At 36.0% G+C, this 119,719-nt stretch overlaps 6 protein-coding genes and 4 long non-coding RNA genes across 15 annotated transcripts; 5 read left to right on the forward strand and 5 right to left on the reverse strand.

Moving 5' to 3' along the window:
* Positions 1-2,476: 2,476 nt before the first annotated feature.
* Positions 2,477-17,187, reverse strand: LOC124218680 (uncharacterized). Of its 3 annotated transcripts, XM_046625352.2 has the most exons (8): positions 16,868-17,186; positions 11,754-14,718; positions 9,978-10,057; positions 9,821-9,880; positions 6,927-7,014; positions 6,674-6,832; positions 6,169-6,326; positions 2,477-5,573 (listed from the first exon to the last, which is right to left on the reverse strand). In XM_046625352.2, exons 2-8 carry the CDS (start codon positions 14,480-14,482, stop codon positions 5,551-5,553), a joined length of 3,297 nt encoding a protein of 1,098 aa, XP_046481308.1. In that variant the 5' UTR covers positions 14,483-14,718; positions 16,868-17,186; the 3' UTR covers positions 2,477-5,550. The 3 variants fall into 3 exon arrangements, 2 of the variants coding, with proteins under 2 accessions (XP_046481308.1, XP_046481315.1); XM_046625359.2 differs by lacking the exon at positions 9,821-9,880 and having other exon boundaries at positions 16,868-17,185; XR_006883152.2 differs by lacking the exons at positions 2,477-5,573; positions 6,169-6,326; positions 6,674-6,832; positions 9,821-9,880 and having other exon boundaries at positions 6,996-7,014; positions 11,750-14,718; positions 16,868-17,187.
* Positions 17,188-17,237: 50 nt separating this feature from the next.
* Positions 17,238-28,568, forward strand: LOC124218963 (uncharacterized). Its single transcript, XR_006883267.2, has 3 exons — positions 17,238-17,395; positions 24,378-24,552; positions 28,395-28,568. It is a non-coding gene; the product is annotated as an uncharacterized lncRNA (long non-coding RNA).
* On the reverse strand, positions 22,745-49,228 carry viaf (viral IAP-associated factor). The gene is made up of 5 exons (XM_046625716.2): positions 49,048-49,228; positions 48,413-48,554; positions 34,453-34,681; positions 32,032-32,240; positions 22,745-22,996 (listed from the first exon to the last, which is right to left on the reverse strand). Exons 1-5 carry the CDS (start codon positions 49,048-49,050, stop codon positions 22,860-22,862), a joined length of 720 nt encoding a protein of 239 aa, XP_046481672.1. The 5' UTR covers positions 49,051-49,228; the 3' UTR covers positions 22,745-22,859.
* A 7,966-nt stretch (positions 49,229-57,194) lies between these two features.
* LOC124218778 (putative nuclease HARBI1) lies at positions 57,195-59,619 on the forward strand. Of its 2 annotated transcripts, none has more exons than XM_069133666.1 (4): positions 57,195-58,060; positions 58,173-58,469; positions 58,591-58,799; positions 58,883-59,619. In XM_069133666.1, exons 1-4 carry the CDS (start codon positions 57,719-57,721, stop codon positions 59,190-59,192), a joined length of 1,158 nt encoding a protein of 385 aa, XP_068989767.1. In that variant the 5' UTR covers positions 57,195-57,718; the 3' UTR covers positions 59,193-59,619. The 2 variants fall into 2 exon arrangements, with proteins under 2 accessions (XP_068989767.1, XP_046481567.1); XM_046625611.2 differs by having other exon boundaries at positions 57,202-58,060; positions 58,898-59,619.
* LOC124218923 (uncharacterized) lies at positions 58,587-59,941 on the reverse strand. The gene is made up of 2 exons (XR_006883242.2): positions 59,680-59,941; positions 58,587-59,572 (listed from the first exon to the last, which is right to left on the reverse strand). It is a non-coding gene; the product is annotated as an uncharacterized lncRNA (long non-coding RNA).
* A 3-nt stretch (positions 59,942-59,944) lies between these two features.
* Positions 59,945-61,480, forward strand: LOC124218918 (uncharacterized). Its single transcript, XR_006883241.2, has 2 exons — positions 59,945-60,387; positions 60,495-61,480. It is a non-coding gene; the product is annotated as an uncharacterized lncRNA (long non-coding RNA).
* LOC124218804 (putative nuclease HARBI1) lies at positions 60,448-62,853 on the reverse strand. The gene is made up of 4 exons (XM_046625638.2): positions 62,007-62,853; positions 61,598-61,894; positions 61,268-61,476; positions 60,448-61,169 (listed from the first exon to the last, which is right to left on the reverse strand). The coding sequence occupies exons 1-4, from the start codon at positions 62,127-62,129 to the stop codon at positions 60,875-60,877; spliced, it is 924 nt and encodes a 307-aa protein (XP_046481594.1). The 5' UTR covers positions 62,130-62,853; the 3' UTR covers positions 60,448-60,874.
* A 318-nt stretch (positions 62,854-63,171) lies between these two features.
* LOC124218771 (BRISC and BRCA1-A complex member 2) lies at positions 63,172-69,319 on the forward strand. Of its 2 annotated transcripts, none has more exons than XM_046625587.2 (4): positions 63,172-63,486; positions 63,568-63,869; positions 65,277-65,657; positions 66,676-69,319. In XM_046625587.2, the coding sequence occupies exons 1-4, from the start codon at positions 63,396-63,398 to the stop codon at positions 67,048-67,050; spliced, it is 1,149 nt and encodes a 382-aa protein (XP_046481543.1). In that variant the 5' UTR covers positions 63,172-63,395; the 3' UTR covers positions 67,051-69,319. The 2 variants fall into 2 exon arrangements, with proteins under 2 accessions (XP_046481543.1, XP_046481552.1); XM_046625596.2 differs by having other exon boundaries at positions 63,568-63,830.
* Positions 69,320-99,923: 30,604 nt separating this feature from the next.
* On the reverse strand, positions 99,924-110,612 carry wapl (wings apart-like). 2 transcript variants are annotated; one of them, XM_046625337.2, is made up of 11 exons: positions 109,667-110,612; positions 107,848-109,391; positions 107,331-107,579; positions 106,963-107,211; positions 105,296-105,520; positions 103,634-103,856; positions 103,318-103,533; positions 103,025-103,204; positions 102,804-102,892; positions 101,462-101,563; positions 99,924-100,876 (listed from the first exon to the last, which is right to left on the reverse strand). In XM_046625337.2, the coding sequence occupies exons 1-11, from the start codon at positions 109,848-109,850 to the stop codon at positions 100,727-100,729; spliced, it is 3,411 nt and encodes a 1,136-aa protein (XP_046481293.1). In that variant the 5' UTR covers positions 109,851-110,612; the 3' UTR covers positions 99,924-100,726. The 2 variants fall into 2 exon arrangements, with proteins under 2 accessions (XP_046481293.1, XP_046481285.1); XM_046625329.2 differs by having other exon boundaries at positions 107,848-109,424.
* Positions 110,613-110,753: 141 nt separating this feature from the next.
* LOC138190701 (uncharacterized) lies at positions 110,754-111,912 on the forward strand. The gene is made up of 3 exons (XR_011176756.1): positions 110,754-110,886; positions 110,945-111,039; positions 111,665-111,912. It is a non-coding gene; the product is annotated as an uncharacterized lncRNA (long non-coding RNA).
* Positions 111,913-119,719: the final 7,807 nt, after the last annotated feature.

Genomic DNA, 119,719 nt, shown 5'->3' on the forward strand with positions numbered 1-119,719 from the left:
TAAGTTAGGCGGAGTAGTTAACATTTGAGCTGTAGGGAAGTTTAGGAGCAGAACCGATAAATGCTGTTAGAAATGATTCTTTCTTTAATTTTATTTTCATTTTTGTTCACTACGGTTATATTTTTGTAAATCTTTATTTTATCTACTGACAAAGACAATTGTACCTTCATAAATCGCGATTAAACATATGTTATATTTAAACGTGGGGGTGAGAGTGTACTGAGCGGTGGTTGTTAATGATTAATTGAATAATCAAGCTCCCACGCAACGACAATGAATAAATATTAAAACTAAGAAAAGACCTACCTTTCGATAAGCCGGTAATTTGTAGGATCGTGTTGCTATAGTCCTGTACAGGTCTGTGAGGTTTGTTTAAATTGTTGAGGCAATTTTATAATAATGAAAATGGGAAAAAGGTCGCTCAAAATAAATGGTTTAATATGATTTAACTGGTAAAAGATGAAGTATATTCTGTATGATTTGGTGATTGAAATGTGTGATAACAATGAATGGTGATAATGACATAAAAGCCGAAAGTAACAATTTATAAAGCGTTTGAGTTTATATAACGATCCACGCCGACGGACGAATTTATATTCAAATGCAGAGAAGCTGCAGAATCACTAAATTTAACCGTTTGCGGGTTTTGGCAAATTATCTGTTATTCTATTTTAAAGGATATTATTATTTGGTACCAGGAACATCTACTCTGAACGATGGTTATAACTAACTGGTCGTGATTATTCGATATTGTATCTCTCTTTTTAGATTATCTTAAATCAATTATATATCGTGTTGTTAATTCTTGTTGGTTAAATCTTGCAAACAGTAAGTATGATTTAATTGGGGGTAGTGAAGCTAGCCACCAATTCTAGACTTGCTTTTAAATGAATATTACTGAAGTAAATTTTGATTATAAAGGTGAAACAAGAATTCGTTCAATTTCGAAGATTAACACTCGGATTGACTTATCTTTAGGTGAATCGGTCGACGAGATTGAGAGCTGTCGGATCGTGTCGGTCTGCGTCAGTAGAATTCTGGACCAGGGCCTCACCTCAAGTTCGGAAGAGTTGATGAATCGAACGATGTTGAACGTCGGTCACTTAGTCTTTGTGGATTTAGAATGATATCTTACTATAGAAAGCTATAGTTGAAAGTGTCAATTTGATTTTGATATATGTTAAAAATGATTCCAAAGATTATTTATTAAAAACGATAGTGTAGTTATTATTATCAGCACTTAAAGTTACCTGATTCGGTTGAATCAGGGCCGAACTCGATTTAATTACGGAAAATGGAATAGCATAAAAATGTCTATTCTCGAAATGATGAGATTTAGTAAAGCACAGAAAAGATGGAAACGTAGAAGATAGTGAGTCTTTTGCAGCTAACAGAATAACTGAATGCTCGAATTTGACAAATTAGCGTGAGACTTTAAGTCGGTCACAACTAAGATTTTCCGAACGCTACTATTGCTCAAGAAGGGCTAATACGGGTTGACGTCCACGCACCTCGCGACTTGACAGACGAAAGACGCGGCTTCTTGGGCCCGAGGGTCCAAGGAGCTGCAGTTGTAATAAGTTACAACGGTAATTAGCCAATGAGGTGCGAGGGCGACCTCCCGGTGCCCAAATCCACATGGTCAGCGTTACTTCACGCTCTTCGACGGTGTTCCGACGATTCTCAATCTCGTCGGTGACACATTGAAAATATGAACAAAAGATATTTACATGCAATGTTCACACATTCATTCATACATCCTAATAAGTAATCTATTTTAATTTGGTGGTTCCAAAGGTAGTGGTTTATCCTAGTTATTGGTTATAGTTTTAACTTAAAAAGAGGGATATTTCCAGACTGAGCGCTACTGATGCTAATTCAGCAGTCCCTTATCTCCGTTCTTGGTACCAGTTAAATAGAAGGAAGTCGAACCTTATACTAGGGATCATTGTTGGTCTCTACGTGACTTTTGCCGGGAGGGGTGGAACTCGCCGTTATTAGAATATGAGATTTTGATGAAATAATATCTGTGCATTGCAGAAATTAAAGAAATGAAATGAAATGGAATTTTGAAAAAGGTACGCCAAGGCGGTACGTCGGGGCATAACACCATCTTGATGATGGTCTCACAAATTGATAATTGATGAAGCCCTTGAAATGTTCCATACATCAACTTCAACTCGATATATATTAGAACTTACCAGTCAGATTTCTTCAAAATTTCGGAAATCGCTATTTTTATACGATTACTTGCGCTTGTGTGAATTCTAATGTAAAATAATTCGTGGCTCGAGAGCTATTTGGTGCGGTGATATCATTGACAAATTCTCAGATGGACATTGATCATTTGTACAGCTTGCGAAAACCAATCTACGGTTACTTGATGGCGAACCTTGATGTATATGTATATAAGTATTGTGGCAATGAATGAAACGTTCGAAAATAACAACAATAAAACTAAATTGAACGCTGTCTGTTTATTTTGCTATCTATCTTGACGATTATTATTCGAAAATACAAAAAGATCCATAAAAATGAGAAACATTAATTCCAAGAATATCGACAGAAGTACATTTATCTGGCACTGTATAATACAGTCTACTATGGAAGATACAGTGTTCAGTACGCAAATTCATGATCCTACCAAAAATATAATAGTTCAACCAATACACGTTCTAAATATACGAATTTATTGCATTAAACGCTAAGTAGACACTCAAAAATAAGTAAGATAATAATATGTTTGCTTTGAATGCCCTGAATTGTGTTGAAGTTTAACATGAATATTTTTTTATTAGCCTAATAATCTGATGTATCAATTATACACAGCTATACGATTTATAAAAATAAAACGAAAATAATGTCTGTCATCATTAATGACGAGGGTGATAAACATTATATATGCCTGTTAGATTGGTCCCTATTTGGGAGTCGAAAAAATTTTCATTGGGACACCCCCCAGATCTATTCCAGATCATTGGAAAAAATCTGAGTAAAGTTTCAAGCCCGTACGTCAACTGAAACACGTGCCGATGACGTCTGAAAGTTTTAAAAGTAAATACATGTAGTTTTTATAACCAGTTATTTCGTTTTGTATGACTGGTATAAATTGAGAGACCGATTTGAAACTTGGCAGAGTTGCTGCTTATAATAATAGAAACTAAACCGTGAGAATTTCAAAATTTTATCATCATTTTATAATATATCTCTTTTTATAAAAAAGCTTAATGGTATCACCTTTATTAGGCTTATAGATAAGGGAACAATAATTATAAAATTTTGAAATTTTCAGGGTTTATTTCTATTATTATAAACAATAACTCTGCCAAGTTTCGAATCGGTCCCTCAATTTATACGTCATACAAAACGAAACAACTGGTTATAAACACTACATGTATTTTACATTCAATACTCACAGAGCTTAGCGGCACGTGTTCCAGTTGACGTACGGGCTTCAAACTTTACTCAGGTTTTATTCTAATGATCTGGATTTTTTTTTATGATTTGGTATAGATCTGGGAAGCGTCCCAATGAAAATTTTTCCGATCCTCAAATAAGAACCACCCTAATGCCTATATATAACATATAAAACGTTTAACGTATATGCATACGGTCTTAAAGGTAGAGATAATACTTATACGTATAAAAATCAAGTAAATTGAAAACAAACTTCAGGGTCAAGAAATGTTGATTAATAAAAGTATTAAAATGAAATCCAAATGTTAAAATATGAAGTATTGGTGGTATTCATAGAAGTATATTATACTACATTCAAAATCGTTGAACTTAACGAACAAAATGATATAACCAATAGATAAGTATTATTACTTAAAAAATGCGTTATTGCTATTGATAAAAAGAAAAACAGAAAGAAACAGGTATATTGTCTGTATTCACCAGAACTTCAAGTAGCTGTTAAAAAGAATTCAAAATGTATTAGCATCCTGACATATCCTAATATATTTTAAGATTATGACTTAAAAATTAAACACTCGACTGATTTAAATTAGGTGCAAAGCAATATTACAAATTTTATGCATAAAGAATATTGACTAAGAAATCAGCGTTAAATGATTACCAAATTTAGATATTTTGTAATGAAGTGTTATTATATTGGCTACATATAATATGATAGAATTTATATTAATAAACAATAAATGCACTTAATTTGTTCTGTGGATGGCCGTTTTTTTCCAAATTATTATTATTATTATCATTTTTTTTTTTTTGTATGGAGTATTTCATATCACAGTTGAAGCTACTTTTTTACGATATGGTTATTAGCTTCTGTGATAACTAACCACATGTAGAATACGTAACCGGTAGCGTGCGTTACTTCAAGACATCTTGCCGAGCTTTAAAGTACTTTTTCGTCAATCTCTACTTCTCTTCGAGATTGGAAATATGGTTTCACTTTAAATTTAGTCGCGTTTGTGACAGCAATAATTTTGAAAAGAAAATATCTTCATTTCCTTACCATATCTTCTTCGTTTGTAAGCTAACTGTGTTTTAGTTTCAATCGAACTTTTCAAATACTTTGGAATGTCCCAAAAAGAAAACCAGAAAATTAGATCCCTACAGAAGTCAGTACGATTACTATATTATAAAATTGAGAATTTTGAAATAAAAAAAAATGCTCCAGATATAACATTATAAATTTCTATTTCTTTAACAGTACTTAATATGAGAATCTCCCAACTAATATTAATTTTTTACAAACAATATACTTATTCAGTAATGAATACTGTTGGAATCCTCCAGGGATTTTTTAATCATATACAGTCGGTGACTGATATTCTTTTGCTTAAAAAGGAATATTTATTATTTATTAAACACTAGAAAGGATTAGTAACCGAAATTTCAGCCTTTTTTCAGAATGGTATTTACTCACTCATAAACCATCAGAACTTTCCAGAACTTGTAAAAAAAAAAACCCAAAACTGTCAATTTGATACTCACTTTGACTACCTCAAAGTATCTAACGCTCTCAACATTTTTCGTCGACAAGTTCTGGTAATACACTGTGATTATACGTGAACATTTTTTCAATAAACTGTAATTTTATCAAGTCTAACAAACGTTTTATACCAATTAAGTGTCTTAATAACGAAAAATTTCGTATTAATATATTTGAGCATTGAATCTTGGGTTTTAATACTAGGCATTAACACAACTTATAAAACCTATCTGAGATATCGAATGAAAAATTATTCATCTGAAGAACGAAAAAAATGATTTTCTATAAGATATGAGAAACATGCTTGCATGTTTCTGTTATTTGTACATTAAGCAAAACTTTTTCTTGTGCTCGATTTGTACTTTAGGTTACACCTTTGCTCTTTGGGTTTCATTATCACATTGAAATTTGAAAAGTACTTATGACAGAACGATGCTTAATCTCATCTTAAAAGGTACTAATTTATGCATTGGAATCTGACGTACGTCAGAAACACAGAGGACAATTAAAGTACAGTTGTAAACCCACGTTAACGATTATTGGGATCCAACACTAACCTTTACGGTTGCGTGTGAGGTGTTAGCCGTGAACTTTTAAGAAGAAGAATCTTCACAACCTGGAAAAAAAAAACAAAGTTGGTTTCAGTTATTTTTCCATGTATTCAACTGTTCATAACAAATTCATATTTTGTGTGACAATAGGGTTGATCGAAACTACTGATATATGACATAAAAGAGCATCACTCTGCAACTTCAAAGAGGTGAGTTTCCAATGATTAAATTGCCATAAAAGTGAATATTCCTATCAATCATAACTTTCGGGAATATTCGTTGATTACCTACTGCGAATTTCACATAAGAAAACCAAGTTAGTTACATTTATTGTAACCTCGACTAGCCTACATTGTAGAAAATTGTTGAATATGAACAGAATTCAAGTCAGCCAAATTTATAAGTTGAAGCTGGAGAAACAAATGTAGCAGGGTACTAATTTATGCTCTAAAATTTATGTTATCAATTTTATAAATGTAAGGTCAATCGTCAAACTTTTATTAATGAGTTACGATATTGGAAGTATGCAAGCAAACTGATTTTTATAGCCTTTAAAACTAAAACTGATTGTGACGATTGGACATAACTTTGGTTGCGTAACAAGAATCTCACCATTCACTAATTATGGTTACGTAGACCTGTAATACAATAATTCTGTACCTTCGCATTCGTTCAAGTGTCGTGTGTACTCTTTTTTCCTAGTAAATTTTCGGTTACAAGAGCTGCAGTGGAATTCTTGAATCAAATGGTAGTCATTTATGTGGCGCAGCAGAAATTTTTTCTCAGAGAAATGTTCTTTGCATTGCCTGCAGGTCAAACTAATTTAAAGAATGATTAGTACAATTTTTCTAGATATGTAATTAGGTTGAAATTTGTAACGTTATTGTAACGAAACATTGTGAAAAATTCATTACTTTTTCATTTTTACATTAACTTTAAAGGAACTAAGATTTCAAAACATGAATATGTCTTGTTTTACTATAGTTTACTGAATTTTAAATAACTTCAAAGTCCCGAAAAACATTTTTCATCAGCATAAATCGTTACTAACTTGAACATGATATTTACCTAATAACATTCTAATGACATAGTGGATACAAATTTCAATATATCAACATAAAACGCATAATGTCAGAGATTTAATATTTTCAGTGTATATACGTACCTATAATCTTCATGCAATTTGAAATGTTTCGCAATGGCTGCGGACATAACATATTCCTTTGAGCACTTGTCACAAACGTATTTTTTGTTTTTGTAAATGAACTGGGAAGGCCGATAACGATGAATATCTTTCACATGGTTATCCAAGGTCACATCTGATCTGTAAGTTACAGGATTTACAAAATAAATTTAGGTCTTCAAACTGCTGTAGATGGAACAAATTTGCTTGTTTCTAACCAGTGCTCTTCACTTACTTGTATGTTTTATCGCAGTAGGGGCAAGGCATTCGTGCAGTGTCATGTATTTGCTTATTACTTTTCCTTTTAGAATTATTCCGCGCAGCTAGTAAACAATTGGTAAGTACAAGAGATCAATATTAAATGCTCAGAACACCAAATGTCTGATACAAATAGCGAATGAATGATCATTATGTGACAGAAATTTACAACTTTCGACGATTATTCCTTGAAACTCTCGTTTCTTACGTTTGCTTTCAACAAGTTAAGACACAATTGCTGAATTCAAGTTTTATGGTTTTGTTTTTCTTATTGTCAATTTGGGATGCACGTTGTTGATGTAAAACCAGTTAAGTTATTTCTATCCTCAAAGCATGATTACCGTTAAGAGGATCATCGAGTGGATGAAAAGCTTTTTAGTGTTTGGAGGTTTCAGTAATAAGCCTGTTTACTAACGAGGAAATATTATTGTAACTCAACGAATTTTTCACTCAAAATATTTTCAGTTGTTTCGAAACCGATCCCAAAGTGAAAACTATGTAGGTCGAATAGTTTGCAAACTTTTAAGGACTTATAAAAATTATAATGATAAATTAAAGTTATAATTGTAAAGTATTTTTACACAAAGGTAGTTTCTTTAGTTATTAGTACTTATGAGTTAACATTAATGATAATTCTTTGATGTTAGGGAACGCATATCTTGTCCCGCCACAAGTTTTCACGTCATACTCATTATACAAGACGTGGTGCGATTTTTCCAGATTTTTCAACATCATCCAAAAATTAAAAAAACAAATAGTAAGTGGTAAGGATGCTAAATGAATCATAAATCGGAACCAATAAATAAACCATTTTTGATAGGATTTTAAAAGCATTGTATTTTCAACTCCAGCTTTATCCATTCCTACTTTATTTTATTTTCGTTTATTTTTAAACGTGATCAAAGATCCAATGTGATATAAAGAAAAAAATACAGGTAGTTGTATTTGATAGCGCTACCATTTACTAGAATCACAACAAAATTGAGGATGCTAATAGTACGAGGCGACATGAAAAGCATGAAACAGGAAGATGTACCTGAAGTTTCAGTTGGTCAAATTTGATTGAAGAGTTCCAGTGATGAACAAAAAGATCAATCAGCAGTAATTACACCAGTTCATACTTTCAAACTACCCACATTTCATTCACTCTAAACAAATTTATTATGGAATCTCATTACCACCAGCAAGCTGAGTTTTCGATGACTTGATTAAACCTGATCGAGATGGAACTTTAAGTACATGAAGCACAAATACTTGTAGCGTGAATTGTAGCTAACAAAAATATGCATTCCATGATTTTGATGTCAGTATCAAGCATATTTTCCAAACGTCGGGAGCAAATTTTGTTTTATTACACATGTAAAGTTGTACCACATTTAGTCAATTAGATTTTTCTGTCCTGTTCTGTCTGTTTCTGTCAAGAACCAACAATTAATGATTGAGTAGTACATGTCCCTAAATTACACCTACCCACAAGACACGCAATTCTAGTTTTTAATTGAAAAATTATGTACAGTTTTTCAGTTGCCCTCTTCACAACATCTAAAATTGGAATTGCTGTCAGCGAGAATAAAATGAAAATACATTGGACATTCCATTATAATCTGCGAATATTATTAGTCCAGTCAAATTAGCAAAAATAGAAAAATTAACCTGTGAAAAGCTATAAATTGGTGGAGATCTTTATTTCGGCATACTTTAAGATAGTCAGACGTGACCTCTACTTCCAAGCCTCGATCCGCTATCTTGAAGAAAGGGTGCTCCAATTTAATTTTTTCATATCTCGATAATCGTGCATTCGACCGTGATTGAGGTTATTATAAAAATTAAAGCTGATGAAATTCTCTATAAAAATGCTGAAACTCATTTTATTCATATCTTCAATAGTATTTTTGTAATAGATCGGTAAACACAGAACCAATTTTTACATATACGCTGTGCTTTTAAATGACGTTTTTCAATTAATTTTTTTAACCCTTTGCACCTGTCCGGCCAGGCTGTCCAGTACTGGTGGCCAGGCAGAATTCAGAATCAATTATCAGCGATGGTAAGAGAGTGTGATAAGTTGGAAAATTTTGTTTACGAAATGACGTAACCAAACTGGCCACCAACTCTTAAACTATAGCAGGCCTAAGGCTGCCTTGACCCTCAAGTCCTTCGTTCCCCCTCAAGTTCTGTCGCTACGCAGCAGGCCCAGGTATAACCAGGGACTATTATGATACTCTATTTCGTAGACATTATTATCACATTCACTATGAAGAATTTCAAAATGTTGCCAATAGTTTTTTGTTGATATTTTGAGCGCATAGAAGCATAGATTCAAGAGCACAGCGTATAGGTAAAAATTGTTTCTGTGTTTACCGATGTATCACAGAGATATTGATGATATGAATAAAATGAATTGTACCTTTTTTATAAAGAATTTAATGTGCTTTACTTTTTATAATGACCTTAATCGCGATTGGATCAGCGATTAACAATATGATGAAAAAACTGGACTGGTGCACCTTATTTTCAATCGAGCGATCGAGCCTTGAAGGTAGAGGTCAGGATTTTTACTATATTCAAAAGCTTACCAATAAAAAGGTCTCCGCCAGTTTATAACTTTTCACAGGTTAATCCATCTATTTACCTCATTTTTATCTAATTTGACTGGACTATATAGTATTATTAAAGAAAAGTATTATTAAAGATGCATGATATGATTCAAACCAAGTATACATAGGTTGTGCTTTACTTCAAGCGGTAAAATAGCACCATATTACAGTACAGACAAAAAGGTACTACTGAATGAATGATTTTACATGAAGGCAAACATAAAATGATACTTTAAAAATGTACAGGCAAACAGAAAATATATTAGCCACCAACCTTGTAAGTATTGCAAAAACCAGCTCCTGCTATAACTATAACGATACCTAATCTTTCCCACTATACCAACATAAAATGTAATTAAAAATTGACAATTTGTAACTCATATCGGAAGGAGAATTTATTATAAGTCGCTAATTATAAATACAATAGTTACCTTGACTTGGCTTTTCCAAATTTGTCACAAGCTCGTGTGTAGATCTAAGCTTCTCTAAAGAAGATACTTTACATGAAATTCTGAAATACATGATGACGGTTAATTCAAATTCTGAAACTAGGATTAAAAGTCAACCAGAAATCGTGAGTACCTGAAGTTTCAATCAATCCAGCTTGGATGGACACTCAAGTTGTCACTACTCTTGTGTTCCGGTAATGAATTCTTAATGATAGAATGAATCTTGGTGATTCAGTTTGAAGGTAAATTTTCTATTGACCAATACTCACTTTTTATTGAAACTTCGTATTAGGTTTTGTAGCGAGCTCATTGATCAAAACTTTCAGTATACATACATGGTCTGTCCGGAAAGTAATCGCACTGAATTTTTCCTGCCCAGACAAAGCGACGGAGGGGGACCTTTTCGCATAGGTCAGGTTGTGGGGAGTCTTTACTAAGGAGCGCACCCATTCCCAATCGCCGTCAAGCTTTTCCAGAGTATGGGCCGATTTTAAAGCGAACCCCAGTCAAGGTGCCGCATCACACTTCACGATGAACCGTTTACTTGAGCAACATTACGTGATAAAGTTTTGTTTCGAACTCGGTACAACCGTAAATGACACCCATGAAATGATCAACGGTCCCCAGCCACCCTACAGCCCAGATGTAGTCCCCCCAGACTTCTTTCTCTTCCCCCGACTCAAACAGGTTCCGAAAGGACGGCACCACGGTTCGGTCCAGGCCATTTAAGAGGCCGGGACGAGTCACCTTGCCTGCGGTTCACTTAAAAGTCGACCTACACTCCGGAAAGGCTCGAAGGCAATAGGGGATAGGTGCGCTGCTTAGCTAAGACTAACCACAACCCGACCCACGCGAAAAGGCCCCCCTCCGTCGTTCTGTCTGGGCGGGAAAAATTCAGCAGACTACTTTCCGGACAGACCCTGTAACCCTCAATTCTTTCAGGATTGATTAATTTATGTAAGCTGACAGTCAAATAAAAACGTTTGACAGTATAGCATGATCCCATGGGAACATGAGCATATTAAGGGCTTCCATACAAGTTGAATTTTAAGAAAATCGATTTTTTTACATATCTTGAAAGTATATAGTTTTAAGAATATTGTACATAAATCATATTAAAGCATTCTAAGAACTGTAAGAATTATGGAGGTTTCACTGAAGCAAGACGAAGTAACCCGAACAAGTGTTCATTGTTAATGATAATTTCTCATTAAGATAAAACTTCTTCGTCTCTTGCATTTCTTTCATGAAACAAGCCGTTTTGGACTTATCTGTATCTAAAAATATCATTAAACAATCAATAATACTGCTCACCTTTCCCCAATCTGTAAACGCGTCTTTCTCAAAACACCATTTTCATAACCAGTATACATGATATCTCTAGAACTGATCGACGTATCTTCTTCACATTTGTAAACGATATTTTTGGATGCTTTGTTCAGTTAGCTAAGATCAGTCTTAGAAAAAAATTCATACAAATGTTTAAAAAATAAATTTTAAGTCTCAAAATACAGACGAATTATTGACCTGACACTTCAAACAACTGCCATTCAACGATTTTTTTTTTTTGGCTTGTAGCTAACCATATTGTATATTACTAGTTAAGAATAAAGCAATTCTTTCCCAAAAGAAAAAATCTCAAAATATGCTCTTTTATGCCCATCTACTTGTATGTAAGCCCTTAACATTACTAAATATAAATCAAATTCATATTGTGTTAAAAAAAATGTGATTTTGATACATGAAAATTATACCTACGATTGGCCTTCAAGTAGATCTTGGTGATTAAGGGACTCATTTGAACTGGGTATGAAGTGTCGATAGGTTACATTTAATTCCTTAGTGAAGTTGAAGTGTGATGCGTTTTTGCCGGTTTGATAGCCAGAAATTTTGCTGTAGAACCTTTTTGTGGAATGGAAGCGGCTAACGTCTGAATGGTTCTTCAGTGGCAATCGATGGATGTCATCAGAATTTTTCCCACTTTTAAAAGGCTGTGCATTTTTATAAGACATTTCTGAAATGCTTCTATGTGATATCAATGGCAACAAATCCATGCAATTGTGCGGACCATGTGCTAAGCTTTCCAAATTCGATGTACTCAATTTTTTTAGATTTCTTTTCCTAATCATCCATAGTGGTGAGCATCTACTACACGATTGCATAGTATCAGTATCAATGACTTTGGCATCGCAGGTTGAGGGATGCTCGCTTCTTCTTCTTGACAATATATTTAGTAATAGAGAATCAGTATAATTCAGATGTCCGGTATCTAGGCAAGATGTAAGCATTTCACTTTGAACCACATTTTGTAACATAGAGTCTTCATTTTCTATTGCATTTACACATGTCGACTTGACATTGTAACCAGCTGTTTTAGTATTTGTTGCTTTTATTTGAACAGGTTTCTCAAACTCAGTATCATTGATCCAAGAATTATGGTAGTTAGATATTAAAATACTGTTTGCATGAAACTCTCTTTCAAGATCCAAACTTAGATCATTGTGAAGATCACTAAATGTACAGGACTGTAGTGGAACGTCCGAGACGGACTGTAAAGAATTGAGAAACGCATCGCCTAGTTGCATAGGTTGTGAATCTTCAATGTTACCGTTTTCAATTTCCAATCCATTCATGTCACACTCTTCATCACCAAGAAATTGGCCCTTAAAATCAAACAATGCATTAAAATCTTTATGGGTTCGTTCCTCCAGTAAATCAGTGTTCAGTTTCTTGTCTGCCGAGCAATTCCCACTTTTGAAGAGTTCACAATTTGTATCGAAATCGAGCGAAACGCAATTATTATTGTCACTGCTATAATTAGCATTTAGGTGGTACTTTTCAACATTAGAATTGGAATCCAATAGCTGTTTCATCCTGTCGTCATTAGATTGCAGGCTGTCTAAAGACTGTTCATTAAATTCGTCACTGAAAACGTTATCAGGAACCTTGTTACTAACAACCAGGGAAATTGCAGAGCTATTGAGCTCATCAGTTATTGGTAAAGCAGCATTCGAAGTCTTGGTATAATTGACTTCACCAATTTCAGGCTCAGAACCAATGTACGTCGAAAATGTTGGCTTTTCAAGACCTTGTTGAAATTCTTGAAAATCATCATCAAATTCAAAATCCCAATCACAATCGAAAGTGTTAGAATAACTATCATCCAAGTTATCAGAGTGTATAATTTTTGTAAATGTATTAATTGGCATTTCAAGCTCATTGTTATAACAGTGTGTAATTTTACGACTGCTGTCCTGCTCCTGCGTTGATTTATTATATCTATTTTCAAATTCTCTGCAGTGCCTAACAATATCATTACCGTTTACATCGTATTCTATTATATTTGTACTTGGTTGTACAATGGCTGACGATTCTAATAGCAGACTATTTACGTCGGAACTCAGTAATTTATCCATTTCATCAATATCGAAATGAAGATCTTCGGAAGCAATGTAATTTTTATAATCTGGTTCTTTGAACTCTTCAAATATTTTCTCAACCGATTGATCAATACGGGTACTTGCACCATCACTGTCATTAGACAAATTCCCAGTCTTACATAGTACTTCCAGATTAGCTGTATGTAACTCGTCGCAGTAGATAGAGTCCGGCATTAGTTCTTCTGTAATTGCTAAATAGCCTTTTTTTGGTTTGGAAAATTCGCTCTCCACATCCTGCTCTGATATGTTTTTTGGATTCACATCAGGAGCTGTTGAGTTACTATCTTCAGTTAAATTCCGATTATCACGGAATTTTGGCAAAGATAGATTAATTTTTTTTTTTTTTGCAAACGTTTGGTTTATCTTTGATTGGTGACGTTTCAAATTTAACGGCCTCAGGACCTGCTTCCTTTTTCTTTTTTTCATTACTTGATCTTCACTATGTTCACTAGCTTCATTACATTTCATAACGCTCGCATTATCAGACTCAGTTGGATCAGTAATACTGCTGAAAGTGCCGTCAATAATTTTTGTACTTTTCAAAATATTAGGAATGAATCTACTATGTTTGTTCAGAGTTAATTGTAGAGTCCTACACTTCGAGTCGTTCGTATTCATCTTGACTGATTTATTGAAAAAAATGTCTAATCTTTGCTGCTCGTGTAACATGTTCGTACATTTGTGGAGGAATTGTGATTCGGTAAACAGACCCTTGTCAAGTGCAAAACTGCGCTCTATACTTGGCAATCTTTTGTTACTTCTAGAAATTTGAGTTATTTTCGGTAAGGATAAGTCGGCTATGTTTGATTCATCCAAATTACCCACATCCTTGAGTACAATACTACGAACACCTTCGCTAACTGGCTCACAAATGTTCTTTTTCATTTTGAGTAATTTTCTACCAGATACTTTTGCATCTCGATTTTTATCAATAGGACTAATAACTGCGCTCATGTGGGAATGTCCAGGATTTTTTTTTAAGGTTAATAAAATATGCTTTGGAGAAAAAGTTTTCTTAGCTTTGTCGTTTACCGCTGAGGTATTCATTATTGGACCCAATAGTTCTTCCCACAGAGTTGAAATTAAATCAAACAAGTAAAACCGACAATAACAAATGCTTCTCAATTTCTTCTTCTTTGTTTACTGCTTTCGTATTCTAATGACGGCTCTCGTTTAATTTCTTTCCATCCTATTGCCTTCAGATAGTTGAAATTGCATTTTTTCCAAGGCAACGAATTACTACGCACAATGTTCTCCATACTCAAAAATTATGGATCATCCGCCTGTAAATTCATATTTTATGTAACTATTGAATCCGAGGTGTAAAAACATATCAGTGATTACACAAAAATATTGCACCCCTAGACCAGACAAAATTGAATTTAATAATATTAACGCAATGAAACATTGAAAAGGAATCACTATTTTGCAAGTTAAGAGTATGAAGCTGATGCTAGCAGCCAAATGCACAAAAGTTATGATCGTTATCATCAATTCTAAGAGGCATTCTCCGTCAGTTCAGCCATTTTTTTTCAGATCAGGTCATGTATGGGCTCATAATCGGCAAATTTTTATTATTACCTGAAAGTATGTTTCTATGAATCTTTTTAGATTTTTGAATCCTTCAAGAATATGAAATTGTTTTTATCATGCATTTAACTTCAATCGGGTAAATATGGGAAAAGTTTTTAATACAGTACAAATTTTATTCTACACTGAGCTATGTAACACAATAAATCTCATATTTTTATCCTTATCACAAAGGCTCTTTAAGTGAAAATCTTGAAATCTCCTTTCATTTGTGTCACCTACCTTTCCGAAATCACTTCAATAATAACATACAATTAGAATTCCAACTAATCTATGATTCTATATAAAATTAGCGATTTCATATGGAAACCTAAGGAGAAAAAAATTATATGCATCAAATAATCCATAGGCATTGTACCGATTTTTCAATAATGATATCAGAGGTAACCAATTCAGGTAAAGAAAAATTATTTAAATTTTTTGGCTCAAAACAACTTTTACAAGCAGAATAAAAATATAAGATTTATTACATTACATAGTTCAGTGAAAAACAACATTTTTTGAAACAACAATTTTTTTACCAGATCTACTTGATCCAAATTATATGATTCATAAAAGAAAAATTAATCTCTTAAAAGACTTGATTGAAAATTGTAAAATAATTCGGAGAGACTACTTTCAAGTACTACTAAAATGTGGCAAATTATTAGCGATATCTGAAAGGGTCTATAAAAAAAAAGTGGGCAAACTGATAGAGAATACCCTATAAATAGGATGAATAAGTAAAGTTTAATGCCTACTATACTGTGAGACTATTAGCTTCCCAATAAATTTTACAAAATCTTGATTGCTGAGCTTGGACTCTTATTTTCATGAAAATAACAAGTTTAGATGCTAGCCCTGTCAGCTTCAGCTTTATCTTTGGAATGACTTTGAGGGGTTAAACGTGCCACTTTTTTTTTTTTTTTTTTTGTATGATTGCTTATTTTTCAGCCACGTTCATCGTTTTCCTGATATTTCGAACATGTTTTTCAGTTATGATTTGGTCCGTTAACACTCTGGTAACCAATCATGTTGAAGTTTGTAACGTTATTGGAACAATTTATGCTAAAGAAAAATCTCTATTTTACGACTTTAGAATTGTTTGAAACTTAGTAAACCATAATAAAACAAGACATATTAATACTTTGATATCTTAATTCCTCCAAAGTCATTGCAAAAAAAAGAAAGTAGTGAATTTTTTCCCAATGTTTCGTTACGATAACATTACAAACTTCAACCTTGTGGTAACTAGGATAAATAGCATGAATATGGAATTATTAAAAAACAAACTGTGTCGTGAATTCAAATTAAAAATAACTCAACAAAATATGGATAATAAGAATTCAGTTACTCTAATTATATTGAAGATTGAGGGTATAGCAAAAAAGAAGGTAAATAATATCTTTTCATATACAGCTAAATTTTAAGCGAATTTTTTGCCATCCCGTAGAATTTTAATGATGCAGTGAATATTTTATTTTCGGCTAAGTATGCGTGTATATTATATTCCGCGAACGTTACAAATTTCACCTCGTTAAAAAAATGATTTCGAGATAGGCAGACTTGCTAATATTAAACAATATTGAGGGTTGGGTTTTTTCTCATAAAACATTTTGATAACGCGGTGGTAACACGTGCTTCCGAATTTGTCAAAGCAATTCAATTACATATCACCTGATGATAAGCACCGATTGGGTTGACAGTACAATAGGTTATAGGTATAATTTGTGGTGAAATATGAGACATGTACAGAGTGTAAGATAATTAGAGCGGCGAAGAAGTTCGTTACGTAATAAAATAGGATATAACGTAGATAGAACCTTATACACTGATATACTAAAAAGATAGGTAAATACTCACAAAAATCGCCAATCGAATGTTCGAATGAACGGGCAGCGATTGGTAAAAATGCGATGAATTATTTGAAGTCTGCATTGTTCTTGAAATAATATACTCAGGGATGAATCACTACGTCGTGAAATAAACTATGGCAATTTTATCTTCGGATAAATATTCATTTCACTCGTGTAAAATGACAAGTTAAATCGGCTGACGTAAAGCAAACACCATGCCTAACGCCGATGTTGAACGATGGGTGCAAACTCGCGAAGACTCGCTGACGAACTTACCAGTATGAGACTGTTGACCGTGCTCTTGTCTCTGCAGATCGTAGCGTATTCGTAGGATGTATGTGTGCATGCAGCTCAAGCACGAGAGACGGGGTGTCAAGTAACAAAACAACCGACATTGGGATACGTGTAACGTGCGTCTTTGGTATACACCTCGAGTGGACCGACTTTTTTTCTCTCACAATCAGACACTTGATCGAAAATAGTTTCTCTCTAACGAATTCTCTGTGCTTGCAGCACGTTTGGCTAGCGTCGAAGGGTACGTGTGTCGTATAATTTACTTATGTATACGTAATCTGACATATTTTTATAGAAAGATCGCAAAATCATAACGTTAATTTAGGTACAAGTTCGATATACATGTAGTTAAGGAAGTAACGCAGGAAATAGAATTGATGGACAGAAAAATACCAAACTTGGCAGAATGTTCGATTATAATGCAAAAGGAACTCATACAAATTTTTACGATCCGAGGTGGGTTTTTACGCGAGATATTTGTAATTCTTTTTATATCTTTACAAGCCACTTCGACATGGCCTCTTATGAGAAATGACGGAGTTAGCTGCACATTATTCCTTATATCTCCGTAATTGATGGATAGATCAGAATGAAATGTAAACAGCAGAGAGATGAAATACTCAACATCATTTATCCGGCTTAAAAATATTCAAAGGTGACTTATGAGAGGAATAATGAAAACAATAAAAAGTACTAATAGCGAATTTTCGGACCATCGCTAAAAATATTGCAACGTCGCATATTCGAGGTTATGAGCGCGCATTTTGAAATTTCAACGTATGTGACAACTCGTGCAGGCTATTACATTTTTTATAATTCTTTGCTTTTTGTTTGCACGACATATTTCATCTTTCCAATAAAATCTTGGCTTCTTTTCTTCAGGCATATCGAACTGGCGCTTAAAAGAAATTCACTGATACCGCTAATGAGCTGTCGACGGCATATTTGACATACATATACACGCGCACACAATCAATGAAAAGCGACGTTGCCAGATTAAGTCTACTTTCGTCAAACCACGGGCAAATGTTTTTATGACTAGGTGGGTAGTTGCGTTACTTCCTTAAGGAATCATCCTAGTGTAACGGGTTGAAAAATGAAGTAAACATTTTGAAGAGGACTGGCTCAGCCAGAAAACCATGCGGGATCGGTTATCGGATGTTTACGCTACGGAACAACTCGACTCGAGAGCCCCGAGGACTGCTCTCGGAGGAAGACGGTCCTGGAGACATTCGACTGTTAGCCAGGAGACAAAGCGAAACTCAGGCCGAAACCGAAATATTCTCTACAATGTCAAATCTGTCAAAGTTCCTGTTTAAAATAAAATACCTTCTACAAAAATAACTGATTTTCGTAACATTTTTCGATGCTGATTTATCAATCTGAATTTTTTGTGTCAAATCAAAGCACTTATGAAGAACAGAATTTTTTATATCAAAATTGACGAAATGGCGGAAATTTGGAAAAAACAGTATCGAATTTAGGTTATTTTTTCGACAGTTTATGGGTAAAAAAAAATATGAAGATTTAGAAAAAAAAAACTTCCATAGCAAGTTAAAAAATGGCGAGAAGAATATTGTGTACAAATTTAAGACGAATGGTTTGAAAACTCTCCGTTTGAGAGTGTACACAGTTTTGAAATATCACGTTTCCAGAAAGCTGCTAGAAAAAAAAATGTAAAAAATAAAATAAAATGAACGTTAAAAAATTTATCTTATGTTCTTCATGAGTGCTTTGATTTGACATAAAAAAATAAATCTGATTAGCGTATTTTAAACATCGCAAAAAAAATCACGATAATCAACTATTTTTCGACCCTTTACACTAGTATGATCCCTTAAAGAACGCCGTGAATAATTTTTTTTAAACTTACTTCCTTCTCATATTTTTGGAGAAAAAAAACGAGGGAAAATTATTATATAATCACTTGAAAAATGAAAAGATGAGCTTTCACTCGATCTCTACATTTTGATGTCTAGACAATTAGTTCGAACCATTTGTCATAATCAATAAGATTACAATGAAAAAACCACTTCAATTACTCACGATCAGATCATAGTACTATCCTTGTTCAATACATGGAGATAAGTAGCACAAGACAATGCTTTTAACGCTTCATACCAGCCCCCTGACACTCACCACTGCTCATATACTAAAAAATTGTACGCGTTTTGTCCCCCTTTTTTAGTTCCTCTACGTGGCGCTAGTAGACTTTTGTCACGCTCGCTGCCCTCGCTGACCGCGCGCAAGCTTATCAGACAACTACTAGCGCCATTAGTGGTGGATGCAGAGTACAAAAAAACCGAAATTACGAAGGTCAACAAAAAAAATTATTTTGTTTCAGTTTATATTTGAATGAATAAACTTTTGAAGTTATACTTCTTTAGGCGCGTTATGAAAAACTGATGAGAGTGAAATTTCAAGATGCGCGCGCATCACTGTAACACAAAATTAACAGGATGTAGTTGCCCACTCAACCGAATTCATTAAGTCTCGAAAAAAAGCTAAATATTTATCCACATGGTTTTAGTTTTTACAGTCACAACACGTGTTTTATTTTCATACAAGTGCGAATTATATATGTGGCAATAAAATATATTCAGTAGTGATTTAAATTGAATATTTGGATTAATATTATTTACTATTTGTGAATATTAGTGAAAAAATTGTGCTAAAATACTTTTTCAAGTGCTCCAATATAATTGAGGTTAGTTATCCGTATGTATTATTTATTGATATACATAAATTAAAATATCATTATTTAATATAATTAATACTAAATATTATTAAATTATCAATGTTGAATATTTATTATTTAATGATGCCAAAGAAGTATAACTTCTCACGCGCGTACATAAGTACACGCACCCATTTTTTATTCCACACATCGAATAATAATCAAAATTATCATTTATTACTTATAAAGTATGCTGTTTTCTATTTTACGTTGATATATAAGTATTTAAGTTTTTGGTTCATACCTATGACTAAAAACTTCAAGACTTATTTATCAACGTAAAAAAGACAAAACCAAACTTCATAAGTAATAAATGAATATTTTGGCTACTATTCGATGTATAGAATTAAAATTGAATACCTATGACGCAAAAAAAAAATGTTCTTTTGGCCTGTGATTATCATATTTGAATAAAAGTGATTTAAATGCGAAACTCAAGTTTGTTTAATTGTTATTTACAATAAAATAAGAAAAGAAAATAGGTAATTTTTCTCAAAATCCGAAATATCGTTCTGGTTTCTACAAAAGCAAACTTTATCTAATAAAACTGATTTTACTTTTATAATTAGTTACGTGACAGAAATGAAAATCTGACATCCAGAACCCAGACTAAAAATTCATATTGACCGCTGCTATTGATCATATGTAGTCGACATTCAATTTTGATTTATGTATTAACAAAAAAACATCAAACACATATCACGTGTATTTCTATTTTTTTCTTCAAACTAGGGGCTTCGCCCCTGCGCGCTTCGCGCGCCAACCCCACCTCGGCGCTACGCGCCTCACTATTTCCTTATACACTATCTGTTAGACAGGTGAATTTATTTGTGCTGATTTGATGACAGGTCCGCAACTGTTGATCGGTTGTTTCCGATCAACCCGACATTGCTATTGGCTCCCTATGCAGGTCTGCTCAGATTGTTTTCGTAAACGAATCCACTCACATGTACAAAACCCCCGATGCCATGCATCCCCAATTCCATTTGGCGACTTATTTTGCTATAGTTATTATTTTCCCCATAGTAGAAGAAATTCATAGCTTTGCTATAATTAGAATTTCTATGGCTTCAGACAAATTAAAAAATCGTTATGATATTCGAGCCAGGGATATAAAATTTAATCCCGGAGATTCTGTCTGGCTCTTTCAACCTCGAAGACAGAAAGGACGGTGTCCGAAACTACAAAGAAACTGGGAAGGCCCTTACTTAGTGGTTAACCGGATCAAGGATTTACAGGATCCAAAGAAACCTATTTCTTCTCTGATATAACTCTCCTCGAATTCTGTTTCATTACTTCTGCTGACATGTTTGCCAGTATGATATATTTGAAACGATACTCAGTCTCACCTCTGGGTGTCGATCTTGATTGCCGTATGTACACAATACGCCAGCGCGCGAAAAAGACAATTCCCGTCGGGAATCATCTTGATAATTCTCGTTTGCATGTTTATTTTTTGCGTGTCAGAAACAAATACCTATAAAATTATTTGTCAAAGACTGTCATAAACAGCCGATGACAGCTGTCAAAGGAAGTTTTGTTTGCTAGATGCTTTTTGTTTTGTTTTCGGCATCTCACCCCACCGCCAACTTCATGCGTATACTATTGTTATTGCAATCTTCTTTATACTATTGTTATTATAATATTTTTTACCAGTTCATTTGTTCAGAACATTTTTATTAGATAGAGAGATACAATATTTTTCAATTATTCTTTTATTTAAGAAAAAATTACTTTTTACGCACAAAGTTATCAGGCCTCAAACATCGAACCGTTTGAATTAATGATGTTATTAATTTATAAATGCTACAAAACTGACTCAAATCGTTGATTAATGAAATTTATTAATTAACATTTCATTGGAAGCCTATAGTTTTAATTTTAAAATCAATAATATTGTGTATTTAAGTGATATGAGTCAATTTTGTAGCATTTATAAATTAATAACATCATTATTTCAAACGGTTCGATGTTTGAGGCCTGATGACTCCGAAACGACTTACCTTACGCAAATCTTTATTCAGATCTTTTTTGTAGAGCGTAAAATTTCCTACAAGAATATGTTTTGTTTATATCTTCACACTGATTCATTTTCGAGCAATAAAATTCTAAATTTTAAAAAAATTTTTTCCCATGTTATTTAAATGGGAAATAGAAAATTGAGAATCGCCACCTCTAAATATCAATATCAAGAGCTCATAATTTACCGAGGTCATTTTTGAGGGACACTCGGAAGATTTTTCAATGTTCTTCGAAAAAAAAAAATAGTCGGTTTTTTTGAAACACTCTAATATATAGCCTTATTATAATTAGATCTTGGATCAGATTAACCTTATTTATAATAAAACCATGTAATTACGGGCTGACTTACTTATTGATAAATCAAATCGACAGATTAATAAAAAGCTCGATTAAAATATGATAATTGTTCTGACAAACAGTTCTAGTGGGTTGTGAATCTCGTCGAAGTGAATAAAATACCACAGTTTGAAGTAAATCTGACATCGTTCTAAAACGTCCTTACTGACTCCTCTTTTTTTGGCTCACTGTACAAAATTGATACATCAGTACAGCTTCACTATCGTCATATAGTTTTATCTTGCTATTGTAAGTATCATTGCAGAGGCCTAATAATCTTTATTTTTCCACCATCAGTATCACGAATTGCATGAAGTTTGTGTGGGGCGAAGGGGAGCATCTCGTGTATCTTTGTGATGAAGGTCGAACCATACCTTACATTCCTTTTCCATACTAAAACACTTTCTGCAATACATTTAATGCAACAGCTAGGGAGTGAGTAAAATACCACAATTTGACTGTTGCAGAAAAACCATCACAAATAAAATCTTTAAATTATTTTTGTATATATTTCTTTATTTATTTATTACGTTTATATTATAAATTCTGTTAGATAAAATCTGTTCTTTCGTAATTTGTGTGAAGTTAAAATCGAAATCAAGTAGCTCTGTCACCAATCGTTGTCATCGGCAAGATCATCGTTTTGATTCTTCAAAGTTGAAAATAGTACATCACGTACCTTTGGTCTCGGATCTTCACTTATCTTTGTGGGGACTGCTTTCGCTTGGCCCAGTAACCATTCTAGCTCTGAAAATAGAGGAAATATGATTCCATAATATGAAATTATAGATAAATAATTCATAGAATAGTCTCATATTGTGCAAATACAAGTCGATTTTTAATTCTGAAATTTTAACTTAGTTATAATTCAATTAATAACACATAAAGCCAATCCCAGTAATAAAAATCAAGTATGAATCTTCTTAGTCGTTCCAACACCAAGAACCTTGACTTGTACACAAAACAATACAATATTTCTGTATCAGTTGACACACTGGATGGGGCATTTAAAGTGTGACAGAGCAATAGTACTCAAACTATTGATGATACTCAAAAGAGTTTCAGATGAAAGTTACATTGTTCGAGAAGGCCGTCATACTGGACCATCTTATTTCTTTTTCGATGGAGGCGCTGAGGCTACGTCAAGGTCAACGCCACTTTTTTAAATGGAACAATGTATTTTTTTTCTAAGACATTATTACTGACTTTGAGGCAAATTCAGTAATCTACAATACAAGGTCATTCTAGGCACGCGAAGTACGAAAATAGTCGAAAAATGGAATCAAATCAAAATAATTATTGCCAAAGGATTTACTAACCTTGGTTTGCGTCTACCTACAGAAGCTGCTCGAAATGATGACCCTCGACTTGTAAGCAATTGTAACACGTTGTAAATTCGCTGTTTTCGTTTCGCGTAATCGTGGCGGCACCTACCACGCCTGACGACATGAATAAAAGAATATACCGAGCATGTGCTGAAATTACACCACAAATGTTGGCTGAAGTTGGACGATCTTTTCATCAGCGAATTAACAATTGAAAATAATTATTTTGATTTGATTCGATTTTTCGACTATGTATTTTAATACTTCGCGTGCCTAGAATGATCTTGTGTTGGAGATCACCAAATTTTCCTCAAAGTCAGTAATAATGTCGTAGAAAAAAAATACATTGTTCCATTTAAAAAAGTGGCGTTGACTTAGACGTAGCTTCAGCGCCTCCACCGAAAAATAAATAATATGGTCCAGTATGACGGCCTTTTCAAACAATGTAACTTTCATCTGAAACTTTTTTGAGTATCATCGGTAGTTTGAGTACTATTGCCCTGTCACACTTTAAATGCCCCACCTTGTATGACATATACAGTAGCCTACAATATTACGTATACATCAGTAACGGGCTGTCCATATATTATATAAGTTGATTTTTCGTGTTTGTGAACCCTCCTTCCCCTCAAATAATAAATCATAGAACTTCGTTAAGCCTCCCTTCCTCCCCACCTCAAAATCTTACATCACATTTAAAAACTATGTAAACATTCAAAATTTGTAAAAAATATTTGAAATTTACCAGGTTAAGCTTAGAGTAAATCCGATGTGACAATATATACAAACATTATTTACTTCAGTTCACCGGGTTAACCCATTACAAATACAGTTGAAGCTCGCTCATCCGACCTTCGATTAACTGAGGTTCCGCATTATCCGAGACGCCCATTTCATCCAAGCACTCTGTATTGACCGAGCTATATCTTTGGATAATACGAAGAACCTTGGATGAAACAGAATAATCCGCTATGCCTTGTAAGTATGAAATATTTTTGTGACGCTACTTTGTTTGAACACGCATAAACTTGTAAAAGTTTCATGAGATTTTTTACATTGCAAGATATAAACCCGACATTTCCGATTCTAGAATCAATGGGAGAACATCGCAATGGCTTGAATTGTATATGTTTTCCGTATCATCCGAGATTTCACTGATTCGGGGTAGGCTCTCCCCATATTATCTCGGATAAACGAGGTTCTACTGTACTGAAATTCATACCCATCGGGCACATGAAAACGTAAAATAACAAAATTATATCAGACAGTAAATTGCGTATTTTACAACAAGTAAATACTACTGATATAATCACAACAGTCATTAAAGTTATCAAAGGTCTATTAGGTCAATCCATTAAATGTATAGTTTAGGTAATACTAACACGATTTACGCATCTTTTTTTCCTGTGTTCCATACGTAAAATAATCGTTTTTACATCAGTACAAAAAAGAGAGCATTGGAGTACATAAAAATGCTCTTTTTGTACTCCGCTGTAAAGAAACATCTTGTAAGTAAAATAGACGTTTGTTACGTAAAATATCATGTGCACCATGGAGGCAGTTTTTTTTTCTCACATGTTTGCAATTTACACTCGGCGCAAAAAGACCTTCTTTACCTCTTTGGTGCGCAATCTACTGTTAAATGTGTATTGGAGCCTGACTCCGTCTGTGTGCTTGGAAGGGACCCAGATCCCCATTGATCACAAACTGTAATTTTGACGATATTTGCGAAAGTTTATTCGTATTTTCACAATTTATTTCCGCATAAAACTTTATATCTTCCAATGAATCCAGAAAAAAAATCAAGCCAACCAGATTTTTTGTTGTAACTAATTCTGAGCCTCTCAGTAACCAACCTGTGTTGAACTTCGTTTGGTCTAATCAGTGTATATAATTTGAGCTATGTCCAAGTAATCTGCCTGGAATTTCTTACTTACAATTAAATTTGCTGAAAATTGCGGGACAATTGACTTTGTTGTTGAAAATTTTCAATAGAAATAATAAGGAAACTAGATCAATATCGGATGGAGCGTAATATACAGTGGTACTATTGTTTCAGTAATCTTAGGGTCATTCGAAACTCTTGATACAAAATACAGTGTCTTCAGGACGATGTCCTTTACGAAGTTAATATATGATATAAACCTCACTCGAACGTTAAATATCACTCTGAGATCTTTGGTTCAACTTGAATAGGCTAATGGAAGCAAGTGGAGTTTATAGCTAACAGTATATACATTTTACGATCTTGGAAAACTGATGCCATCAAATTTTTTTACATTGAATCTTAGGCCATTTGTTTCACACCATTTTGTTAAACTATCAATATCAGTTTGGAAGAGCCTTCAATCTGCCTGCTCTAGGTTGCACAAATTTTCAAAAGTTTAACATCACAAGGCTCTTTACCGTAGTAGATACGGCCCTGACGCGTAAATTCACTTTGATCCTTCCTATACCATTTTTTCTGCTGGGCAGACCCTTAATCGTCGATTCGCTGCCGAACTGTACAGGTCTAAAAACAAGTTCGGGTCTCTCAGACCCAACTGTGTACGAATCGGTCGAAATTTCGAAGTAAATACATGCATTTTTTTTCATTGGTTCGATTTTAAATAAGTTATATTGAACAAATTCAAACGATTTTATTACAGCCTTTAGATATTACCATTTTGTCTTTTTTTTTTATTATAAGTGTGATTTTGATATGGATGTGTAACATAATACGTATACTCGCTGCTAAGTGCATGTAAAGTCACAGAATAAATAAAGAAAATGTTTATTCGTTGATTTTATTATTGGCAAGCCCCATGTTTACTCGTAGTCAGGCAACCGCGTCTCGGAACGCGAGTACCATCGCTCACTGCTCTGCTTAAATTGCGCACTCCACATAGAATAAAGTTTTCCTTATAAACTATTTTTGTACTCAACAAAACGTTCTTGTCGAATTTAAAACCTATTTCGTATTATTCCTACCTAGAAACATAGAAATATACGTAGGTTCTGCTTTTGTGCTTTTACGCAATATAATTGAATCATAGCGATTTTGAGATCGGCAATGACGGTTCTCGTTATTCTTGATTCAATGTATAAAGAACGTATCCAAGAAAATTGTACTTTTACAGTAGTGACACGTGAGAACGGGCCATATGTCAATTGGAACGAAAATCGACCTACTTCCCCTCTGGAGGTTTTGTTGATAAGGATGAAAAATTATATCATATTTTCTTTCTCAAACTTACATCTTTGCCGTTTTGAAATCTACAACGAAAATTGAATTTATATATTAAAAAAAAAAAAAAAGAAATGTCTAAATAGTCGTAAGTTCAGGGAAACTACATGATACGAAAGTTGGCCGGGTCTGGACCCAGTGTGTATAACTAAGTAGCGAAAAATACATATATGTGCACTACTAGAGTTAACTACGTCAGGACCATTTTCTGCCTCCAAATCGTTCAAGTACAAAGAGCGTGGAATATTATCGTTACTTCTTCGGTTATTTACAAACTTCCATAAAGCTACTATGTCAGAGTAGACTTCTGTCTCCTCAAACGATATACCATAGTCCACTTCCATTAGGATTTTACATTTGCTTCGAAGTAATTTAAACATGGAGTCATAATTAATGGTGTTATATTTTTGATCCACCTTATGGTATTTTTTTGTTACCCGTAGTGGCTACCCTGAGACAGTAGCTAAACCGTCTGAGGAACTTCGAGAAATGTGTTGCGTATCAAGCAGCATCTAGACTAACAAACTATAGTTATCGTAATATCGTTTGTACTGTCTTTGGATGATTTTTTCTTATATTTAAATTTTCACCCGATGGACGGTCAGATGCGAAAAATGCTTTCGTACCTGACCGCCATAAACGAAGGCCATAAACGAAGGCTATAAACCCTTCATCTGACAATCTGCCAAACTCTATCTCTCAACTTCTGCTTTTTTATTCTGCGTCCATACGGCAACCTTATGTTTTGCGTCTCTAATGCGAGACACTGCCAAATGGACAATTTTTGAATATTTTTAATCTTTGTGTCCACGCTAACCGTCACGTTCGGATTTTATTCCTTAAACTCGGGAAGTTTCTAAGTCAAGAAATTTGTCGAGTCTGCGTGCCAGCTGTCAGTAATATAATTTTATTATATCAGTGCATCCTCGTTTTAAGCCTACGCACATTTTTTATTTTCTCAGTATTTTCGCCAGATTTTCCATCTGGCAATTTAAACTACAACTCTTCCGTGATTGGCGACCTCTGGACCTCCTTCTTGGGTTTTCCGATCTGCGTGACCAATCATCTGTTTCTTAATATTCGAATAACGAAGTAAACGTCAACGCCTTCTTTTCTAAGGAACTCGAAATTGTCAATCACGGAAGTCAGTCTAGCCACAACCATCGAACTGTTAACGTCACACCCACTGTTTGACTGTTAGCTTCACGTCCACTTACTAACTTCTTAATTCGATACCTATAACTTGAAATCTTCGTTGTAACAAACGTATACTTGAATAAAGTATTAAGTTTTTTTAAAATAAAAGCACCGCGCAAGATTAAGTTGGCGCGCGGGTTCCCGTATTTGCGTGACGTCCTTTTTACTCCACCAAAAGGGTGGTGAGATTTACAACCTCATCAGGTATCGTACCATCGACGCGAGGAGACGAGACAAAATGTGTTGATTAGGGTACTACAGTTGATTATCTTGAATAGATACGAGTCAAGTTCATTAAAGCCCTCTGCACTGAGATCAATCGAATCTTTGATTAGTATACTCAGCTGGTGTCTGCTCTGTTATAAACCTTCCTTTGTTCTCTTTCATGTTGTTCAAGGAGACGGTGTGGAGCGCAAGAATATTTGTACTACGCCGTTGTTGGGAGTAGACTACTGACTATTCTGTCTTCATAGTCAATCCGAAGTCTCTAACGAAACTTTTTCAAAAATATCATAACTCAACACCTTGAAACTAATTGGAAGAGAGAACATTACGGTCGCACCTATATACCTATAAGGTAGTCGTTTAACACTATATGACAGTTTTCGCCATGTTTGTCTAACCAGGTGTCAGTAGGCACTATTATGTTACAGCTAACTAGTAGGATCACAACATTGGGGATAAATTTAAAGGAATGTTGTTAACCCTTGTAGCGAACAAGATAGAGTGGTATTGTTGGGTGTGAAGGTCAATGTCGAAATATGCCCAACCGAAACGTTTTGGTTTTTTATAAATAAAAGTTTATTTCGACATTGACCTTCACACCCAACAATACCACTCTATCCTATTGGGCATGAAGTCAACGAACTTCATTTTGAGGCTTTACATGTTTTTATAGTAAATTTTAATTCCACTATTATAATTCATTATTTTTGTACCGCTTGACTACCGCGTTGGGGTGATATAATTTTCGGTATCCCATGTATCAATCGAATCACCAAATCGGTTTCCCCTTTACCCTTTCTGTCATCCAATTCAGAAAAAACATTGTTGAACAACTCTCTTCACTTACGATTTCTGTCCTATGAAAGTTAACTATTATTCTTGGTGATGACTTTAGCATTTTGCAGTACCCAGATTACGTGCTCAGTTTCTTCGAATGCACACAGTGGGGCAGAATCCCAAAAAGCTGGCCAAAAATCAAATTTTTGAATTGTATGTATTCGTCTATATACGTCAAGATCTGGTTTACAGGTAGTCTTAGCATGAAATTCCGGACCTAGCAGGTATGTACCTGCTCTAGGGTCGCCTCGGCATCAGTCGACATTCAGCCGTCGTTCGGTACGCACTAAACAAGTATACGCGTCAAAAAATTCTTGCCTGTTTCAAAGTGCTGTGAAACGGACGAAACTATCGCAATTTGGATTCTCCAAAATGGAATCACTTTCTGAAGGTATGCAGAATATATAGTTATGCACAGTTATTGCGTATTGTATGTTAGAAATATTTAAATTTTGCAACAAGTAAACATAAAAAATTGAACTGTTTTTTCTCAAATCGATTTTCTAATAGAGTTTTAAAAATGTCTTCGCGAGTCTCGGCCTCGTTTCGACAAGGAACTAATAGTGTATAGTATAAAGTATAATATACTAAAAAACTGGCTGCTCAGGACTGCTCAACGAATAGTTAGACTAATTTTTCGGGAGAAATACGTGGCGTGACATTAACGGACGTGTGAATGTAATGCATTGATTATTACGTTACAGCGCGTTGGTATATTTTGGCAGCTCAAACGATGGAAATACAGCCCGCCGTTTTTTCGAAAACGTTGCCACATCTGCTGAAATTACAGGAGTTGATGAAAATATGATTCACCGATTTCATGTTATTTTGCAGGTAATTTCGACCGGATATGATATAGACGATGAAAAATTCAAAGACTATTGTGTAAATACTGCCCGTTTATTCGTTGCTTTATATCCATGGTATTACATGCCAACATATGTACATAAAGTGTTGATGCACGGAGCAGAAATTGTAAAATATGCCCTTTTACCGATAGAAGAACTTTCTGAAGAGGCCCAAGAGTCACGCAATAAGGACATTAAGAACTACAAATTACATCATTCAAGAAAATGCTCCAGAGAATCGAATATGAGAGACATTTTCAATAGGCTTCTCGTAACATCAGATCCATTTCTCTCAAGCATCAGGAAATTGCCCCAGAGACCGGCGAAATCTCTATATAACGAAGCTAGAGAGATGTTTAAACAACCTGAAGTCATCATACAAGAGACAAGGAACGATTCCGATTTAGATACAAGCGGGTCAACATCAGAATCGGAATCGAATGATTCGAACATCGAAGATGACATTCAAGATTTTTGTTACTAGAAATAAATAAGAGGTATTTCATTTGCTGCAAACTTTGCAGTCAAAAAACTTTTGATAAATAAATACATTGCTCAAGAGATTTTTTACTCATTCAAACCTAAAAAAATCATGAAATATTTTCTATTTAAAAATATTAAAAATTGAAAATTTTTACGGAATCGACCATATATCGCGTCTGCTATTTTACAAATTAACATTTCAATAACAAATTCATAATCAGTGATCCCAAAAACCCTTAAGAAATACGATTGGGTATTTTTTACTGAATAATTTGACTAATTAGTTAAGTTATGTCTGCCATTTTGGGTCCGCCATTTTTAAAATCGTGATTCTGATAACAGTTTCGTAATCAGCGACCCCGAAAACCCCCGAGGAAAGAATTTAAAATCATTTACGCCACTTTCTGATTTTTGGCCAGCTTTTTGGGATTCTGCCCCACTGTGTCGAATGTGACCAATACCGGTATAGACTTTGTACTTGACGTCTTCTATAATCTAACAATTTTGATGTTGCTGCTATAAAATAATGTATTCCCAAGCGAGGGGAAACTTATCTCTGTCAGAGTTACGACCCTCGGTTTCATGTATGTTGTGAAACAGGATATTCTTGCCACCAACTTTTTTTACGCTTGATTCCTTTAAGACTTTCTCTTCAATATGTGTATTATTGTGTATGCTCGTAGTGTGATCATGCTTCTTACAGCATAAATCTTCTCAACAGCATTATCTGATCTACTTTCAACATCATTGATACAAACAACAGCATCCTGCATTATACAAAAGTTTACATTTAAACAAATTTTACTTATTTACGATTTCAAAATGCTATTTTTAATAGCAATTGCACAAAAAATACCTTGCCTTAGAAAAGTTATAAGAACCCCCCTCCCTCCAAATATTATCAAGTAAGTAATTATTCTGCCCCCTCCTCGCCATAAACATTTTATGTAATATGCAGACAACCCCTAAGGGTTACACTAAATTCAATGATTAAAACTATGTAAATCTGTTGCGCGGACGCTATAGTCAGTCTTTACAGACCGCGTGTTATATCACTTATCTTGACTAATACCAAAGCACAAAACTGCATGCAATGCCAAATACAAATGTCCAATAAACTTTGTGATTCATGCGACAATAATAGAAATGGTTTTTCTGCAATTGGTGGTAATCGAATTACACGCATACATGCTATGGTGTTTTGTGTAGTAACTTTATCGTCTTCTTCACCTGAAAAACTTATTAATCGAAAAAAAATCCTTACAAAAGGATATCTCTTGAAACCGAACAATCACTGAAAACCAGTATACAGCCAAAATAAAAGTACGAGTGTGACTCACAGTGGCTATGTAGATTTTGCACCAAGATTTGAATTGCATCAAAATATATTATAAAAGCAATGTTTTTTTTTGGTGTTGCGATACTAAAACTGTGAAACGTTATTTCACGGTAAATAGTTTTCTTAAAGTACCGATTTTTAAAACAAATTATCGATAAAAACTGTTTCATTTCATACCATTGAATATGATAAAATCATTTTTAGGTGTGGACATATATTGCATAACAAAATGGGTATGGTTGGCTCGGCAAGTTCGTCTTGTAAAACGTTTTTTTTTTCAATTCTCAACATGCATTTTTTACCTGCTTCAGTGATCTTCATTCCACGCAATTCAATTGGACCAATGAACTGCTTAACCATGTTTCCGTTGTTATAGATGAAAATCGTTGGCAAATTACTGTCCGGCCAATTTGGAATACAAGTTGTAGAGATGCTTTTCAAAAACTTCGTCGCTGGGAACTTTCTAGCCAAAGATGTCAAGTGTTGATTCAGTAGAGAACACAAGGGGATCCTGAAAGAACATTGAACAATTGATTAGTGATTGTGAATTGAAGGTTGTAAGGTTGATTTTGTGAAAGAAACGAAATACGTAATAAATTAGTTCCGAATCAGCCTAATAAAACCATTACTATTGTACCCTACTATCCTCATCATGTTAAATTGTATCCAAATTTAACATCATCCAGAAAACAATTAGTCTTTTACAGCTGTTATTTGGAAACAAAACATGACACAGACATGAAAAATATGATTGTAAAATTTCAGACATCTACAAATTTATCTGACATGGGCCAAAATTCAATTGTTTCCTAATTATTTTACGATTGTGATTTCTCGTGATTTATTTGCCAGCCAAAATATACACTTTTCTCCATAAGGAGAGACAAAATGAGGAGGGCCCCCTTAGCGCCGAAACATCACGAATTAAATCCCTCACTTTTTCATTGAACTAAACATTGAGAACTTTCACCGAGATAAGGTCGAGAAAATATTCAACACGAAATAGTATATCCTGAAAGAGAGAGTTATACCTCTGTGCTCAACAGGTAGTTAACAATTGATTTATTAAATAAAGATTATAATTTTTAAAATTAAAAATAAAATTTTTAAATCACAAAATACCTTGAGCCAGTACAACAGATATTACATTCATAGATTATTTGGTTATTTCTTTAACCAAGGTTGTGCTTAGCACAGTTTGTTATCTAGCACAAATTTATGTCACACTTTACAATTATCCAATAGCATATCTGATTCGGATAACTGTTTTATAGTACATAATAATGTACAACAAATATGTTTAATATACTCTGATATTTTTGCGCCTTTTGTTTTATCTGACACTTGTACATTTGGTAATAGGTTGAAATACTTAATAGATGTATAGATTTTTTTTGAGATTGTTTTCTTATTCAATGGTCTTTTGATGTCTTTATTTCTTGTTACTGTTATTGTAATGATATATAGCATACTTCTTTCTGCATAGTTTTGTAATACCAAGTATTTTAGTACTTTTGAAAAGTTTTTTGAATCTATTTTGAAGTAATTCAAGAGGTTGCAGATCAGCTGCGTAAGCACCTCTCCAGATAATTAGAACATAGTTCAAAATACTATATACCAGCATAAGACCTAGGTATTTCAAATTTTTCGACTTACAAGAGAAATATACGGTCAACGGGTTTTTGTAATTCTTTATACTTATAGTAAAGAAAGGTCCAGACCCAAATAACAAATCCGCAAAGCTATAGGGCTAAGTATCCAGAAGTTTTCGAAAAAATGAATTTGGAATAATGTAGGAAAGTTACGAGCGAGGGATATACGCTTATGTTGAATAACTTGATAACGAGGCCCGTGGCTCGCCGGGTAGCACACGAGTCTAGTATCCTGTAGATCGCTAGATCGAGTTTCACTGCTGAACTTATTTTTTTGTCTCAAACTCTTTGAACGCCTATACCCACATCACTTAACAAGGAAATTTGTTTTCGGATGGAGATTTTGTAAAAAAAAATTTAGTTGCAAAACTTCATCCTTCATACAATGTGCAAGATGCCGTAAAACAGTTTGCTTTCCTTGCTTTTACGACGAATATCATCCGGGTTCATGTGAAACTTTGGAGCAAGAGTAAAAGGTTACGTGATTGTAAGAAAAACTATAATGTAATAAAAAAGAATGAACGCCATATATGTAACGATTATTTTTGTACTGTAAGTTAGTTAGAATTAAGGAAAAATATAAAATAAACTCTTGCATTACATTTTTGATTTTTGAACAAAAAAAAAAAAAAAAAAAACGTGAGCTTTAGATAGAGATAGAGAGAGAGAGGGTGAGAGGAAGAGAGGAAGAGAGGAAGAGAGGGAGAGGGAGAGGGAGAGGGAGAGGGAGAGAGAGAGATAGAGAGAGATTATTTGCATCGTTGTACTGCTCGGTACACTATCCACATAACTAATATAAATTATTGCACTGCAAATATTATACACTACCATTACTTTACACGGAGATCTGTTTTCCTCTATAATCTGAAGCTTTCTTTGTCCAGCACAGCTGGGTCGACACATAATTTTTAAATTTTATTTCCCAAAAATGAACTTTTACCTGACTTTTCCAGCGTCTAAGAATTCCTTGAAATTTGCATATTTCCGATATGATAACAATCATGATAACCCGATATAAATAAACAAATTTACTTCTATTTGATGTAAATATGTTCATTCGGCATGCATTACCCTTGCTTGTAGAGATGTAAAACAACCCAAATCTCTTTTCCGGCACAATTAACTTCTTGAACATAATCTTGTGCTGATATTTCTCTAACTTCGCCAAATTTTGCCTTCTCCGTAAGTTCTTTAATTTCAGCTATCCTCTTTCTCCGGTATTCCAACAGCACTTTTTCGTCTTCTTCATCTTCAAGTTCATCTAGCTCATCGAGTGTTAGACTGTCCGCGTTATGGCTAGCTGGAGAAAATATAATAATGAATAATACTGACTCATGCAACTCAAGGTGGGTAAATTTGCTCTCGCTCATCAGCAATCATGGTGACCACTTTTCGGACAAAAAATTCCCTGATTTCTCCCCGACCAGTTATCCAATTTTCCCTGACAAAACGTCTTATTATTTTCATTAGTGCTACGAGTTCCCAATTAAAATACCCCCAATTCTTCAATTCATTTTAAAAAAAATACATGTTCCCATTTAAAAAAACAATGTTGACCTCCAAATAACCTTGTAAACCTCCACCAAATGAAAAGTACGATGGCACGGTGTTTTTGCCCTTTCGAACCATGACACTTTTATTTCAACCACTTTCTCTAAAATGGCTGGTCTCGAGATATTCTGCTGTGTCAACTTAAATGGACCACCCTGTATACCGCGACTTTTCGTGGATGGTGAATGACGGGGACACCAACCCAAACTAGCGTGGCCTATGGGATTGCGGTCAACCATACCCTTTTCAAGCTAGATTACGGTTGGATTCTCACGTGTAACAAACAGCTGGATGCAGCATACTCTGATAGGTCAATCTACCAAAACCACCAATTGGTGACGTCTGACACTTGGTGATTTTGGTGAATTGACCAATCAGAGCATGCTGCATCCAGCGGGTTGGTGCACGTGAAATTCCAACCGTATACTGACACTACAGTTTGAACTCGAGAACAGCGCGCGTAGAATTTGAACTCCAGGATAGCTCGCGTGGAATTTGAAGACTGAGAGCATTTTGTTCAACGGAAAGAAAAGTACAATGAATTAGTTTGCTCGTATACGGAAATTATTCTGTGAATATTTATGCAAAATCGATCAATGTAATTTCGATATTGGGTGGTTCATGTAAAAAAAAAAATTGTTCATATTGTGAAGAAATGAACTAATCGATCGACAAAATTTATCAATTACCGTCAGGTTTGACTTGCAAACATTTTATCATGAATCAAGCCATTCGTAAAAGTTTTTGCTGAATCGTTGGAACAAGGAAATTATTGCCCATTACAATAAATGATTAATAATTATATTATAACAAAATTATGCTAAATTAGTAATTTGTGTTACAGGACTTCCGTTTCCGGAGTGGTGTGAGTGACAGTTGGTAGAGAGAGTGAGCGCGACAGTAAAAGAAAGTAGTGGATTGGTAAGGGTGAGTAGGGAATGAAAGAGTGTAGGGAAGGGGGGTAGGCCGAGTAAGGTAGAGCTAATAGGTAGGGAAAGGAGCCATAGTATGGGATCGGTGATAACGGTGACGGATCTATGGAAGAGGAAGAGGGCAAGGAGAGAAGAGGAAGTAGAGGAATTAGAGGAATTATAAAAAAAGGAAAGAGTTTTTGGGAACAGCAAGAAAGTGCAGACGTCGCCAGAGGGCACGGGAGGTGAGGAAGAGAAAGAAGAGGGAGGTAGCATAAAAGAATTATTAAGGGTGATGAGAAAGGGGATAAAGGTAGAGAGAGAAGAGGTCAAAGAGCAGGGAAAGGGCCTCAGGGAAGAAATGGAGAAAATAAAAGGGGAAGTAGAAAAAAGAAAGGAGCAATAGGTAGCAGAGAGAAGGAAGATGAGGGATGCAATTAGAGACCTGGTAAAGAGATTAGAGGCAGTGGAAGTGCGAGGAGGGGCAGTAGAAAAGATAGAAGAGATGCTGACAAAGGTAGAGAAAAATGAGATAGAATATGACGTAAGGAGGGCGGGGGAGGGGAGGGTAGGGGTGGCTGAGCAAGCAATGGAGAGAGTAAAGGAGATGGACTGGGCGTTACAGAGGAAAGAAAGGGAGGAGCGCAGGGAAAATGTAATAGTGAAAGGGGCAGGAATAGAGAAGGGACAGGAAAAGGAAGGGCTGCTGAAGATTATGCAGGTAGAGGTTGAAATGAGAGAGATGTGGGAAGTAGGTACAAAAGGGGAGGGGAGAAAAGGGATATGGGTAGTAAGGCTAGGGGTCAGAGAGCAAACGAGACAGGTAATGGAGAAGAAACGGAAATTGAGAGGAAGGGAAGAAAGAATAGAAGAGGATCTAACCTGGGTAGAAAGAAAAATGAAGTGGAAATTGAGAGGGGTAGCAGCAGCTGAGGAGGGGAAGGGAAATAGAGTAGGACTAGGATATGGGAAAATATGGATTGAAGGGAAGATGTGAAAATGGGATAAGATAGAAGAGGTGCTCAGAGATGATATAGGCAGAGAGAGGGAGGGAGAGGGAAAGACGGAGGGGGAACAGAGCCCAGAAAAGGACAGGAAGGGGTTAACGAGAGTCGAAAGGTAAGAGGGTGACGCGGAAACACAGGAAAGGGGGAGAGGGGATAGGCTGGCGGGGGAATGGACAAAGGGGGAAGAGGAGGATGGGCAAAACACAGAGGGATGGAAAATGGTATTCTGGAATGCAGCGGGGCTAGGGAAGAAAGTCGAGGAGTTATGGAAGGGATTAAGGAAGTAACGCAACTACCCACCTAGTCATAAAAACATTTGCCCGTGGTTTGACCAAAGTAGTACTTAATCTGGCAACGTCGCTTTTCATTGGTTGTGTGCGCGTGTATATGTATGTCAAATATGCCGTCGACAGCTCATCAGCGGTATCAGTGAATTTCTTTTAAGCGCCAGTTCGATATGCCTGAAGAAAAGAAGCCAAGATTTTATTGGAAAGGTAAAATATGTCGTGCAAACAAAAAACAAAGAATTATAAAAAATGTAATAGCCTGCACGAGTTGTCACATACGTTGAAATTTCAAAATGCGCGCTCATAACCTCGAATATGCGACGTTGCAATATTTTTAGCGATGATCCGAAAATTCGCTATTAGTACTTTTTATTGTTTTCATTATTTCTCTCATAAGTCACCTTTGAATATTTTTAAGCCGGATAAATGATGTTGAGTATTTCATCTCACTGCTGTTTACATTTCATTCTGATCTATCCATCAATTACGGAGATATAAGGAATAATGTTCAGCTAACTCCGTCATTTCTCATAAGAGGCCATGTTAAAGTGGCTTGTAAAGATATAAAAAGAATTACAAATATCTCGCGTAAAAACCCACCTCGGATCGTAAAAATTTGTATGAGTTCTTTTTACATTATAATCGAACATTCTGCCAAGTTTGGTATTTTTCTGTCCATCAATTCTATTTCCTGCGTTACTTCCTTAATAGAGTGGTACGTTGTGGTCTTAATGGAGACTTGGATGGAAGAGAAGAGATAGGATAAGATAAGGAATAAGCTGCTAGTGGGGTCCGAATGGGAAGCGCGATATACGCAAAAAACAAGAAAGGAAAAGTATTGGGGGAATAGTGACAGGGGGAAGAAAGGAATTCGTTAGAGAAGAGGGAATACAAGGAGAGGAAAAAGGGGGGATGGTTATGATCAAAATGAGAGTGGGGGGCGGGGGGGGGGGGGGGGGGGTTGGCTAGCAATAGGGATATACGTAAACGGGGACGTGAAAAAGAAATTAGAAGAAATAATGGAAAGAGTAGAGGAGGCAGGCGAGGGGACAAAAATGCTCGTAGGCGGAGATTTCAATGCCAGGATAGAACAAGAGGGGGGAGGGTACTGGGGAAAGAGGAAGAAAGTGCAACTAGGAGGTCGAAGGACAGGAAAGTAAACTCGGAAGGACGGGAGCTGTTAAAGTTTATAGAAGAGACATACTGGTCGGTAATGAATGGAAATACAGAAGGGAATAAAGAAGGGAAATCGACGTACGTGTGAGGGGTAGGGGAGACGTTAATAGACTATGCTATGGGAGATAACGAGGTTAGGGACAGGATGCAAAGAGTGAATATAGGAGACAGCGTGAACTTACAATCAGATGATCATCCAGTTACAGTATGGATGAGGGGGCAGTGGTCAGGAAAGGAAGGGAAAAAAGGATAGGAGAGCAGCTAGAGGGGTGTGGACAGAGGAGAGCAAGCAGAGATTTAAAAGAGAGGTGAAATGGGAGGGAGTAGGGGGAGAGGACATAGGGAAAGAGATAGAGGAAAGGCTACGGGAGTTTAGACGAGCAGTAGAGGCAGGGAGGTGGGGGGATAGAGAGAAAAAAGGTTGGTGGGACGAGGAATGTAGGCAAAAGAAAGCAGGGGTTAGAAGAAGTCTAAGAAATTGGAGAAAGGGGGAGGAAGTGGGGGAAGAATGTAGAAAGAAAAAAAGGGAATATAAGCTATGCGAGGTAAAAAAAAGGGAAGAGAATGAGAGATTCTTAAAGGAAGCAGATGAAGCAAAGACGGAAAGCAAAGTATGGGAGATAGTAAATAAAGAAAGAAAGAAGTGAAAGAGGGTAAGTAAAGGAATAGGGGCAGAGGAGTGGAGGAGGTCTTTTATGGGACTGTTAGGAGGGGCGGAGAAAAGGGTAATAGGGGGATGGGGACATCAAGCAAGGGCGGAGGGGGGGGGGGAGGATGAAGAGAGTGAGATATAGAAGGAGAGGATAAAGAAGGCGATAGGAAAAATGAGGGACGGAAAGGCACCGGGAGGGGATGAAATGGGGGGGGGGGGGGGGGGTTACGTGGTATGGGAATATCGGGGGGAGGAGATAGAGGAGTGGGTTTAGAAACTTTACAATGAAGTACATACTGAGATTGTGACCGGAACAAGTATATTTTAAATCGCGAAATCCAATGATGCTGAAACTGGCAGCCAGAGTTAGTAGCCGAACCTTAGAATGCAGGGACGAATAATAGGGGACGGGGCCCCGGGATAAAAAAATTTTTAACGCATGTCCAAAAAAGTCTGAATAAAATTCACAGAAGTAGTTTTCCCATCGTAGAACACGGTGCCGTTTCAACTGTTGCGTTGCAAAGCTCCGTTGTTTATTAATTTGTTAATTAACAACCGGCTGCTAACATTAAAATCTACACGCATGACCGAAAAAATCTGAAAAAATTCACAGAAGTAGTTTTCGCATCGTAGAACACGATGCTGTTTCAACTTTTGCGTTGCAAAGCTCCATTGTTTATTGATTTGTTAATGAACAATTGACAATTCGTATAAAATGCTTTTTGCCGAAAGGTTGAGCAGAGAAGTCATGGAATAAGTGAGTCAGCGCGTATGAATAACAATCGGAGACGTGATATGTGATAAATAATAACAAAGAGGACATGCAGGTCTGCAGTGATTCTTGAATGTATGCATGCGCAGAACATATTTATAATTTGCATGAGAATAGTTATGTTCATTACCAGTATTATTAAAAAACGTGTGGGTTGTATGGATTGATTGTGTTTGACATTTCAACAATTCTGTTAATAAACAATTGACAGCAAGACGAATACACATGCTCGTAAGAATTTTTGATAATTCACAAGTATTTCATTTTTATTGCACAAGACGGTGAATAGTCGACTTTTGCGTTTCATGACTTGTTTATTGATTGTTTTCATGAAAAATAGACGGTGGATGAAACGCGCATGCTCGTAAAAACTTGAGAAAATTACAGATATTTCATTTCGCACCCAGAAAACGAGTTCGTGAGAACTCCGACGTTGCACGGCCTGGTTCGTTTGTTATCAATTTTTTAATTAAACAAATGATAGCGACAAGGGCCCTCATGCTGAAAAAAAAGTTAAAAAATTCACAGACGTCATATTTCGAACCCAGAAGACGGTCACATGAAAACTTTGGCGTTGCACTTCCGAATTGTCGAGTTGAAAAATTATAAACAATTAGCAGCCGGTAGCAGCAACGCATCACGTATGCTCGGGCAAATTTAAAGAAATTGGAGAATGTTCCAATTCCAACTATAAAAATGGTAACAAGTCGACTGTTGCGTTGCACGATTTGGTTTTTTTTTTTTATCTATTTTTAATGAACAATTGACGGTGAGACGAAAACGCATGCTCGGAAAAATTTGGAAAAATTCTTGAATATTCTCATCTCAACTCTAAAAAAGTTTACATGAAAACAACTATTAAAATGTAATTAATTATTGAAATTTGAAAATTGTAATTATTTTCAATTTGATTATTCAAATATATAATTATACATACATGATTATATAATACATAATTATTTGATATGGAGAGTTCTTTGATCGTATATTAATAAAAAAAATAAGTCAAATGGATTTCAAACTTTTTTGTTGAAATCAAAATGTTTCAACAACAGTAAAAAAAAGTAGAATTATGCTCAATTATATTTACAGAAGTGTTTTTTCAATTTTTAAAAAAGTTGTCAAGAAACAAATTTTTTCATAAAACTGTGGAGGTACCCCATTTTACCCTCCTACCCCCCCTCCCCCCTTCTCTAAATATCACCTCACGTTCTTAAAAGTGTAATATTAATTTAAAGTTATTGTAATTATTAATGTATAAGTAGACTATAAATTTCCGGCTGTATAAATGAATATTTGCGACAGTTAAAGATTATTTTTAGACAGTTAGAAATCATTCCACAGTTGAAGAAATTTGATAATCGTTCTGAAATTATAGCTCGTTAAAAAAACGGAGCTTTGCAACGCAAAAGTTGAAAGGGCAACGTGTTCTACGATGGGAAAACTATGTCTGTGAATTTTTTCAGATTTTTTCGGTCATGCGTGTAGATTTTAATGTTAGCGGCCGATTGTTAATTAACAAATTAATAAACAACGGAGCTTTGCAGCGCAAAAGTTGAAACGGCATCGTGTTTTACGATGGGAAAACTACTTCTGTGAATTTTATTCAGATTTTTTTGGACATGCGTTAAAAATTTTTTATCCCGGGGCCCCGTCCCCTATTATTCGTCCCTGCATTCTGAGGTTCGGCTACTAACTCTGGCTGCCAGTTTCAGCTTCATCGAAATCCACCCTCTTGGTGAGAGGGGTTAGAGTTGAAATGAAAATCCGGAAAAATTAGGGAATCCTTTTTGAATTATTTGGGATCGATTTGGGGGGCAGTCTGGAAAAATTCTTCAACAGTCTCAATAATTCCCTTCCAGCCATTTATTAGATGTTGGTCTTCTTTTTTTTTCCTTGATCAAGTTTGAAATTCCCTGACATTTCCATGATTCCCTGGCCAATATTTTTTCATCTGACATTTCCCAGTTTTCCCTAACCATGGTCACCATGTCACAATGCGTATCAATGGCATTTCAAAACAGACTTCGAAAAACTATCACAACCAAATTTTTAGATATCCAATATTTCTGGTTTCCTAGTTATGGAAAAAATTAATATAAAAGAATTGCGCTAATACAGGAGAACTAAAACTTATAAAGCAAGCTTCTATGATTTTCCTAGAGTACTAACAGCCCGTTGCGACTGCATCTATTAACATTTTCGAACGCGAACTTGTTTGTAGAATTCTTCGAGACTTGAAAACTTTTAAATATAACTTTCCTCTATTTATCAAAGTTTATTCAGCATTCGCATAAGTGTATGATCCCGTTTCGACTTGGCTTACAAATATTATATCTCCGTAAATGTAGCTATCCACATACAAAAAGAATCTCAATCGATTCACTAATTCTGGAGTTATAAGGTAACATCCGGACAGACAGACAGAAAGAAGTTGAGTTTAAAATATGCAGAGATTACCATTTTTGGAATTCTTTTAAAAGTTTTCAAGTGTTCTCCCTCGATGGCATTAAGAGGTGACTCAAAGGATTTCACGTGAAATATGGATTCCAATCAAATCTATCGAGCCGATCTTTGTAGAGGTCAAAAAGTAGTGCGTCGTAGTTTAAATTTGGAAAAATCAAAATTCAGCTTTTTTCTGATTTCTCGGGCTTTTCTGTAAAAACAGTGATATTTTTACCTCAATTTGTAATCAAAAAATCGAAAAACCATATGCCTATGTATTTTTCAGCTAATGTAAATGGGTCATGATAAAAAATCCATGTTACAGTAGAACCTCGCTTATCCGACCTTCGATTAACCGAGGTTCCACATTCTCCAAAACGCCCATCTCATCCGAGCACTCTGCATTGACAGAGGGGTATCTTTGAATAATACGGAGAACCTTGGATAAAATGGAAAAATCCGCTTTGCCTTGTAAGTATGAAATAGTTTTGTGTCGCTACTTTCAATACGCATAAACGATAAAAGTTTCTTGCGATTTTTTTACATTGCAAGATAGAAACGCGAGATTTCCGATTCTAGATTCAAGAGGAGAACATCGTAATGGCTTGAATTGTATATATTTTGCGTATTATCCAAGATTTCACGCGTCCGAAGTAGGTTCTCCCCATATTACCTCGGATAAACGAGATTTTACTGTACAAATTTTTTTTACAACATTCATCTGTTCTTTAAACTTTCTAGAATTTCTCAATCTTGACTCCAATTTCGGTCTCAGACATACTAAGAGTATTGACTTTATGTACCTTCAAACTAATGTATTTGAAATTCCATAAAATTTTGGCACTGGCCTACTCAGTGATTTGATTCATTTGTTTTATCTCAAATGAGCGAATCTGGTGATCACCGCATATTGCATGACCACGAACTTCAGTAGACGTGGATCACAAGACTAACACGTCCTGAAAAGAGAAGTAGACTCCAGCGCTCGAAACTTCTAGAATATTTGACACCAAGAAATGGACCTAGACCTATCAGCCCTAAGGAGTGAAGGCGATGGGAAGACCTCCGTAAAGTTGGCCCCCCCACTTGCTCAAACAAATTGGAAAAAAATAAAGATTATAGAGCTATTTATGGGCTCTGCAGTACCGCAAACCGCGATTTTTGAGCTCGTTTCTGTTACGAGAAAGTCAATTTTGAAAAGTAGGGGGGCCAGCTTACCGAAAAGCTAGCCCCCCCAGATTAAAGTAAATTTGTAAAAATTATTTTGAACACGTGGGAATTACGAGCTAATTACGAGCTCCTGATATACGTTGGAAACAATGTCGAAGAAACTACCCCTATGGATATATCCACGCCCAATCGCGATGAGAAAAAAAAAGAAGAATTCAAAATGATGAGTATTGCATGTTGCCTGATTTAAGAGCTTTTTAATACCAAGGGTGACAATTTTTGATTTCCACCCATTAGTAACAAACAAAAAAAAAAAAAAAAAAAAAACACCATGCTTAAAATTCATGGCAGCGAATTCTTTTTTATGGCAAAATGTTCAGCGATTTGAGAGGCAACAGGATATACATGATTCAATTTTGGAGCCACATTCGCTTAAGCTGACTTACCGATTGAAGTGTTCTCAGGGTACTTCAAGTTTTGTATCTTCTGCACCTAACTTAATCTTTCATCTTCTGCTCACATTCATTGGCAATGAACATGGAATCCAGATTTCCCTCTGAATTTGAATAAATTATCCACTTTGTGAGTGTATGTAGAAATTGATTTAATGTTCTTTCGTATTTTGTTCAAATACCAATAAAATGCCCGTATTATTTTCAAGGACTACACATATATTCAATTATTGTCATTATACTAAACTTACATTTTAAATGATTAACAGTTTGATATCAACTGAGTATCGGATACGGTGTGCTTAATATTTTCACGGTTCCTCAGTAAAACTGTTACCAAGCTTCTTGACTAATCTTGAAACATATGTAAACTAATATTTAGATATTTTTATTCCTTCAAGAGTATATACGAGTCGACTGCAAAAGAAGTGAGTGAATTTTGGGAACTTACACCTCGACAACCAATGATTCAATTCGATTGAGGTTTTTTTTTCAATTTAAAAGCGGATAAATCGAGCGTGATTTGTATATTTATTTAATTATAATCAATTAATAGGAAGGATTTTGATTGACAATAAAGTCAACCATTTCACTCGGATTCCAAGTTGTCACTTGAACTGTACCAAAAAATCCAATACTTAATGTTCGTTGCCACGATCCCACTTTTTAAAAAATAAACACATTTTTTCTCCTAGATCTACTGCCAACTCGAAATCGTGGGAATCACAAAACATGTCACATAGCGAAATGGTTGACGTTATTTTCAATAGCAATGCTTCTCATCAATTGATTATAATGAAAAAAAAATGTCAATGAAGCCCGATCTACATACTTTTTAATAAAACAAATCCCAATCGAATTGAATAATTGGTTGTCAGACACAACTTCCTAAAATTCATCCACTTCTCGACCGGTCAACTCGTACATACCCCCTTAATAGCGATTGAAAGTCAGTAGTTGATGCGTTTTATGTACCGTAAGTCGATTTTTCAATAACGGCAGGACATGCTTGAATATGCCAATACACCTCATACAGAGTTACAAAAAATATACGATCGAATCATGCATATCCTGTTAGCTCTTAAGTAGCTGAACATTTTGTCGTAAAAAAGAATTGGTTGCCATGAATTGAAAATCAAAACATGTCACCGCTGGTATTAAAAAGCTCTTAAATCACGCAACATGCGGCACTCATCATTTTGAATTTTTCTTTTTTTTTTCTTTCTTTTACTCGTCGCGATTGGCCGTGGATATATCCATAGGGGTTGTTTCTATGACATTGTTTCTAACGTATATTAGGAATTCCTAATTAGCTACTAATTCTCACGTGTTCAAAATAATTTCTACAAATTGACTTTACTCTGGGGGGGGGGGGGGCTAGCTTTCCGGTAAGCTGGATCCCCTACTTTTCAAAATTGACTTTCTCGTAACAGAAACTAGCTCAAAAATCGGGTTTCGCGACATCGCAGAGCCCATAAGTAGCTCTATAATCTATAATTTTTTCCAATTTTTTTGAGCAAGTGGGGGGGCCAGCTTTATGGAGGTGATGGGAAGTAGGGTGGGCCCTTCCTTCGTCACCCTCCGGCCCACTAGAACTGTTAATCATGATACACCATTGCTGTAAAATTTAAGATCAAAACTCTGACGAGAACAGATAAAGTGATATATCTATTCAAATATATGCCACCAAAGATATTCATAAACATAAACGTTTCAAAAAGAAATCAATATTATTCATGAACAGTCTTCTGTTTTTTTAAATGAGATGGATTATCAAAGTTTTCAGCTCTATGAAGCAGTGATTTCAATGAGATCCCACTTTTTTCCATCTTGAATGGTTTTTTGCATGGAATTCAATGGAATAAGAATTGCAAACTGAATAATTATTGTAGTGCCTTTGAATTGTGTTTTTCGAATAGTCCACCTCTGTATGCATATATGAATGAATAACACATTCGCAATGGGTAGGGGTAAATTAAGATCTGAAAAGTTCCAAATACGCAAACGCCTACTCTATAAGATCCTGAACGTATAGAAACTCAAGATATAAAAAAGTGCAAACGTAGAAAAATGAAATACATAAAACCAAAATATAGAATTGTTAGAATTGTACAACATTTCTATTTATTAAGCTGATTCTATATCACTTATACTTTTGTAATGATTCAAATATAAATGCGCGATGAACACGGCACGAGTGGATTAGGTTAGACCCAGGGAGTGGGGAACCTGGTCACAAATTTGAAAGTAGAAGGGTTTGGTCTACGTCTCTCCAGGAGGAAGGAGGTACGGAGGTGTTCCTCTCTGAACTGAAATAGTAACTGATCGAAAATCGACCATTTAAAATTAATAACGGAAATTTAAACTACGGGGACATACCTGGTAAATTAACAATTCCAACACTCGAAAAGCCAAGCAAATTTAAAAAGAGAGACGATAGAACGAGAACAGTAAAAGTGCAATAAACAGATATAGTGCCTCGACGAAAAACCGTTATTGACAATACATCATAATTTCAACCATATACACTGATTTTAACAAGATACACTGATTTTAACTAAATACACCGGGAATGAATGATGAATGAATGAATTTTAAAATTAAGGACAGCCCATGTGTAGTCATATTTATAAATAAATTAAAATGGTCACTCTACTAATCATAGTTTGATAAAAGATTGTTAATATAGATTTCCCCTCATTGTTAAAATTCAAATATTATTAGACTTTCTATACTTTGACCTTTCCGATTCAAATTTTCTATATTTTGACTTTCTACATTCTGAAAATCATATGAGATTTTCGCATCCTTGATAATTCAGTATTACGATTCATTTACTTTGTAAACGTTCTATATTTTAACCCCCACCTATATGCAATTATTAAAGAAATTACAGAAAAATAAAGTTTTACCAATTGACTATGATTTTTACTCATTGAAAGTACAAAAAAAATATTAGCACTTACTTGAGTACCTCAATGCGGAAGTTTTACGGGATTTGGAATACGTCAGTTTGAAGACACGTAAATTCAATATCTTGAGAGACTCTGATTGAGAAATTGGAGTTCAGATTTGACAATTCTAACTAGCTCCAAAAACTTATGAAACAACGAGTATTTTCCGATTTTCGAACACGATTCATCTATATTAACTGAAAGATATATACTCATATGCTGTTTCGATTTTATGATTATGAATTAGAGGTGCAAGGAACACTGTTCTTTCAGAAAAACCCAGGATATCAGAAAGAGTGCCAAAAAACGTTGTTTTTTTTTTAATTTTAAGTATGACGCATCACTGTTTTTTACTACTACCAAGATCAGGTTGATAGATCTCATCAAATCCTATACCTCATGTGTAATTCAAAGAGTCACCTCTCAATGCCATTGAGCATGAGCACTTTGAAAATTTTGAGAAAACAAAATAAAAACTAATTCTTAAAAATGGTAAAAGATTTTTGAAGTTTTAGTCGTCATTGACAGGCTCCATTATTTTTTTTTTTTTGTTTGGATTAGTATTAATATTTATCAATGTCCATGACAATGTTGGACAATTTATTGTTAGATTCATCTGTCTTAACAGAATTAAACGATTACAAAAACAAAAAATCTGAAATAGGAGAAAGCCAAAAATGCTACTCTAGGAATTAAAATACAATTTAAGAACTTAAACTAGCCAAAACAAAACCAAAACAGTCAAAGTAAGCGAAACAGAGAAAGAATAAACCCAAGTAAAGCGATAAAGAATAAGATTACAGAGAAGCAAAGTAAAAGTACAGAGATGAAGGTCAGGTTATGTAAAATAAAATTAAAAATAAAAATAAATATAACCACACAACTTAAAATTCAAATTAATGTAATAAGTAGTTAAAATAGAATGAAGCATTCGGGTTAGACTGCACCCTGTCACGCATCCCCAGCGGCTAGCAGGTAATTAAAAAGACCCTGTGTAGCCTTCCAAGGAACTGGATTCCCTCAAATCAGTGGAAAGGAACTCCCATAAACGCAACCCTTCAACCGGAAAAGATCGCCGATACGATTCACTTGCAAACCGCAGAGTAATAAAACTGCTCAAGCAGAACCTGGTCAGGTCACGAACTGCAGGTCCCTAAAAAAAAGTTCTCAGGAAACCTGGTCTCCCAGATTGAAAAATTATGAAAAGCAGAGTACCCAAAAGATAAAGCTGGCGATCCTGAACAGAACTAGCGAGCCAAGCTTTCGATGGTAAGGCGTAATATGCTTCCTCCTTGCCACATCGTGAACAAAGTATATGCATGAATTAAGTAGGTGCTACAAGCATGCAATCTACACCCCAGAGAGATCGTTATAGACAATAGACAATTGTCAAGAAGGTATTGTGAAACAAATATTTTGAATTTTCTCCATATCTAGGAAATTGGAAGTACTGAGGGTCCAAAAGTTTGGTTTTGATAGTTTCTCAAGATCACTATTAAAATGCCATGAATGTGCACTTGGTAACTACTAAATGTAAATTTACCTATCTTAACCTACATGAGTTATAACCTCTATACAGGTATACGTACGTCGCTATTACATACTCATTCTGGTGATTTATACTGACGTATAAAATGTAGCTGATAATACATACCTCGGCCAAGTTTTTTATCGATTGTACTTTCCAAGAGATCGACAATTTGATCCTCTGTGATTTCTTTCTCCTTCTCTTTTGCAGGAATAATTCCTTGCTTTCTCAAGGCATCATTCCACTCGGTATCTTCGTTTGGGTCTTGCTGAAATGTTAATTAATTGCAACTATACATCTCATTCCAAATCAAAATTCTTCAAGCGAAGGACGCATTTAAAATCGTACAGATAGAAGGTGAATAGCAGAAATAATACCATGTACATATCAACCTTTTATGTTTGGTAATAGGATCTCATGTTAATTTCAGGTATGTAATGGGGCAGTGTTTTTAGAAAGAATTTAAAACATACATGTCAAACACACAACATGTACATTTGCTATGTGACGAACGTACAATCGTTAGGTCCAAAAACTGCCTGGTATGAATGCGATGTTGTCACGTTTGAGTAGTTTAAATGCAGTGATGCGAAATGGCCATGTGTGAAATATCTATGATATCACGTATATACCTCTGAATAGTATTTACAATTCTTGTTTTGAGAATGACACCAAATAAGGTAACACTCACTGATAGGATAAAAATACCCTTGCTTATGGAAATATCGCTAGTGTTATGATTCTTGAATTTGTATACTTACCATTTTGTATAGAAAGTAAGAATATTAATAATTAATAATATGAAAATACAATTGTCTATAGAATTCTTTTAAGAGTACGTCAAAAACAAACTTCAGTACTCCACGCGGTGGCACTGCTTCGCACTGCTCGCAAGCTCGCATATACATATGTATAGATGACACGGATACCTTGCGTAGCATGCACGGTCTTACATACAGATCTGGCAACGAAGCCAATTTTCTACAGAGCGGCGTGGGTGGTTCTCTTGTTGTCCGTAGTTTTTAGTGTTTGAAATAGCCGTGTCGCGGCGCTGCTATCTAGGGATGTACGTGGGGTAGGGATGAAAATGTGCCACCGAAATTATATTTGAAATGAAGCATATAACCTAAAATTAGCGCGTGCGTCATACTCACGGTCTTACATAACCATGAAACGCTTTTGCGTTTTAAAAAAAAAAATGGTTAAACCATGTATCGTATCGCGGTGTGAAAAAATTATCGAAATTGGTTAACCAATAAAAACAACACCGTTTCTTTAAACAACATACGTTTATTTCATTTATTACCTTCGTAGATTTATTATTCGTACATACACATGAAATTTGTATATTTTTTTCCTTAAAATGAACGATATTGATATAGATAATTTGTTTATATTTTTTTATATTATTCAAGTTATAGCCCTGCTTAGGGTTTAATCAAGCTTGGTGGTTTATTCGGTTAGGTCACTGCCTGAATTAATTCAAACGCAAGCGATACAAGTATTCCATAACTTGATAAGTAAACCATAAATTTCCATAATGACGGCTAAAAATGGAAAACGGAGATGATACTCTTTGCCTCTTATTCCTAATAAGTGACCAATAAATGTGAAATAGGAGTTTAATTGCAACTAATTTTATTTGAAATTACTTGAAATATATTTAAAGGTGTTTTTTTTCTCAATAGACCGTTTACAGGGCACTAAAGGTTGAATAATAATTATTTCAGAGTCAAGACGGGCAAAAGCGTTGTTTGATCGGCCAGAACTAAGTTCTAAAAAATGGAATATTTAATTGCGAGAAAAAGAATATTGGTTCTGAATTTCTGAGACAGCTTTTGAACGGGTAGCGTAGTGTGCAAATGACTGGGTACCGCAAGACTAGGTAGAGCAGGAATCTACACCAGTGTTGGGCAAAATTGTAATAAAAAATTAACAATTACAAATCACTAAGGATAATTTTTAATGACATTGAATTTCATTAAAATTATTTTCAGTAATAATAATTGAATCGGAGTTCAGTGAAATTACTTTTGATAATTGTATTTGACTCAGAGTCCATCGAAATTATTTCCAGTAATTGTAATTGAATTGGATTTCATTAAAATTACATTGAGTAATTTGAATTTAATCAAAGTTTATCAAAATTACTTTCAGTGATTGGAATTTAATCAGAAATCATTTCAATTATCCTCAGTGATTGTAATTAAATCAGACTTTATTAAAATTCTTTTGAGTAATTGTAAACCACACGATGTGGTCCAATTGAATTTTTTTCTCTAACGTTATTCCTGTGAAATAATAACAAATAGACAAATAAATTTACTCCGTTTTTGGAGTATTCAAATGGTGTGATCGGAACGAGTCTTTTACAGTCAATATGTGAATGGGCTATGGTTACCAAAGTTTTTTGGGTAGCTGATCAAGGATTTCACATTACTTTGAAAAATTAATTTGTTTAAATAATTTGCTTGACCAGTCAATGTGAATATGTAAGCTCCATGAAGTTCCCGATGTTTTCGGAATTTGAAATTATGTTGAGAATTCGACATTACGTTTCCAAAGGTAATTTGTTTAAATAAATTATGAAAAACAATTGAAATTTGAAAAAAAAACATAATCATTTCCATTAATTGTAATGGATAACAGAAAAATTACAATTGTTCCAAGTAATTGTAATTAGTAGCAAAAAAATTACAATTTTTTCAAGTAATTTTAATTGACAACAAAAAAATTACAATTATTTCGAGTAATTGTAGTTGATAATCATAAAATTACAATTGTTTATACTAACTGTAATTGGTAAATCAAAATTTATAATTATTTCCCGCAATTGTAATTAGTTACTAAATATTACACTTATTCACAGTAATTGTAATTTACGGGTAATGAAATGACGAAAGTAATTTCTGCTGCCCAATTCTGATCTACACTACAGGTGGGATCTGTGGCATAAGCCGACAGAGCGTTTTAGAAAGTGAATATTTTATACTGGTGATAAAGGAATTTGAAATGTAAGAAAGCATAAGGATTGCGCCAAGAGACTTGACTCGAAAACAGGATGTCAAGTCTAGGGGCACGATCCGAAAGAGCGTTTTGACGCGTGGTGCCCTTATTTATAGGGACCGGTAGCTATGTTCTTCTAATCCCTTACTCTAGTTTTTTGTGGTACACTACGCTTCTTTCGTCCTTAGAGCATATACAGTACATGTTCTAAGCTTCCGTCGACTCGAGTAACTAAGCTGAAGCAGGTCTATAGGGTTGTCGTGGTGTGGCCTTCGGAATGCGTATGAGTTTGATGATTCATACTGGGTGCTTTCCATTTACTGACTCAGATCGACTTGTGTCGCTATTTCTGATGTAACCGGCCAATCTGGGCAAAGGAATACACCAGAAATAGCGACACAAGTCGACTAGAGTCAGTAAATGGAAAGCACCCACTGTGTTGCGTTAAGCTGCCGTCCCATAGTCCGGAATTTATTCCGTCTCCACGAACCCGGAATTCAGTGACTTTTCAAGCCCCGATCAGAGGCGTTCCGGACATTCCGTTCCGTGTGCGCTACCAGTATTTGCGACAGTTTGCGAACTGTCTGTAACATCCGACCGGAACGTCCGTATGTTTTATCGACTATTATTACTGCATGTTACTTTTATCAACTAACCAAACTCGAAGTACGAGAATCTTGTAACCATAAGGAATTAAAACAATTGTCTAACTATTTGGAATATCCCTAGATGGAAATAACTATGACATTCACTAACCAAAGCTTAAAAACCATATTACGAGATCTTCGCACTTCAAAGAGCTATAATATTATTATACGTTACTATATATCACTATCATATTAACACCATAATTAACTAACGCGATTATATCCAATTATTATATAGCACTCGACAATGCCATTTGTGCATTCGGAGCTGAGAGCTATACTATAGGCAACTTACGCTTCACCATATAGCCTGGAGTATAGAAGACTGTAAAACCATAGATAAATGTATAACCAATATAATGTAAAGATAGCACTGCTGCAATAACCCATAAAACCAGAGACTGCAAAACCTTCAAAACCGTTAATACTAATTATCCAGCATAAGCTATACCTTCCTCCGTAACGCCGGATTGTAGGCAACACGCGCAACGTTTTGAAGGCAATGCAGATCTCCAATGTGGAGCCATACAGAGCTTCATCTAGAGAACACATTAGGAAACTTACCGACGAAACTATTGAAGGTAAATCAACTCGCAATAAACTCAAAGATGCATACGTGGCAACGCCCAATGACAGGCAACCAACAAATATGAAGAAAACGTTCTAGAAGCTTCCAAGCCGATTTATATCAATATAAGAATTAATAATTACAGAAGAGAATTATATACAAAAGCACACATGTAAACCTGCTCTAAAACTATGGATTATCAAATTGTTAAATACCCTAAATCTGTTAAGATAATTATAACACAAACACCTAAGAATATTCGCAGCAGCGCGATTCTAATAATGTTAAGCAAACAGCAACTATGTCTCATAAACAATCGCTATTGTACTCCAGGTGAATAACGACAGTAATCAATTATAATACATATGTAATTTTATATAGATACACGCTATAAAACTAACAAACGACGAGTAACCAATATGACATATGGACTTTGTAACGAGCAAGATAGTAAAAATATTAAGAAGTAAACAGGAACTAGAATTAAGCGCATCGTGACCCCGAAAATGCACACGGCACTAACATAAAACATGAGTCACCACCAGCGCATACGCACTGCGATTACCATATTAGGAAATAGCTGCCGAAAGCACAAGACGGGGGAAAAGCACAGTAGCCGCGGGGCCAAGGGGGGCTTGCGCCCCAACAACAAAGCCCACGCAGAATGGAAAATTACAGAACAAAGACCCCGCACCGACACCACCGCACCAGTGCAGCTTTATACCATATGTAAAAACTTGCAATATAGTAATAGCTAATGAACTAAGATCACAGGCGTGCATGCGGTGAAGATGTCGTGTCCTAATTAGAATTCCTAGAAAAAGGGGGAGGTGCGCAAAGGGTGACAAAAAATCTAAAGAGGGGGATCGTTCTGCGCAACGATCGACCCCTATAAAAACGGCGACCGGTCACCCGATCGTCCTCTTGGTTTCTACCACCAGATTCGTCATCTTGTTCCGGTACAGTCTCGCGGTAAAATCCTTTTGCCTTTTGCATTTAAACTTTTCATACAACGTTACTCTGCCCAAAAGTCCAGCGAGCTTTCAGCTCCATTTTGTCGTATTAATTTAAGATCTTACACTAAGTAACTCCGTTTTTGTGACTTGAAATATTGAACTTATAAAATAACTCCAAGTTAATCAAAGTATCCAAATATATTAGAGTCAGTTATTCCGTTAAATCCTCTCACCAATCTACGCTGCAAGTCATCATATCCAGAGTATTCTCAAGAGGTAAGCCAATTGATTAAATCTTTTATCCAACAATTATTCCTTCCTCGGTTCGTTCGATTAGAGCGACAGAATGCCCGTTGTCCGGTGTATTTCAATACTTTATCGGTAATTGGTGACCCAAACTACCGATGTGAGTCTAGCTGTAGCTGTGTGAATGATTCCGGTGTCTAACATCTGGAAATTTCCACCAGGTACCGTTCCGACGTCACATGTCAAACAAATCTCCGTATCTGTGTCGTGGTCACGAACCACGGTCTGTTTTTTCAGGCCAGGTTCCATCATAGACTTATAATGATAGACTGAGCGCTCTTATAAGAGGCACTGAAGCTCACGTATAAACGACAGAGATATGCCGGGAGTACTGCTCTCTCTTTTCAATCGGTTTCATAGCGGGAGACAAGGGCGCAGTGGAAGTGGAACAGCTATAGATATAGGCGCATAATTTCGCCTCATTCTCCGCTACCGCCTCGATCCCCGCCGCAAATATCGTCAGAGAGAGAAAGGAGTACTCCCGGTATATTTCTGTCCTTTAAATGTTTGCTTCAAGCGGCTCATAAGAGCGCTCAGTCTATCTTATAAGTCTATGGGTTCCATCAAAGCAAGTAATTGATTGAAAAGGCCGGGTGTCATCGGAAAATAATTCACGTATTTGTCGTTGTCAACTGAATCCATTTCGCTTATCAAGTTGTCACTTGCACCCTGCTGAAATCGCATCTCTGCAGTAAATATCGGGCGAATCCAAAATTTATCTTTATCGAGATCATTTTCTGTCTCCAAAACATTGTAAATGCACATGAATCGTAACAACTTGCGGGGCAGCACTTCTCTCTGTCTCGGCGGTACTGCCTTCCATTTCATCCACACAGCCGCGATAGATAACAAAACGGTTACAGCATCCACTCTTAACAATATTACAATTCATTCACCAAAAAAGAGGTTAAGTGCGAAACACAAGCATGTAAACCACTGTCTTACATACAGGTCTTGCAACTCTGGTGGTGGGGGTGACTCACTTCGTAAGACCGCTTTCAGTAATTCTTAGATTGGCCGCAAGGGTCGCTGTAACCTAGTAGGGTTACTCGTGTCACCTGTGAGCGACAGAGATAGAAAAAATTTCTCTCTGTTGGCGCAAGCACGCTACAGCCTAACCCTAATCAACCACACTAATTACTTTATTAATATCCGAAATTGCGAATATCAGATAATAATACTATAAAAACGAATACAATGATATGAAAAAAATGCGATATTAAAGAGAATGGGCAACCTCACCATTTAGCGGTTTGCGACAACGGCCAAAAATAACGAAATTTGAGGTTCTGTAACTCAGCCCTACTAGATAGTAGCGACGCAGTGCCGAAACCGTGAACTACAAATTGATTCAATATCTGAGTCACTCCGAGCCTACCCCCACCACCAGAGTTGCAAGACCTGTATGTAAGACCGTGATGTAAACAATACATATGCTTGTGTGGGTGACACGAATCCGTCTCTGTCAGCATCGGGTGTCCCATAACACGGAATGCACAGGCCCAGAACCACGGTCCTACATACAGGTCTGGAAACTCCGGTGGTGGGGCTAAATTCAGTGCCACGTCAATGATAGGCACGTAGTTAAAACATTGTATAATATTTTGAAGAGTGTATCTTGACGTTGTTATAGTATGTATCAGTTACTACAATTATGTTTGTAATTATTATCGTATATCAGGTATAATATGTGATGTATATTTCAATATAATATATAGTAATATATTATATTATATTTACACTCGAGAATTCATCACAATTGTAACAAAAAAGGATAATTGTGGTTCGAAAGAAAACAGATGGCACCTGATGGCTGGAAACATGAAATAAACTGTCAAACAACTACAGACACCATCCAAATGCTTTGTTATGGGGAACTGCAAATTTATTGTGTAATATTGTTAATATTAAATATTACCGTCTGAATTAAAAAAAAAACTAGGAAACTAGTTTTATAGTTAATAGAGTTCTCGTGCTAAGCATTGTTGAGGTTACATTACCTACCGTACATGGTCTAAATATACTCATTCATTTCCTGTCGTGAATTTTGTTTGTAAATGCTCGCCAACATATCATTTTTTCAGTAATATTAAAATCTTAGCGCGCGTGTAGCGAGTTCAAATTTCCAATGTGTCTTGACCTTCCTAATCTAGGGACCTTGAATGCAACCAAGGTCCCTAGATTAGGAAGGTCACGCGTGTTCCAGTTTTTCTTACTATAACATGGGCAAAAATGTTCTATGCGCGTTCGCCCAAAAAATATCAAACTTACATTACCGCATTAACCAGTTTTGACCACGGTCTTACAGCAGAGAGCTTATAGACAGGTCTGGGCACTCCGGCTGCAAAACCGTGCTCGAAAATGAAGCCGATGTTGTGAATTTTCGCCAATAGCGCTAGTGAGGCAGAGGCCTACAGTAGGCATACACCGGCCTCGGAGATTGCAGCGCTCCGATATTTGGTGCACAAATTGAGAAACACAGGCTTCAAGACGGTCACGCTGCGTTATATAAGAAGGGGCTTGGAGTGCCCAGACCTGTCTATAAGACCGTGGTATTAACCAATCTTGCTCAATTTTTTAAGGTTAAGCATTAACGAGTTGCGTCTTTAGTGTCCTGACCACGGTCTTATGTACAGGTCTGGAAACTTCATTGGAGTGGGTAGGTCGCTTATTGAAGCAATTTTTGTGTGCACTAGTTGCCACTAGGTTCGTTGCGATCTTATCAACAGCGGCAGCGGGGACGGGGGGTCCAGACAAGCCGTGGTATTCGCATATATGTATATGGGTATTCGCTACTCACGCTCACTCATCGTATTTATTGAGGTTATTGTTATCCTGGTAACTAAACCGCAGCGACAACTTTTCCACCACGTTAGTGAACTGTGATGCGATGTATACCTTAAAACTCACGAGTGACAACAAACCCATAACCTCACTACAAATCAGAACAAAGCAATATAGTATTTTACTTGAAAAACAACGTTCAATTTGATAATGGTGTACTTAAAACTCAAGGTATGAAAGATTTCGTCAACAAATTCCAAAAATGCTTTATCTTATATACTAATTTGTTGTATTAATAAGTGTTTCGAGGAAAAAAACTACTGTATGTGACGTGCGCCATTTTCTTGTCCCCACTTTTCTGCACCTTTACACTATTGCGTTCGCGCTATCTTAGCTACACTCGAGAAGCCGACGTACACTCCCCCGCAATCCCTAGTACACTACCCTAGTTCTTTTTACACTCACGAGTGTAGAGTGTAGCTAACACGAACAAACCTAATGTTTACACCGTGTCATATTGTGCTCTAAATGGAAAGCATCCATTGTCATACGAAACTTTTGGCGCATTCTCACTAATTTTTTTGCCCACGAGTGACTTGACCTTCCTAGGCCGGTATTCATAGGCCGGTATTCATAGTCAGTGCTTAAGACCGGACTCGAATAAGACGGTCTTATACGAGGCCTTAAGATGGCGTTTGGTTCCATAGACGTCAAACAAGACGGTCTTGAGACGCGGCAAATAAGACGGTCTTCATCAAGTCGGTCTTATTCGAAGCGTGCTTACAAGGTTGCATAGTCCAGTCTTATTTGAAATAAGCATGGTCTTGAGCACGCAACGTTTCATAGTCAATTAACGCAGTCTTATTTACGTATCTTGATCAAGTCGAGTTCGGACTGCACTTAAGCAAATGCTTGTTGCCTAAATACTACTCAATTGTTCTGATGCGTACGAAATTGATAATTACGAATTGTTTGGAAAATATTATATTCGAACAATATAAATTAACAGGAATAGATTATGAAGGAATGTTTGGGAAAGTGCAGCTGGGACGGGATTATTTACTGTAAAAGGGTAGCAACGGAAACTTGCAATTGAAATAGAGGTTATGAGAGCATTCGCTTTGAAAAATTTGTGAAGTGAAGTGAATAGTGAAATTCTATTGACATGGCGAATATGCAAGATATGTTTAATTTCTACGATCAGATCGAAGAAATGAATAATATGATTGAGGTGGTTGCAATGGTCAACGTTGGGCCGAATGACGAAGACGAGGGTGAAGTACAGCGAGCTCCGAAGAGATACATCAGAGATGGTCAAAACCCGTTCGAGTTTTATTCCGAGCAGGAGTTCAAACGGCGATTCCGATTTTCAAAGGATGGTATTATGTACGGAATACTACCTAGAATTGAAGCTGCCTTAGTCAGTGCCAATAATCGTGGTCTACCAATTCCACCTGTCATGCAATTATTAATATGTCTACGATTTTACGCTACCGCTAGCTTTCAAGTAAGGATCATTGTGATTATAATTCCTGACATTCTACTGAAAATATAAAGTGATTTCATTGCTTCCTGTGATCATGGAATAAATGATTGCTAATACATTTTGTACTGTACAGCTCGTCAACGGAGATCTGATGACTATATCGCAGTCTACAGTATCGAGGATAATACACAGAGTATCGGCTCAAATTGCATCATTGATTCACGCAATTATCAAATTTCCTAGTACGGAAGCTGCTATGATCGCAAACAGAGATCTATTCAGACAACTTGGTGCACGCAGGGAGGGTATCGGTTTACCTGGCGTTGATGGCGCTATCGACTGCACTCACATTCGATTATGTCATACGAAATTTGCAGACCTGCAGGAGGTTTATAGGAATCGTAAGGGATATTTTTCCCTCAATGTACAGGTATGTCGCGTTGGTGATAACCGTTTACAAATACCATAAGTTGCATTTAATTTTATCTAGGATACAAATAAACAATACTATTCTATGAAAATCGGTACTTTTAATTTAAATGATACCACAGGCAGTTGTCGGACCCAATATGGAATTCTTGGATGTGGTTCCGGAATGGCCTGGAAGTAACCATGACAGTCGAATATTCCAAAATTCACGAATTTACATGCGGTATCATGAGAGACAACTTACTGGAACCCTGGTTGGAGATGCCGGCTATCCGTGCTTGCCATTTCTGCTGACTCCACTGGCAAATCCAATTACAGATGCTCAACAAAGGTAAGATAAAGATTATCGCATTACTTTAGATTTCGATAAGTAGTCATAAAATTGACAAAGTATACATGTGTGAATTAACCAAGTCGGTATCTTGATAGGTATAACAACGTACAAAGCAGAACAAGGCAAATTGTTGAAAGAACATTTGGAGTTTGGAAGCGACGTTTTCCTTGCCTATCCCGAGGTTTGGGAACCAAATTGTTGTGCTCTACCACAATTGTTGTAGCTTGTGCCGTACTACACAATTTATCACTAACATTGGATAATGCTCTTCCGGAAGATAATCGCATCGAGGAAGAAGAAGCGGATGAATTGCCACCTCAAGCACCGCATTGGCAGCCTGGAGAGGGTTTTGCAATACGCGAAGCTCTAATCGAACGGTTATTAATTTAATCAAAATATATGTATATCAAGTTAATTTAATTGTAAAGACTAATTGATTTTAGAATGAATATACTCCAAATATTTAATAAAATTGAATTTAATCTGCACAAACAGTTAACATTAGAATACATATTTTACTCATAACTTATCATTGGTTCTCATTTTATTTTTAAACCCCTCACTTACTCATGAAAATACTGATATGTACGTAATTGTACTAAGCGTCAGTCTTATAGTTACGATAATACTTATGAAAATTTGTCTACGTAAAAATATTCAATACATTATAAATACAGCCAGTAAATAGAACTAAAGTTGCTCTTTTGAACTTTGAAGATCAAAGGTTGTCCCTTTCACGCGCATTTTTTTGCAAGTCTGCACCGGGATTCCTTTTAACATATCAATACAATTTATTTATCAATAACCGGTATAGAGATTTACATAATGATATAGGTTAAAATATGTGTATATAAAAATTATATACACATAAACATACAATATAAAATTCTTTTTCTTCTTCTTCGTTTTATAGCTATACACCCACTACAAAAAATTGTACGCGATTTGTTCCCGTTTTTTAGTTCCACTACGTGGCGCTAACGTTGTTGTGTTCATAAACTATAAAAATACTCAAGAGCTGCATGCCTATACGAATATCTTGCACAGGCTGAGAAATAAAATCCGAGCATCTTATTGGGGGATACATCGGAAATATTCCGAACATAACCGAACGTCGAATAAGACCGTCTCAAGCTCAGTCTTCGGCCCGTATTCATAGTCAGGTCTCAAGGCGGTGCTTAAGACCGTCTTGGTGAAGATCGTCTTATTCGTTCAAGACCGTCTTGAGATGCTATGTATTCATAGTCGGAAAACAAGACGGTCTTCGTCAAGAATTTGGTCTCAAGCACTAGCTTATTTCATTCAAGACCGTCTTGACGAAGACTGAGCTTGAGACGGTCTTATTCGACGTTCGGTTATGTTCGGAATATTTCCGATGTATCCCCCAATAAGATGCTCGGATTTTATTTCTCAGCCTGTGCAAGATATTCGTATAGGCATGCAGCTCTTGAGTATTTTTATAGTTTATGAACACAACAACGTTAGCGCCACGTAGTGGAACTAAAAAACGGGAACAAATCGCGTACAATTTTTTGTAGTGGGTGTATAGCTATAAAACGAAGAAGAAGAAAAAGAATTTTATATTGTATGTTTATGTGTATATAATTTTTATATACACATATTTTAACCTATATCATTATGTAAATCTCTATACCGGTTATTGATAAATAAATTGTATTGATATGTTAAAAGGAATCCCGGTGCAGACTTGCAAAAAAATGCGCGTGAAAGGGACAACCTTTGATCTTCAAAGTTCAAAAGAGCAACTTTAGTTCTATTTACTGGCTGTATTTATAATGTATTGAATATTTTTACGTAGACAAATTTTCATAAGTATTATCGTAACTATAAGACTGACGCTTAGTACAATTACGTACATATCAGTATTTTCATGAGTAAGTGAGGGGTTTAAAAATAAAATGAGAACCAATGATAAGTTATGAGTAAAATATGTATTCTAATGTTAACTGTTTGTGCAGATTAAATTCAATTTTATTAAATATTTGGAGTATATTCATTCTAAAATCAATTAGTCTTTACAATTAAATTAACTTGATATACATATATTTTGATTAAATTAATAACCGTTCGATTAGAGCTTCGCGTATTGCAAAACCCTCTCCAGGCTGCCAATGCGGTGCTTGAGGTGGCAATTCATCCGCTTCTTCTTCCTCGATGCGATTATCTTCCGGAAGAGCATTATCCAATGTTAGTGATAAATTGTGTAGTACGGCACAAGCTACAACAATTGTGGTAGAGCACAACAATTTGGTTCCCAAACCTCGGGATAGGCAAGGAAAACGTCGCTTCCAAACTCCAAATGTTCTTTCAACAATTTGCCTTGTTCTGCTTTGTACGTTGTTATACCTATCAAGATACCGACTTGGTTAATTCACACATGTATACTTTGTCAATTTTATGACTACTTATCGAAATCTAAAGTAATGCGATAATCTTTATCTTACCTTTGTTGAGCATCTGTAATTGGATTTGCCAGTGGAGTCAGCAGAAATGGCAAGCACGGATAGCCGGCATCTCCAACCAGGGTTCCAGTAAGTTGTCTCTCATGATACCGCATGTAAATTCGTGAATTTTGGAATATTCGACTGTCATGGTTACTTCCAGGCCATTCCGGAACCACATCCAAGAATTCCATATTGGGTCCGACAACTGCCTGTGGTATCATTTAAATTAAAAGTACCGATTTTCATAGAATAGTATTGTTTATTTGTATCCTAGATAAAATTAAATGCAACTTATGGTATTTGTAAACGGTTATCACCAACGCGACATACCTGTACATTGAGGGAAAAATATCCCTTACGATTCCTATAAACCTCCTGCAGGTCTGCAAATTTCGTATGACATAATCGAATGTGAGTGCAGTCGATAGCGCCATCAACGCCAGGTAAACCGATACCCTCCCTGCGTGCACCAAGTTGTCTGAATAGATCTCTGTTTGCGATCATAGCAGCTTCCGTACTAGGAAATTTGATAATTGCGTGAATCAATGATGCAATTTGAGCCGATACTCTGTGTATTATCCTCGATACTGTAGACTGCGATATAGTCATCAGATCTCCGTTGACGAGCTGTACAGTACAAAATGTATTAGCAATCATTTATTCCATGATCACAGGAAGCAATGAAATCACTTTATATTTTCAGTAGAATGTCAGGAATTATAATCACAATGATCCTTACTTGAAAGCTAGCGGTAGCGTAAAATCGTAGACATATTAATAATTGCATGACAGGTGGAATTGGTAGACCACGATTATTGGCACTGACTAAGGCAGCTTCAATTCTAGGTAGTATTCCGTACATAATACCATCCTTTGAAAATCGGAATCGCCGTTTGAACTCCTGCTCGGAATAAAACTCGAACGGGTTTTGACCATCTCTGATTTATCTCTTCGGAGCTCACTGTACTTCACCCTCGTCTTCGTCATTCGGCCCAACGTTGACCATTGCAACCACCTCAATCATATTATTCATTTCTTCGATCTGATCGTAGAAATTAAACATATCTTGCATATTCGCCATGTCAATAGAATTTCACTATTCACTTCACTTCACAAATTTTTCAAAGCGAATGCTCTCATAACCTCTATTTCAATTGCAAGTTTCCGTTGCTACCCTTTTACAGTAAATAATCCCGTCCCAGCTGCACTTTCCCAAACATTCCTTCACAATCTATTCCTGTTAATTTATATTGTTCGAATATAATATTTTCCAAACAATTCGTAATTATCAATTTCGTACGCATCAGAACAATTGAGTAATATTTAGGCAACAAGCATTTGCTTAAGTGCAGTCCGAACTCGACTTGATCAAGATACGTAAATAAGACTGCGTTAATTGACTATGAAACGTTGCGTGCTCAAGACCATGCTTATTTCAAATAAGACTGGACTATGCAACCTTGTAAGCACGCTTCAAATAAGACCGACTTGATGAAGACCGTCTTATTTGCCGCGTCTCAAGACCGTCTTGTTTGACGTCTATGGAACCAAACGCCATCTTAAGGCCTCGTATAAGACCGTCTTATTCGAGTCCGGTCTTAAGCACTGACTATGAATACCGGCCTTCGTCAAGACGGTCTTGAATGAAATAAGCTAGCGCTTGAGACCAAATTCTTGACGAAGACCGTCTTGTTTTCCGACTATGAATACATAGCATCTCAAGACGGTCTTGAACGAATAAGACGATCTTCACCAAGACGGTCTTAAGCACCGCCTTGAGACCTGACTATGAATACGGGCCCTAATCTAGGGACCTTGAATGCAACATATGATATCAGCGCTGCGGGTGGTGCTATCGGTACTACAAACTTTCAATCAGAATGTAGTCCACCTTTGCCTTCGGAAAGAGTACTGAGTTATGTCTACTTCTTCTTTCTTAGCCACGTGAACATAACTATTAAATTAGACGTATCGTAGTTGTATGTAATACCGAGGTTTGGATTTAATAGATTGTAATTCGAATCATAAATGTTGAAAAGCTTAATTCTTTATTCAGTTATACTAGAATTAACGGACTTATCACATGATTCATATCCGCTAAATCTAACACTTCACACTGGATTATAAAATGCTAAATCAAAACAGTCAACCTATTTGGAATTCTGTAGATAAATACATTGAACCATTGTTGAAACGCGTTTTAGAAACGCAAAGAATTGGTAAGAAATTAGTTACAACTCAGTCAAAACGTGAAACTATATTCTTATTTGTGCCTTCTAAAATTTTTTTTAAACCTGCAGGTGTGTCATGTGGCAAAGTTGAAGTAAATAATATCACATCTAGCTGTGGAAAGGACCGAGGTGATCGTTTCTACCTTTCCATACCCTACGCTGGAAAGACACTTAGTTGGAACGTGTTGTTCAATTCACTGTGCCCAGAGCTAAGCCCAGATTTCTTATTCGACGATGACAGTTTTCTTGCTGACCCAGACGTGACTACCATTTTAACTCATGTCCCAAGCCTAGCCAGTTGGGATGTGACAAATGACGATGCCTTGCTCATGGTGATCGTTCAACTTCTTTCATATTATAAAGAACATCAGGTTAATAATTCATTTACATGATACAATAGCAAAGCACAAAGTTAGCTACAAAACGTACTGACAATAATTAAAATAAGCCAAGGAAGCCTATTAGTTCAAATTCTGGCTGTTATTGGGAAAAAGTAATATATTTATTACTTTGGAGGTGTAAGACTGTATCATACTATCGTATGTGAAAAAAGTTTTCTCGTTTTGGCGGACAGTTTTGGATTTTAGCTCACTATTATGAAACAATTTTTTTTTCTATTACATTTTAGTTTTAGCAATTCTTCTAGTTGGCTATCTTCTTGTAAGAATATGTGAAAATTTTAGCAATTCCACAACTCCTAAACTCTACTGTAGTAGAAATCAATATTTTTTTACTGGTAATTCTCATAATCTAGAGACATCAAAGCAAAAAGAACTGTCATAAATGCAAACTACAATATTTATGAAAACGTTTTGAAAATTGTCAGCAATATTTTACAATATTCTTATTCTGGCAAATATCATGCAAAGTACCATCAACTTTGAGTATGATAGTCAAAAACAGCTTTTTATTTTTACACATTTCTGGACAGGGTGGTGACAGACTGGGAAAACTGAGAACAGTCAAGGAATTTTGTCTGTTGGGAAAAGTCAGGGAATTATAATGGATCGTAGGGAAAAATGTACTTTTTTTCCAAATCGTTTTCAAACTTCACTCAGCTCTGCTTCGTAAATTCAGTTAAGCTAACTTTTGGAAATAGTATTGTTTAATTTCTACTTATTTGTGTCAAACGAAGCAATACGATGTATTTTTTAGATCCAAATTTATATATTCAAGGTGCACAACTTCTGGAGCTTTTGGTCATAAAAGCTGCCCAACATTACCTAAGTTTCGTAGGAAAAAGTCAGCGAATTCTGAATTTTTTGACAGGAAAAGTCAGGGAAGTCAGGGAAGAAGAATTTTATGTCAGTAAAATTGTCGCCACCCTGCTGGACCAATATTCTATATATCGAGAAAGACAATGCGGTCTGTACTTTCATAATACCTTAATTTCAATCTGATTCAACTTAGGAAGCAAAATCTTATGAATTCTAACTTGATACCAATGAGGGTCGTTAAAGTCTAATTCCTGTTTTTCACTTGTACTTTAAGGACAGATATTAATCAACTCATAACTGGAGTCTGCTAATACCTAGGGTTCATCCCTAAAAATTCGCGAAATTTTTATAAATTTGCAGACAATTTTTTTTGGTATGCATTGCAAAAACTCACAAATCTAAAGAAATTCACTTTTATAATTTGAAAATTTCCCGAATGTAATAAATCTAAATTATGCAAAATTATATGAGATGTTCTAGTTTTTCCACGACAATCTTTTTTCAAAATTATATTGATATCAATACTAGTTATAAAAAATGTCATTGTTATTCTATTAACAGATCAACCTTCTTGAAAAACAAGGAGAACGGTTGAAGTTCGAGTACAGCACTCTAGTTAATGAGACTGAAATATGTCCCGAAGACATGGAAGTAATATCATTGCCAACAGGTGTGAGGCCTGTAGAAACTCGATTTTTAATACGTATGGCAATGGATTTTTCAAAATTACCAGAACGCATTTCTCATCCTCAAGACGATGAAGCTATGCTGCTTGTAACCTTCAATGGGCCAGATTATGACCATATAACACCAGAACTATATCTTTCTAAGAGTTTGGAAGATGCATTTGGAGGCCCTGCAGCTCTTCATATACCACCGTTCCAGTCATCAAAATACTTGATGGATTATGTACCGGAAGTGAAAGGATATATAAATGAAAAAGTAAGCTTCTGTCTTGTAACGATATTAACATAAATACGAACACTTCATCATCTGCTAGTTAACTATCTGAAACAATAATCTCAGTCTTTGAACCTAAATTTTGCAAATGAGATAAGTTTCAGACCTTTGAAATTGAGTGGTCTTCGGTTATACTGTTGAGCTTATCACACATTATCTCAGTTTTCAGGCGAGTATAAAAATGTATGCAAGTTCCCAAACAAAGTGTTCATTCTTTGATATGATCATTTAAAGAAAGTCACATTAATAATATATACCATGTAAAAATCGCCTCAAAATGGGTATAATTTATCACTGAAACTGTAAGATTTTTAGGGTCAGATAAAAACCACCTACCATTAAATCTTTTCACCTATTGATATCAGATACATTGCATGAAGGCAGATCTCAGTATACTGCAACTGATGAAATTCGGACATACATTTAAAAAACCATGAGTAATAAAGGTCTGAGATGTACAGATTTTCAGTTCTTAGTATGTATTACGCAGATAAGGAATACGATCTGTCTTTCAATATTTACCAAAAATCGTTGGAAATACCGAAATATAATTATATTCCCTACATTTCAAAATAGGGGTGTGCAAATAACATTCGAATTATCAAATAATTCGGATATTAGAATTATTTTAGTAATTCAAATAATTCGAATAATTTCCGTAATTTAGATAGTTTGATTTACTCAAATTATTCGCTATAACTTTCAAATTTTCCGTGTGTTATTTCCTGATTTAAGAATACCGACTTATTGTTAGTTGAATAAAAGTTGTGAACATTGAAATTATTTCTGACAGGAAAATGCATGTAATATGTAATGTAAAATTAGAGTTGATTGTCAGTTCTGCCTGAATGGTTCTAAAAATTGGAATTGTCCGAACTCGAAGCAAATTATTCCATTTGAATCACATTACTCGTGATTTCGAACTATTCATACACTCCTATTTTAAAAGTCTATAATATAATTACTCACTCCTAACAAATCATGTGGTTTCTTTCTACAGATCAATTTACTAGCAATTTGCTTTGAGAAGAGGAAGAGTTTCATAGCAGCACTGCTTCTGTTAAAGCGTGGTAGCATCATAGAGTACGATGCTGTGGAAGCCAGTAATGTGACATTGCTGGTTGAACACCGAGACTTTTATTGCATGATTCATTTCAAATTGCCAACAACATTTCCAAAACAACCGCCACAAATCACTTTGCGGTCTATATATCACATGACTTCATTAGGGACACTCTTCAGTCAAAATGTAGAAGATCTTCCATACAGTCCTCGATGGGTTCCATTTGAGATGGTTACAAAAGCACTAAATCATATTGCAGAAAAGGAAATTCATAAATTTCAGACCAACTCTGTAAAGAATAGTCACTTCTGAATCAGTAAATATCAAAGTCAGATACACAATACCTGTTATTTGGTGATAGCCCAATATACCGTTTGCTGAACAGTAACACACTTTTGATGTATTATTATAAATAAGTCTATTTTCAAAAAGGTCATATAAATTGTATAATAACTGCTTTAAAATACTAAATTAAAAAAACATTTCATTAGTCTTACTTTATCATCCGTGATGCGTCAGTTGAATCAATGTGATTAATCAGTAAATGAGGTCAAATACCATGTCTATTAAGTTAGGATTGGGACATGTCCTGCACCATTCCTCTAATATTCGAGAATTGTGATCTAAAGGGATCACAAAAATATGATTTAAAATATAGCAAATTCTACGAAAGAATGCATACTGACTTCGAATTTACATATTCACAAATTGCATTAGTTACATTTCTATTGTCAGTTCTTGTAAAAGGTGGGTTTAAATTTCTAAGTAAACTCTGTAGTGACTTGGAGCAGCAGAGTTTTGGAATGAAATCCTTCAGAATTCGTGTTCAACTTTTTTATTCTGTGTCAAAAAATGTACGTTATTTTTTTCAAACGGATAAAGTGTTTCGTTTGGAAGCAAAACTTTTTTTGGCTCCCACCTGAAAAATTACTTTAGAAAAAAAATTGATATTTCTTGCAAAAGGATATGTCCTAAATTCAATTTTCAAATATCTTGATCGAAATTTGAATTTTCCCTATCTGAATAATATTAAAAATGTTACCATTCGTAATCAGCTACGTTCAAAGACTAATACTTCATTCCGTGGACCTTAATTTTAGAGAATTGGTTTGGCTACGAATTTATCAATTAAATTTTTGCTATAAACTCAATAGCTTAGTCACTAACGACTTCTAAAGGTGAATTGTTAAATACAATTGACAGTGGCTTATGCATACTTTTTGAATCGTTTGGGCTACAGAATTCGGTCGCGGACTTTTGTTAATTCCCCACAAAAAATACTTATAGTATCAAATCTGTGTCATTAAATGCGGCCGAGTGGTGACAGAAAATGATATCTTCCCGATTTCGTTTAAGAAGTAAAAATTTATTTTACTTTCTATTGCAAGTTTTTTAGTTTGGAGCAAGAAAAAATGTTGCATCCAATTGGAACAACTTATTGCTCATAAAATCAGCCCTTTATACAATGACAACACTTCTGTTAAGTCGAATGTCGTTATGTTCCACAACCACATGAATATAAATTAATCTAACTAGACGACAGGCTCTGCAAAGATGAGGATAAAATAGTATATTGTGTTACAATAGGCTAAGAGCTGGTGGCCATTTTAGTTATGTCATTTGATAAACAAAATTTTCCATCTTATCGTACTCTCTTAAAGACACCCCAACCTTCATTTCTAGCTATATGAAGCAACAATGTCCCAAAGCTGAAACTTTTTTAATATGGGATATTTTTTACATAGGATCAATTATAAAAAAATAAAAAATCTATTTGGTTGTATTTTTTACGAAAAAAAAATTTTTTTTTTTCTCCAAAACGTTTGTTTTTTTTGCTCGATATCAACGGCACACGAATTTTCCATTCTGTGTTTATCATTTTTATTCATATGATAGTAGGTTATTATGAGTACCCTCCATGCATATATACATACTTCCGAACGACTTACTATATTTATATTCAATGATTTCGCAAAAAGTCGAACTTTGCTGTGAAATTCATATGATGCTCATGTGGATATTGTCTGTGTATAAGACATGCTATTCAGATATAGTAGATCATTTTTCCCCTTTGAAAATCACCAGTATCAGACATTCAAAACATGACATTGAAGCATCGTTTATGCCTCTGTGGACACACCGGAATAGTCGTGTAATGTATACATTCGCGTTTACTATACTTCGTTTACCCGTATTACACCATCAGTCATAAAAATGCTGGCAAAAAGAAGGCAGTGTTCGTATTTCGAAAATTTAGTGTGTAAGAGATGGAGGAGTAATAATTGTACCACTCAAATGAGATCCGAGCCCACGTGTGAAACAAGCACAAACGTTTTGGAGATTGATAAAGAACTACAACTCAACCAGCCGCTTCCGAATATTCATGTTGCCAAAAAAAAGTTCGAAATCAGTAATAATGATCAGCAGTATATGATCATTGACGTATCAGTACTAGAAGATATTTTGAGTGGACCAGTTTGTAGTGTGTGTTTTACGAAAAATATGGAGATCCACATACCGGATGTCAATTGTGGCTTTGCGTATAAAACAGAAATAAATATGGATTCGACAATATCGTCAACATGGTCTTCAGATCGTATGACTGAAACTGGATCTAAGTGCAAAACTTTTGACATAAGCTCACGTCTTACTGCAATAATTCTGCGCATCGGTAAAGGTTAAGCCAGTATTGTAACATTCGCGATGGTAATAAGTATGAATCCATTTTGGAATAGAGCATTTGATGGGTACACGAAGGCTTTGAATGCTTCAATTAATAAAAGAATTGAATAAACGCTACATGAGACTTATTTAATGGTAAAAAGGCGTACATAAATCTCTCAACCGACAGTATTAGTACCTGGCTTACTCGTGGCCATACGTCAAAATATGTCGTGAAATACGTGATTGATGCACTCACCGGATATATAATTGATTTTACAAGCATGTCAAAGTATTGCTACAGCTGCTTACAAACAAAACGACTTGGGCGAAGACATTCCAGAATGGGATCGGTGAATTGTAAGATCACAAAGCAGAATGTGTAACGAATTGCTCGGGGTCCTCAGGAGCAATGGAAATGACCCTGGCAGCGGAACTGTGGCAACGTCCTCAACAATATGGTCTATGGTATATTGGAATGCTGTCAGACGGTAATTCTAAAGCGTTTTATCATTTAAACCAATTACAAGTATATGGCCCAGAAATCGTAATAGTCCAGGAAACGGGTAGAAAAAAGGGCAGTTTTATGTCACGGCGTGCAGAAAGGATGAGACCTGCGGATTCTGGTAACTCTACTAGGTAACTAGGATTCTGGTAATTCTACTAGGATCTCCTAAACTATTAATTATACAGAAAAAAAGTTGAATAACTTTTTGTACATCTTAGACGGACGAACAATTTCGCTTTTGGAAAATTGAAATCGGACAATTAGTTCTCTTGTAAAAAAGTAAAAACCGGCTGAAACGGCCATTTCTTAATTAACTAATTATGAGTCCAACCATGCATGTATGGCTTTAAGAATCTCGGAAAATCTGTCTCTTAGGGCACTCGAGAAGCTCGCAAAACCGGAGCTCGATCGGATAAATAGTTTGTGAGAAAAGCTATTTGTTATGAAAAAACCGACTTTTTTTGCAAGGAATTTGCAGAGCCGTAGAGCGTCGTACAGCAATTTAATTAGCGGATTTTTAATCGAGAAGGATCCTATTATCATGTACACTTAGGGGCGAAATGATTTTTTATTATTAAGTTGGTGAAAAATAGCTCCAAAAAGAGGGTATGTTTTTCAGCCATAAACAAATGGAATTTCATCGCCAATTTTTGCGTTACAGGGCTACGATTAGTCTCAGTCGAAAGCTGTTATTTTTTGACGAATTTACAAAAAAAAAATTGCCAAAAGTCAATTAGGGAGGGAGATGATTTTTTTTTTTTCCATTAATTATTGCACCGCCGGTTTTAAACATAGAGGGCTAAAAATTGGACACGATACAGGAAAGGCTTCATACTAACCGACAATAAATTCTGGTAGCAGTTGCTCATGAATTTGTTCGTCCGCTTTGCGGTCAACTCAGTGATAGAATACATCACCGCGTATGGCCGTGGAGTGGGGGAAGCCATCTCGGCCGGCACGCGCTCGCGTAAACCCGACTAACTTTTTCCGCTGATCAAGAATTTGTTATAAAAAATATTTTAAAAAATGATCTTTCGTTCGAAATATGCTTATGTAAATTTTTTTTTCTTTTTTTACCGTTAGTTTATTTATTTTTTTATTTCATCTGAATTAAATTATATTGACGTCATATGCTTTGATTACAGAACTCACAAAAAAAAAACAGATCTGCTAAAAATACATTGTTATTGCAGTACGCGTCTCTTCGTTTTGGAAAAAAATCGACAAAATAAGCGACATAATATAAAATAAGGACAAAATAAGGTCTGAAATAATTATGAAACGTTTTTATAAGTTACAATGGCCTATTTATCATGAGAATACGTTACAAATAATATTAGAATAAAACATAAAAAACGTTGGAAAAAAATCAAACACATTCAGACACGTTTTTTTCTTCATTTCACGAATGTTACAATATTTTTATATTTAATGTACTAAATAATAGCTACAGACATTTTTACTTAAATATTAACAATGTTTTCTTAAACATACAATTCTTTACAATCAATATTTACAAGTCTACGTATTCTACGCTGTTCGCTCGCGTTCTTTTTATTGGCACCTCTTTTCTCATATTCCCCATGTTTTTAGGATCAACAAGATACCTCAGTGCAACGATTCAAAATGAAATGATCGAATATTTGGGCACCAAACTCGAGAATCATTTATTGGATCAAATCAGGGCGTCACCGTTTTTTACCATCATCATGGATATCACGCAGGACATATCAAAAGTGGATCAACTAAGCATCGTCGTAAGATATGCAGTGATATCAAGATCGGAAAATGGACAACCAATCGATATTGAAGTAAGAGAAGTATTTCTAGGTTTCCACGCAGTCACTAAACACAGCGCCGCGCGCCGCGGATTTGGTAAATCAAGTTACCACGTTGTTCTCCGAAAAGGGTCTTGATTTTAAAAAGTGTGTTGGGCAAGGTTACGATGGGGCCAGTGTAATGAGTGGTGCGTATAATGGAGTACAAAAACAAGTTAAAGATATTTAGCCGAACACAGAGTACGTACATTGCGCCAGTCATAATTTAGATTTGGTAGTTAATGATGCCGTTCGAGGTTCCGTCGAAATTCAGAAGTTTTTTGCAACAATTCAAGACCTGTTTAACTTCTTTGGAAACAGCATTAAGCGCTGGGACCTTTTATCGAAATTCACCGGTGAATCAGAACTTACTTTGAAAAAATTGAATCCGACAAGATGGTCCAGCAGGGTAAACTCAATAACTGCAGTCAAACTTCGTTTTTTCGATATCATTAAAGCATTGTCCGAAATAACGCTGAAGAGTTCCAATAAAGATGAACGTAGTGAAGCAGAAATTATAAAATCAAAAATGCTGAATTTTGAGTTTGTATTTCTTTGTGAATTCGTGCACAGCGTATTGAACAACATCAATTATGTTTCCAAAATTTTGCAAAAACGTGATATCGTTTTGGATGAGGCGAGTAAGGCTTTGGACGAAACAACGGATAAATTGAAAAAGTATCGAAATGTCTTCGAGTCCTTCAAATCCAAGGCTACCGAACCGCGAGAAAATACGATATCGATCCTACCTTTCCAGAAAAGCGACGGAGAAAAACTAAAAAGCATTTCGATGAATTGGCTTCTGATCATCGATTTGAAAACCAGGAAGAAGTCTTTAGAGTAACTATTTTCAACAATGTACTCGACATAATAATCAATCAGTTAGATGCGCGTTTTATTGGTATGAGTGCAGTTTGTAAATCGTTCGACTTCCTGATGCCAAAAAATTTGCTTAGCTGGAATGAAACGATTTTACTCCAGAAATGTGATCAGTTGCAGAAGAAATATTGCGATATAATTGGACCCAATTTTCGCTTCAATTTCTTAATGTTTATCATCTGATCCTCCCTCAATTGATGAAGACGTGGTCTATTCGCCAGCTTTGCAAAGAAATTATAACGAAATTTGGCGTGCTCGAATGTGACCTTACGGAAGTGTATACAGCGATGCTTCTGTTTCATACAATTCCCGTTACTTCCGCGGCAGCAGAAAGATCTTTCAGTAAACTGAAGATTATAGAAAATTATTTAAGAAACAGCATTTGACAAGATCGCCTCCGACATTCATCGTTAATTACAATAGAAAATGAGGCGGCATCAAACTTGGATTTGAGTGAAATTATAGACGAATTCGCAAAAATTAAAACGCGCAAGAGATTGTAAATTGGGCGGCGAATTCTGTTAAAAATCATTTTTTCCCTTAATTAATCTCATCTGTATAATAAATATTCTATATTATCATGTGCGTCGTTGTTTATTTATTCCCTTTTTCTTCTATTAAACACATGGATATTCTAATAGAGACGACGTATGGATTTAGCCTACTAGGGATAAGTTCAACTCACTGTTGCCTATTCTTATTCTTATCAATAATTTTGAAGGCCAATATAAGTTCAAACTACGCGAAAAGAGGGGAGGAAAAGGGCCCGATTCTTTCCCTATGCACCAGGGCCCTTGTCCCCCTAGCTACGCCACTGAAGAGAAACAAACATATATCTAATTATTCGGATTATTTATATTACTTCAAAAATTTCCAAATTTTGAGTGCATATTCGTAATAAGTGACCGCAAAAACCCCCGAGTACCAACTTTCGCTCTCGTCAAACGACTTCTGCGCTTTGGTCCGCAATCTTGAATTTTTAACTTTTGAGTACAGGTTCGTAATCAGCGACCCCAAAAACCCTCGAGTACAAAATTCAAGTTGATAGTAAGTAAGGAAAAATGTGTGCCGCTAAGGGTTAATTACATAAAATATTATATAAATATAAAATATGTATATTAAATCAATTAATCAAAAATAATAAAAACACTAAATAAAAGATCTAGTTGTTCGTATTTGAAATGTATATTATTCATAAATGTCAACGATAAGCTTACCAATTAACCGCATCCATGTGTTTTTCGGATTCTTCTTCATTATCATCTAAATCAATTTCTTCCATATTTTCAAATATTTTGACGTGATAACGTCACATCTTATAAATTCATACGCAGGCACACAACACACACGTACAAACATACGCACACATTCAACTCTCAGACCAGAGTTAGTGAACTATACAGTGAGACTACGAAGCACCGCACAAAGAGGAGACCCCGAGTATAGGATACGCTGTGTAATATATTCCATCTCATTCTTTGCACGTTCAATATATATGTTTGTCTCTTTCTATAGCGCCTCAAGTTTTCGTGTTATACTTGATTTTACTCCTGATATAATTTCCGTACCGGGCCCTATAACTCAAATCGTTTCTTAAGGAGTAAACTCCAATAAACTCCAAAAACACTGAAACAGAGACAGTTAATGTATTATTGTTTAGCAACCTCGATTATAAGTTAAGATTATTTCTTATTATAAAGTCAGCCAGAACCGTGATAACCTGGGTTGTCCATTTTAGGAAAATTTCTTGCACGTCGGTGCCTATTGTAATTTTGTGTGAGTAAAAAGCCTTTGAGCTTGACTAGGGGGAGGCTAAAGTATGGGCACTCCTAAACCAAGTGGTTAGCCGACGGAACAGGGTGACTTTATTGTAGGTCAATGGGAGCGTGAGGGCTGTGAGGACGCTAAGGCAATCGGAGAGGATTAACGATCTGTTGCATCTCATTTCAATAATTAGCTCAACGGCCTTGCAAATACTAAGCGCTTCCGCAGAAAAGATGGATAAGTTGCTGTTCAAGCCAAAACAGGCTGGTTCCCTTTCTCTCGGTGGAATAACCAAGGTAGAGACCCTCGAAGGGGAAGATCTTTTGGAGCCGTCTGTATAAAACTGTGAGTGATTGGGAAACCTCGTACCGCAAATGGATCTCAGACTTGCAGTGGGGAAAGGATCCTTTCTTACAGTGAAACCTATTTCCGTGTTAATATTTGGTTCGGTGAAAATTGCAAAATAGTCTAGACCGAAGCATGGGGGAATCTTAGAGGACATAATCCATGATGCCGACGTCCGGATACAAGTCCAGACCTTAAAACTGAATGGCGGGGAGCAACCCGGGCCCCGACCACGCTTATCGATGATTGCTACAACCAGTTTGAATTTGGGGGGGGGGGGGGGGGGGGGGGGCACTGAGATGGAGGCCACGTTATTCGAGGTGGTTTTTAAACAACCGATACAAATTTTTAAAGATATGGAGTGGACCACATCCAGTCTAGACAGGTGGGATCTAGCCGCATCACCAAAAAATTGGGAGCCCTAATCAAGGATGGCCCTCACGTAACTCTTGTAAACAAGTAGCAAAGTGGAAGGGTGACGTCCCCAGGTGAAACTGGAGATAGATTTTAATAATGCGATTGCTTGTAAGGACTTGAGTCGTTTGTACTCTATGTGAGCTTTCTACAAAAGTTTCCTGTCCAAGTACATTCCCAAAAATCTAACTTTAGCGAGGTTGTAAATCGGTGGGCCGTTCAATTGGATCTGAATCGGGCTATTCCCAAGACACCTTTTGGAAAAGCTGTATAATTGTGTCTTGGTTGTGCTCACCGCGAGAGCCCTTCCGAGAAGCTCGATGCTGAGGGAGCTGAATGAGGATGAGACCTCATTAAGGGAGGTTTGTAGGACTTTATGGAAGGAGTAGATTACCACGTCATCGGCATATGTAAGAGTCCTAGTATCAGCACCTGTAAATTGGGCGATGGTTCTTAAGTAGCCGTTGAAAAGAAGAGGGCTCACAATAGAACCCTGGGGTAGTCCCAGGTTAGTAGATCTGATTCCCAGGCTGGCACCCAAGGGTCCCCCATGGATCACTCTAAACGAAATGACCTTCCGGATGAAAAAGATTATCCCTTCCAGAAGGCCAAGGTCTTGGATTAAAATTTTTGGAATGACATTATCAAAGGCACCCTCTATGTCCATAAAGACTCCGGTGAGGAATCCCTTGCAGGGAAAAGCTATGTTGATCTCAGTTGTAAGGACAGCCACGTTATCGTTAACCGATTTGCTTTTCCTAAAACCGAAAATCAATCTTGGCAAGGCAAGGTGGTTTTTAATCCACCAGTGCAGCCTAAGGTTTATTATTCGCTCCGTGGTTTTAAGAAGGACCGAGGAAAGGGATATTGGTCTTAATCCCTTGGAGCCCGGCTTTGGGATAAAGCACAGTACACAGTAAGACCACTCTGAAGGGAATTTGTGGGATTTAAAAATTAAGGTGCACAAATCAAGTAAGAAATCCAGCCCCTTGGGCTGGAGACGTTTCAACACTTCGTTAGAGATGAGATCAATCCCCGGCGAGGATTTGCTCTTAGAGACCCGTATATACCATTCTAGTTCTCCTCTAGCGAGATTGCTGTCTTAAATTGGGTCTATTTTACCTGATATGGAGAAAACGGGTTTTTCGGCGACGTAAGGAATAGATATCTGTTCAAAAGTAGATTATCGGGGGAGTAGAAATCCACAGATTTAGGTAGATGAAACCTTCTCTTAAAGCCTTTAATTGATGCCCAAACTCTGTCGATGCTCGTTCGAGGGCAGATAGAAGAGCAAAATTCTGTAAAGCTATTAGGCTTGGTTTGCCTGAGGAAGTTTTTCACCTCCTTTTCAAGTTTGTTATAATCTTCCCAATTCGACTCGGAGGGGTTATCTCGGAATCGTTTGGCTGCCGCCCTCCTGGCGGCAACCTTGATGGTATAGTTCTGACTCCACGATGGAGCGGCGGGAGGTAGGTACGGGGCGCCTTTCTAAAGGTAGTTATCCGGGAGTTATACTTCCAGTTAACATCTGCCTCATTAGGAATGGAACGAAGGTTGAATTTCAAGGTGTTATTGAAAAAAGCCCAGTCTACCTAATTAAGGGACAGCCTTTGCTTGACTTGCAGCTTGTGGAAATTTAGTTCCGCCAGCCTGATATAAATTGGATCGTAATCGCTAGAGGATCGTCCAAGTTTGACCAGGAGAAGCTCGAGAAAAGCGAAGTTGAAACAAAAGTCAGGTCGGGCACGCTCTTTTTATATAAATGTACATGCATTCTGGTGGCTGATCCATTGTTTAGTATGCATAAATTACTCTCTTGGAATGCCTCGGACAAAAATCTTCCGTCCTGATTTTATAGTTGGCTGCCCCAAAGGGATAGTGTGCATTAAAGTCTCCGCAGATGATTATATTATCGAATTGGGATACAACCTGGAAGAACTCCCTCCACTCGAGACGATTCAGAAATTTGTTCGGGGGGCGATAAACGTTAAGAATAGGGATGCTGCTGGAGTTCGAAAGCCGTAGTCGGATCATGTCCCACTTCATCTTATTCGGGAGGGGGAGATGGTCAATTCTTTGGAAAAAAAGGTCTTTTGAGATCAGCAAGGCAACGCTGTCCCGAGGTGGGGCCCAGCCTCTCCCTCCTGACCGTACTGAAGCGTCTGTGGTGTAAAAGCTGATTCGAAGTTAATCAAGTCTCCGTCAGACATACGACGTCGTATCTATTACGAAAGCCCTCGAACTCGTTCCATTTAGAGAAAATACTGCGACAGTTCCATTGAAGTATATCTAGAGAATAAGCCATATTAATTGTGGCGTTGCCGCATATAAAGCTCCTCCGAAGCTTTGATGTTCGCTATGTTTTTTCGGAGTCGGGAAATTCTTCGGCAATCCGATTGCATAAAAATTTGGAGAAGTCCCCAAGGAACTTCCGAATTTCAGTCCGCGCCCAGTCCATCATCCTCATGTCCGAGTCTGACGAAGAGGGTAAGGTTTGGGATATATCAAGATACTGTGCTACATCCATTGAGGAGTAGTCTGTTTTTTCCTTAAAGGGAACGGGACCTGTTAGGGGGGAGTCTGAGAACGGTATGGAGGTAGCCTATCCAAAGAAATTTGTCGTAGTTCTTCTGGAGTTCCGGTTAGCATAGGAAGAGATTACTGGAGAGGATGTGGATGACATGGTCTTAGAGTCGTTCTTTCTGGCGAGAGGTTCTTTCTTCATAGCGAAGAGAATTCCTTCCTGTTCAGTAAGGGAACCTGAGCGGTGGGCGGATGAATGGCCTTAGAGGCTACCGTTTCTTTAGAGAATTTAAGTTAAGAGAATAAGTTCTTTTTCCTTGATGTGAACCGGACAACCCCTGTCTGACGCTCTGTATTTACCTTAGCAGTTTGCGCAGTGGAAGTTTTGAGTTGAACTTGGCACCTCGCAAGATGTTTCATGGTGTAATCCACCCCAATTATTGCACTTGTTTTTTCCCCGATACTGAGATTGTACGTGACTGAACCTAAGGCAATTGCGACAAATTTTCACTGATGTTAAATATGGCACTACGTCCCTAGTGTTCTGAGAAATAGCAACCTTGTCAGGGGGAGTCAAACCTCGGAGGAAGCATTTTATGCGTGTCGAGTTTTCCCGTTCAAGACTGCCATCCGCGGAGCGAAATACCCACGGAATTCCCAGATTGTCCTAATACAGTGATGTTCTCTCGAATCTCCTCCTCTGAGAGAGGCGTCTACACCTTTCATTAGCGCTATTTTGTAGATGCACCCATCTGGAACATATGCTCCTAAGGCGTGATTGCATTTTTCAATACCTTGTCCGACGAAGAAATTTGCATCCTCGACATTATTGAAGAAAAGGTTGTAACGAATGGTTCTTGATGTCGTAATATTTGAAATGCGTTTGAGGAGTCTATTGTTCTTTAGTAATTTAGCGAAACTCATAGCGTGAATCTTGCCCACATTACCCTCAATTTTGTCATAGACCTGTACCAGGTATGGCGGGAGGTGACCCTGTGTATACTGTAACGTGTGCGGTTTTCTTGAGGTTTTTACGTATGAAAAAACCGCGTTATTATGTAGTTCTTCTACCTTGACCCCTGAAATTAAGGTAAACATGGATTATATAAAGGACCCCCTCTGATGGGCAAAAGGAAGGTCGGTTTTTCCGACCCGCAAACACCCTGAATTAATTAGCTATACGGACTTAGGTGATACCAAAGCCGCCTTGGTTTATGAACGAGCACCTCCTTCTTATGCTCCCTCACGTAAGACAAGAGCTGTGTCGCTTTTGCTACCGATCGGAGACAAGAGAGTGAGGTGTATGTCACCTGTTTGGAGACACGGGTTTCCCAGTGCTCCCTTCTGAATGCGAACTCGGAATAAACAGAGTCGCCTTCCTACTTCTAGTCTTGGGTTGATGACCCAAACACAACACCGATCCTACAGACCAGGGACAATCTTGGCTGCCTGTCGGGTTTTTACACAAGGTGAAATTCTGAATAAACAAACGATGTAGGACAGAGAAACACATTCGTTGTATAAATTTTTGATAAACAACCAAAGTAAGTTTTAATGGAAATAAATCATTACAATGTTGCGCTAAGCGCTCAAACTATCTAAATTCTAAAAACTATCCGTGAAAATTAACAAACAAAAAATATAAAATAAAATAATATTACAAGAATTTCTAGGTTCTGCTTCCGGTTGTTTTCATGGTTAAAATTTTCTATTCTAAGCTCTTGTGAAATAATTCCTAACGCTCTAGACATCCCGTGCTATCGTGGATATTCTACTTAACTCATATGTCTCTAACAAAGAAGGCACCCCAGCCAGAACTCTCCGATTTGATTTCTTTTGTAATATGTTATAGTAGACTAAAAACTAAGCGACACGGATTTTTTTTATCGGCCACAAAACAGTTTAAGGAGGTGAAACCACCCTTCAAAGTGAGGCATGTCAAGGGGCGATTTGGCAGTTTCACCCACAAGAATATAATATTTTTTAACCAATCTAACTGGAAAAGTTTTCTCATGAAGAGAAATGAAAAATGTATTTTTCTCAAAAAAAAAAAAAATTAACGGAGTGAGGCAGCCCTAAAACATTTATGTAAAAAATCGTCAAATTCAAGTCTAAAAAACTGAAAAAATATATATTGCGTATGAATACAAAAGAAAATTTACGTGTTTTTGGATATTCCCGAAAAAAATATTGGCCGGGGTAACTAACCCCGAACGCTGTTTATCTTGCGTGTATGCACAAAATCGTCAAATCTAAGTCTAAAAATATGAAAAAATAAACAATGCGTACGAACAAGAAGGAAATATGACATATAATTGGATTTCCTCGTAAAAAAATATTGGACGGGATAACTACGCTTGAACGCTGCTTGTCTTGCGCTTACGCGAAAAATGGTCCAATTGAAATCTAAAGATTTGAAAAAATGTATATTGCGTATGTACACAATAGAAAATTTACGTGTTTCTGGATTCAGTCAAAAAAAAATATTGGACGGGGTAACTACCCCTCAACTCTGTATATCTTGCGCGTACGCGAAAAATTGTCAAATTCAAGTCTAAAAATCTGAAAAAATATGTATTGCGTATAAACACGAAGAATATAAGACGTATCTTTGGATTTTCTCGAAAATAAATATTGGACGGAACTACCTCTCAAATGTTTTGAATTGTTACCGTTTTTCATTTTCTCACTGTATCATCAAAGGGTCAAAAATAAATCATCGGGAACGAGAGCAATTTCGGGAACAAAGACAGTGTCCCCAGACAAAGAAGCTGCTGATAACGGATTAGACGCAATATTGGATTATGCTGCGATAAATTACTCTTGAAGTGATAGTCTACACTAGAACCTTGAACTGTAAGAAAATGAAAATAATAAATTTGAATTTTTAAAGGTTCTAGAGTAAAATATCACTTCAAGAGTAACTTATCGCAGCATGACACAATATTGTGTATTGTCCATCATCAGCAGCTTCAATATCAACGCAACCATTTATAGACAAGATAACATATTTGCTTCTACAAGTGTGGAAATATTCACTGTAAATTGGTTTTTTCGATAAAGTAACTCATGTTTTCAGTTTTATTTGTGAGTTCTGCACAGTAAGCGCTACGTCAAAGTGAGCAGTTCTTTTCGGAGAAAATTGAATATTTTATATGAGTTTATGTGTAGAAATCATAAATTTTTCATTCGGAAAACAGTTAAAGATTTTGTAAGTTTTGCAAATTTTCAACGAGATATTTTCGTATAGAAATAAGTTAAAGAGTCGAATTGAAATAATATTTTTTGGTCATTGTTATTAATTGAAAATCAAGTTCCTCTCGTATTATTATTATATTATTATGTTTTGTCTTGTGAATTATTTTTGTTGTCTATAACAAGTAAATTAAAATTGTTCTTGGTTAATTATAAAATAATATTTAAAAATTGTGGGATATAAATGTTATTTTTCTGATGCAATGTGAAGATGTGTTCAATACACAAAACAACACGTTGGCCAACTAATTATTAAATTCATTGCATTATAAATATTAAATAACAATATCAAAATTCTAAAGCGTGAAAATAAGTTTCATTTTCATTGTCACTCGTCTGCCTTTGTCGCCTTTTTCAACTTCCTTATGTACCGCTATTTAGGAATAAAAGGGATATTATTCGAGTTATTACAACACATTTTTTCAGCAATAATGAAGATGAAAGTAAATCCTATAAATGTCGTCAATCTTTTGCTTGGCGTATTTCAATCGCTAAATACAGAAGAGACGCCGATATATCGAAGGGAAATTGAATTAAAAGAGTACATCGAAATATTTTATTGACTGCGTTGAATGAATTTAATGGCGTGGAAATGACGATTGAAGAATCCCTAGATTTTCAAAAACCATACAAAAATACTAATGCCCAAATAATAGAAGATGACATTATGCATACTTTACCTATCCAGCCTGTGCCACCTACAAATGAGTGTACGAAAGACGAAGAAGATGTATCGTATAATTATTAATCAAGAGCTGTAGATTTCTGGAGAAGCTGACAAAAAAGAAATTTACGCATTGAAACTGTAAGAAAAAATATTAAAAGAGTAAAATCTATAAATTAACTGCGACGATGGGCTAATTCATTAAATAAAGGTGGCACTTACAGAAATAAAATCGCTAGAATTTGCGACATTACGTTTGATAATTTTAAAGCACCTATCGACGCTTATTTCATCGTTCCTGATAATGATTTACGCAAATGGGCCTTACCAGCCCAGAAAGAAATTGGCCATGAAGATTTTCGATTTACAGCTTCAAAAAAATGATTGAATCGATTTAAACACGCATACAGTATAGTATCCAGGAAAATCAATAAATTTATCACTAGAAAAACTTCAGAAGATGCTGAATGGTAAAAAGTGAAAGCAGATGAATTTGTGGCTCATGTTAAACACGATATAGCAAATTTTGGAATTCAAAATGTGTACAATTCCGATTGAAGCGGATTCCAGCTGGAGATGCATTCAGGAAGAACTTTGGCTGTCGAAGGAGAAAAGCAAGTACAGTACGTAAGGGTAGTTCCGTCCAATATTTTTTTTTTTGACAAAATCCAGAAACACGTAAATTTTCTTTTGTGTACATACGCAATATACATTTTTTCAAATTTTTAGATTTCAATTGGTCCATTTTTCGCGTAAGCGCAAAATAAACAGCGTCCAAGGGTAGTTACCCCATCCAATATTTTTTTTCTAAAAAATCCAAATATATGTATTTTGTTAGAACGGAATTCGATCCATCACGCGGATCACCGCGCAAGTCGAACGCACGACACATAGCATACCAGTCACCTACTGCGGGACTCATACACAAAACACAAACACAAACACTCGACACACAAAACGTTATACAACACAAAACCACGAATGTACAGAAAGGAACAAATAAACCTACAATATTAATCATACAACTCGTGTCATTCTTGCACTCCGCAGTGCCGTGCACCGCAATCTCCAACATATTTCCATCGTCTTCATACGCATTGTATATTTTATCAGAGTTTTAGACTTGAAATTGACCATTTTCTCGCGTAAACGCAAGGTAAACAGCGTGTAAGGGTAGTTACCCGTTCAATATTTTTTTACGAGGAAATCCAATTATATGTCATATTTCCTTCGTGTTCGTACGCATTGTATATTTTCTCAGATTTTTAGACTTGAATTTGACAATTTTTTACATAAATGTGATTATATTTAGGGCTGGCTCAACCCCTTAATTTTTACAATACCCCTTATTTTTTAAAATACATTTTTCATTTCTCTTCATGAGAAAACTTTTCCAGTTGGATTGATTAAAAAATATTATGTTCTTGTGGATGAAACTGCCAAATCGCCCCTTGACATGCCTCACTTTGAAGGGTGGTTTCACCTCCTTAAACTGTTTTATGGCCGATAGAAAAAAATCCGTGTCGCTTAGTTTTTAATCTACTATAACATACTATAAAAGAAATCAAATCGGAGAGTTCGGGCTGGGATACTTTCCTTGTAAGTCGGAACTAAGCGCTTTGCTTGAAGTTCGGTATCACAATTTACTGAAGCTAACTTCAATAGTGCCCTCCAGATGAGGAACACTTCGCTATCAAAAACCTGGGTGAGACAGTTCGGCGCTTTGCCGGACAACTGCTCTTTTACAAAGTCTATCCCTAACTTGTGAGTCAGTTCGACGCTATGCCGGTCAACCGCTAACGATGCTCTCCGCGGTTCTCCTATTTCTACTCGTCCCGATTTCCCATCCCGCTACATCGTCGTCGTCTCCTCCTTATCCATTACCTTTCCGGAGGATCTTTGAGTCAGTGTTGTCAACAAGGCGTCGGTCACCGTTTGTTGTTGTTGTGATTTTTTGTATGTTATGGGCATTGCTGATGTCGATGGTGACCTCGATCAGCTGTCCGTTACAATACCTATTGCTATATACGGACCCTCAAAGAGGGCACCAAGGGAATTAGTTGATCAGCCCCCCTAATTTTGTTAGGTGGGGAATTTGAATCGCCGGGGGCCTCGTCAGAGAGATCCCTGCTCCTTTTCGAGACCGGTGTTGCTAACGTATCAGGCATAACAACAGGAAAGAGAAAAAAAGGAGAAAAAAAGACACAAAAACGAACAGGAGAGAAAGAAACCAGAGGATTTACAACAATCAACAAGACAGGACAAACTTTGCGGAGATCGAAACAGGGAGTTAGGAGAGGAGTAGCCTGCCTCTCCTTATCGCTTTCCAATTCCGGCTGGAACCGGTCTCTGTTGATAGCCGAAGTTCAAAAGTATTCGTTCGACTCAAGTTGTGATTGTAATAAACGTAATACCAAGGATAAGCAAGCCAATGGCTGTAGCCCACTTTGATCCGCCAGCTGCAGATCACTTTCGCTGCGTAGATCCGCGTGGATACGTAGAATAGGTGGAAAAATGTTTACTAAGACACCAGAAGGTATAGGCAGTTGTAGAAGCAGAAATATGCACAAGAAGTGGACACCAGGATAATCATACACCATATAATTCAGCACTAGAATATTCAACTAGACGTGATCGGTCATCTTGAAGCTTTTCAGGTCATGAAAATACTATTCATTATAGATAAAGAGGTTAAAAATTTCCTCAGAGATACCAAAAGAAATAGTTTCAGAGAATTCTGCTCCTCGATTGGTCCGCAGACTAGTAGTCCAGTCATTATACAGGGTGTCCCTAAATTGAGGGACACGGACCAGCGAGCGTGATACCTGACTGAAATGCAACCGAGAATTTCTTTACCGGAAGCTCGTCCGACGCATAGTTTTTGAATTATAAGCGATAGCGTTAGGCCAATCAGAGTGCACCATTTCATCTGGATTTGCCGCCACGGAAATTGCTGTTTTGTTCGTCTGGGTGAATTATTATTATTCGGTTACAAATTAAATATCGGCACCTCCCCTCACTCGCTGTTGTACCCCTTCTCGAGCGCTGACCTCGGTATTGTTGCCGCGGCACACGCTGCCGGCCGCACACCCACGGACGCACACTCGTGTGTGTGAAAATAAGCGAATGCCCAGCTACACAATACTACGAAACACACATCTACGAGTGAAAATAAAAATAAATCTCCAAATAAATCAGCGGATTTAAGATTTAATGTTATAAAACACTTCCAATCATCGATGTATGCATAAAACTAGAGATTTTAGATGATTGATATGCCGTTAGGGTTCATAATTAGTCATTCAATCAATCTGAATTATGCTTTCCGAACATTTTTTGTGTCTTTGCAACATAACTTTTCCACTAGTTTGAAATTCATCATTGACATCCGATTTTTCAATAATGCGAGGGAACAACAACTCGCTGAAATGACGTGTCAATAGGTTTGTAAATCACTTACGATTCACCTGAGTTAACACAAAATAACTGAATAAATGAGAATTCACTGACTCACTAAAAATGATAACTGAAATCTGGAGAATTATTTGAGATTTAACTGAATTAGGAAGAGTTGTAATAAGTCAAGTTACTTTGAATAACTTTAGATTCGTGCCAAAATTTTATGTTAAGAGAGAAAAATAATTAAATTCAAATAAAAAAGTAATTTTAAATCAAGAAGAAGGAAATTCTCAAATACCTGAATTCAAATGAAGCAATTTCAATTTAATAAATCTATCTGAATTTGAAGAAAAATAATTATTATTATTTGGAATAGAAAAATGAAGTCGAACTACATGAATAAATTCAATCAATTCAACTCAAAAAAATATGGTGTCATTCAAATTCCCAGTTATTTCCTCGTCGATTCAATGTGGGTCTGGAGCCGCTTGTTTACTAACACGAACGATGCAATACAGTATCGATGTATGTGATTTAAGTAACAATTACTCAAAATTTGTCAAACTCAAAAATATTTTGAATAAGACTATGAATTATCGAAATATCTCTTCTGATATTAAGACTACACGCAGAAATTTACCAAATTGATTAATTTTTACCAATTTGATCGAGCCATGTCCGATTACTTTGTTGAAATCGATTAATCGATACATCGATTATTCTCAGATAAGTGTCCATCACTAGCATTGATCTCAACAATTTCAACGTTACTTGCCACTCCAGACCCACATTGAATCGACGAGGAAATAACTGGGAATTTGAATGACACCATATTTTTTTGAGTTGAATTGATTGAATTTATTCATGTAGTTCGACTTCATTTTTCTATTCCAAATAATAATAATTATTTTTCTTCAAATTCAGATAGATTTATTAAATTGAAATTGCTTCATTTGAATTCAGGTATTTGAGAATTTCCTTCTTCTTGATTTAAAATTACTTTTTTATTTGAATTTAATTATTTTTCTCTCTTAACATAAAATTTTGGCACGAATCTAAAGTTATTCAAAGTAACTTGACTTATTACAACTCTTCCTAATTCAGTTAAATCTCAAATAATTCTCCAGATTTCAGTTATCATTTTTAGTGAGTCAGTGAATTCTCATTTATTCAGTTATTTTGTGTTAACTCAGGTGAATCGTAAGTGATTTACAAACCTATTGACACGTCATTTCAGCGAGTTGTTGTTCCCTCGCATTATTGAAAAATCGGATGTCAATGATGAATTTCAAACTAGTGGAAAAGTTATGTTGCAAAGACACAAAAAATGTTCGGAAAGCATAATTCAGATTGATTGAATGACTAATTATGAACCCTAACGGCATATCAATCATCTAAAATCTCTAGTTTTATGCATACATCGATGATTGGAAGTGTTTTATAACATTAAATCTTAAATCCGCTGATTTATTTGGAGATTTATTTTTATTTTCACTCGTAGATGTGTGTTTCGTAGTATTGTGTAGCTGGGCATTCGCTTATTTTCACACACACGAGTGTGCGTCCGTGGGTGTGCGGCCGGCAGCGTGTGCCGCGGCAACAATACCGAGGTCAGCGCTCGAGAAGGGGTACAACAGCGAGTGAGGGGAGGTGCCGATATTTAATTTGTAACCGAATAATAATAATTCACCCAGACGAACAAAACAGCAATTTCCGTGGCGGCAAATCCAGATGAAATGGTGCACTCTGATTGGCCTAACGCTATCGCTTATAATTCAAAAACTATGCGTCGGACGAGCTTCCGGTAAAGAAATTCTCGGTTGCATTTCAGTCAGGTATCACGCTCGCTGGTCCGTGTCCCTCAATTTAGGGACACCCTGTATACATTTGGAAATGAAAATGAACCGAGAAAGCCAAATTTTGGATATTACGTGGGGGGCGGCTAGAAAAGCTTAAGTTCAAATTGTCGACCAAAATAACCTTGTGCGTTTTCCGCCATCTTGAAAAAAGGGTTAAATTTAGTTTTTTCATCATAACTCGGTTCCCCGTTGAGATACGAAATTTTTTATTCAATATTTTTTTGTTGCTCTCTGCACGATCTACAATTAAGGTCTTACACATTTTTCACGTACCGATCGTCGTTATCGAGATATTGATAAAAAAAACCATAAATTTGGAAAGAAAAAATTGTTTTTCGCTATTTCCTTTTTTCTCGTCAAAGATATCGAAAAATGTCTGAAATGAAACTTCTAGAGCGTGTTCAGACCTACAAATTCGTTTTTTTATTTTTCATTTCCGACGAAAATTACGACCTCTAGCGCGCCGCAAAGTCAGTAAGACTGTGCCCGGTTTCGATTGAGCCGCTCGCACGGTTGTATCAGAGATGAGTAGGGAGATCTCCAACGCTCGGCTTTTCGTGATACCAGCTAGATTGGAGCGTCGACGTGACACCTAGGCGGCCACGCACCGAAGGTGGCCCATTTCCGACCTGACACCTAGGCGGCCATGCACCGAAGGTGGCCCACAATCGTGTATATATAGATATACTCGGTCCCTCGAGCAAGTGGTTGCCAATCGGATCCTTGTCCCCGCTCGCACAGATGTTTCCAGGAATGCAAGAATTGGGATTTTTTTGTTTCAGTTATGAATGTCAGCGAATAAAAGTATCTCCAGATTTGATAAATCTTGGAATCAATTAGCGGACGCTGAACCAAATTAATTAACTATTCCCAGTCCGAATACTTTTTTTTTTTTTTTTAATATATATTATTTTTTTATTGATATGAAAATATGTGACGTCTGGTATTCTCGAATATTTGTGCACGCAGTCTATGGAAAAATATACGAAGCCAGCTCGATAACATTTATGCAAAATGTGCAATGGGCAAGTGGTTGGGGGAAATTTTTTTTTTCTCGAACTGAATCTTCCAGAGAAGCATCAGCGAATTCCAAGCAAGCTCCATAAACATACCGAGCAAACACGCGCTCGCGGACGTAGCTGTGGTGTGGCTGAGTGGATACCACATGAGGATGAATTTTCAATCACAGGTTTTTGCGCGAAGTTTTCCTGTATTTAAGTTAATTACTGCTGCCTTTGTTATAATACTGCATTCAAGTCTTAAACAAAACACTAAAAAATAAGTTAACCACTTAATGTAAAACAAAATGTTAGATTGAGCTTAAAATTTAAGCCGGAGTTACATAAACTAAGATAATTACAAGTGCAACATTGTAAATATTGTACATTTATTGTTCACCTAAATAAATATGGTTTCCTCCTCAAAAAAAAAAAAAAATGAGGATGGAGTGATGCGGGACACGGGTTCGATCGCAGTTCACTCTTTTTATTTTTTTTTAAATTCAATCCCGGCTTTTGTTTTAGTATTTTCGGAGAGAAAAAACAAATGAAAGAAAGAAAATTTCCAGAGCCGGTCGATTTTTTCCTTCTTTCCTTTTGCTTTTTGTTTTACTGAACCCACCCTTTTTGTAGTGGGGGTAACCCAGAAGAGAACAAATAATTGAAACAATAAAATTCCGAGTGTGAATCGATTTGTTCCTCGTTTTTGGCGCCTCTTTTTTAATAAGGAAAAGTTTTGACAGTAATGAAAAATAGAGATTACTAAAAACAAATGTATTGTTTTTTAATAACACCGGTCCACAAAAATAAAAACAAAGTGGTCTGTACTTTTGACCGGACCTACCTATCTTTATGTATTTTGACGCGCTGAATCCGAATCTGGAGTCAGTTTTGCCCGTACACCCTCAAAATTTTGAGTAAATTGCAAAAGACCATAAAAATAGCCAAAAATTAGCAGTTTTGGTAAGAAAAAAATTTGTGGAACTATAGACCAAGTATGATTTTTATGCATTTTGGTCCGCTAAACCCAAATCTGAAGTTTATTCAACCATAAGCCTTTTAAAATTTAATTGGGCCGGTGTTATTAAAAAACAATACATTTGTTTTTAGTAATCTCTATTTTCCATTACTGTCAAAACTTTTCCTTATTAAAAAAAAAACGCCCATTTTATATCAGTCTTGACGAGCATTTCTTAGGAATTTTGAGAAATGCGAGATCGGAACGACAAAATTAATTCAGTAGCAACAATGTATGGACCCCTCTCCTCTTCGGATATTGACAGCCAGTTAAGAGGCTTCACAGTGTTCAGTTTAGTGCCAGCAGCTCTCGGGGTATCAAGATGGTAAGTGAATTACATAATTATTTTACATGCATGCAAAAACCGGCAGGTTTGACGCTCGTCTATTTACTTTATAGATTAAAAAGAGAAAAAATGGGAAGGACCTGTAGTCGTATTTTATACTTTATTTAATTTTCCTTGAATTGTCAAACGTTTTTATTTTTGATTGTATAGGAAGAAGATGTGTGGGGAATTCCATTCTAGTGCCCAAGAATGTAGTACACATTTTCGATCGTTTTAACTTTTTTTTTTTGGGAAAACATGTTCCTCAATTTCCAAATTTCCTTAATTTTTTGGTATTCAAATCGATTCTTAACAATTTTGCGCACAGGTGGGATTTCTTTAATTATTTTTTCCCTAAACCTGAGGATATTTCCTATCTGAGATCACTGTCGATAGGCGAGATTCCGGAAATCATTAATTACCTTTTTTTCTAATTAAAAAGAAAATCACATAAGTCACATCACTACTTTTCTAGCAAGTTTTTTTTCTCATGCCGGAATTGGAGTTGCTATTTATTTATTCGGTCATAAATTTCTCTATTATTAATGGATTTCAATTTTTCTGAAATCTAGAGGAATGCCAGAAGGCCTGAATATAGTTCATACCATTTCATTCTTTTTTTTCAAGTTATTCAAAGATCCAAGAAAACTAAAAACTTGCGAAAACTGTAGTAAATGTAGAGATCCCGTTATCGTCTCGTGCTTAAGAATCATATTTTTAATTATAAAATCAGTGTGAATTTTTTCAGAATTTTGAAAGAAGCGTTTTCGGAATTGGTTTTTCAATTTTTTTCTATTTCAGTGGTGGCTAAAGAAATCTGCAAAAAATTCCGACGCTGTTTTAAGTCGATTGAAACCGTGGTTGCAACATCATACCAAACAATTATCAAAAGCGAAGAGGGTGAGGTACATGGGTTGCAAATTTGACGTGGAATGCCCAACATAAAATGTATATGTATTAGGATGGTCGTTAAACGGATTTTTTACGTTAATGGCTTCGAATACAAAAAACCATCTCTCATTTTTTCAGATTTTCATTTCGAGCTCTTAGTGGCCTTATGTGATTTTCTTTTTAATTAGAAAAAAAGGTAATTAATGATTTCCGGAATCTCGCCTATCGACAGTGATCTCAGATAGGAAATATCCTCAGGTTTAGGGAAAAAATAATTAAAGAAATCCCACCTGTGCGCAAAATTGTTAAGAATCGATTTGAATACCAAAAAATTAAGGAAATTTGGAAATTGAGGAACATGTTTTCCCAAAAAAAAAAAGTTAAAACGATCGAAAATGTGTACTACATTCTTGGGCACTAGAATGGAATTCCCCACACATCTTCTTCCTATACAATCAAAAATAAAAACGTTTGACAATTCAAGGAAAATTAAATAAAGTATAAAATACGACTACAGGTCCTTCCCATTTTTTCTCTTTTTAATCTATAAAGTAAATAGACGAGCGTCAAACCTGCCGGTTTTTGCATGCATGTAAAATAATTATGTAATTCACTTACCATCTTGATACCCCGAGAGCTGCTGGCACTAAACTGAACACTGTGAAGCCTCTTAACTGGCTGTCAATATCCGAAGAGGAGAGGGGTCCATACATTGTTGCTACTGAATTAATTTTGTCGTTCCGATCTCGCATTTCTCAAAATTCCTAAGAAATGCTCGTCAAGACTGATATAAAATGGGCGTTTTTTTTTTAATAAGGAAAAGTTTTGACAGTAATGGAAAATAGAGATTACTAAAAACAAATGTATTGTTTTTTAATAACACCGGCCCAATTAAATTTTAAAAGGCTTATGGTTGAATAAACTTCAGATTTGGGTTTAGCGGACCAAAATGCATAAAAATCATACTTGGTCTATAGTTCCACAAATTTTTTTCTTACCAAAACTGCTAATTTTTGGCTATTTTTATGGTCTTTTGCAATTTACTCAAAATTTTGAGGGTGTACGGGCAAAACTGACTCCAGATTCGGATTCAGCGCGTCAAAATACATAAAGATAGGTAGGTCCGGTCAAAAGTACAGACCACTTTGTTTTTATTTTTGTGGACCGGTGTTATTAAAAAACAATACATTTGTTTTTAGTAATCTCTATTTTTCATTACTGTCAAAACTTTTCCTTATTAAAAAAGAGGCGCCAAAAACGAGGAACAAATCGATTCACACTCGGAATTTTATTGTTTCAATTATTTGTTCTCTTCTGGGTTACCCCCACTACAAAAAGGGTGGGTTCAGTAAAACAAAAAGCAAAAGGAAAGAAGGAAAAAATCGACCGGCTCTGGAAATTTTCTTTCTTTCATTTGTTTTTTCTCTCCGAAAATACTAAAACAAAAGCCGGGATTGAATTTAAAAAAAAATAAAAAGAGTGAACTGCGATCGAACCCGTGTCCCGCATCACTCCATCCTCATTTTTTTTTTTTTTTGAGGAGGAAACCATATTTATTTAGGTGAACAATAAATGTACAATATTTACAATGTTGCACTTGTAATTATCTTAGTTTATGTAACTCCGGCTTAAATTTTAAGCTCAATCTAACATTTTGTTTTACATTAAGTGGTTAACTTATTTTTTAGTGTTTTGTTTAAGACTTGAATGCAGTATTATAACAAAGGCAGCAGTAATTAACTTAAATACAGGAAAACTTCGCGCAAAAACCTGTGATTGAAAATTCATCCTCATGTGGTATCCACTCAGCCACACCACAGCTACGTCCGCGAGCGCGTGTTTGCTCGGTATGTTTATGGAGCTTGCTTGGAATTCGCTGATGCTTCTCTGGAAGATTCAGTTCGAGAAAAAAAAAATTTCCCCCAACCACTTGCCCATTGCACATTTTGCATAAATGTTATCGAGCTGGCTTCGTATATTTTTCCATAGACTGCGTGCACAAATATTCGAGAATACCAGACGTCACATATTTTCATATCAATAAAAAAATAATATATATTAAAAAAAAAAAAAAAAGTATTCGGACTGGGAATAGTTAATTAATTTGGTTCAGCGTCCGCTAATTGATTCCAAGATTTATCAAATCTGGAGATACTTTTATTCGCTGACATTCATAACTGAAACAAAAAAATCCCAATTCTTGCATTCCTGGAAACATCTGTGCGAGCGGGGACAAGGATCCGATTGGCAACCACTTGCTCGAGGGACCGAGTATATCTATATATACACGATTGTGGGCCACCTTCGGTGCATGGCCGCCTAGGTGTCAGGTCGGAAATGGGCCACCTTCGGTGCGTGGCCGCCTAGGTGTCACGTCGACGCTCCAATCTAGCTGGTATCACGAAAAGCCGAGCGTTGGAGATCTCCCTACTCATCTCTGGTTGTATCCACACGTAAAAATGGATGAATGGTAGTTCAGGGAATTATTGGTACACAAAATAAATTAATGAACCAGCCAAATAATAAATCAAACACATGAAATTTATTAATCAAATAATTTTTATACAGCAAAAATAATAATTATTCGTGGTCATTTTTTTCACACGTTTTTCGTCGTTTTGATGGTCCTGGCTGTTGAAGTTCCTCCTCGGTACATTCTTCGAGTCGTGAAAATTCTTCAATCGCGGCTGTTATTATGGAGTGACCTATCGCTGTACATTTTTTTTCCATTGTTCCAATGCACGACGTTTATCTTTTGTTATCATTGTAGCAAGTAAAACTTGCAAAGATTCAGGAACAGCGGCTTCGACATCTTTCACGAATTCATCCGATGGGGGGTAATTGTTTTTATCGTAAACGACACCTCTAATGTCCTCACGGATTATCGCAGCAGCTTCGCGAATAACTCTTCATCTTTCTTCGTGATAATCCTTTTTTTTTTCTCCGTACCATTTATCCGAGAGTATTTTGAAACCGGTATTTCGAAAGCACACCACGCAATCACGTCCTTGTTTTTCGATTATGAGAATGTCGTCTCCATACTTCTCTTGCAAATGTTTTTTAACCGTTCTCATGTGAGGAACGAAATCTCCATTTATTTGGTTCACCAGCTCGCTAATAGAAAATTGACATTCGTCGGAATTTTCTTTTAGAAAGGAGTAAATTGCCTCCATTGCCTCGTCTACTTTGTCCCCCGTAGGTCGTCCTTTCTTATTCCCCTCCTCAGGTAGTGCATGATATACATGAGAAATACATGTTCGATGGTATCGAGCTCCTACTGCGACGAGATCAGGTATACCATGAATACGCTCGATGATTGAAGTGGCAAATTCATCGTCACGTCCAGACAGGTATCCTATAACTTTTTCTTTCATCGATATTTCTACCACGGAATGAATTTTTTTCCGTCTATGCATTGGCAATTTTGATTCGTTGCAAAATATTTCTCCACAAAGTAAACATCGATTTTTAAAATCAAAAGTGGGAATGACCTGCAGTTGTTCTTCTGGTTCTGGTTCTTGCGATGGAGACTCGCTTCGTCGAGAAGCAATTGACGCTAGCCGTTGGTTTCCATATTTTTTGTAGCACGAACTATGAACACTCACTGAGTCAATATTTTGTAACATCTCTTGATGCTCCACACGTCCTCTTTTCACGCTCACCGCTAAGAGAGTCTGAACAGCTCTCTTTTTAGCCACATAAACATCGTCAATCAGAGGTTTTTTGCAAATGAAACAATCACCCATTTTCACACAAATTTTCAAACACGTTCGCTCGCTTCAAAAGACTCGAGACAACTGACTGGAATGCGACGAATAAGGAGCAGATGTTCCGGCACGGACACGAAAAAAGGGTCTTTTATACCTGACCCATGCCCAAACTCTTAACGGTCGCCGTATAGACGCGCTCTATGGCGAGACGCACATTATTGCAGCGTCGGGCGCGCTGGGGCCGAATTTGCGGCGCGCTAGAGGTCGTAATTTTTGTCGGAAATGAAAAATAAAAAAAGGAATTTGTAGGTCTGAACACGCTCTAGAAGTTTCATTTCAGACATTTTTCGATATCTTTGACGAGAAAAAAGGAAATAGCGAAAAACAATTTTTTCTCCCCAAATTTATGGTTTTTTTTTATCGATATCTCGATAACGACGATCGATACGTGAAAAATGTATAAGACCTTAATTGTAGATCGTGCAGAGAGCAACAAAAAAGTATTGTGTAAAAAATTTCGTATCTCAACGGGGAACCGAGTTATGATGAAAAAACTAAATTTAACCCTTTTTTCAAGATGGCGGGAAACGTACAAGGTTATTTTGGTCAACAATTTGAACTTAAGCTTTTCTAGCCACCCCCCACGTAATATCCAAAATTTGGCTTTCTCGGTTCATTTTCATTTCTAACCCGATTTTTCCGACGTAATGACTGGACTATAGCCTTGATAAGGTCTGGGGGTCAATCAAGGCCTTTAAAAGCAGACTCCACCTCCCCAAGATAGTCCCCACTCATTCCCCAGATGATAAAGACATAGCATCTGCATTTAGCAAGGTCTCTATCCCTTTCGCGGCTGAAAACTGTATTACTTTAGAGTCCGGAAACTACGACCAGACGAGACACTGATATCACTCACGGTTAGGTTCCCAGAGGATTAGTTTCATTATACAAGGTGGTCCATTTAAGTTGACACAGCAGAATAACTCGAGAACCAGCCATTTAAAAGATTTTTGAAATAAAAGTTTCATGGTTCGGTGGGGGCAAAACACTGTGCCATCGTACTGTTGATTTGGTGGAGGTTTACAAGGTCATTTGAAGGTCAACATTGTTTTTTGAAATGGGAACATGTACTTTTTTTTACAGATTTGCATTTTACACATAAAAATTATGAATAACTTTTATCCCAAACTTTTTTTTATACGACATCAATTTTTCAATTTGAAAACGGTTAGCGTACAATGTAATAGCTTTATGATTGTTTCTTCCGGATTCACCATAGATCAAAATCATTTTAATTTTTTCCGCGATGATTGAATAATCCATTATGATGAGACTACAGTCCGCTCCCGTAATAGTGCCACTCCTAGTAGTGCCGCTTCCCCTTATTCTCGTTCGAACGGAATCCCCACCACGGGCTCAGTTCGGAGAGTAGATCTCGTACCTTCATGGAATGGAAACAAAAACATAGGTAGATTAGTAGGACTAGTACATTGGCATGCTCGGTCACCAGATCTTCCTACTACTTATTTTCTTAATTTTGAGATACCTTGAAAAATTGATGTATAAAAAAAAGTTTCGAATAAAAGTTTTTCATTTTTATGGGTAACATGCAAATCTGTCAAAAAAAGTACATGTTCCTATTTAAAAAAACAATGTTGACCTCCAAATGACCTTCTAAGCCTGCACCAAATAAAAAGTACGATGACACAGTGTTTTTCCCCCTTCGAACCATGAAACTTTTATTTCAAACATCTTTCTCTAAAATGGCTGGTTCTCGAGATATTCTGCTGCATCAACTTAAATGGACCACCTTGTATAGCGTTTCGTACCTAAACCTGGATCCAAAGAATTTAGACCAATCACCCTCTCCTCAGCTGTCCTCAAAACCTTAGAGAGAATAGTCAACTGTAGAATACTCTGGTGAACCAAAAACCGTCATATATTTCCGAAGTGCTTTTACGGTTTCAGAAAAGTCCAATCAGCTAATCACTGTTCTCACAACTGACATTTCCACAAGCTTCTTAAAGAAGAAATACCTTTCTGGTGTTTTCGTGGATATTGAGGGAGCGATTGATAATGTGATCCACAAAATTCTTATCCAAGATCTAATCGAATTCGGCAACTGCGATCGAATCGTGGGATTTATAAGACATGTTATCTGGTAAAGGGTGCTCCATGGCAGGACTCGGGGGGCAGATATGGCTGTTAGGCTTGCAAACCTCGGCCTCCCCCAGGGTTCTATTCTCGGGCCCCATTCTTTTTAATATTTATACACTTCAATTTTGAAATTTTTTTCTTCGTGCTTTATCCAAGGATTGCATGGCTAATAGTGCTTCGAAAAATTTTTAACCAAAAAATTCAAAAACTAGAGTCTTCAAGCTTCAAAAGCTTTGTTTTTTTATTTCTTGTACGACCATTTTTCACTGAAATACAGCCTGTTGAAAATCACCAAAAAATTTCGAAAATTTTGTTGTTCCCTTAATTTTTGCGAGAAGTGTATTAGATCTATCCTTAATAACAGAGGTCCCAACACTAAAACCCTCACATACGCCGACGATGTGGTAATAAACCCCTCCCACCGGGAATTTCATATTGCTTTTGATAAAGTTTCAGCCTCCCTAGACTCCAAAAACTACTGGCTCCTACACAGGGGCCTAATGATTAGTAAGAAAAAGACTCAGCTGCGTGTTTTCTCTAAAAGACTTCTCGGCAACCTACCCAACTACATTCAATTTAACAATTCCCCGATTCACAACCTACCTTCAGCTAAATTCTTAGGCGTCCATCTAGATAGATTGCTCCACTAGGTAACCCACATTGAATATAACAGGTCCAAAGCCATCCAAACTGTCTCCATACTTAAGGCTATTTCGAGTCTTGCTTGGGGAGGTCACCCCGCAACAATGCTAATCGTGCTTAAGGGATTTGTGAGAGCTCTCCTTGACTGAGGAGCGCAATTCTTTGGTAACGCCTGTAAATGTCATCTGTCAAGACTCGAATCAGTTCAGGCCTCAGCAGTCAAAATTTGTCTAGGATGGATTAAGACCACCCAAAATAACATGGCAATACACCTTAGTGGTATTCTCCCCCTTCACGTAAGAAGTCGAGAAGTAATTAAGAATTACATTTTCAGAACCCACTCTTGTCAGGGTAATATGGTCATACCCAAACTTCAACTAATTGAGTCTCTACTTGACAGGCTAGGGCGGAATCCCAGCAACCTTGGTTCCTACGTTTACAAAGCGACCCACATCTCCTTCTACATGTTTAAGGGGGTTCCTAACCCAAGAGCGTTGTATAACATTAACGATTTTTAAAATTGTATGAGTTCGGGAGTAGAGGAAGTAAAAAATTGGGCAAATTAGTTTTAAAAGTACGCAATTTCAGCTTTAATTGAAAAAAAAAGAATCATTTCGTAACGTGAAAATTGTGGCTGCTATCGCCACTAAAGTCATCGTGTGCAAAAAGCAGCGTTGTAAACGGTAACCATGTTTTCAGCCAAACAGTGGGTCTGAAAAACGAAAACCAAAGATTATTTTGAAGGCTAAGGTACCCTCTATCCCCTTATGGAACGGATTTTGAATCCGTATGTCCGTTCAAAATATACAGCTGAAAACACAGCTGAAAATCTAGAAAATGTGATTTACCGATAAAAAAAATTCATAACTTTAATAAATTTCACTTTATTGAAAATCGGTAGCATAGGAGGATAGAGGGTACCTTAGCCTGCAAAGTGATCTTTTTGGTTTTTGTTTTTCAGACTCACCGTTTGGCTGAAAACATGGTTACCGTTTACAACGTTGCTTTTTGTACACGATGACTTCAGTGGCGATAGCAGCCACAATTTTCACGTTACGAAATGATTCTTTTTTTTTCAGTTAAAGCTGAAATTGCGTACTTTTAAAACCAATTTACCCAATTTTTTACTTCCTCTACTCCAGAACCCATACAATTTTGAAAATCGTTTATGTTATACAACGCTCTTGGGTTAGGAACCCCCTTAAAACTGATCTGTAAGTCTGACGTTCCAGACTTTTTACAAATTTATTCCAACGGTTCCAAAACCTCTTCACCTCCGAAAGTTTCGGCAGCGGTGGTCCCCCCGGATAAAGGCCTGCCTCGCCTTTATAGACTTAATGATAACTCATCTATCTTATCTGCAGAGGCTTTAGGCATCTCTAAATCACTAGATCTAATTAACGATAGGAGTTACTTGAAAACATTAATTTTCACAGATTCTCCGAGTGTCATTTCTGCTCTGTTACATCCTCTGACAAAAAATAGGATAAACCCTATCTTGACTAATATCAAACAAAAACTATTCGAAACCCACGAATTCGGGGGTCAGTGCATCTTGGTATGGATTCCATTCCATATAGATTTATCAGGAAATGAACAAGCTGATCGTGCCGCTCAGTCGGTAGGGGATCAGCCTATAGAATTTAACAATAAAATATTTTGGGCCAACCTTAAACAACTTTCAAGAAGCTCCACGATGTGTACATCACAAACTAGCATCCTCGACATAGGCCATCACAAAGGTGTCACCTAATGTTCAATGGCGGGCCAATTTACTAACCAGCCATGGTTCAACGGCTTAGTTCTTGCCACAAGGAAGATTTCACTCATAAGCCAGATTAAAACAAATCACACTAATGCTAATGAGTACCTAGTCAGAATGGGCTCCATTGACGTGTTCCATTGACGTACTGGTGTGATTACCGTTGTATCACCTAATCACTTATTTCGGGAACGGCTCTATTTTAACCTATGCACAGTTAAACTCAGACTTTTTTTGGAAAAACAACATCATTCTTGGCTTTAATCTACAAATGTTATTTCTGAATATCCTATGTACGTCATCTTCGTCCTGGCTGACTTTATTGCTAAAAATAATTTAAATTTGTAATCAACCTACGTTTAACAAATAACTAATGTAACCATGTGTCTGTTTCAATTCTCTCTTCTAAGAGAATAACAAATCTAGATTCGGCGTTAATACCATGATAAACAATTGCTTTAAAACAAACGATTGCTCTTGTTTATAAGTGTCTAACTATTGGGTATTTTACCTTATTCAACTGCGATTCCCTGCTGCTACACTAAAACCTAGCGTTTATGAAATGAAGTTTGTCAATTGATTTTTTTAAACCCTTCGCGCTCCCCTGAGTTATTTTCCGTAACAGTTTGCACGCATGTGAATTAAGTTGGCCTGCGACCTTCGAATTTTTAAAAAAATTTTATGCCACACAATTGCTCCCAATTTACTTTTAATTGCTCTATATTTTTTATTATTTGCTCCCACGCAGTTTTTGAGAAAATCGAAAAATCAAAAATGTATAGTCGGGGGCGACCGTGTTTCGAGAATTTTCAAAAATCATGGAATTTCCGGGAAATTTATGTACCGTTTAATTGCTCCTTAATTGCTCTTATTTGCTCCGCAATTTTTATTATTTGCTCTCTCGTGGTTTTCGAGAAAATCCAATAAAACTTTGCAGGTACCGCGAGTCGGAACGTTTCCAGTAAAATGGCGCCATATTCAAACCAATGTTGGTGACAAAACGTTCGTTATCAGTCATCAGTCAACGTATGAGGTAAAGTTCATGCGTTTGAATTATTTGGATAAGTACTTCTTGAAATGAATTGACAGGTTTCGTAGATATAGTTCATTATCTCATCTGGATACTGCATAGGAGTGACTGCATGTTAGTTTCATTTTTGGAATTTCCCTGATTTGTAACTTTATTTAAAATGTATAGGCATTAAACTGAAATTTGTATAAACTACGTACGATTCTTGTTAAATTGAATATGTAGATAAGATTTGCTATTTGTCAAGTATGTGAAATATATTTATAATTGACGTTGTTAAATAACTTTATAACACACACTAGTCTATTGGATGTTACAGTAAAAAGGTTTTTTCCCAACCATAACAACTCTTACAAATGGAATATAAAGTGGAATGAGACTTAATAGCACAAATAATTTTCTGTAAGGAGAAAACTTTTATTACTTACCTACTGGCTTTGAAATCAGAAGTAAAATTAAGTTTGTGGGATAAATATTATTCTTTGCTCGATATAAATGGGAGTAAAAAAGTTTACATAGAAGGGTACGTTTCTAGATTGGGCCAAAATAACTGATTCTGATATGTAAATGTAAGATACTATTATAATTTATAAATTTACATTTACAAGGCTTATAATAGCATAATTTTAATAGTAAAATAAACTTACTCGGCATAACACTATTGAATATTTAATCACTCATATCCAATTCTTGCAGTGTAAGTAAAGTTTCAAACGAATGTCGTCTAATTGTTGAACATCTTTTTATAGTTACCATATAGGCATATAATATTATTATTAAGATTATCTCTTGAGCCCGTCTCTCGTAATGGAGAAATGAAAGTAAATAATGTTAAAAAATCAACTCGTCGAATACCAACAAGTCAAAATCCTTTTTCTTAAAAGTAGAAAAAAGAAACAGCAAATAATAACTATTTTGGATGCAAATATTGAATATACCTGTTATTTAGATTGGTTCTGTCAATCGACAACCCATCAGTGCAATTATAACATGGCTCGGACAGTTGTTTCTGATTGATTCCCGCCCGGACCCAAACTCCAAATGTTTGCTTCTGTGGCCGTACATCCATTGTGTTATACTGTTATACTGCAGTAACTAAACCTCCAATTATATAGGTATAATAATAACCATTCTGATGCACTTCAGAAAAGAACTAAATTCAGTAATGATGTAAAATACAGTAATAAATATGTCGATGAATAAATATACATATATCAAAATATGTGGTCAATATGACGCAGGTTCGCCTACAGAGTTGTAATGATCAACATATTAATGTCTCATTGTCAGATAATCGAAGCTTTGGTTCTGTTTTTGCACCTGTGGAACGTGAATGGCTCTTAAGAAGATGATGTTAGGCTAGTAGATCAAGAAGGGGTCAAATCTAGAAGAATGCTTGAATCTTCCAATGCTGGTAACGGTAATTCGTTTTTCTCTTCCTCCACCCTGGCATCAGACATTTTTAGGAACTTGATCACCTTCTCTGTAGCTGCTATGCCACAGCTACTTACTTCGTTCTGAAATAATTAGGAATTGGGTATAACATTTCATGACTGACATGAGCATTAGTTCTAGTCAACTCTGTGAATCTTGTTTTCACTCCTAATGTATGCTGTTATAGAAATATATTTATGCAAACTTAAGAGCATAATCAAGGGATTAAGCACCCTTCGAACGTAGTGTACACCACTCAAAAATCTTGTGAACTCATGCGAACTTACTGAAATTTCGCGATATATACTGAAATTTTATTGAATTGAAATATTAATAAGCCCTGTGAAATCTATAAGATCTGAAGTCTTTGAAATCTATAAAAATCACATGAAATTCTTCAAATCCTATGGTATATCTTTCAAAATCTTTTGAAACCTTCCGTAATCTTGTGAAATTTCTGAAATCTGGAATCACATGAAATCCTTCAAATTCTTTGGAATTTTATCTAAGCTTGTCAAATTTTATGAAATTATTTGGTTTCTCAGACATTTCTAAAATCATATGAAATTGCATAATGTTGAAATCTGGTGTGTACACAAACTAACGATTGATTAACCCCTTAGGTGTAATTAAATACTTGAACAATCGTATTATAAATGCGTAATTACCGATGCGGTCAAATTCATGAAATTGAAAAATTTCTGAAGTACTGTCACCATTGTTGAAAAATTGCTGTCCGGAAGCCTGCTGCGTACCAACATTTCATAATCCTGAAAAAGAAAACATCATAGACTTGTATCTCTTTTTCGGCCATCTATATGTAATTATAATTGAACAAATACAGTATCCAATTTCAGTGGACAAAATCTTATACATATTATTAAGTTATCTCTTGAGTGGTCTAATAGTTTGAAGCTGTACACTTAGTAACCACGGTTGATATTTTTTACTCGAGAAGCAAGGAACGGCATTGAGCACTAAATAATTAAAAATGGAAACGTTCTTGAACTTGGTATTCTGTGGCAATGTAATCAGTTGATAGTGACAGAGTTTCTTTTTGCTTTCATAGTTTTTATTCTGATGTATAAATATTCAATCCACTGTAGAAGAAAATTGCTTCGAATGATATACTATTAGTTGAGAACTTCTTTGAACAAGCAATGAAAAAATAATTGGTTGTAATGTTGCTACAAGTAGATTAAATATAGTTTTTCTTTCGGAGTTTCATAGACAAAAAGTTGAAATTACTTGTGATTACTATAAATTGTGAACTTATGAAATCATACGAACTCATTACGAACTCATACGAAATCTTAGAAATCATGAGAAATCACGTAATGAGAATAAAAATTTATTTGTCAACTAATCTCTCATAATCTCACGTAATCATTCTACAAAAAGTAAGTCATCATAAAATGCGTAATCATGGTGTTAATATTTTCCATCGTGAAACACCCCTTGGTTGAGGACTTATTAAATTATTATATTCTTAAGCTACAGAAATCTGTTTCAAAAATACAAGAATAGAAGATATTGGAATTGGTTGTAAAATGGAATATTCAACGATGCAAACATGATCAGAAAAGAAGTGTTACAGTTAATTTGTAAATATTTGTCTTCTGGATAAAATTACCTATTGTCAAATGAAATCAACTGAATATACTACATTTGGAACCCTTTTGACGTGATTTAATAATAAGCAGTAATATTTAGTATTCTCCTTTTTGCAATTCCAATATTTCTATTTTTGTATTCTTCGAAGGATCTTCATAGCGTATAAAAATAATTTGATACAATCTCAACATGCGACTACCTCGTTATAAAACTACTAAAAAAAGATCTATTTTTGGCTAACCAACCTCTTTAAGCAACCAGTTGCTTCAACATCCCTGCATACTCATTGTTCAATAAAGAAAACTACGTAGTGCTTTTTTAGGATTCATTTGAAAAGCTGAATTGTAATATTATGTTTAATTATGTAATATGATGATGATGTTCTTAATGACATACCTTGTTGTCCATTATCAAATAACCCAGCAAGAGTACTACGTACGCACCAATTAGAGTGTGCTCCATGTGTCGACCAGCCTTTTGTAACACTGAAAAAGAGAGGTAGGAATTAGATTTTTCAGAGCTTTCAGAGTTCAAAATGACGATTTCTATCTTTTTACTAATGATTGCATCTACGTACTTGCATTTCATTATGAAAGTATGAATAATAAATTACTAACACTTTGTAACTGTTTCTTCAATAAATTCTTCCTGTGACTTAGTAGTAGTGGAGACAGTTTCCGTTTGTTCAGAATCTTTCTTCCCGTCAAGAATGGCATCCGTTTTTTGTTCTTCGGCTCGTGCAAGTTCTTCTTGTTTGTAAAAAAGCTCGATCAGTGCTTCGACTCCACTTTCAACAGCTTCAAGAATGAAAGTAATAAGATGATTAGACAAGGAAGAAAAGAAATATTTGCAAAATCATTCAATTCAGGGGATAACTTCCTGTTTTGCATAAGACACGTCATGTACATACGGTCAAGAATTTTGACTAATGATGGAGGTGCTTGAGCTTCAATGAGCAACTGCTTGTTATCATCGCATTGCTCGACCAAATTAATCAACAGAATCAATGCCAACATCATCATGTCAAAACGTTTTTCTTCTGGTAGAGATTCTGGCACACGTAATAAGAGGTATAAACTACAGTTAACGACACCTGACTGAGATCCAACCACTTTACTCCCAAATGCTAAAAGACAAAAAATATATCTCGTAAGTAAAGTGCTTATAATGATAATATTTTGATGGTTTCATAGTACGAATTACCGTGATACAAATGGATTACTTACATTGCTTGTTGAAACGATGTGTGAGATTAATTAAAACTTTAATAATAGCAAATAGGCATTCTCTAACAACTGCAGCGGTAGAGCTTTTGTCACTAGGATCCATACTAGGATACATTGGAATTTGGAGTGCGCAGAAATGGTACAGATTTGCTAATGTATGGACTAAAATACCATCGTCGTACTTCAACAAATATACTTGATTCTCCTCGTTCATGTGTGTTACCTGCAACAACAAAATTCTTTCGACATTGATCTCTTAGTCATGTTTTGCTAACTATTAATATTGAATCACCACTGTACAGATAAAATATCGCTCAATTTTAAGTTAGTATATTTTTTATGATATATTTCGATATTTCTTCGAACATTAAATTTTTGTAAAATGTTGACGGTGTTGTGAATTTTTACTACTTTTCGACAATAGTAACGGGGAATATTGCATAAAAAGGCTTTTATCCCCTTAAAAATAACTTCTGCTTTGTTTTCAAGGTTTTTTAATTTTTATTTTTTTTTTCATGAACTGAAATGGACTGAAAAAATTAATTTGATTCTTGAGAACAATATGTATACTTCCAACTAAATGTAAGAACAAAATGTAAATATAGGCTATGCCAAACATAGACTTTAAAACTGATTAGATTTTGGCTTTGGCCGGTTCAATACTTGGCGAATTATTTAAATACCAAGATTATGAAATATGAAATAATTATTATTATATCTCAGGAATGATTGAACAGATTTGGATGAAAATTGGTACTACAAGGTTTTTTGAATCACTGATCACAAATCTAAAGTAAGATTATTGTCGTAGTTATTATAATCGTCGTCGTCGTTGTCGTCATCATTATTGGGGTTGTTATTATTGTTATTAATATTATCATTATCATTAGTGTTATAGTTCATAACAAATCTGTAAACAGAGAGTTAAAAAACTGGTTAATGGTCAGCCTAAACCCGTTTCTTTTTTTAAATCTTATGCCGAAAATAGCGATATTTAAAGGTATTCTTCAAAATTCCAATTTGGTAGTAAATTCTCCATTGTTTAACTTATTATTAGAGAATGTGGTAAAAAATTACTAGCTTCAAAAACGTAATTTTCCCGGAAAAACATGTATTTTAATTGCATTGCTGTTTTGAGTGCAAGATGCAAAAGAATCACTTGTCATGTTCTATATGTATAATTTTTCAAAGTTCCCCCGACACCATCCATATAAGACTTAATGAATTTGAGCTGAAAACCTGCATAAAAACGTTCAAAAGCATGTACATGATTCAAGAGTGAAAACGTTATTATCAATAAATAGTTCATCAAAACTTCCTACATAATTTGAATTTCCAAAATTATAATGTAAAATTAAAAAATATTTGGTTAATATTATTGAATGGAAAAAATCAATTGAATTAAAAATCTCAAAATTTTAGAAAATTAACTCCACGTTTCAGAATCCCTTTTCCAGAAATATGCGATCAATACGATGAATAAAAATCATACAGCCGTAAATTTAAAATGACATATGAAAGTTCGCTTTTGTTGTCAAGTATATTGAGAGGCCCATTACAAAACTTCAATTCTAAAGGTAACATCAAAGTTCTGATTCTGATTTTCTTTTCAACTTTTTGAGGGAAAAAATTCTGTCCAGCCCTTCTTATCAATTTACTTACATTTTCTAATACTCGTAAGCACCTATCAACTTTGCGTAGCTTGTCCAAGAGAGGATCAGACCAGCCTGTTTCTTTGATATTGCTATTACTAATATGGCGATGACAATCTCGGATTGTTTTGACAATATGCTCCAAGCCACCCAGCTCCCGAAGTTCTTCTTTGAACCATTCACCGGCACGTCTTGAAGTTAAGCTCAGTAACGTCTCCATAGCTAATTGCCCAACCTAGGGTAACCACAAAAGAAAATATTTAATTTGATATCTTCATTTTATTTTCAAAATTATACCTGCAAGGTAAAATTCATAGGCATGTTATCAATGGCTTTCAAGGAAAAACCTGCCAACTGTAACCTACAGATTTGCACGAGACTTCGCAGACTGAAAGAGTAATAAAAATAAACGAACACGTATTTTGACTCATCCATAAACATTCCAGGTTAAAGTTTCAACGCTGCCTCACGATTCCGCTCACACGCACCGTGCTCAAGCGGATCAATGGTGCAGTGGCTAGCGTTACGGCTTTGAGATTTTGCCTCTCATGTTGGAGTCCTGACCAATTTTTTTTTTTTTCATTTCTTTGTTATTATATAATATTTTATTGTTACACACAAGGGCGCTATGTTTAAATTACAATTCATCATTCCAAAGCCATTGTCTGTTATTCCGAAATATGCTACAGAGTATTAAATTTAAGACTAATTGGTAATAACGATTGTATAATAGCAAGTAGCTTAATTTTTGTATTCATTGTTACAATATTACAATTCAAGAGGATCCGGTGCATTCTTCGGGGTGATACCTATCATTAAAACATTCGAAACATAAAAATTCTGTACACTGCAAACAACGCATGAAGGCACTTTTGCTGCAGTCACATTTCTTGGTGCAAATGTTGTCTTATATTACAAGTAGACGTGATGTGATTGAAATATACGGTATGATTCATAATTAATTGCGGTCGTCAGAATTTGAGAAAATGATTCGATACGCATGGTTTGCTACAAAATTATCACTGGATTACGAAATTTTTTGCATTTTTAACAACGTTTATTTTCCAGAAAACATTTCTACTAAGAAATGTGACTGCAGCAAAAGTGCCTTTGTGTGTTGATCACAGTAAACAGACTTTTTATATTTCGAATGTTTTAATGATAGGTATCACCCCGAGGAATGCACCAAATTCTCTTGAATTGTAATATTGTAACAATGAACAAAAAAATTAAGCTACTGACTATTATACATTTTTTATTTACAATTATTTTTAAACCTAATTCTCCATACCATATTTCGGAAAAACGGACAATTGCTTTGGAATGATGAATTGTAGTTTAAATATAGCGCCCTTGTATTTATCAATAAAATAAGGTACATTTGTGATGCATACTTTAATGAAGAAATAAAAAATTGAGCAGGACTTGAACACGAGGTGCAAAAACTCGCAGCTGTAACACTAGCCACTACGCCACCAATCTGCTTGAACACGGCATGCGTGAGCAGACTCTTGAAGTAGTGTCAAAACTTAAACAGTTATTTTCTCGCAAACGATCGAGTGTTTACAGATAAGTCGAAATACGTGTTCGTTTATTTTTATTACTCTTTCATTCTGTAAAGTCTTGTGCAAGTCCGTTACAGTTAGCGGGTTCTCCTCGCTAGTGAAGATTACTCACGGTAATGTTGTCTAAATTCAGATGCTTTGCATGTCCCTGTGCTTGAATGTCGGCACAAAGTTGGCGCACTTTCTCTTTATTTTTCAATAATTCAGCCCTGCTCAGGCCGCAATCGTCAAGCGCGTCTTTGTGGCTTGCATCTGACTCTAACAGACTCAACATCAACTCTAAGCAATCACGATCGAGATCCATGGCTAACCTATCCTGACTTAATACAAACATTACCGTCGCTGTACACAGACCAAGACTCTGAAATTCATGTTGATAATTTACAAATTAGTTGAAATAATAACTCAAGTTGAAAAATTTGATTCCATTCATATTTATCGTTATGTTTGAGCTTCACAATTGAGCTTTTAAAATGTTACCTGATCTTTAGTAGCGTCGTGAAGAGCTTTGAAAAACTTAGCGACAGTACCATGCGCTCTGACATGCATCCTGAATGCTGGGGCCATACATTTGCTGGCTAAGCGTATTGCTGATAGACATCGTGTGGCATTAGGATTATTTTCTCTTAACGTATCCAAAATATATTCAACGTCATCATTAAATTCTTGGAACTCTCCGCTTTCCTGTATCTGGTGAGCTTTTTTCACATTTTTAACAACTGTATAAAACTGCAAGTCAAAAAAGAAAGTTACCATCACTCTTGGCAGAAAATTATCAATTGCAACTTATTCTTTTGCTGAGTCATAGCCTCTACTATTTATCATAATTGTCGATAACACAAGTTGAATTAATATAAATTAGAAGTTACTGAAGTTAGGATAAGAATTTGGATATTTCACGCACTACATAATTAACAATTGAAAAAAACTTCAAATGTAATTGAGGAAATTTGATTCTGAGAGAATATCACCAAATTGAGAAGAAAGTCAAACTTACGCCTTTTACTTTTTTACCACATCGAATGCTTGTAATTGCTTCAGTTTCATCAGTAAAGTCCATGTCTGTTTCTGGATAAGAGACAACTCTGGTTAATTTCGAAGGTTCGAATTCTTCCTCCTCGTAAGCCACAGGAGCTGAATTGGCATGGGAGCCAGAAGCTTTATTCGGTGCTATTCCTGTGCTAGTCGTGTCTGTCGCAGAGGATTCCTTCTCATTATCGGACCACTTGTGTTTGTACAATGCCAGTCTTTTGTTTCCACTCGCTACTCCAGTCGACCGACTTTTAAATATACTTCCTTTCTTTGTGATAGGTTTTGTCGTAATACTGGCTGACGGAGGGATAGACTGTGGCTCAGAAACCAGGCTGATCATACTAACAGGATCATTTTCAGGATTTCCGACGACTCCCTCGCTATCGTCACTTCCAGAGAACCAATCCTGGTCCACCATAGCTTTGGCAGCTTGCGGATCATTCTCAACGACCGGGGCTGGAATATCGGGTTCCACTTCCAGTTCGGATGCGTTATCTTCCATCTGTAAATCTATCGAGCAGTGCTGCACATCGTCTGATATATTTTCCGGACTCTCCTGCATCTGTACAGTCGTTGACATAGCTTCTGGTCTGGAGAGCAGCGGATCCGCATCGCTTGAGAGTATATCAATCAGCTCCTGAGTTGTCGTTGGTAAAGGTTGGTCATGCCCAATCAGAGGTTCGATCGTGCTCTTGACGGGATAGGTTGGGTTACAATCAGTCTTAACGATGTCATAATGTGATATGAGAGTGTTGTTGGAATCTGTCATAGATTTCCTAAGGGTCAATGAAAGTCCGGAGCTGTGAGAGTTCGGGGTTGTCGGTACGGGAGTTGTAACAGCTGTGGAAGCACTTGATAGATCCAACTGCAGGTTCTTAGCACGACTTCGAGTAGTTCGACGCATTTCAGAATTTTCTAAAGGTATGGAGATGGTAGTGACAATGGGCTGATGGGTCAACCTCGTCTCCCTTGGTCGGGAATCCAGTGATTTAGAGGAAATCTCAAGACTTGAATCTCTGAGATTTTCTTCTTCGTTGACCGGGCTCGGGACAGGCGTAGAAATTCTATAAGTATCGAGTTCGGGAGGTGGCGTCGTCTCCTGCGTATCCCCACAAACTAGTCTTGCTGTGCCTTTGCATATTCTCAGGACAATTGGAGGTTTGCTTTCTTCTCTGGTGGTTGCCTCGCCAATGGTGCTACAGTCTAAACTTTCGCTAAGCTTTTTCTGTGCTACGTGGGACGACTTGGATAAAGGCGACTTGGGCACGGATTGTTTCGGTGTCCGAACTCGCCCGTATTGAGAATCAGGTACTTGTCGATATACCGCTGCGTCTGGCCTGATGTCATCCGTTATTGGCTGGACGTTACGGCTTTTGAAAAATTTTTTTGGTTTTACAATCGGCTGTGTGTTCTCGGCCTTTGCATCAGGACCAACGTCGAAGGAAAATGGATCTTTGCTCGCATTTAGTCGCACGTTTTGATTTCCATAGTCCATCTTCATTTTCTTTGCTGAAAAAGCACTATGTATATCGTCTCTTCGTCCTATGGAATGAATGTTACTTTGATTATTACTCTTAATAATAATTACGAAGTAATCAAATGATTTTGCACATATGGTTAGAAAAATATAATCAAAAATTTTCAACAAATCATCCTTTGAATAATATGAAGAATTGGTAAAACAAAACTGGACTGATAATCTGCTTTGAATGCCATTTCCGCTTATTGTTTGCAATTGTGGATATTGTAAATATTATAGCAATTAGATCAAGTTACGAACATACCATTGATGTTTGTACTTCTTATGGATGTGAACGAAGTAATGCCCCATTTTCCAACAGTACCAGCTGACTTTGCAGCAGAGGGCCGATTGCTATGTTCTTTGAACAATTTGTCGAATTGAATGCTTGGTGGAGGTACACTGCTGACCTTGCGACTGTAAGATTTGGTGTAGCTACGCGACGTCATTATGTATTCCTTGCAATTTCACAAATAACGTAAAACATACCAATAAGAGTCACGAGTCGTAACTATCTCGACTTTACTCATTGTTCTAAATTGTATACAATCAATAGATGTTTTACATAACGAAATTAAATTTGTTTCAACACAAGCTCACATGATCCGGGAATTTAGTTGAGGGGGTGTTTACGAATGTTATCACTGTTGACTGAAATGTAGTGAAGTAAACCAAAAGTAAAACAAAATGTAAAAAAAAAAAAAAGAAATGGAAATATCCCCGTACTATCGGATAGAACTTTTGGAACATATGAAAGAAACAAACGCCATGTTTCATTCGCTCGCTTTCCCCCCTCTGATGCACAGCGTTGCAGTACAGACTATTTTATAGACTTATCTATACTGATGTTGCTATTATTTTCATTTTACTCCGTCAATTACTATCTCCACTTCTTGTTAACTATAGTATTTTGTACAAGACTGCATGACTTTTAATAGAAATATTAATCATAACATGGTTTTTGCCATCTGTCGATGTTTTTTGGTTTCGACTTGTGATATATGAACACAAGATATGCGCTCTCCGGCGATCTTACGAAATCTTTGGAATTAAGGGATCGAGGCTTCTGAATAGATCACAGATAGAGCCACATCACAAATCTCTTAATTTTGACTCGACTCTTTAACGTGTAACTGATATGCGTAGCAGCAAGGCGCATAATTGCGATAGGCTAGATTTTCACGGGTAGCAGAATGCTACTGCAGTGAAGAACTGCCCATGAAAATGTGTCCGCAGCGGCAGCAAGAGGCTAGATTTTTACGGGCAGCGAAATGCTGGCAATTTTTCAACCAATAGGAATGCCAAGAAAACAGGTAATACAAATTCAGCGTGCATGAAGCGTAGTTAACTAGGTAGAGCGTATACTACTAGAGGAAACGTAACTTCGCGTGTACAGAAAATGTGCCGTAGTAGTAAGATAGACCAGTTATGGTATGCAAGGTCCCTAGATTAGACAAGTCAAGACACGCGTGGGCAAAAAAATTAGTGAGGATGCGCCAGAAGTTTCGTATGACAATGGATGTATTCCAAAATATACTTCCAGTACTGCCGACCGTGACGTCACGCAATTAACTGCGAACTGCGTTCCGTTTTTACTTCGAGTTGCCAATCGCAGTAAAATCGGAACGCTACACCAGTGTTCCCAACCCGTCCGTGGGGGGCTATGTGACCAGGGCCGTAGCATTATAGTACCGAACAAAAAATTATAGTACTTTTTTGAAAATGTTAATAATGCAATAAAATCACGGAATATTATTTTTATAAGTATATTATCCCTATCCATTACAATACGCGTGCGTACTTACATTTAATTGTACGAATGACCAGAAGGTACTTATTTGAATTATTTTTGTACACACTAGGAATGACGGCAGGAACTGGCGAGAAGCGGGAAACGGGGCGCTCAAATCAACACCAACGCGCCTGAGCCCGAACCGTGCATGTCAGCGCCCTCCGCAATAATGTGGTTAAAATTAAAAACCACATTAAGGTGAATGGCGCTGACAATTTTTTGCCTAGCGCGAAAAGATTTGAATACGTTTCTTTTGAAAAGTATTAAAAATCTTTTTTTTTCGAAAAGTATTAAAGAATTTTGTCCTGCCAGTTTTTGTATTACAAAAAAAAACTTCTTTTTATACAAATTTCTAAATTATAGTAGATTTCCGTCACATAATGAAAGTTCCATGTTACATAGTACGAAGTTCATATTTATGTGACATCTACTATAATTATGTGACGGTTGGGAACACTGCGCTACACCGAGGACGCGGCCATCTCTCAAGTACTGCAACTGCCTCACGTCCCAGACCGCAGTAGTCAAAGTCAACAACGTCACAGATATCATGACGTCACTGGCTGGCGGCAGGAAGCCACGGTCGTATAGGTATACACGTCTGGAAACTACATTGGAGGGGGTATGTCGCTTATTGAAGCAATTTTTGTGTTCACTAGTCGCCACTAGGTTCGTTGCGATCTTATCACCAGTCACGGAGGGGGGGGGGGGGGTCCAATAAGTCGCAGATTCGCATATATGTATATGGGTATTCGCTCACTCACGCTCACTCATCGTATTTATTGAGGTTATTGTTATTCTGGTAACTAAACAGCAGCGACAACTGATGGTGCCGCTGGAATTGAAATTTGCACTCGCTAAGTGACACGAATAATTGCGGCTCCCAGCATAGGAGTTTCCAGACCTGTACATACGACCGTGCAGTAAGCTGTCGCGCGATTTCGGAACGCGGTTGCCAGTACTTGCAGTACTGCGAGTATATTTCGGAATACACCCAATGGATGCTTTCCATTTAGAGCACAATATGACACGGTGTAAATATTTCTGGTTTATTCCTTTGCCCGGATTGACCGCTTACAATAGAAATTTGTACACTGTGTAACATCCGACCGGAACGTCTGTATGTTTTATCGACTATCATTATTGTAAGTCACTTTTATCAACTAAGCAAACTCTAAGTACGAGAATCTTATAACCATAAGGTATTAAAACAACTGTCTAACTATTTGGAATATCCCTAGATAGAAATAACTATGAAATCCACTAACCAAGGGTTGGAAGCCATGTGACGAGATCTTCGGACTACAAAGAACTATAATATTATTTTACGTTATTATATATCATTATCATATTAACACCATAATTAATGAACACCATTATATCCAATTACATAACACTCGACAATTGCGCATTCGGAGCTAAGAGCTACACTCATGGAGCCTTGAATAAAGGAGCCCGAACGCTGTACTGCGGACGTGGGCTATGAAAGCAGTGGAAATTTTTACTGAAATACCCGCTGGCGCTGCTGTACCCAAGAGAGGATGACAGAGACGCAATTAGAAAAGAGAGAGGAGAATATTCATATTCGTAGCGCAGTTATGAGTCACAGATGAGAAAAACAGTAAATTGTTCGTTTGTCAATTAATTCTGTCATCATGCATTTGTTAAGTAGATAATATTTTTGGGCATAATTCAAAGTCGAGTTGACCTAGACCCTAGAAATATTTATTAATAAAAATTATAAAAATTTCCGTAAATCATAAATCGAAATAAATACATATGTCCTCATAAAGTTCGTGGGAAGAATATCGTCAGAAAAATATAACCTAAGGCTTACCAATGGAAAAATGAGGATATAAACACCTACATGGATATAAAAAAGCAGTCGAATCTCTATAACAAACGCATCTGATTTCACAAAATATAACTACCAAACTGTACTTACCGCATCAAATATTATGAGATGATTTATATAATAATTAGTTTATATTCCTCAGGAAGTAAAAACATGCATCAGTCGCGTGTTTCCCGCCGTTTGCTGCCAAATTTGGCACACAAATATATATATACACATATATATATATATATGTCTGAGTGTGACAAATTTTTGTTCAATAATTGGGTATTTGCATGATTTTTATATTTCTTAACTTTTGATGTTTTTCGATTCTATAAATTTTTTTAGAATTTTTGAAAAAAAAATATTTTGTTTTTGTTTATAAGTATTTAAATAATTTAATAAATAAAAGTGGTCCTAAATCACATAAAAGTCACGTGACATAAAACGGAATGTGATTGGTTTGACGTCATTGTGCTGCTACTGGCGCGTTTATTTGAATTCACAAAGAGTAATGTACAATATTTTCTAGCGCTAAAAAAATTTTAAGTAAGTTTTTTAAACTTTAAGTTTGATACATTGTATAATTAATGTCAGACTTCGGTGAAAATAATTAAAATAGAAATCAATTTTTGTGTGGTGTTTTTTTTTTTTTAACTCACACGGATAATTGTGTGGAGGTTATGATCACGTCAATGTTATTATACTAAGAATGTTAAGCAAGCATTAGTTTGAGTATTTTTACAAGTTGGTACTATACACCAACAAAAATCGTTTTTTAATGACATATTAAATAATTTAATAACTTTAGTTTATAATAAACAGCACTATCAGACGTTCTTTTCATCAATCACAACACAGAGCAACAGCTGATTACACGTACGGCGTGCTTACAGGAGAACTTGGCGCTAAAAATTTCAAAAAAATTCAGCATTGTGACGTCACATACGCGAGATGGAGCTACTTATTCATTTAAATATTGCCTTTTTTTTATTTATTAAATTATTTAAATACTTATAAACAAAAACAAAATATTTTTTTTTCAAAAATTCTAAAAAAATTTATAGAATCGAAAAACATCAAAAGTTAAGAAATATAAAAATCATGCAAATACCCAATTCCCTTTAAAAATGTATTTAGTCTTTTAAAAATAAAAGGATATTTCATTTGAAATTGAACTCTCGATGAGTTCACCGTATGAAGCGTCAAGCGTTATTTGCAAGCTATGAATATAGCTTACAATTAATGACGGAATCTTAGCAACAAACAAATGGTTTGTTTATAACAACGCTTGGACGAAATCGACAGTCACGGGTTAGCTAGCGAGCTTACCGAACGTGTTCGGGATCGTCACACTTAAATATGAGCAATCCTTGCCAAAATGATCACTTTTTATCCTCTCCGCCTTTCCCAGGCTTTTCTCCGACATATATATGTCGGAGAAGAATAAAGAGGATGCATCATCAAGTGAATTCGAAACTTGAACTTTGAATGAGTCCGCCGTATCAAGCGTCAAGCGTTATTCAACATGCTTTGAATATAGAACAAACAAATGGTTTTTTTATAACAACGCTTGGACGAAATCGACAGTCACGGAAAAGCAAGCGAATTGACCGGACGTGTTGGGATCATCGCGCTTTTTACAATGAGCAATCCACGTAATGCAAATCCTACATCCTCTCCGCCTTTCCGAGGCTTCACCCCGACATATATATATTGGGCACTCGTCATTTAAATCCGTACACCTCGTATAACGAAGCAAACTGCGCACCCTTGATCTTTCCGTGCTTCCATCGCGAACACTCCGTGATATACTGTACCTGCTTACCACGCACCTAATACTAAATAAAGTTTATATTAGAAATAAATATGAATGACAAATACGTGAATTCATTTCCATTCCTCCATTCGTCCATTCATTTCTTTAACAATATCATTTTTTGTAAATCTTAATCAATGTTAAATAATGGCAAATAATTTACTGTAAACTATCGGACGTCTTGTATGAGGTTTTATTTATAAACATTTCAGTTTTCCAAGTAATACTGCCAGGCGACAGGCATGGATTGCTAGTATGGGATTAATTAACGGGAGTCCTATGAATAAAACATCTCTTACTAAAACATCTCATTTATGTTCACGTAATTTTTCAAGCAATGCGTTTGATCACACATCTTTGTGCAATATCAGGCTCAAAGTTGATGCTGTTCCAACTGTCAGGTTGATGCAGTATTTGTATTATTTTGGTTATGAGTATTAAGGGGTAACGCCACTGTAACGGTCCAAAAAAAAAGGTTTTTTCACGAATTTTTTGCTTCCAAAATTGAAAGTAATTGAAAAAAAACTTTTAAGGGTGTTATCGGGCATACATTAAACTTTATTATCAAATTTTTTTACAGCAAAAAAAAAACAAAATGGCGGTTCCACAGCTATCTTCCCGGGGCATGTTTTGCTTGCAGGGCTCCGCGGCACGCAGCACCACTGGTGCACTTTTGAATCTAGAACAAAAAAAAAAAAAACCATCAATCTAGAGGGTTATAGCTAGAGAATGTCGATCGGATTTTAAAAATTATCAATTTTTGTGGATTTGGCGTGCGTTTGAAAAAAAAAATTGATTTTTGACGAAAAAACGGTTAGTTTTTTGTTAATAAAAAATCAATAAATAAAGTTATTGAAAATCCCGATCGACATTCTCAAGATAATGTTAATGTTCACATCTGGTCAAAATTTCAAGTAAAAAAAATGAAAATTGTTCGAGTGATGCTGCGTGCCATTTTGAAAAACCGTGTTTCGAGAAAAACGCGTTTAAAGTTTTGCGAATAGTTTTTTATTGGAAAAAATGAAAAAAAGAAGGTAAAAAAAAATTTTACCGTTAGTCTGCAATCCCAGCACCATACATTTGTCCTTCGATGGCCAAATTTTCGTCTTCTTCGTTTTTCCTGGTGGATTTTTGTAGCGCGCGCGCACTTTTTTCCGCGTCGCTCGGAGATGTCTCCGCGTGCGTAATGCGTTTGGCGTTGGCTTCGATGCAGAAATTATATAACTGTACACCAATTTCCACCTCCAACATCTTGAATATTTAAAGATATAAATTTGAAAAACTGGTAAATTCGAAAAATGAACGACGGAGCCAGGAATCGAACCTGGTATCTAGCGATGCTTTACCGGAGCCTTACTCCACTAGACCACCTAGCCGCCCTGACTCTGATGTCGTTAATTCCTCTCATCACCAGTTAGTTCAAATTTGTTTTCTTGTGCTGTTGTATGTGAATATCTTGTATGTATATCTTGAATATTTGCAAGACGTTGGTAAGGCCGCCATTGAATGTGCAAACAGCGATATCCATCGCGATATCTAGGACAGTTTTTCCGCTTGAAGATGATTTGGGGGCCAAAAAAAAATTTTTCTCGCACGGGACCTTTTTTTCCTTATTCTAGAGGGTTTAAACTATTTTTGAAGCCAATAAAAAAAAAATCGATTTTTCAAAAAATTTACAGTGGCCATACCCCTTAAATGTTTTGCATCAGTGGGAATGTAAATGACATTTTATAACTTCTCTTTCTCGTAGCTACACAAACTTGGTGACAAATCCACTATTGTAACCACTCAGGAAAATATCTCTGAAAATAAAGAATTGAAAGCACAACCATCAGATCCAAATATTGAGGTAGAAAAGTCTTAGTAAATCTCGATAATATTCTCAAGTATTTAATATATTAATTATATGATATTATTACACATTCTTCGGTATGCTGAAACAATAATGACAGAGAATCCAAAATGGAAATTAATAAATAATAATTCCACAACCCTTTTAACAGGTATTTTCATGTATAATCTAGCAACAAAAAGTTTTTACAGATAAATTCAGTACTTGATCAGAGACAACCAGAACTTAAACACCCTCGTGTACATTCAATTACTTTTACGGCTGAGTTAGATGATCCTGCAAACAAGAAATCGAGAATTGTGATCCGTAAATTATAAATTCTTTATATGCTTACTATCCAAATGTGGGAAATATTGGAGTGTCACTACGTAACATATAATCGTAATTCAATTTTTCGAGTTGCAAACGATAGTTGTCATACCAAAGTCGATCAGGATATCCAGCGACCGGGAATTCCTGGAAAACCGGGAATGATACGGGAAGTTGAAAATACCCTTGAAAATACCGGAAATATACGGCAATTTCAAATAGCAACCGGGAATTTTTTCATCAAATTGGACTTGCATGAAATTTTGATCTAGGTCTAATAATGAGAGTTCTTACTGAACTCATTTCTCATGGAAATCATATCTTCCAAATATTATGTACTAACTCAGCGACAAGCTACATGCCGTGTTCGTAATGAACGTAAATGTAAGAAAAAATATTTATGTGAAGGTATATTCCAATTTTACCAATCGAACATACTTGGTCGAAAAATATTATATTTCGGTACAATTCATACATTGTATGATTGTCGATCCACAACACTCGAGCGAGAACGACATGCATAAACTCGCTCTGCATACGGCGCGGCGGTTTGCTTCGGGGGCATTATTTAATTTCAGTCCGAGCCTATGCAGTGAATCGAAGAGTATCAAACAGAGTGCACGGCCAACAAAAGAAATTGTATGACAAAAAAAAAGGAAAGGGACAAATCGCAAATTACAAGGTGACTGATGATTAACTACAATCATACAATTTTGTGATTGTACATTGGCATAATAATATTTAGCCTTTTCTAGATATTGGTGGAGTAGTATTTATCTCAATTTTGATCGTTCCGTCCTTCTTACCGACCTGATTCTAGGTCGCATAGGCCTCCAATTTTCCTCCACAATGCAAATACCCAAGTGCTAAAGGTTGAAAATACTGATTTTTTTTCATAATTCCAAAAAAAAAAAACCACCTTGTTTACGCCTAGATTTCTGGCTATACATTTCACATGTGCTATAAATTTATACGATTGTTTAATTTAAAATGTATTTTTCTCGTTGTAATTGTTACTTCGTGGCAATTATTATTTTTTTAATGCTGATAAGATGGAAATCTTTATGTACTTAATAGAAAAAAGTCGACATCAAAATTCAACAAATGCGGGATTCAGGAAGGATGGGTACACGTTTGGATTTTTCACAATAATAAAAACAAGTCGTGAATTAATTTACCATGTGTTTACTCAATTAATGAAAATGAAAAAATGATACTCGTTTTATATTTTGAATGTGCAATTAATTTCACATTGTTCACATTTTGAATTCTAGTCATTTCCAGACGGAAATTTTACATTTTTGAACTTTCAACTCATGATTAGAAACGTATAAACTTTAAATACATCAAAAATGTATTTATATAACTTTCCTCGATATTGAATAATGTTTTGAACATTAAATTTTCTCATAGGTCACTTATCATTTTATTAAAGCTTGAAGAAGTGAATACTGCATTTGACAAAACCACAATGCAACTCTGATTTTAGCAACAGTATAATATCACATTGATTAAAAAAATTAACTGTAGGTAAGTTGGAAAATTTAAAAGTTATCCACAAAATGAATAAAGTAATCAAAAGCTATATTTTCAGTCTTAATTTTTCTTTCGTTTAACTGCTTTATCGGACTTTATTATTTCATTCATCATTATGTGTGAATTATGCAACTCATATATCATATATTTATACTTGTCGTTAGTCGGATTACTCATATGTAATGATATCATATTCTCATTTTCACTATGAAATCATTTTGCTAATCTGCGTCATTAAAATTCTTGATAGACATTCGGCGCACAGTGTTCAACATTCGAGCTGTGTAACAATAAATTAGCGCTTCGTCGAAGGACATATTGTCCGATAACATTTGTAATAAATAAATTTCAAAATCAACGTTATTTTATAAACGAGTGAGAGTTGCTGACATCAAATGTATCTAATCTTACCACATCTTCCCGAGCATTTCTTTTTATACTCTAAATCTCCAGGCATCTCAGATCTGTCTCTAACTACGTGGTTTTGATGTAATTCTGAATTTGCGTTTTTCCATTAATTAGTCAGTGATCAGAGTTTTTAATGCAATCTTACTTTTAAAAATAATACTTCGTTTTTCCAGGATATTGCAGTCATGCTAAAGAGAGGGGTGACAAAGTTCCAGCCTGCATAGAATAGCGAATTTTTGTGGGTACACCCCACAGCAAAAAACCCGTACCAGGCACGCTGTGAATTGTGCAAGAAATGTTTTTCCGTTGACAGTATGAGTAGACAAGCTGTAGTTCGCCATTCTGTATCCAATAGTCCAGAGAAGATCGGAAATAAATCGGAAATTTTTGGAGACAGCAGATACAGTCCAACCTCCCAATAAGAAACCAAAAGCCCCCAAGGGGAAGAGTTTTTCGTATATATCGCATACCCCCACCTGGCGCGCGCTCCGCGCTCAGTGACACTGTCCGTCTCTCTCACTCTTTTTCGCATGCGATCCTCTCAATAGGAAACACGCTCGAACAAATTCCTACTTGTTATTCCCATCGCTCATGCAAAAATTTTTTTGACTGCGCGTGGACATTTATCTAGCGAATCTTTGTTTCACGTCTGAATTTCGATCATATAACTGTCTTAAAATGACCGAAACGTTGAAAAAGCGTAAGAGATCAGACTGCAGTGTACAAGTCGAAGAGAATGTTACGGAATCTCCGCCACAAAGTGAT

The sequence above is a fragment of the Neodiprion pinetum genome, chromosome 1 (genome assembly GCF_021155775.2).
Source record: "Neodiprion pinetum isolate iyNeoPine1 chromosome 1, iyNeoPine1.2, whole genome shotgun sequence".
NCBI classification, from domain to species: domain Eukaryota; kingdom Metazoa; phylum Arthropoda; class Insecta; order Hymenoptera; family Diprionidae; genus Neodiprion; species Neodiprion pinetum.

What these genes read in the sequence shown, in the direction of transcription:
- LOC124218680 (XM_046625352.2), bottom strand. Translation starts at nt 14,482, where the DNA reads ATGAATACCTCAGCGGTAAACGACAAAGCTAAGAAAACTTTTTCTCCA. An exon ending in TTTGGAAAAGCCAAGTCAAG is followed by an intron (nt 9,881 to 9,977) that starts GTAACTATTGTA and finishes ATGTTGGTATAG; the next exon opens with TGGGAAAGATTAGGTATCGT. An exon ending in AAATTGCATGAAGATTATAG is followed by an intron (nt 6,327 to 6,673) that starts GTACGTATATAC and finishes TCTTTAAATTAG; the next exon opens with TTTGACCTGCAGGCAATGCA.
- viaf (XM_046625716.2), bottom strand. An exon ending in CGATAAAAAACTTGGCCGAG is followed by an intron (nt 34,682 to 48,412) that starts GTATGTATTATC and finishes TATTTTCTCCAG; the next exon opens with CTAGCCATAACGCGGACAGT. An exon ending in AATGAAGATCACTGAAGCAG is followed by an intron (nt 22,997 to 32,031) that starts GTAAAAAATGCA and finishes CTCTATTTTCAG; the next exon opens with AGCTAGAATGGTTACTGGGC.
- LOC124218778 (XM_069133666.1), top strand. Translation starts at nt 57,719, where the DNA reads ATGGCGAATATGCAAGATATGTTTAATTTCTACGATCAGATCGAAGAA. An exon ending in ACGCTACCGCTAGCTTTCAA is followed by an intron (nt 58,061 to 58,172) that starts GTAAGGATCATT and finishes TGTACTGTACAG; the next exon opens with CTCGTCAACGGAGATCTGAT. An exon ending in ATTTTTCCCTCAATGTACAG is followed by an intron (nt 58,470 to 58,590) that starts GTATGTCGCGTT and finishes ATGATACCACAG; the next exon opens with GCAGTTGTCGGACCCAATAT.
- LOC124218804 (XM_046625638.2), bottom strand. Translation starts at nt 62,129, where the DNA reads ATGTACGGAATACTACCTAGAATTGAAGCTGCCTTAGTCAGTGCCAAT. An exon ending in ATTTTTCCCTCAATGTACAG is followed by an intron (nt 61,477 to 61,597) that starts GTATGTCGCGTT and finishes ATGATACCACAG; the next exon opens with GCAGTTGTCGGACCCAATAT. An exon ending in ATTACAGATGCTCAACAAAG is followed by an intron (nt 61,170 to 61,267) that starts GTAAGATAAAGA and finishes GTATCTTGATAG; the next exon opens with GTATAACAACGTACAAAGCA.
- LOC124218771 (XM_046625587.2), top strand. Translation starts at nt 63,396, where the DNA reads ATGCTAAATCAAAACAGTCAACCTATTTGGAATTCTGTAGATAAATAC. An exon ending in CATATTATAAAGAACATCAG is followed by an intron (nt 63,870 to 65,276) that starts GTTAATAATTCA and finishes TTCTATTAACAG; the next exon opens with ATCAACCTTCTTGAAAAACA. An exon ending in AAGGATATATAAATGAAAAA is followed by an intron (nt 65,658 to 66,675) that starts GTAAGCTTCTGT and finishes TTCTTTCTACAG; the next exon opens with ATCAATTTACTAGCAATTTG.
- wapl (XM_046625329.2), bottom strand. Translation starts at nt 109,850, where the DNA reads ATGACGTCGCGTAGCTACACCAAATCTTACAGTCGCAAGGTCAGCAGT. An exon ending in TGAATTTAGACAACATTACC is followed by an intron (nt 105,521 to 106,962) that starts GTGAGTAATCTT and finishes TGGTTACCCTAG; the next exon opens with GTTGGGCAATTAGCTATGGA. An exon ending in TGAAGAAACAGTTACAAAGT is followed by an intron (nt 102,893 to 103,024) that starts GTTAGTAATTTA and finishes TCTCTTTTTCAG; the next exon opens with TGTTACAAAAGGCTGGTCGA.